A 133536-nucleotide genomic window follows, 5' to 3' on the forward strand; every position below is an offset into this window, starting at 1 on the left:
AAAAAATAGTTTAAAAAATGTGACAAAAATGTGGCGACGTGACGAAAAGTTTCCATCACTTTTGAGGGTCTTTGCTTTCAAATAAGGCGTTTACATTGTTGATCTCCAGTCGAGAAGCTTTTAGATTTGGGTAAAGCACAGTATAAAAAAAAACATGCATCTAAAAGGAATTCCGTGGAGCATGGTGTACCACAAGGTTCAATTTTGGGACCGTTATTATTTATTATTTATATGAATGATTTTGCTTCTGTTTCTACGACCGCCTTTCCCGTTCTTTTTGCTGATGATACCGATCAAAAAAATAATAATAAAAAGCCCCACATGAAATATAATGATACGTTTCAATTTGCTATATTTTTTTTAATCTTATGTTTTAAGTTGAAAAAGGAACGCACATTTAAGCAACACCTCATACACTGGAAATAAAAATGCCGTCTAATCTTGGATAAATGGTTTGAAATGTGCTTGAATTTGGACAGAAATAGGTTTGGACTGTCTTGAAATCAAATCGCCGATGGAAAAAGCATTCATTCGCTACAAAAAGTCAATGGAGAAAAAAATCATTCTTGTCCCATTGGCAATAAGACAGCCCAAACCCACTCATAATGCACAAATTCAGATGATTCAAGGACTTTTGAGTCATTTTTGTCCAATGTAAGAGTCTTTTCACCCAATAAAAAGAATAAAATCCAAGCATTTCATCTTATTGCAGATGTTTTTATTGTTGAAAAAATACCAGACCTGTAAAAAAATCCTCTACTGTCATTCAAAATGTTGTTACTTCGGGTCCTAATTGCCGTCATGCACGAGCTTAATATAGAAGCTGCAGTTACACATATGACCTGAGGTGGCAGTAGTGAGTATAAAATGGCAAACTTGCATCTAGCGCCTTTAAACAGCCTGGTTCTCAGATTGAAGACTTTAACAGGACGTTTCTCAGTCGTCCTTCGACCAATTTTGACCATTTAAAAACTCAAAGAAATGTTGAAATCTCAACTGTTTTTCGATCTTTCCACGGGAAGCAGCTCCAGACAGCGAAAAAGAAGTGTCGGGTTTACAGCTGTTCGGCGGCCCCGTTTGAGAACCCCGTGTGTGTGTTCTGTGCTCAGGTGTACGTGATGAAGCGGCCGTACGTGGACGAGTTCCTGCGGCGGATGGGGGAGCTCTTCGAGTGTGTGCTGTTTACGGCGAGTCTGGCCAAGGTACTTCACGGCTCGACACGTTCCAGAAAAGTCTCGTTTGGATCCGACGGCACTGAGATGTTTTATCCCCTCCCTCTTTGCTCTAGCGGCGCATTTCCCCCTCGCTGTAGAAGTAGCTCAAGTTTTAAAGCTCTCATTTTGCACTCACCTTAAATCTTGATTTGATATAAAATAACTTCATCCCTCCACTTCTTTTTTTTACTTGATATGTTCATTGAAATTGTGAAATTTAGTGTGTTTTACAAAAAGTGAAAATGAAAATGCACATGTGCAGATGAACTAAACTTTACAACAGTGGTTCTCAAATGGTTTTGGTGTCGAGACCCACCATCACCCCAGGACAACAAGCCCCGACCCAAAATAGAATGGAAAAAGCAGATGTTTTTCCGCTAATGAAGAGCTTATTCATAAACTAAACAAGGTGTAAAATCCCCTCTGAGACAATCTTTAGCGATATTTCAGGATTTTTGACATAGGGCCATTTTCTAGTTATCCAGAGTGTTGTTGATTTGATTTAATTCATGCAGTCCTCATATTTGAAGAGTTTAGCGGTGCTAGGCTAGTACTAGGCTAGTGCATGTCTATGGTAACTAGTAGCCTGAATTAAAAACAGTGTGGCCTAAGCACCGAGCACCTGAGGCAAATCACTTATATCACCAGACTAACCGTATAAATGTCTGTGTTGAAATATAGCCATTTTGCATTTTAAAAGAACTTATATTTGAGCAGCTTCCTGGTTGTAGCTACGCAGCGGCGGAGTGATCTGCTCGGTTACCGGATCTACAGTAGTTTGTTTACCTGCGGCCGCATTACTACACGTGGAATTCACAAAGGAGCTTTCTACAAATCAGATATGGCAACATTTGGAGGACGACCCCACGATTTAGAAGCGTTTTTTTAATGCAGGCTACTAGTTACCATAGACATGCACTAGCCTAGCACTAGCCTAGCATCACTAAACTCTGTCAATATGAAATGGGAGCTTTAACACGGTCCGGTGTATTCAGGCCAAACGTAGTTCGCTTCAACAGTCCTGCCCTAACCCCGTCCCTCCCCCCCCTCACTCTCCCCCCCCCCCCCCCCCCCCCCCCCCCTCTCTCCTCCCCCCCCTCAGTACGCAGACCCGGTGACCGATCGGCTGGACCAAACGGGGGTGTTCAGGGCGCGGCTGTTCCGGGAGTCCTGCGTCTTCCACCAGGGCTGCTACGTCAAGGACTTGAGCCGCCTGGGCCGAGACCTCAGCAAGACCCTGATCCTGGACAACTCGCCCGCCTCCTACATATTCCACCCCAAAAACGCCGTGAGTGTCGCCCCGGGGGATCCAGTCTTGTACTTTACGCTACATGTATTTTTATTTATTTTTTAGAAGTATATCCGTTTCCTAGTTCCTCGCCTGCCTTTTTGTCGCTTTGAACCTACAAATTCCAGGCACATTTTTATTTGTACAAAATTTATTCAAAGATCAAGGAGGGAATCCTAATCCTTCACCGAACAAAATCTTGTTAACTTGTCAACTTTTTCCTTTGTTCCTAGCTTCCTTCCTTCCTTTCTTCCTCCCTCCTTCTCTTTCTTCCTTCCTTCCTTCCTTCCTCCTCTTTCTTTTTCTTTCTTTCTCCCTTCTTTTTTTCTATCTTTCTTTCTTTCTTTCTCCCTCCATTTTGTTTTCTTCCTCCCTCCCTCCTTCTCTTTCTTTCTTTCCTTCTCTTTCTTTCCTTCCTTCTTTCTTTCTTTCCTTCCTTCTCTTTCTTTCTTTCCTTCTCTTTCTTTCTTTCTTTCTTTCCTTCCTTTTCTTTCTTTCTTTCCTTCCTTCCTTCTCTTTCTTTCTTTCTTTCCTTCCTTCCTTCTCTTTCTTTCTGTCCTTCCTTCTCTTTCTTTCTTTCTTTCTTTCTTTCTTTACTTCCTTCTCTCTTTCCTTCCTTCCTTCTCTTTCTTTCCTTCCTTCCTTCTCTTTCTTTCCTTCCTTCCTTCTCTTTCTTTCCTTCCTTCCTTCTCTTTCTTTCCTTCCTTCCTTCTCTTTCTTTCCTTCCTTCTTTCTTTCCTTCCTTCCTTCTCTTTCTTTCTTTCTTTCTTTCTTTCTTTCCTTCCTTCTCTCTTTCTTTCCTTCCTTCTCTTTCCTTCCTTCCTTCTCTTTCTTTCTTTCTTTCTTTCTTTCTTTCCTTCCTTCTCTCTTTCTTTCCTTCCTTCTCTTTCTTTCCTTCCTTCCTTCTCTTTCTTTCTTTCTTCCTTCCTTCTCTTTATTTCTTTCCTTCCTTCTCTTTCCTTCCTTCCTTCTCTTTTCTTCCTTCCTTCTCTTTCTTTCTTTTTTCCTTTCTTTTTTCCTTCCTTCTCTTCCTTTCTCCCTCCCTCCCTCCCTCCTCTTCCTTCCTTCTGTCCTTCAGTCCTAGAAAACAATTATTTGTCTTGAAGTATTGTTAATACCCGCTTTAGCGCTGGTTGGGTTAAACAAGAGTCATGCCTCTGCCATTCGCACTTTTCAAAACGTTCTACTCAACATCAGACAGATTTACACACATTTATTTTCCTGTGCATTAGAACATAATATATCGCATCTGTATCGTCCCAGCCTTAGCACTTATATTTACTATTAATGATTATTTTCCGTCCCTTTCACCTGCAGCGCGAGTCAGAAGTAAAGTGACTGTGTTTCTGCAGGTGCCGGTGCTGTCGTGGTTCGATGATCTGGAAGACGCCGAGCTGCTGAACCTCCTGCCCGTGTTCGAGGAGCTGAGCCGGGCCGAGGACGTGTACGCCTGCCTGGACCAGCTGCGCGGACTTTAGCCCCCGACGACTGTCCACTGGCGCCGACGCTCGGGGTCGAACGCCGTTTCCACGAGTTTCCAAATTACAGACGTGGGTTGCGTTCATGTCCCAGAAGTCTGAGGCGGAGGGCGGGGTCAGAAATATCAAACTTCCCCTTTACGGTGTTTATTTTATGCCGTTTTGTCGCTAGCGAGATGGAGATTTCCTGCAAATAACTACAAGCTACAACTACACTACCTTTTCCGACACGTATTTATTCATAAATATTGAGATATTCAGTACCCGAAATGACTGTTTTCCAAATATGGTCATTTCCTCTCTGGGAGACGGGGGAGGAGTGACTGTATACATGACGCTACTAAACTTAAAGGGACTATAAGAAGTTTAAAAATGTTAAAATTATGTATTTTCCTCCCCCTACATCAGGGGTAGGCAATGTCAGGCCCTCCAGCATGAAACCTTTGGCCCCCAAGAGAATTTTGAAGGAACATTTATTCATAAATCAGAGACCAAATACATGAAAAGGACTCTAAAATGCGGAAAACATTGTCAATATTTTCAAATTTCTCAGCTAAACACCCCTCATCAATCATGAGCAAAACTTATATTTGTCTGAATGCACGAGCTTAATATAGAAGATGCACTTACACGTATGACCTGAGGTGGCAGTAGTGAGTATAAAAATGACTATCTTGCATCTAGTCCCATTTTCTCCAAATAAGGTTTTCTTTACACTCTTGTAACGACATCTCCTCTTTAGTCGCTCCTACAGACTCCAAACTTTACAGGCTTGGACTTGAAATTTTTTTGAAGGTGCTTTAAAGCAGTACTAAGTAACGTGTTTACCTTTATAAATCCTTTCCGTAGTCCCTGTGGGGGTAATACAAGTGTTTATGGGATGATTGGAGGGTCTTTCATCTCCCCCTGGTGTCTCTGGACAGAAAACCATGTTTGCAACTTGACTGCCACCGGGTCGGCGTCACCAATACACACTAATGGAATCACGGAGAAGAAGCTAACATGCTAACGGGCAAAGCTAACTGCGGGCTAGCGTCACTTTAAACAGTATTTACAGCCAAGTTTGAGTGAAAAAAAAAAAATTCCGTTGTATAATTGGATGCACAGTAACCCTCTCCCCCTTCGCCTTTCCTGTCAGCGTCGTATTTACTCTCCAAGACAATTAATAAGTTAAAAAATCGTAACTTGCTACGACACCTGCAGTTGCGCTTATGGCCTCTAGGGTGAAGAGTTACTTAGTACTGCTTTAAGAGGGATTTTTAAATATCTTATTCCTTTGAACTAGGGCTGAAAGATATACCGTTATCGCATCGATATCGAGATATGAACATTCAAAGCATTAAAATCCAAAAAAGCAAGATTATAACGATGTATATTTTCATCAATAAAACTGCACTCTTTATTATCATGTTTTTATATTATATTATATTGTATCGTATCGAGATATCTGGCATGAATATCGACATATGAAATCGTTCAGCCCTACTTTGAACGCCAAAGAACAAGGCGGAATTTGAATTTGACAGATTTGACTTGTAAAGAGCTTATTCAAAAACAACATCCAAAATTCTCTCTGAAAAAAAAACATCTTTCTAACTAATATAGCATCAAAATGAAACCACACATTTAGATTTCGTTGCTGAAAGTACAGGCATTTTTATATGAAAACCTAAAATGACAGAAAGTCTCCCATACATTTTCCTCATATTTATATAAAACTACAGCAAAGGTTTCACATTGACATCTCCACATTTAGTGAACTCTGGTGAACAGTCATTACCGAGGCATAACCAGCTCCAAAACAGCCGCGTTTTGCCTCCACGTGTTCCGCCCTCCGCCTCCACTTCTATAAACGATTTGCCTATTACGACTTCACATGAACGCAGCCCATTATCTCCTCGCGGCTTATGGAAATGTCAGTTCCCGGTGAGCGGCGGCGCCTCTGGCCGGACATCGACGACCACTACGTGAAAAAAAAAAAAGCACAAAGCTGCCATCGCTCTCCGAAATCGCTCTCTCCGAAATCGCTCTCCACAGCGGTTCGTTTCAGCAGGAATATCCGGTGGTTCTTTGCCAAAGCAGAAGCCTTTCTTCCTGTCCTGACTTGACTCTCCCACCCCCTCCCTCCCCCTTGCCCCACATCGCGTTTTTATTATTCTCATCATTGTGCCTTCCAGGAACAATACCATCAGCCTTTTTTAAGACAAGCATCAAATTTTATACATTTTCTTAAGTCGGTTCTTTTTATAGGTTCTTTTGTAACGACGAGATCTATTTTTAAACGGTGAATGTGGCTCCTTCTATGCAAACCCAGCGCTAACAGTTTTTATGAACCCTACAAACCAGTCAGTGCACGAACTTGTGACCAACTAAAGTGTATTTTAGGCACAAGGAAAGAAAAAAAAAGAAAGAGAAATCACCACGCAGCGCTACGGAAATCATACAGAAAAAGAAAAGTGCTTGGTTATGTCAAAGTGTGTGGATTTTTTTTCTTCTATGGAAGAGCTGTTGGAAGCAGAAGACACTGGAAGATCTGAAATGCTGGCACATACGAAGTCCATGAACGCCACGGTTTTTAGCCAAGGTTTTTTTAAACATGTTTTTTTATTTCCAGACAGACACTCAGGCACTGTGTTCACTGCAAAAAAGGGAGTATTTTACGTGAGAGTTGGAATTAGCAGGTTGTTAAAAAAGGCATTTGGCCAATATGAAGACCTTCAATCTGATTTTTCTGGAACGCTATGACATTTTTTATGGTGTAAATTTGTCATTGATATAAAAAACATATGGTCAGCTATTCCCCTCAATCCTCTGCTTAAACTTAAATGTGTGTTTGTGACATAGAAATATAGGATTTGGGCATTAAAAAAGCATTATATTCACCTTGCTGCTACCTGTAGAAACACTGAATTCAGGAACGTTAGCGGAATATCAGTCTGGAGAGTAGACTGTAAAATTAAGAGTGGACCGAGGACGTAAAGCATAGAAATCTATCTAAATGTATCTATCTGAGCCAGTTCCTACATATTTGTTAGCCGACGGCTCCCGGACCCCATTTATTCGACAAAAAGCAGAAACTTCGCTGAATTTCAGTTAGCATTGAGTTAGCTCATTTGTATCTGAAGTAAAATCTGTACATTCATTCATGATTTCTAGCGAGGCGTTGACCTAAATGTGGTCGATGGTTGACAAAACATCCGATCGTTCATAATTTGCGATGTTTTGTGGCTAATGCTAACGGCTATAGGACAAATACACTGTGCAAGCTAATGCTAACCGACTCTGAAAAGTCTCCCGGACTCGCCGACTTGCCGACTGTCATTGCCATTATCGAACGCCACTTCTTTTTATTTCGTTAGCTGAAGCTCATTCATGCTAGCAATTGGACTGTGTTTATGGAGCCAGAACACAGGCAAATCGTAAAAGGATAAGTAAGGACGATGTTGCACGGGTTGAGACGAACGCTTGGAGGTCAGAAGAAGAACCCTGCGTTCGGTAATGACTTAAAGAGGCAAAAAAAGTGTCGGTGAAAAGTCCAGAGGAGCCAGGAACTTCCGGAGCCACTTCCTTACGGCGTCAGGAAGAAGGGAGCCACAATAAATCCATTCTTAATTTTACTGTCTGTGCTCTTGAGTAAGACTTTTAAGGCCAGGATTTGAGTAACATGTTGACTGTTTTTGTACTTTTCTGATTCCAAGCTTTGGAGTATCCTGTTGATTAATGTCCCGGTAGTATAATGGCAAATCTATTGAGCTCGGCTACTGCAGAAACCCGTCATTTTATGGGGATCTAGCAAACATTGTCTGCTAAAAACAGTATATAAAGTAGAGAGAAGAGCAGCCGAACAACTCGTTTGCTGCCGGGCCACGACTGGTAAATACAAGGCTAAGAATCCCATTAACAGTGAGTTGATTTGTGTTTCTTTTCTTTACTTATATAGTTTTTGCTAATTCAGCTTCACAGACAATGCAACAAGATTGTAACAGATATTCAGACTCTTCATATTGACAGATGATTTAGCTTGAAGCAAGAAAACGAGGGAATCCAAGCTCGTCAAAGCAGCTCATTTTAATTTCATAGAGCGATCACAATAAACCTTTTGCAGTGTGGACAGTGCTAAAATGAATCGGTGCCTTGTTATTGGACAGAGAACGCGTTGGGCCTGTAAACCACAGGCCTAAACCTGAACTACGAGTCATGCTGTGCGTGAGAAACACTGGGCTGTGGTACTGCAGTGCAACACTTGAAAATGTCAAATTGATTTTCTTTGAGATATAGAACTGTTTTAATATTTATTGGATCGGTTTGTCCAATACTTTTGATGCATACTTTTTGTATTGTGATCACTTGGCCTTCTTTTTGGCTCGCCTTGTGTAAGTACATGTTCATTTGTGCCTAAAAAAAATGTTCATTTTCTGTTCCACATTTGTGTCGAATTGAAACCATTCAAGACCAGTCCACGAACATGCAGCACTGACATGCATGAGAACTCCACTACAGCCAATATTTGTATGTTTGGCACAGTTTTGCCTGCTTGTTTTTATTGTTGAAAGAAAGCAAATGACAAATGTATGTTGTAATGACCAAATACTCTGCAGCCACAAAGTCGGTTGATCTGAATTCAACCACGTTTTTATCTGATCTGACCAAATCAACAACAAAAAAAAGAAAAAAGGAAAAAAAAGAAAACATGTTTTTTCAAAAAAAAAAAAAAATAAAGTTAAAAATAATGTTATAATTATAAATATGACTCTGGGCTTTTATTTGTTTGATTTTCTTACTGTAAAAGTCAGGTTATGAATTTGTTATTATAGTTAATGTCAACATAAAATTAAAAACGAGTAAAAGTTTCTGTAACACATCCATGCACATTATTCGTGCAGTTTCTAGTCTGGCCGAGGGGCGGCCATTTTATGTAAGCGGGACATCTGACGCACCGTGTAGTTTTAGATATAAAAGACCAGAAAAACAAAACATAATGGGATACTGGGATTTATTTTCAAATTATTAACATGAAAAATAAAAGGGTTGATATTCAAATAAAAATATTTAAAAAAAAAACATGAATTTCTTGCCCTAGGCGTTTCCATAGTGACATAACTCAGCTGTAGCATAGCATCATAGAGTGGACGTATCGCACCTCATGATTACATATACATTTAAACGACTTTAAAGCTTTGTTTCACCTAAAAAAAACACTAGTGGGGGGCCATCGTAACGCACGGTACACCATTACTCTTACTACAACCTTATTATTTTATATTCTAGCGTAAATCTAAATGGTGGTCGGCAATGTGCAGTGTAAAATCTTCATAAAATTATCCTTTTTCCCGTCTATCTGTTGATTTGACAGCATATTGTAAGTCAGACGCACTTACTATTATTTGAACCCATGTTCCTCGTGTTTTTTGTTAGCTTTCCCCGTAGCATGATCCTTATCCAGGCGTCACAAGATGGCCGCCGCGGTCTAGAACCGTAGCTGTCGCGCTGTCCACTCTAGAGTTACATGCTACCTTCTGACTGACACGTACGATTTTTACCAAAACAGAGAAGCAGGAAGAACAAAGCTACGCCAACAAATCTCTCACCTCTTAGCGGGGAGCAGGCGGATAGTAAGTGTTTCAACTAAAAGCAGTAACATGTTATATTTATTGTGTTTCGTACAATGTTGGGTCAAAAATAGTGACGTTTTCTACCGTTTAATCCCCGTCGTCGCGTCGATGCTAATGGCCGCACAGCCGTTAGCGTTAGCATGCAGCGCCTGTTGTCGCTAACTCCGCTGGTGGCGTCACTGTTTTTAGTAGTATTTTCAGCTAGACCTTTTTCTCCATAAAGCATTAGCTTGTTGGTAATTTGAAAATCAACTTTTTATTTTTTAAACTGACTCGTAGCACGGTTAAATAGAAGGAGCCGTTGGTTACATTTGGGTGGGTTGTTCTTTCAACTGCAAGCGATAAGAAAAGAGTCGGCTAACATTTTATTTAATATGGTGGCTGTCTGATTTTATTATTCACTCGTGTGTATTTATAGGTACGTTATTTGTAAAGTCATATCAATTTGTCGAAAGATGTTAGCATGGCATGATTTAGCATAAGTTTTTATTAAACGTACTAATGCCAGAGAGAAGCATATCAAAACGTATTCACTTAATTCAGGTACGTTTGTCTAGGAAAGATTGGTTATAGTCAGCTATATCACTCATTATTATTATTTTTAATAGCATATCGTTTTTAGCTTGTTAGCTCGTTGACCACAGCACGCAGAGGAAAAGTAATCAGCCTGTTGTGCAACTGCGCTGTCAACTATTTACTTGAATGACTTGACATTTGATCAGGGGCCGGGCTTGGTATTAACTTTTTACTTCCCCCTAGATACAGATCTGCTTTTCCATTAAACCTTTTAGAGCCAGTAATCCTAAACATGTTAAGGTAATTTCACATTAACCTCTTAACTCCCGCCTGAACTGACAGCATTTTCTCCAGTTCAGCTTTACCCAAATCCTGTAGGCCAGTGTAACGCCTCATTTGAAAGACCTACAAAACTAAATGGATCTTTTTCCTCACACCATCAGATTTTTTTTTCCTCACTTTTTTTTGTTGGGCAGTCGTCTCATTTTTGTCAAATTTTTGTGACTTTTTTGTCACTTTTTCGTCAAATTATTCATATTTTTTTGTCAAAATCTCATCACTTTTTTGTCCATTTTTTCCTCAATTTTTCGTCAAATTTTTCTCACTTTTTTGTCCATTTTTTGTCATTTTTTTTTTTTTTTTACATTTTTCGTCCATTTTTTGTCCATTTTTCGTGACTTTTTTGTCACTTTTTTGTCAAATTATTCGCATTTTTTTGTCAAATTCTCATTACTTTTTCGTCCATTTTTTCTCAATTTTTCGTCAAATTTTTCTCACTTTTTTGTCAATTTTTTGTCAAAATTTTTTTTTTGTACATTTTTCGTCCATTTTTTCTCAATTTTTCTCACTTTTTTTGTCAAATTTTCGTGACTTTTTTGTCACTTTTTCGTCAATTTATTTGCATTTTTTTGTCAAATTCTCATCACTTTTTCATCCATTTTTTCTCAATTTTTCGTCCAATTTTTCTCACTTTTTTGTCAAATTTTTGTCCAGTTTTGTCACTTTTTTCGTCCATTTTTTCTCAATTTTTCTCACTTTTTTGTCAAATTTTTGTCCATTTTTGTAATTTTTTTGTATTTTTTTTGTCCAGTTTTTGTCACTTTTTCATCCATTTTTTTCCTCACTTTTTTCACATTTTCACCCTTGTTTTCGCCTCAGTTTTGTCGCTATTTTCACACCTTTTTTCCAGAAGCTTTTGGATTGGGGTAAAGCTGGAGAAAATGTGCTCGGTTCAGGTGGGAGTTAAGGGGTTATGAATAAATAAAATCTGATTACATTTAGTAAACAAGTAACAAGTAGTGGCCCAAATATTTACTCAAGTAAGAGTAAGTAAAATACTCGGCCAGTGAAATAGTTTGGTCGTTTAAGTACATCCTCGTGCTGTGCATATTTTACATATTTGTTTAGAGTGCCTGTTTTTTTTTTGCAAATTGGTTCTTTTTCCCAGGAGCACCATTCCGCCAAATCGGTGCCTTTTAAACCGCCCCAAAAAAGTTATTTCTTTTAATGATTTCTTTGTGACTTTTTTAATTGGCACATGTTTAGGTGTACAAAAATGTATGGCGGCATCTCAGTCTCTATTTCAAATTGTTTAAATGGATTTTTCCTTTCTCTCTCCCTCAGAATAGTAACAGGAATGACAAAATTTGACCAATTTGCCGATTGCAGGCTAATGCTAAGTAACACAGAAGCACAGGCTTTTCCCACTGAAACTATATTGATTAAATAAGTTAGAGCAGAAACATGCCTCCCCCTCTCCAAATATCCACAAACAGTTCATAGAGTAAAATATCCAAGAGAGAGAGAGAGACACTGATTGGTTTAGACGGTGGGAAAGTCTTGTCTGAATGTAACAACTTGTTGATTGTGATGTGATTGGACTGAACCTGTGGTGAGTTTTCGTAGTTCAGTAACAGGAATGATAAAAAACTTAGGGACGCACATAAAACTGCAAATAACAACAGTAAAATGAGATCTCTTAGTGGACAATGAATTAAGTGATTCTGTTGTAGTTCTAGCAACAATTTACACATGTTATACCTTATTAACGATGAAAAATCACAGGCGGGGACAGCCATTCTCTTTTTTTATCATATTGTTGACATTGTTTCAAAACTATAAAATATTACAAAAAAACCTTAATAATGTTCTGTAATAGTTGTCTTTCAACTACTGGTTGTGATGCCATGTTGTGGCTGTTTGTTTTTTTTTGGCCCTGGGAATGACACATATATTTTGGAATACTTTGGGACACCCAGAGCAATCAGCCATGTTATTGTTTCTCGTAGTACAGATACTTCATTTTATTGTACAAGAAGTCAAAAGTACAGTCAAAAAGTTACTTGAGTAAATATATCTGAGTACTGCCAGCCTCTGCTCATTAGTTTGTTCATTACATTTGATACTGGAGAAATCTCACTTTCTAGAGAGTATCCTGAAGGTAATGTGTAAGAATCCAAATCTGCTAGATAGTAATAATAATACTATAAACTAGGCAGGTCCAAAGTGTGGCCTGAGATGGTACTTTTTACTGGAATCCTAATAATTCCACACAATTAAAAGCTCAAAATGTTAAATGTATTGTGAGACAGAGCTGGCATTATGGGTCCAGCCTAAATAAAAGTGTGGGGCACAGTTTACACCACTCTTAAATACACCTGAATGTTTGAATGCGCTGAGTGAACACGGATCTGTGGCCCTCCATGCTGTATACCAGTCAATATGTGAAAAAGGTTTGGACACTCCTGCTATGAACAAGACAAACGTCACTCAGCCAAATAACTAACTCGTCTCAGGCACATCTTTACTGAGAGTAGACAATGTTTAACCTGACCTTTTTCTGTTGTTTTTTTGTTCAGAGGAAACATTTCTGCGAGTTCCAGCCTTGACTCTTGATTCAAGATGAACGTGTTTGAACGAAACATCAACTTCGACGCCCTCCTCAAGTTCTCCCAGATGTGAGTTCTATTTTCTCTCCAATCCAAATGCCACAGCGATGGAAGCAGATGCTGAAGACGAATCATATCTGTGACTCTCGTGTCCTTTCAGCTCTCACTCGACACAGCTCCACCTGAAGAATGTTTACTCCAGCCTGGCCGTGTGTATGTTTGTGGCCGCCGCCGGTTCTTACGTCCATGTGGTCACCAGACTCTTTCAGGTACTTCAGTTTGTAAACCGTTCACGCTCTTTCTTCTGCTAGGAGTTTTTTGAGGCACCCAGACGATAGTTAAAAGTCTGTATGTTTATCAGTGCTGGAGACACTTCGGTGGTTTCTTTACTTCTATCTTTAAGGCGAGACACGGCAGGTGAAAGCATTGATTTTTCGTGGAGATTTGTATCTATTTTCCTCCCTTTACATCTTAGTTTTCATGTCAGATATAAACTCACCTGCATGATGTTTATTTTATGATGTTTTGTCTGCGAGGTGGAGGTAACCAGGAAGTAGAAACGCCGTCTTTCCCGCAGGTTTTCATTCATAAATATTGACAGATTTGACATCCACGTGTCCTGCTATGGGGCCCCGTGATGACGCTTTCACCCAAATATGGTGTTTTTCCTCCTACGAGACGCTGGAGCGGAAAAGTCGGAGAACGGGCCGAGCATGCGCACTCGCTACAAAACTTCAGGGCTGGTTTTCTCTGAATGAGAGAAGCCGCACTCGGGCAGAGCCTGAGCCCTTATAGAAGCTCCCACAGACTCCAAACTTTACAGTCTGAGACCTGATGATATTTTGAAGGTTTTTTCAGAAGGATTTTTTAATATTTAATTCCTAGCCTGATTTATTCAGCTTTGAAACCAAAAAAAACAGAGGAAATTTGAGTTTTTACTGATTTTTTCACTGATGATTAGTTTATTGAAAAACTAAACAAAATATCCAAAATCCCCTCTGAAAAAATCTTAGTTACTAATATATCAATAAAATAAAACCATGAATTTTAATCTGGCTCAATTCATTATTTTGATTTCGTCCAAAATATAGGCAATTTTGGCCATTTTAATGCTCAAAATGCCTTATTTTTATGTGAAAACATAAAATGACAGAAAAAATGTTCAGTAAAAGTTTCAAATTGAAATCTCTACATTTTTTTTTTTCTTCCCGTATTCACCTGCAGTGTCTCGCCTTAAGTTTTAGTTTTGTTTTCTGACTGTAAAGAGCCGTCGGATGTTTTCGTGATGAAGTCAGTTGTTTTTAACTTTTACTTTCTGTTTTCGGAGGGTTTCCTGGCTAGGGCTGAGCACCGTAAACGATACCAGTGTGGTGTGAGAAAAAAAATCTTTAGATACTACCGGTATCGGAAAGATGAAAGTATAGAAAGCAGGTGCCGGAAAAACAATATATTTTAAATTATCTTTAGATCCAAGTTTTGATGCTGTTGGTCCAGGGGCAACATCGAAGGAAGTGACTTGTTTTTTTCTCTCTCAATTTTCCAGTATTTATGCATTTTTTCTTTCTTTTTTGCCCAATTTCTTTTATTTTTGCCCCATTTTTTCCTTGTTTTCCCAATTTTTTCCCCTTGTGTTTTACTCATTTTTAAATCACTAATAATCTCCCTATTTCCCCCCTATGTTTTGCCCCATTATTTCAACACAATTTGTCCTTATTTTTAGAATTTCTACCAATTTTCCCCAAATTATTCCCCATTTCTTCACACATCTCTTGACCTAGAACCCGATAATGTAAATTTGCTGATCTTCCACACATTGTTGTTCTGTTTTCTGGTTCTAGACGACAAATATTGTAGGTATAGGTATCGGAAAAAGTATTGCTCTGGTATCTGTATTGTTAAAGTACCAGTATCGGGGCATTAGACGGAGTGAAAGGCCCTCTCTGTCGGTGACGTCTGTTCTCTAAAGCCTCCCCGCTCTCTCTGCCTTCAGGGCGGAGTGCTGTCGGTCCTGGGCTCCCTCGCCATGATGTTCTGGCTCGCCATGACGCCCCACAACCCGGAGACGGAGAAGAAGAGACTGGCCATCCTCGCCGGGTTCGCCTTCCTCACAGGTCAGACACGCCCGGTCCATTTCCACTTTTCAGATGTCATGACCTTTATTAACCCCTCGCAGCAGCAGATGATTATGATTGATTATGATCGATTAACTAAAGGCCTCTGTTCGTCTGTAGGAGTCGGCCTCGGTCCCACCCTGGACTTCATCATCGCTGTCAATCCCAGGTTTGTATTTTCACCTCTCGTCCTGTTTTTATCATTCATTAACATCCAATAGACCTGTGATGTTGAGTAAAGGAGAGACTGCTGGATATTTATATATGCAATACAGCAGGGTCAGGTTCAACATCTGTCAAAGTTAAGTTTTTGCCATCATTTTACTTGTTTAGTTCCATTTTTATCCTTGTTTGGGTCTTAATTATGGCAAACAAAGCATCCACATCCTTCCACAAAAAAAGTTAAAATGGCACATATTGTTTAAATATATAGGACGTACAGTGTCTAAATGTTTCAGCTTTAGCATTGTCACATTTTTTCTGATACCAGTGCTTTAGCGATACTTGGTTTTTGATACTGATACTAAAATATTTGTATAGCAACTTGTACAGACAGGCTTTACAATATATTAAAGGGATTTTCAGGGGGATTTTTTTTAAATATCTGTCTTCCGAGCCTGATTTATTTAGCTTTGAACCCAAAAAACAAGGCACATTTTTTTCACTTGTGAATAGCTTATTCAAAAACTAAACCAGAGCCAAAATGCCCCCTCTCAGAACAATAATGTGTGGAAGGAAAAATTGCAAATTTACAATATCGGGGTCATCGCCAATGTCAGGAAATGTGTGGGAAAATTTGGAGAAATTGAAGCAAAATTAAGGAAAAAATCTGTAAAATAAATAAATAAATGGGGCAAAAATAGAGAGTAAATGGGGGGTGGGGGTTTGAAAAATATTTGTGATTTTAAAAAAAATTGCACAATGAGGAACCAATTGGGAAAACAAACAAAAAATGGGTCAAAAATAAGAGAAAATGTTGTAAAAAAAAAAAAAAAAAAAGTGGTTAAATTGGGCAAACACTGGTTTCTTTTTGAAAAAATAGTGAAATAAATAAATATATGGGCAAAATATTTTCTTTTTTCTTTTTTTTGAGCTGAAGCAACCAAGTCACTTTCTTTAAGGCTGTCACTGGACCAACAGCATCATTATTTTGGCACTGACTTTTGATACTTTTTCCGATACCGGTAGAATCTAAATGTTGCCCTGCCCTCGTCACAATATACGAGACAGTTATCAAGTATCGCAACTTTTCATGATATATTTTAGATTTTGCTGCAGTGAAATAGCCTCTTGTAGCGGCCGCTCCGGTGTAATTTCATGTTTTTTCTAATGTTTGCATCTTTGTGTGGATTGTGCTCGACTCCTAAACTTGCTAACTGTGATTTCCCTGGCGCAGCATCATCGTGACCGCGTTCCTGGGCACCTCCATGATCTTCATCTGCTTCACCCTGAGCGCGCTCTACGCCAAGCGCCGCAGTTACCTGTTCCTGGGAGGTAACGCTTCGCCGCCTCCGCCACACAGGCTCTGGTTTGTTCTGCGTGTGTTCTCTCTAACCGTGTTCCCCGTGTTCCCTCCTCAGGCGCCCTCATGTCCGGACTCTCCCTCCTCTTCCTCATGTCTCTCTTCAACCTGTTCTTCGGCTCCGTCATGGTCTTCAAGGTAAGACTTTGGCTCTTGTTTGCACGAGTTAAACGCCCTTAAGAGGCGGTTTCATCTTTCAGAGCTCCGGGAAACCGTCGCACAGCCCAGGTCTGAACTGTGTGTGGCCATACTCAGGGTTTTAGATTACTTTTAGTCAGACAATAATGGGTAAAACCTGTTAAAAAGAATTAAAAACAAGAACTTAGTAGTGAAGCTGTTCCAACGTGACATTAAAACAAACAAATGCCACTTAAAGAACTCAAGGGTAGAATACTGGCTGGAGGTCCTGCTGCTGAGAGAACCAAAGTGGATCTTTCTTTCAGAGTGAGACCAAACCACACAGTAGAACTGGTTAGAACAGTTTTGTTTTAGTCTAAACATTGACTTTTCCCGCGGTTGTCCCTATTGTGAGGAGTTTTAGTCCCTGTAGTGCACGACATCACGGTCACGTCAATGTGTAGTGGTGTCCGAAAAACCAGAGAGAGAAGGTGTGGAATTTCCCATAATGCGTGAATAGTATAGAATAGGACAGCGATGTCACTTAGCAGGTCAATGTGGACCACAATGCATTGCCAGGGTTTCTGTGGGGCGTTAAAAAGCTTTAAAAGTCATTACATGAACTGTGGAAGAATTAAAGGGGGGGGGTATTATGCAAAATTGACTTTCTTCAAGCTTTACATCATGTTATTATGTCATTCCCTCATTAAAAACATGCCTGAAGTGTTGCCTTGGCACATCCACGTATTTCTGAGTAATCTGTAAAAACTCTGATGGCGGCCATTTTAGGGATAGGTTTGCCTGAGTCCTCCTAGGAACGCCCCCACCTCCTGGAGACGCCTCCGAGCTTTCGTCACCAGCCGAGTAACCAACCACTGCTCCTCAGCAGAACCCCCTCCCCACTGATGCCACAGACAGCGTGTGGAGGGGGCGTGTCTAAAGGCTCAGAGGTTCTTAAAGAGACAGAGGCCGATTTCAAGACATTCACTACAGCCATTTTGAGAGAGACATTTTATACAAGGCAGTTATTCTAATTTACTGCATTTACAGACCAGCAGAAGGTTTGTCATCATTGTAGTGTGATATAGACTGGTGCTATGTGATTGAAAAAAGCATAACACCCCCTCTTTAAGGCCTTAAAGGAGCTTTACCTGATTGTACAAAGAAACAGGGTCACTCAAATTTCAAATTGCTATTTTCTGGTCCAAACTCATCTCAAACTTTCCTAATGCATTTACAACATCAACATTCGTCACAGGGACTGAGTTTAAAGCAGGTTTCACAACTTTCAGGAGTAAAACTGTCACTTCACTGTAAAAAATGCCTACGAGCCTGACATTTTATGACTGTTTAAAAGGCTTTAAAAGGACAAAACTAATTTTATTCCAATAACAGAAAATTAAAAAAATCAAGAATAGCTCTTTTAAACCTTGTGTGGTCATTTTGACCCGAAGACTGCGGGCGCCAGTGGCTTTTCAAAATGACCCAAAAGCTACTGAACATTTTTGTAAAAAGAAGCAGAAGAAAATATGAATGTATGGTTACTTTAAGGCTCTTTTGTGGAGTGTACATTATTTGACATCAGGGCGCAAAGCTGGTGTAGCTGACCTTTTGTTGCCACCACAGAGTATGTTGTTAAATCTACCTCATTGCAATGTCTTCACCTAGTTTTTTTTATTGCGTGATAGAAGATGGATGTACAATCTAAGTAAGGGAAATTTATTTGGGGGGTGGTTTCTCCATTTTAGCACCGCTCAAAGCTGTACACGGGCCTGAAGGGTGCAATCCAGACATGCAGGAGGGACTGTGAGGGCCAGGAACGAGTTTAAATATATATATATATATGTCAGTTTGTGCAGGATAAGTCAGGTACCTCAGCTGTCATTAAACGGGGCCCAAACTGGCAATAAATATAAACCTCTAACACCAAAATGATGCTTTAAAACATATTCAGTTTCAGTTTTGGCTGAAAATTCGCCGGTTTTGTCCATTTCTCTTTCCTCTGTTTGATGAAATCTTTGCAAATGTTAAGGAATAAAATACGCGCAGATTTTTTTCTTGTAATTTGGCCATTGAAAAGCGTTAGATTTGACTTTCTTCTGTTTCCGAGACTTCACCTAAACCTCTGTGTCTCCGTCAGGCGCACATGTACCTGGGGCTGATCATCATGTGCGGCTTCGTGCTGTTCGACACTCAGCTCATCATCGAGAAGGCGGAGAACGGGGACAAGGACTACGTCTGGTGAGCGAAAGCATCAACTCGACACGACCACGACAAACACCAGGGACTTTGCATGTTCTGAACTTTACAAACAAACGCAGCCAAACCCATGCAAATCCCCCCACGCCCCGGTCTGACCTGTTTGTGTCGCAGGCACTGTGTGGACCTGTTCCTGGACTTCATCACCATCTTCAGGAAACTCATGGTCATCCTCGCAATGAACGACAAGGTATTTTTCCTCTGAACGTTGTGTTTGTGCGGAACCAGAACGAGGCTGAGGATCGAAGAGGCGTAACCCATGATGTGGTGTCTTTGCAGGAGTGGAAGCAACACTTTACAGCTTAAATAAATGTGTCTTAAAGCTTGTGCACGGCAGAGGCTGATTTATAGGAACGTGTTAGAGACAGATCATCCAAATCTACTTTTAAAGGATCTGTATCTGCTATTTTAGCCGTTCCAAAGTAAAGTATAGGCATTTATATGATATATTGTACCTCTACCACTAGGAGTACTAATTTTTGTGATAAATATAAGTATGGTGGAGGTGTTTTTATAGCCTGGAAGACAAAATGCTTGGATTCGGTTAACTCCGCCCCCTGTCTCCGCTCATACAACCTTTGCAGTAGTAGAAATATAAATACCACAGCAAAAAGTGAAGTGACAGTCACAGACAAACTCTATTCTCACTGATCGTCTTTGAATCCCGGACAGAAATTCCAACTTCTGGCGACTTTTTTCCGATTCATTGTGATTAGTTAATTACATGAGGTTTTGTGTGATTAAAAGTATGAATTGAAATGAATCACACTTAACTTTCGACACCTGCAGACGTCGCTTAGGCACAAACAACACGTGAAGCCAAAAACAATTTGACTGTCAAAGTTGTTTTTTTCACACAGTTAAGCACCGACATAAACATAAAAGATAATTCTACAAAAAGAAATGTTCATACAGCCTCACATCTCCACAGAAATACAAAGAAGCATCTAAAATATACCTCTAAAACATAAATACAACCCCTAAATAAATTATGCTTGAATGCGATTCATTGTGAATTAATAACAATAATGCAAAAAAAATAGGCGTTTTCCCACTTTTTTCCAATATTTTTATCTTTACTTCATTGTTTATCTGTAGCAATATGTTTACTTTGCCTCTGTTACTTGAATAACTATACATGTAACAATAATACATTTGTTATTGAACTCATGTATCTCGTTATTAAATAATTTAGGTGCAAACATTTTTTATTTTCGGTTAAAATGCGATTAATTAATAACTGGAATTAATAAAAAACATAATTACCTCTCTGTTCCTTCATAAATTAATGCCCTCAGTGAGAATCTACAATGTAAAGGCTTTTGCCCGGTGCTGTATCATGTGGTACTGTTGTGTTGTGCAGTGGTTTCCAACCTTTTTTGCCTCGCGTGCCCCTTGAGTCGTGGATTTATACTCTTGAGTACCCCCTACCTTGAGGATTTTGCCAATATTATTACAAATTGACCAACTAAATTAACATCATACAGTATTTAACAGTGTGTTGTGTTCAAAATTACGCAAAAATACTCTCAAAATCAAACCATTTACTGAAAAACATAATTAAAACGAACTTTCCTTTTGACGTAAATTGGTCTCGTCACAGGCTTTTACTTGAAATGCACCGGCGCCCTTTTGATTCTCAGTCCTACAAATACTTATGCATACTTTATATATAATACTTACTGCAATAAATGTGTGTTTGTGCTTCTGTTTTGCAGGACAAGAGGAAGGAGAAGAAGTAGGAGCCTTTTCCATAACCCTTCACTAAAGGCACAACTCGAGCATCACTTCTCTCGTCTTTCGTTTCTCTCTGAATGAACCCAACACGGTCTTAAATTATTCTTTTATTGGTTCAAAAAAAAAAAAACAGGCGGCCAATGATCGAACGCAAAGTTTACAGTAAACTCTCGACGCTTAACAGGAAAGTAGACGTTAGCGCTGCGGCGATCGCGCTCGGCCTCTAGAGGGCGGTGCAGGTCACATAGAAAAGTGACGTTTTTGTTTGTTTTCTTTTTTAATTTTTAGTGCCATATGATTCCTGTTTATTATTTAGCTACGGATTCAGGAGGCGACGCTGTTAAAAGTGAAATCTAGAGGCTTAAAATGACTTTAATTCACAGTTTTGAGTCGAGTATTTTGATGAGGTGAGTTTAAAGCAAGTTAGTTTTGATGTCAATGTATAAAAAAAGACAAAACTTAACCTTTTATGATGCTTATTTAAGCACATTTTGTCACGAACGAGTCGCAGGTTACCAGGAAGTAACGACAACGCCGCAAAAAGTAAATATTAATCCACTTATTTAGACTTTTTTTCCCCGATCCGACCAAGATTACGCCTCTTGTTTGACATTTCAGCCGAGTTCTGAGGTAAGTCTCGCCACAATTTGCGAAGAAAATGACCCGGAACGAAGAGGAAATGTATTAAAACGAGTCGGAAACACTCAGAACAAGTGATATAATCTTGGTTAACTACATCTTAAAGGAACAGGACACCGTTTTTTTCATACTGAGATAAGTTCTTACCTGAGTTTAACATATCTCAGTGTGGAAAAACGGTGGACTGTGCCTTTAAATAGTCCAAGCAACTCTCATTTGGATTTTTATGTTCTAATATAGCAAGCTACTTTTTACAGTGAACATACCTGGCACGTATTCATTCACAAATCCTGACATGTTTGGCATCTACGTGTAGCAGGAAAGGCGACCGAGATGACGCTGCAATCCAAATATGGTCGTTCAACTTCCAGGACTCTTCCAGGACTTTATAAACTCACGCCGAGCTTTTTAAGGTTTCACAGCCCGGTTTATTGAGCTTTGAACCTCAAAACAGTCAATTTTTCCACTTAAAAGGCTCGTTCAAAAAGGAGCCTTTAAAGCCACGCAATCCAGACTTCCTCCTCGTGCGATTCGGGGCTGCACGGTTTCGGGTAAAGCGAATTAAAAAGCACTCGTTCAGTTCCTGGATTCCGGTCATTTTAGCGAGCGTAGGTGTTTCCCTGTTGCCGTCGACGGTTCGTTTAGACGTTTGCGTGACGTGTTTTTTTCTTCTCGATTTTCTCGCATATTCTAGTTTTTCCTCTGTTCCGCTTTTGATTCGAACAGATCCGTCGGTGTTTTCGATTAAAGCTGAATGTTTTTTTCCCCCGAGGGCGAATCCCACTTTCTACACTGTTGAAAAACGATCAGTTACGACGACAGGATCTGGGTTTGAGTAGCTTTGACTGGTTTGTGGATTCGTAATCAATCGAAATCGGCGTTTTCCAAAGCTTTTGAAACGTTGAAATCGGAATCAGCTCCGTCCCAGGTCAGATTTGGATTGACTTGGGCTCAAACTGGGAATAAAACGGGTTTAAATTTGGACTTAAGTGAGATTAAAGTGGAAGAAAAGTCTGAAAATGAAACTGACAGAGGAGTTTTACAGCACGGGTTGGTTTTCTTATTCTAGTAATTGATTTTGAAGTCGTTATCTGGACTTGGTTGTGGGACGAGGTGGTTAAATTTACTCAAATGCAGGTTCTGTCATTTTTGCAGCGACTTAAATCGATTTAAAAAATAAAAAAAACAGAGCAGTTCTGTCTCTTTAAGGCCCTTTTGTAAATTCAATGATCCCACGTGTCTGTGGGGTTTTGAGTTTTGCCAAACGACATGAAGTTACTCGATTTATTTTTTTCTTTTTTTTCTTGGAAGTGTAAGCTGTGAAGAATTTATTTTATCGATGTAAAATTGAAACTAATAATTTGATACATTTGCTCAAATAAATGTGTTTAACTTAATGGGCTTGTTTTCATTTGGGTGAAGCGTTCGCCGGTTCTTTGGTGAATGAAAAGCACACGGTTTTGATAAAATAAATCTTAAAACATTTACATTAGTAGAATAAATTAACCTCTTAATCCCCACCTGAACTGAGCAAATTTTCTCCAGTTTGGCTTTATCCGAATCTAAAAGCTTCTGGAAAAAAGTGTCAAAAGCGCAGCAAAATAGTGACAAAGACAAGGATGAAAACACAACAAAAACGTGGCAAAAACATGACTAAAATGATGATGAGAAAGGTGCAGAAGAGCAATTAAAAAAGTGACAAAAGGTATAGGAAAACCTGCAATACCACGATAAAAAAGCAACAGAAAAAGTGATGAAAACAGGGAAAAAAGAGACAAAAGCATGACACTTTTCTGTGGCTTTTTTGTTGCTTTTCATCAAAGGAGCAACAAAAACGTGCCAGAAAAACGACACTAACACACAGGCAAAAACAAAAAAGTTATGAAGCTTTTAAGATTCAGGTAAAGCCGGACTGGAGACGATGCGCTCGACTAAGGCGGGAGGTAGAATTTTAATCTGGTTTGGCCCATGGACGACAGACAGTACATCAGATAATCGATTGCTCCAGACTGGGACAATTCATCAGTGAAAATGTGCAGAAAATTAAACCAGGGTTTCCACGAAGAATTAAAAGTCAGTAAATGAATAAATTGTGCTAAAATCGATGCCTTAAATCGTTTCTTCCCCCCATTTTTTTGGCAGTAAAATATAGTATAGGGTCAAAAGCATTAAAGTGACTTGCTTCTTCCTGTATAAACCTGTGCAAACACATTTCCTGTATCAGAGCCGCAGCTGCATTCTGTTGCTCTGACACTAGATGGAGCCAGAGTTAATCAAATTGCTCGACAGGGATAAAACTACTGCTACTTTTGCCTCTAGGGGTCACCATTTTTCAGAGGCTGCTTCCGAGTTCCTCCTATAATAGCTCCTATGTCCCGATCCTATCTGCTCTCCAATTGTCACGTGATGAGGTCAAGCGTTAGATCCCTCTGCAGAGACTTTCAAAAATAGGATTTGTCAAAACATTCAACATTTTTTTTACAGATGTATAATCAAAAATGTCCTGACAGGAAGTTTGTTGGTGTGATTTGGTGACAGTACATCACATCAATGTTTCCCAACCAGGGGTACGGGGAACATAATCTTTAAAGGAAAAGCTATATTCTATAATCTGCTTCTCAGATTTATTGGATCCTCTGCCTCAGAAACCGGACTCGTAGTAATACCAGGAGTAGTTCGACGTCCGCACAGTAAAGTGAAGATATTACTGCGCGGACGCCGAAGTACTCCTGGTATTATTACGCCTTACAATATAGTCCCCCCTTTTTATCCGCTTAGAAAATCCACATTGTTTAATTTTGTGTAATTATACTTTGTAGTGGAACACTTCACGTAACCATATCTAAATAGGGGAAACGTGGAAGAGCTTGGTAGCTTCTATCTTCACCTCGTTTGGAGCCATAGAGGAGGAGAGGCTAAATGCTAACGTCTGTGCTGTGTTTACGTGACTGAGGACACGCGTGAAGACCAGACAGGTACACATGAACTCGTCTAAGCTCAGGTAAGAACATCTCAGTGGAAAAACTGTTTAAAATTATTCATTTAACAAAGCCTACTCCAGCGCTAGTGGCTCCAAACTCTGCTCCAGGTCCATTTTTGATGAAAGAACAACATTGTAACATGATAAAGAGTCTCTTTTAAATATCTCCTCTTCCTCCCAAACTTTCACTGCAGTACATGTATAAAAAGTACAAACACAGACCGTTTAAATCAAAATGTTTTAATTAGAAAGTTGAAAAAGGGCAGTAGGTACATAGGACCTCTAGTGACTAAGGGGACAGACGGCAACAGATGACAGATATGAACGTAATCTCTAAAGCAATGCGGTTTCCACAAAAGTACAAAAACAATAAATAAATAATAGAAATTAATAGAAATACATTTGAAATAATGTCGCATTTTCTCTTATGTTATTATTGCTGGTATATATTACCTTTTAACACAACAGACATTTGTCCAACCTTCATCGGTCGCAAAAAAAACAAAAAACAAAGAGATCTTTAAGTCGTCTTTACATGGTGGGTTCGGTCGTAACACGCGGACGGACATTCGTTACGACGGGACTTTGTCGGTGAAGCGACGGGGACGTGGTGGCGATACAGACGGCTGCGTGTCGTGGACAAAAACTGCGCCGCAAAAGAGACGTTTCTACACGTGGAGATCGGACTGAGGGGGCGGAGTCTTTACCGCTCGATCTACGTTCCTCACCTACGAGATCTGGGTAAGAGCAGGCGGACTTTTCTTCATTTTCAACTGTATTTCCATTGTGTGATTCTCATTGAAGACATGTTTTATAGCCTATTGTAAATTCTTCAAAATGGCCGCCCTTTAAAGGGATATTTCAGGATTTTTGACATAGGGCCTCACTTCCTAGTTATCCAGAGTGTTGCTGATTTCTGGAGATATTTTTTTTTCTAAGTCATGCAGTTCTTATATTTGAAGAGTTCTGTTCTTTACGTGTTGTCAGTGTTGTCTTTACTCACTGCAAATGTATTTCCTCATGGAGTCAATATATTTTCTACAACTACAGGCAGAGCCGTGGGAAGATGTTTTAGTTAGGGGGCGCTGAGGGACAAAATTTACCCCCAAAATACTTTTTCTGTGCATAAATCCTGTTTATTAACCTCTTAACTCCCGCCTGAACCGAGAGCATTTTCTCCAGTTCAGCTTTACCCAAATCCTGTAGGCCAGTGTAACGCCTCATTTGAAAGACCTACAAAACTAAATTGATCTTTTTCCTCATGTCAGATTTTTTTTCATCACTTTTTTTGTTGGGCAGTCGACTAATTTTTGAGAAATTTTCGTGACTTTTTTGTCACTTTTTCGTCAAATTATTCGCATTTTTTTGGTCAAATTCTTATCACTTTTTCGTCCTTTTTTCCCTCAATTTTTCGTCAAATTTTCCTCAATTTTTTGTCAATTTTTTGTCAATTTTTGTCATTTTTTGCAAGTTTTTTGTCACATTTTTGTCAAATATTTCTCACTTTTTTGTCACTTTTTCGTCCATTTTTTGTCAATTTTTTGTCAATTTTTGTAAGTTTTTTGTCACTTTTTCGTCATTTTTTTCCTAAATTTTTCGTCAAATTTTTGTCCATTTGTTTTTTCTCACTTTTTTCACATTTTCATCTTGTTTTCGTCTCAGTTTTGCTCCTATTTTCACCTTTTTTCCAGAAGCTTTTTGACCGGGGTAAAGCGGGAGAAAATGTGCTCGGTTCAGGTGGGAGTTAAGGGGTTAATATTGCCTGCCGTTCACAAACTATCCACCAGGGGGTGCTGCAGCGCCCTCAGCACCCTGGGTTCCCACGGCCTTGACTACAGGCGTGGCCTCAGGTCCCCCTGAACAGCTGGAGTTGTTTGGGAACCTCCGCTCAGACGCTGGATGGATTGTTTGTGGTCCATTCAAGAACTTGGGACCAGTTGTTATATCGTAAGTTATACTTTAAATAAATAAATTACATGAATATAATTTAATTACTTTGAAAAATAATAGGTTTCACGAGACACTGCAAAAACGTAATAAGATTTCTGCCAATAGAACAAGCCTTTTTGCACTTACAATAAGAAAAAATGCACTTTAAATGTGATAATAAATCTCATTTGACCTCAGATAAGATGCATTTTTCTCATTTTAAGTGCAAACATACTTGCTCTTCTTATTTCCAGTCATTTGAATCGTTGTCCCGACCTCCACAGACTCTTTTGTTTCTTGCGATGAATAAAAACGTAGCTTATACTTAGGAAAAAAACACATCTGTTCCTGAAACGCGTCAAATAATCCAGACCTCGCGAGTCCGAAAAACCCGTCTGCAATCGATCGCACGTCGTGTAGAAACCCCTCTTTTGCGGCGAAGGTAAAACTTTGCGGAGCCGCCGCCCGGAGTGACGTTTTGTGCTCGACTTCTGAATGTTCACAGAGAAAACTCCAGTTCGCGCGTCTTCTTCGAGTGGCTTTGGGCTTGTTCTAATCCTGAGGAGGTTCGGAGCGATCTTTCCAGTTGCAAAAAGGGGGCGGCATAGTTCGATTTCGTGTCTTTTTGTTTGTTTGTTTGTTTCCTCTTCGAAGACGGAGCAGCAGCATCACAGTAAAGCCGGCCCTGAGCCAGCTTTACGCTATGTGTCTTTAGTCAGATGGGTTTGTGTTGTGGAAATGTAGAGCAGAGCGTTCCCCCGGGGAGGGCAGGAGCCGAAATCGCTAAACAATCAGAAAATGCACAAATGTTCAGCCTGTTTTTGTCAGTGATCGATCCACAAACTCACTTTTATCTTACGGTTTCTTTAAGTTCTGTGAAAAGTTTCCGGTTTCCCAGATCTTTGTGTCTGTGGCAATAACTTTGTACAGCAATATTGTATTTGGGAGTTAAAATAGCATTAAAAAACGGCTGCTTCCTGTTTAAAAGCTCGATGCAGAATCACTGAGGGCTTCCATCTGGCTCTTACATCGAGCAAAAGTTTGTTTTTAGTCACGATTCCCCCCAAATTTGATCAATTTTAGCCTTCGATTCTGGTTATTATAAAAAATGTGCCAATGTGGATGTAAATTTATTCAGGTGCATGTCCTTTTTGTAGTAATTGTACTTCCTGGAGTAGTTTTACCATATGGTGCTTTTTACTTCTACTTGAGTAATGTAATCAAACATCTGAAATCTTAATTGAGTAAAAATAATAGTTAGTCGTTCCACTAGATGCAGGAAAGGATTTTTACATCATTTCCTGTTTTGTTTGTCATATATGTTTTATAGTTTTATAGTATAAAATTAGACTAAATTTTTGCTAAAACACAGTTAGCACGATTATGTTTAAGATTTTGCTTAAGACTGTACCCAGCTTTCTCTAGTTTGTCTATTTTTGTGATAGTTTCACTTTCTTTTTGGACACTGACAGGAAGTGACATAGATGAAGGCAAACAATTTTAACCTGTTGCCGTGCCGACCGTGTTAAATCAATGATATGAGTCGGGGGCGTGGTCTCGCCGAGGGGGAAAACAGAATCTTTTGGGAAGCACAATTCTTCACTGTTTTTAGCCATTTTCTGGCGAACTATAAACATATTTATCACATACAAATAAAGTAGTCTTTATCGGGTCCATATGGATGTTTTTTCACAGCAGATTGTTCAGTAGAAGCGGAAAAAAAGCCAGTCGTAGCTAGCGTTAGCATTAGCCCGATGCTAACATGAAGCATGAAGTTAGCATTCTCCGTTATTCATGTATTCATGGGCTGTTGAACCACTTTGCTCCTCCCCATGTCTTTGTATCTTTATTTAGTGGAAAACTATATTGATAATTCAGCATTTGTTAAAGTATTTTTTGAATAATTAGAGAAAGTTTCAATTGTTTTCCCCCTTAAGTGTTGTCAAACATGACCATATATGGGCGATTCCAGAGATGCTATCTATAGATACAGACGGCATATATGGTCTTTTATAAAAACAGTTAAGGGGGAAAACAATGTATATTTTCTCTAATTATTCAAAAACTACTGTAACAAACGCTGAAATATGAACATAGTTTCTACTAAATAAAGATACAAAGACATGGAGAGGAGCAAAGTGGTTCAACAAGCCATAAATACATAAAAAACGGAGAATGCTAACTTGATGCTACATGTTAGCGTCGGGCTAATGCTAACGGTTAGCTCGCGCTAGCTACAACTGCCGTTTTTTCACTTCTACTGAACAATCTGCTGTGAGAAAATATCCATATGGACCCGATTTACACTTGACTTTATTTATGTGATAAATAAGTTGATATTCCACCAGAAAATGGCAAAAAAGAGGGAAAATTTTGTTTCTCTAAAGATTCTATTTTCCCCCTCGGCGAAGCCACGCCCCCTTCTATGACGAGATGCCGTCTGTATCTATGTCACTTCCTGTCAGCAGCTTCAAAACTCCAATAGAAATAACTTTTCTGCCCAACATTTCTTCACTAAAATTGCTGCTACACTGAAATAAAATGATAATTATGTGTTTCAAAAGCATTAAAACCTGTCAAATGCACTTTATTGAACCTGCAAAGTCCCACTGAGATGAAGATTTCTCTTTTTCAGGGGAGTCCTGGTCTTGAACATGCAAACTCCACAGACCCTGGACTCTACGTTTTGTAACTTTTGTTCAATTTCAGCCAAAGCCGCTTCTGTTTATTGCTATTTTCCTCCCGTGCGGCGTTTAAACATTCCCATGCTGCGCGTTTGTGAACATTTGTGGATTTCCTGTTCGGAGCCTCTGCCCTCCGCGCCCGGACTCCGCCCCCCGCTCAGCCCTGGCTGCCGCAGGACGAGAGGCTGTCGTACAGGGAGTCGCTCAGGGACTCGGGCGTCTCCAGGGCCTGGGGGCGGCTCGGGGACAGGGGGTCCAGCGCTGGGTCGCCCCGGCTCATCTCGGGGACGCTGGGCACGCGGCTCTTCCCCCGGCGGCTCACTCCGGACTGGGCGGGCACCGGCAGGCTGCCCGGGTCCACGGCGCGGCTGGAGGACGGGGCGCCCGCCTTCACGCTCTGGGAACGGATACACGTGTGAGTACAGGGCAGATACAGCAGGGGAAATACAACAGGGCAAATACAACAGGGCTTAAACAACAGGGCAAATACAACAGGGCAAATACTGAGCATCCGGAAAGCTTTCATTTCTAGGAGTGTGACGTATCGATTTTCTGATATACGATGCGATACTTTTGATTCCGATATTGACACAAAAGCTGTTTTTTTTTTGTATTAACACATCGAGGCCGCGCTGTTTGAGGGATTTAGCTTTAGAGTGCCGACAATTGCTGGGTTGCAGGTCACATTATTTTGTCTTTGAGGAAATTTTTGGTCTTGTACAGAGAGATCATGCACCCAGTGACTTATATTAATGATCATTTTTCTAATCCATACATTTTCTTTTTAGCTATGACTTGTGGAAGTGTAATGCTGTAAGAAAAACTGGCTCCTCCCCCCGCTGGGTCCAGTGACATCATATTTTAGAACCTGCAACCCAGCAATTCAGTCCATTTTTCATGATATTTGTAGCACCACAGTGTATTCTATGTTATAGCTATGGACACAGGCTATGGCTCCTTTTGAAGAGACTCTAACCTCTTCGTAGGTGAAAGCAGTTTAATTGTACGTGCCTCGGTTCCTGAGAAATCTAAGCTAAACAGAGGCTAGTTTTGATCAAAATCACAGATTTTTTTCTAGAAATGGAGATAATGCGTCTTTTATGAAACACTCTCTTTTCTGATCAACTCCTCTCTCCTCTCCGGACAGACATTAACGTTATGGGAAGAGGCAAATACCTAAATATGTCCATTTCAAGTCAATTTTCAAGGACAAAATCGCGTGTGCATTTAAACAGCCTGGTTCTCAGATTGAAGACTTTAACAGGATGTTTCTCAGTCGTCCTTTAGTCCAATTTTAACTATTTAAAAACTCAGAGAAATGTTAAAATCTCAACTGTTTCGATCTCTCCTAGGGCTGCTCGATTATTGAAAAAATAATAATCACGATTATTTTTGTCATAATTGAAATCACGATTATTCAAACGATTATTTGTTGCCTTTAAAAAAAAAGTCTAGCTTTATTTTATTTATTTATTAATCAAAACACTATGATGATATTTTATGTTTTCTGGACAGTCATAAAAGTAGAAATGATTTAAAGTTTGCCTTGATTAAGGAGAGGTCTCTGTTTCACGCCTGCCCCCTACTGGCCGGCCCTCACACCTGCGCAAGCAAACTGAGCAGCGCGGCCTGATGACATCATCACACAGCGCCGTTTGTTTTTATGTCAGACAAAAGCATGAGCCGCGGCACGAGAAATGCGAAGGGAAAATAATCCCAGCGCCGTGAAATAACGCAAGTCTGCTTTGCAAAAAATTAAAAAAAATTGAAAAAAATAGAAAAAAATAGAAAATAAATAAATCAAAAAAACATTGAAAAAAAAAAAATTGAAAATAATAATAATTATAATAGATTTTTTGCGATTATGCTAATTTTGTAATCGTTTACTGTTGTAATCGAAATCGTAATCGAATTTCGATTAATTGCACAGCCCTAATCTCTCCATGGGAAGCCACTCTTCGCTACACAACACCACGCCCCCTCAGACTAAAAAAGAAAGAAAGGAAACGCAATAATATAAACGAAATGTCCAGATCGTGACTTTTCACAGGTTTTTGATCGTGATTTATTTCAGTTCTGTTCATCACAGAGCTGCCAAAACCACACATAAGGTGTATCAGAGGGTCTATTATTTATTTATTTATTTATTTGATAGGGACAATGCATATTGATGAACAGTTGCACATGAGCACTGTAAATATGACAGATTATAGCAGGGATGCTTGTTTCCATCTGTAGTCCCGAGGCAGGAAACACATACACAATTAACAATTTACATAACGTGACAACAATAAATGCAGTAACAACTAAAAGTGTTCACAGGCCTGGTTTTCCTTTAGCCACAGTTTAAAACGTGCTTTAAAAGTGGCCAGAGTTGGAGTCTCTCTGACTGATGAAGGGAGACTATTCCAGTACTTGGTGCCTTTTACAGAGAGCACAGTCTGTCCAGAGGAGGTTCTCCTGTGTGGAACCTCAGTCTCCTCCAGCTGATGCCTAGATGATGTCTAGTTTTAATGCAATTGCAATTTTAAAAAATAAACAGAGTTTTTCCGTTTTGGGCACTCAATGTGTTAACATGGGGGGAAAGTCGTGATCAAATTTCCATTGTGTCCCTGTCTTTAATGTGGAAAATCTGGTCACACGAGTCATGTAGCCGAAGTTATTTAGTGAAGAAAAGTCCATTTAATGTTTTTCCATTTAGGTTTATTAATAGAAAACCTCTTGATCTGTAACATCTGGTTTGCAAAGAGGATTCACTTCACTCACAGCCACTCGGTCTCAATCAGTATCAGAAGTAAAAAAAGCTGGATCGGTCTCTTTGTAAAACTATGGAGCGAAACTAAAGCAGAATCAATCGAAACCACTTTGACGTCTCTCCTTTGCGGGATCTTATGTAACGCCTTCAGGTTCAGCGTCGGGAGACTCGTCCGACCGTGAATCTGGCGCTCGCCGATAAATAATTTGTGAAGGGAGAATGCGGCGTCTTTGTGTTATGTAAGACGTGGTTTAAAAATGCATCGCGCTCTAAGTGGCTCCGAGCCGCTCTTTTTACTGTCGCCCTAAAGAAACGCACCGCCAATGAGTTTGTCTTGTAAAATGAAACCAGAAATGGTGTCGCGGGAGTAAAATGAGCAAATAATCACCAAAAAGAGAAATGAGAAGAAAACAGACGAGCTGCGTTTAATAATGTAGATCAGTTCAGATTCAGTTGAAAGTCAGTCGTTTGGAAACTCGTGACTAAAACTCAACTTTTGGACATTTTTAAGGCGAGACACTGCAGGTGAATAGAGGAAAATAAATAAATGTAGAAATATCAATTTGAAACCTTTGCTGAACATCACAGATATAAATATGAGAAAAAAATGTATTGCATTTGTTCTGTCATTTTATGTTTTCACATAAAAATAAGGCATTTTGAGGATTAAAATGGCCAAAATTGCCTATATTTTGGGCAACGAAATCAAAATAATGAATTGAGACAGATTAAATTTTATGGTTTTATTTTATTGACATATTAGTAACTAGGATTTTTTCAGAGGGGATTTTGGATATTTTGTTTAGTTTTTCAATAAACTAATCATCAGTGAAAAAATCTGTTAATAAATTTCGCCTGTTTTTTTGGGTTTCAAAGCTGAATAAATCAGGCTAGGAATTAGATATTTAAAAAATCCCTCTGAAAAACCTTCAAAATATTGTTAGTACAACAGTTTTGTACTAACAAATCTTGACCTGTTTTGGAGCTATAGAGGAGAGAGGGAGAGGCTAAATGTGATTTAAGGAACGGGGGAAGATCAGACAGGTCCTAAAGAACTCGTCAAAGCTAAGGTAAGAACATATCTCAGTATGTAAAAACGGTGGCCTATTCCTTTAAAGGGACTTTACAGAGTTAAAAATGTTAAAACTAAGTATTTTCATCCCCCTACATGTTCCAGCCATGTCCTAATGTGTAGAATGAGCTCAGACCTGTTCACCACAACTGCCTCTAAAATCCTGCACTGTCACTCAGAAAGTTCTTCGGGTCTGAAGTGCCGTCATGCACGAGCTTAATATAGAAGCTGCAGTTACACGTATGACCTGAGGTGGCAGTAGTGAGTATAAAATGACCAACTTGCATCTAGGGACCAGCGGTGAGTGTGTAACAGTTCTTAACCGTATGTGGGTTTGTGCACTGGACGTACCCCTCTGTAGGGGGAGCTGTAGGGCAGAGGCTCCTCCTCCTCCTCCACGGCCAGGTAAACCTCCGCGGGACCGGCCGGGGCCTTCAGGTTCGGGAAGGTCCAGGTTTTGGTGCGCGGAGAAAACATGCTCGCTCCCTCTTTGTCTGTGACAGAGGAACACAAGAGCAGGAATTACAAGCGAGTCACAGGAGGACGAGAGGAGTCGGGTCAGTCACGGAGCTGCTTAGTTAGAGACGTAACAACATAATCAAATATATTAACGATACATCCATGATTCCCATTAAAATAATTGTTATTTTAGCATCCCTTGTTGTTACACCCCAATAAATGCAATAGTTCCATCAAACAGAGAGATATTGTTCACAATTTCAGCCAAAACTGCAGCTGAATGTGTTTTGGAACATCATTTTTGTGTTTTTCATGAAGTAAAAATAGTTAGCGATTTCTTTGACGCCATTATTATAAATTAAGAAATGCAGACTTTATTCCAGTATGAATCCAGTTAACCTCTTAACCCACACCTGAATCGAGCACATTTTCTCCAATTTACCCAAATCTAAAAGCTTCTTGGAAAAAAGTGTAAAAATGGCGACAAAAATGAAATGAAAACGAGGATTAAATACAAAAAAGCCACAAAAATACAACAAAAAAGTGAGAAAAAAATATGAAATATGGTGAAAAGCTGGTGAAAAAGTGACAAAAATCCATCAAAAAAGTGACAAAAATCCATCAAAAAAGTGACAAAAATCCATCAAAAAAGTGACAAAAATCCATCAAAAATTCAGCAAAAAAGTGACAAAAATCCAGCAAAAAAATGACAAAAATCCAGCAAAAAAATGACAAAAATCCAGCAAAAAAATGACAAAAATCCAGCAAAAAAATGACAAAAATCCAGCAGAAAAAAGACAAAAATCCAGCAAAAAAAAGACAAAAATCCAGCAAAAAAAGACAAAAATCCATAAAAAAAGACAAAAATTCAGCAGAAAAAAGACAAAAATCCATCAAAAAAAGACAAAAATCCATCAAAAAAAGTGACAAAAATCCATCAAAAAAGTGACAAAAATCCCAAAAAAATTTAAAAATAAATAAATAAATAAAATAAATTTGAAAAAAAAAATTATAATCGATTTTTTGCGATTATGCAAATTTTGTAATCGTTTACTGTTGTAATCGAAATCGTAATCGAATTTTGATTAATTGCACAGCCCTATATATACGGGAAAAAAAACAAAGTAACTATAATTATTTGCAGTTATATGTGTTTCACGCTTGACATCGCCCCCGACTCACTGGCACTTCTTCATTTTGGCCCTCGGAGACAAAAGTTTGGGCCCCCCTGCTTTAAACTAAAGCTAAAAGCTGAATTTCGTACTGAGCGTTACCTTCGCGTATGAGCCCCGTGGTCCTGGCCTCCATCACGTTCCCGTACTGCAGCGTGGGGATGAGCTGCCTGTGCGGGTTGTAACAGTCCTCGCCCGCCGGCATCTCTCGCTCCAGGGTGCGCGAGCGCCGACCCGCGCGACCCGGGGAGCCGGACGAGCCGCGGTGGTTCTCCGCGGCCCGGCTCTTGGACAGACCCCTGCCCACGGGGCCGCCGCTGCACTCGGGCAACGGGAACGTCCCGATGCCGCTGTCCAGGGTGTACGTGGAGGCCCCCGAGCCGGCTGAGGAGGAGAGGGGGGAGAGAGATTCAGCAAATAGCTTTGAGATGCTCCAGTCTGTTTTATCATCTACACTTTCTTGAGGTTTGAACCATGTTTTAATCCCTGGACAAAATTGTTAAATGCAGCTGTTTCTTCTTCTACAGCATCAGCTCCTCGTTCTGTACGTCCTAATTACACCCTATATTGTTCAAACCCAAAAACTTTTTAAAGCCGATTCTGTGCTCGAAGTGTTTATCACATGCTGTATCAAACCTGGAAGTTATTTTTTTAAGAAAGTTATTCCTATATCTGCCAGCAGGAGGAGCCCCAGTCAAGATCTTCACCAGCTCTTTCTCCTGCATGTCATTCATACTATTTCATTCTTTCAGAGACATATTTTCAAATTATAAAATGTAGAATTTCAAAGCGGAGGCACCAAAATACTGTTTTAAAGTCTATCTTTAGGCTCCATATGCAGGACATGTCGGCTTTAATGCTGTCTCTGGACCAACAGCATCAAAACCTGGTCTCTAAACATAATTAAAGATATTTTTTTCCCGGTGCCTGCTTTTTTTTCCCAGCACCGAGTTATACAAATAAAATAAATGCATCCATCTTTTCACACATTCGGCCCCAGCTGCCTGTTTTCTGTCCACTTTTTTTTTTACAGACACATAGATACTTCAGTCTACTAGCACAGTGTTTTTTCAACCTTTGTTGAGCCAAGGCACATTTTTTTCATTGAAATAATCACGAGGCACCACCACCAGCAGAAAATGTTCTCATCAAAGTGTCTTGGCTAGGAACACCGTATAGTCAATGTCAATGTCAATGTTATTTATAAAGCACATTTAAAAACAACCATTGTCGACCAAAGTGCTATACAAGAACAGAAACAATATGTACAATAAACACAATAAAAGTTAAACACAGGTAATATATAAAGGCACAAACTGTATCTGGTCTACATGGAACCGAAGGCCAAAGCAAAAAGATGAGTTTTTAATTTGGTTTTAAACTCCTCTACAGACTGAGCCGAGCACACATGTAGAGGAGGCGGGTCCAAAGTTTAGGGGCCACGGAGAAGGCCCGGTCACCTCTGGACAGACGCTTGGATTTAGGAACAAACAAAAGGAGCTGGTCAGCAGACCTCAGAGCTCTGGAAGGACAGTAGAGCTGCAGCAGTTCTGACAGATACTTAGTCTCACTAGCCACACACTAGTGTCCCGCGGCACAATATGCGAGAAAAAAAACTAAAAAACAACCATCAATATTTGTGAAACTCAACAGAGAGTGACTGAACCTACTTATTTCTCAGACTCATTAGCCCAAAATGCTGCACCTACTGCTAAAAAAGAAACATTTACTAAAGTCGGTGCTTCCGGGGTTTGAGTTGCTGCTGCGCCGTTAGCATTCATCTCCGCTGACCCGGATGTACCGATTATTATATAAATATTACTTTTATAGCAGTAGGTTCAGTATTTTATGATAAATAGGTATGTTCAGTAACACTCTGTGGAGTTTCAGGAATATTGATTGTGATATTAAAGAGTTTTTTGTATTGGACACTGACAGGAAGTGACATAGATGAGGGCAAACTATTTAAAACTGTTGCCGTGCCGACCATGTTACGTCAATGGGAAATGAGTCGAACTGCTGTGGGACTTTATCTCCATCTATCACTTCCTGTCACTTCCTGTCAGCAGCTTAAAAAAATTCATTTTCTGCCCAACATTTCATCATCAATTTGCGGCTTCACCAAGGCCGTGGGAACCCAGGGTGCTGAGGGCGCTGCAGCACCCCCTGGTGGATAGTTTGTGAACTGCAGGCAATATCAACCCCTTAACTCCCACCTAAACCGAGCACATTTTCTCCAGTTTGGCTTTGCCCCAGTCCAAAAGCTTCTGGAAAAAAGGTGAAACATTTACAAAAAAGTGAGAAAAATTTGACGAAAGATTAAGAAAAAATGGACGAAAAATTTATACGAATTTGACCAAAAAAATGCAAATAATTTGACGAAAAAAGTGACAAAAAATTTACCAAAAATTTAAAAAATGGACAAAAAATTGACCAAAAAGTGAGAAAAATTTGACGAAAAATGGAAGAAAAAATGGACGAAAAAGTGACGAAAAATTTACAAAAAATGACAAAAAATTTAGAAAAATTTGACAAATTTAGAAAAAATGGACGAAAAAGTGATCCGAATTTGACAAAAAAAATGCGAACAATTTGACAAAAAAGTGACGAAAATTTGACCAAAATGAGTCGACTGCCCAACAAAAAAAGTGATGAAAAAAAATCTGATGTGAGTAAAAAGATCAATTTAGTTTTCTAGGTCTTTCAAATGAGGCGTTACACTGGCCCACAGGATTTGGGTAAAGCTGAACTGGAGAAAATGCTCTCGGTTCAGGCGTGAGTTAAGAGGTTAATAAATATGATTTATGCACAGAAAAAGTATTTTGGGGGTACATTTTGTCCCTCAGCGCCCCCTAACTAAAACATCTTCCCACGGCTCTGGGCTTCACTGAAATACAAATGATTATTACTACTACTATTACTACATAAGTCCTATTTTTTTAAAAGTATCAACCTGTCATATGCACTTTAAACCTAAAATGGCATCCCTGATTAGAGAGTGAAAGAAAAGCCACAGGGAACGACTGGTCCAGACAGAATCATCGGCTCCTGCTCCGTCTGAGAGTTGAACGTCAACCCACGATTTCCAGATCACCCTCAATGCAGCATTTTATGAAAGACATGTCATTCATTCTAATTAAATCATGAAATCGACTGATCCAGACCTCTCCCTCCCTCAGATCCAGAGCTCGTGTTGATGTTTTGGCTGAAATCTGCCTCAGACGCTCCTCAGGGGCGTGGCCTCGTTTCTCTGTTTCATATGTAAATGTAGCCGATATGCAAATGTGCTGCTGTCGAACCTTATGGGGACGCTCCAGATGTTTGTGATTGGCCGATGTGTTTTTGTGCTCGGATAACTAATGCAGAGTGTGTTGATTATACGCAGATTAAATTCTTACCCGCAAAGTGCTGAACTGCATCGGCGAGGTTTTCATCCGACGTCACATTTGCGATTCTCTCCGTCGCCTTGAAAAGAAAAGGAAAGTTAGAGACATTAGCTCCTGACGCAGAAGGATGAAAACGTGAATCTAAAACGCACCTTCTCCATGTCGTCGCGGCTCGTCGTGTGGCTCAGGATGTCGCTGTGAAAGACGGGCTTGGAGGTTTTGCAGTCGAAGGAGAGGCGTCGCTGGGGCAGACAGATCACCTCCTTCCCGTCCACTCTGCGAACACAAACACATCTCAGTCCCGTCTCTTCAGCAACCCCACTATAATCATCTTCATATTTCTGACTTTCCTAGATTCAAACATTTGACGACTCGCCTATGAAGAACAGAAATAGCAAGAATCAGATTGTCAAATGGGCGAGCAAATTGATTGGAGCCTCTGCTTTGTACAATAAGCAGCTTCTGAGAGCGGCGTCCTCCGTATCTAAAGATGTCCTCCATCCCCTGAACGGTGAGTTTCAGTTTCTCCCTTTTGGAAATACCGTAAATGCTATAAAATAGGCCGGGGCCTTTATTTACTCAAGGGCATCTGGGACCAGGCCTTTATTGGAACCAGGCCACAATTAGAGACAGGCCTTTATTTCTATTTGAGCAAAACGGACGACCAGGAAAATGAAGAAAAACGAGATTTGTGTCCATTTGCACCTAAAATATTAGGTTCATTTATTAATGAACATTTCAAACCCTCTCCCAGCGGCTGGAACATTGACGCCTTTTATTTTGTCGGGACAACAGGAAGTGTTTCGTTGCTGTTAGCGGAGCTTTGACATCAATGTCACTGCAGGTTTCTGTTTCGTTTTTACCGTGGACCGGATTATTTGTTGTTATCTTGTGTAAAAGGCGAGTTTAGACGGAGCGTTTGTGTTTGTGATCGATCATGAGACTGACCCGAGAGAAGACGAGACGCTCGCGCTGATGGGAGGAGTTATTTTGAGGCGTGGGACTGACCTGCACACGGAGCAGCTGGACGTGCTTTGAAGACGCGATGGTGACTTTATTAAAACCCTGGAGGATCACAAACATTTGTTGCCCTGTTTCTACAAATAGTCACAGGAGGTTTGAAAAGTGGCTAAATCTGTGTTAAAGTTACGCTCGGATCAGCTCCTCCGCAGCGGCCCGGGTTCCCGTTTGTTTACTTCCTGCACATGAGTTTTCATTTACACCAGTATGAGACAAAATCCTAACATGGGGAATATTTCTACAGCTATAGTTTCTAATAAAAGCCCCGGCCTGTTTTAGAGACCGGCTTTAATTTGCCTCCGCCAGCCACGAACCCGGCCTCTGTTAGAGACCCGGCCTCTAATGGAATACAGGCCAGTATTAGAGAATTTACGGTAGGTTCAAAGTCCCAGTCGGCAAAACTAACTGTTAGGTTAGGCCAGTGGTAGCCAGTTTTACCTGGACCTTCACAACTGAGCTCCGTTATCAGGTGGGAGGGGTGAACTCCTTTGAAACGATTGGATCGGATTTTCGCTAGTGTTTGGTCGTGACGTATGTACTGTGCCCGAGTGAGTGAAGCAACTATCACAACTCTATCATAATCAATCAATCAAACTTTATTTGTATAGCGCTTTACAACAGCACCTGCTGAACCAAAAAAAAAATTTTTTTTTAGCACAAAATATTTAAAGAGGGGGTATTATGCTTTTTTCAATCACATAGCACCAGTCTATATCACACTACAATGATGACGAAACCTTCTGTTGGTCTGTAAATGCAGTAAATTAGAATAACTGCCTTGTATAAAAGTGCTCTCTCAAAATGGCTGTAGTGAATGTCTTGAAATAGGCCTCTGTCTCTTTAAGAAGTTTCAGTTTCAGAATCACCAACCCTCACCCCTCACCTGTTGAGCAGCTGCTGCATGAAGTTGTCCGACCTGCCCCCCCGGTACATGACGGCGAGCTGCCCCTGGCTCTGGTCCATCACCACCTCGCAGGAGTGCCCCCTGCCCTGCCGCTCCACGAACTGCCTCTCCTCCTCCAGCGCCCGCCTCAGCCCCTCCGCCTTCTCCATCAGCGTGGAGATGTTCAGCCCCTCCACGCCCTCCTTGCACCTGCCCGCCGCCTTCGCCGAGGAGTCCCTCCCCACGGACGGGATGTTGATCTTCCACTCCCTCGCCTTCTCGTCCTTGCCCTTGGCCGCCGGGTCCGTCTTGCGGTTGAGCGCCGGCAGCTTGCTCTTCTTCAGCCCGAACCAGCTGGCGATGCCGTTGGACGCTTTCTGCTTCACCTCCACCACCTGCCCGACCTTGTCCTGCTCCTTCAGCATGTTCTCCTCGATGCCCTTCATCACCTTCTGCTCGATGGCGGACTGCGGGCTGGTCGCCGGCTGCGCTGGCTTGCTCTCCGCTTGGACGTCCGGGATCACGGGCGGTTTCGGCGGCGGCGGGGGGAGGCTGTCTCCGAACATGGGCGCCTTCTTGACTTTCCCGCCCATCTTCGCCCTCTCCTCCGACTTCGACGAGTACCTGGGCGCCTCGGGCGGCTTGCTCACCCTCTGGGGCGGGCACGGCTTGGAAGGCGACTTGGGGGGGATTTTGTTGGGACTATTGGTAGGTTTGACGTTGTACGCGATATTCAGAGACGCGGGGCATTTGATGTTGTTACGTAGTACCTGCGGGGCGTCCGTGATCGGCGAGGGGAGACCGATTTTGCTCTTTGGAACGTCCAATTTCGCAGCGTCTTGCTTCGCCGCCGCCATTTGCTGAGCTTTCCCCCCTTGCTCGAACATCTGCGTCGAATACTTTCTCTCGCCCACCTTCGGTTTGCCCTCCGTAGACTCCGCGTATTTCGAAAACCTCAAGTCCTCCTTTTGCGCTTCCACGGGTTGCCGATCCACCGTCCTGTTGCTTTTTTCCGCGCTCAAATCGCCACTCAATTCCGCTTGCCTCAGACCGACCTGCAAGTCGTCCGAGCTCCTCAGCTTCCCGAGCGCCGCGAGCCGCTCTTTGAAAGCGTGGTGGCTCGGGTCGCCCTGGGACCTCGCCGCGACCACGCCGGGCCTCTTCGGGATGGACGACGATTCGGTCCTTCGAGCCGGCGGGGGAGGCTGAGCGGGACCCGCGACGGGAATCGAACCCACGGCCGCTTCTTTAGCAAAATGGCCGCCCTGTGCTTTGAGGACGGGCGGGCAGGCGGGCAGGCCGTGGTGGTTCACCCACACGGGGCTGTCGGAGTCTTCCTCGTCGTCCGAAGTGGACTCCGTCGCGGAAGAAGACGACTGTTTTCTTTCGCTCAACGCGGCTTCCGGCAACGACTTGACCAGCTTCCTTTCCCCGCCGTTAGATTTGGCCTGGAGCCGCTTCTCGAAATCGTCGTTTTCTCGCGCCGCTTTGATGTCGGACACGTTTTCGTAGTGCGGGACGGGTTGAGCGGTAGCAGCGTTGGAGGAGGAGGCGGAGGAGGAGGAGGGAGCGGCCATCTTGACTGGTCCCGCTTTGGAGACGCTGTAGTCTTTTTCGGGCAGCGCGTCGTCGGATTGCGGCGGGGACGTCGGCGCCGAATGCGCAGCTGGATACGACTCGGACCTGGAAGGGGGCGGGGGCGGCTGCCGGCACCTCTCCGTGGTCGTCGCCCTCCGCGTCGGGACGGGAGAATGATAGACCTCGTAGTTATTGGTCCGACACGGGATCCTGGAGTTGCGGGTCAGCTGCGGGCTGAGGCGCACGGCGGCGGAAGTGTTCGGATTGGCCTGAGTTTTTTCCGTGATGCTCGGGATCTTGAGGAATTTGAGCAGCTTGGAGGGGGAGCTGATGGCGGCGGATTTGACGTCGCTGAGGCAGGACGGGCTGGGGCTCACCGAGGCGCCCGCTCGGACCAAGGCGGGCTCCTGGTCGCCGCTGTCGTCTCGCTCCGGGATGTTGACGTCGTCGCTCGTTTCGGGGTCGAAGTTGGAGGTGGGGCCGCTCTCGTTGGTGAGGTGTGGGGACGGAGAGAAGCCGGTCAGCTCGTCGGGACGGCCCGCGCCTCTGTCAGGATCCTGCGGGAACATGAGCGGGACAGGGTTAGATCTTACATAGAACAAGCCTTTTACAATCTTTGGCTTTTGTCGGCTGCTTATGTTGCACACATGTGGAAAAAGCCCATGCATTTGAGCAAACGTTTAACCTCTTAACTCCCATCTGAACCAAACGCATTCTCTCCAGTTCAGCTTTACCCAAATCTGAAAGCTTCTTGACTGGCACTCACAGCCTATAGGCCATAGTGATGGCCCACGTTGTTACCGTGTCGTCACCTTTTTGTCACTTTTTTGTCGCATTTTTGTCACTTTTTGTCACTTTTTTGTCACTTTTTGGTCACTTTTTTGTCGCATTTTTGTCACATTTTTATCACTTTTTGTCACTTTTTTGTCACTTTTTTGTCACTTTTCGTTGCATTTACGTCTCGTTTTCATCACTTTTTTGTTGCTTTTTTGTCACATTTTTATCACATTTTTGTCAATTTTTCGTCACTTTTTTGTCACTTTTTGTGTCACTTTTTTGTCGCATTTTTGTCAAATTTTTGTCACTTTTTTGTCGCATTTTTATCACTTTTTTATCACTTTTTTGTCGCATTTTTGTCACATTTTTGTCGCATTTTTGTCACTTTTTTGTCACATTTTTATCACATTTTTATCACTTTTTTGTCGCTTTTTTGTCACATTTTTATCACTTTTTTGTCGCATTTTTGTCACTTTTTTGTCACATTTTTATCACTTTTTGTGTCACTTTTTTGGCGCATTTTTATCACTTTTTTGTTGCATTTTTGTCACATTTTTATAACTTTTTTGTCACTTTTTTGTTGCATTTACGTCTCGTTTTCATCACTATTTTGGCACTTATTTTCACTTTTAATAGAAATCAAACTTGTGAAAATGCACTCACTTCAGGCGGGAGTTAAGAGGTTAACCCCCTTGACGCCTGAATTTATTTCCAGTTAAATAAAAAATATATAATCGGTGTTTTAAGGTTTATTAAACACTAGTGTGTTAAGTGTTTGGTTTCGCTTTAGAGGCTACGAAAACACGCACAGAGCAGCACATTTGATTTGTCATGCTCGTACTTTTATGGAAAGCTTTTGAGGCCGGATTGTTACCAAGATTGGCTCTTACTTCATTGCTACAGCCCTAATAATCTCTATCATATTTCAGTCCGATCGTCCCACCTGTGCCGCCTCCTGCCTCTCGTCGCTCGCTCCTGTCGTGGCCGCCTGTGCTGATGCTCCCGCTTTGGGCTGCTGGTGTTCGCCCTTCGTACTCTGGTGCTCGCCCTTCGTACTCTGGTGCTCGCCCTTCGTACTCTGGTGCTCGCCCTTCGCGCTCGGGTGTTTGGAGTTGGCCCCGGCGTCTCCTCTTTCTGCCCGGCCTTTAGCGGCGCCGTCACAGGCCGCGGCCCCTCCCTGGCTCTGGGCGGCGGACCTGGAGGACGAGTTGCACACGTGGCTGCAGGACTTCGGGGGGCTCTCCGGACTCCGCGTGCAGTGGGAGCAGCACTGGTTGCCCGGGTCCCCGTTGGCGTGCGGCGGGGCGGCGGCGGCCGTCTCGGGGCGGGCGCAGCGGCAGTGGGCGTGGAGCGGCTTGTGCTGGAGCGAGAGGGGGTCGGCGGACGCCAGCACCGCCTCCGTGGACATGAGCACCTGGCTGTAGTCGCAGAAGGGCAGGCTGGAGGCCGACGGGTGGAACTTCAGAGGGTCCGTCTCCTCCATCTTGCGCAGGACCTCCAGGATGTGTGCTTTCTTCTTGAAGAACGGGGACAGCGCCTCCATGGAGGTCGGGGGGCCGCGGGCCGGGGAGGCGTGCTGGGACCGGAAACCGTTTCCCTGCGAAGAGAGGGACAAGACTTAGAGCTCTTCTTTTATTACATTCATTATGTCTTCTTGAGTAATAAATTTGAAAAAATAATAATCACGATTATTTTTGTCATAATTGAAATCACGATTATTCAAACGATTATTTGTTGCCTTTAAAAAAATCCATCAAAAAAGTGACAATAATCCAGCAAAAAAGTGACAAAAATTCATTAAAAAAGACAAAAATCCAGCAAAAAAAAGACAAAAATCCAGCAAAAAAGTGACAAAAATCCAGCAAAAAAGTGACAAAAATCCATAAAAAAAAGACAAAAATCCATTAAAAAAAAAAATAAATCCATAAAAAAAAGGCAAAAATCCAGCAAAAAAATGACAAAAATCCATAAAAAAAAAGACAAAAAATCCATAAAAAAAAGACAAAAATCCAGCAAAAAAAGACAAAAATCCAGCAAAAAAAGACAAAAATCCATCAAAAAAGTGACAAAAATCCAGCAAAAAAATGACAAAAATCCATTAAAAAAAAAGACAAAAAATCCATAAAAAAAAGACAAAAATCCAGCAAAAAAGTGACAAAAATCCATAAAAAAAGACAAAAATCCATAAAAAAAAAAAAAAAATCCATAAAAAAAAGACAAAAATCCAGCAAAAAAAAGACAAAAATCCAGCAAAAAAATGACAAAAATCCATAAAAAAAAGACAAAAAATCCATTAAAAAAAGACAAAAATCCATCAAAAAAATGACAAAAATCCATAAAAAAAAAGACAAAAAATCCATTAAAAAAAGACAAAAATCCAGCAAAAAAGTGACAAAAATCCATAAAAAAAGACAAAAATCCATAAAAAAAAAAAAAAAATCCATAAAAAAAGACAAAAATCCAGCAAAAAAAAGACAAAAATCCAGCAAAAAAATGACAAAAATCCATAAAAAAAAGACAAAAAATCCATAAAAAAAAGACAAAAATCCAGCAAAAAAAGACAAAAATCCAGCAGAAAAATGACAAAAATCCAGCAAAAAAAGACAAAAATCCATCAAAAAAGTGACAAAAATCCAGCAAAAAAGTGACAAAAAAAAATCCAGCAAAAAAAGACAAAAATCCAGCAAAAAAGACAAAAATCCAGCAAAAAAGTGACAAAAATCCAGCAAAAAAGTGACAAAAATCCAAAAATTAAAAATTAGAAAAAAAAATTGAAAAAAATTGAAAAAAAACATTGAAATAAATAAATAAATAAAAATTATAATAGATTTTTTGCGATTATGCTAATTTTGTAATCGTTTACTGTTGTAATCGAAATCGGAATCGAATTTCGATTAATTGCACAGCCCTAGTAATAAACTTTAGTTTTTTTGGATTCTTTTTGAAAGACACAAGGTGGAAACAAACAAAGCTGTTTCGACGGACAAGGAACTACTTCCGTCTTCGTCAGAGGCGTCCGATAGTGAAATATATGATTACATGATGAGAAGCTTGGCCTCTGACGAAGACGGAAGTAGTTCCTTGTCCGTCGAAACGCGTAAGGTATTTGAACAGCTTTGTTTGTTTCTACCTAGTAAGAAACCAAAAAAACTAAAGGACTTAGAGCATATATACATAACAATAACTCATATTTATATCGGGATACAAGTATAATATATGGGGAGTGAATCGCCGGGGTCCATAAACAAAAGCTCCAAAATAAAAAAAAAGTTTTGATTGGGAAAATACATCGAGAACTTTTTTTCAATATATGAATAATAATGAGCCCGGCAGTCCATTTCCCACTTGCAAGTCACACAATGTGTTCTTTATATCCTGATTTCTCATTATGTCAGTGCCCTCTGCTGGACACCTGTGGAATTCTTTCCTTTTATTCTTATTTAATCTGCCCCCTAGTGGCTGAAGTGAGCATTCTGGTAATTAAAAAACAATCATAACTCCGCACAGGAATGGGCTAGAGACTTACTTTTTTTTTTTGGACATACTTATGAATTTATGCTCGACAAGTTGTGGTCTGACTTAGAGGCAGAGTAGGTGATAACATTTTTATTTGATATAGTGGGGCAAGCAAGGACATGGGAACCCAGGGCGCTGAGAGTGCTGCAGCCCCCCCTGCTGGATAGTTTGTGCATTACATACAATATTAATAAACAGGAAATAAGCACAGAATATATTGCGATAAACAATATAACTAAAGGCAGTAATATCGGACTTGAATCTAATTGAGATGCTGTGGTGTGACCTTAAAAGGGCAGCTCATGCTCAAAAGAGTTGAACTACGTCTGAAAAGAAGAGCAGTTATCACAAACACTTGACTTCAGTTATTGCTGCGAAGGGCGGCACAACCAGTGATTAAAGGGGCTAGATGTAAGTTCACCATTTTATACTCACTGCTGCCACCTCTGGTCATACATGTAACTGCAGCTTCTGCATTAAGCTCGTGCATGACGGCGATTCAGACCCGAAATAACACCTTTCTGAGTGACAGTGCAGGATTTTAGAGGCAGTTACACATCTACATATATTAGGACATTGTTGGAACATGTAGGGGGAGGAAAATACTTACTTTAAACATTTTTAAACTCTGTATAGTCCCTTTAAGTTCAGGGGGCATTTACTTTTTTAAATTCTCTTATTTTAAGCGATTTTAATGCTTGTTCCATTGGCTCTCATTTCAAGACAGTCCAAACCATCTCAAAATTAGCCTTATTTGTTCTAATTCAAGCACATTTCAAGCAATTTATTCAAGATAAGAGCGTTTTTTCATTGAAGTTGTAGCTCAAATGTGCTGAAGTTGATGAAAGGTGGCAGATTCCTAACTTTAGACTTCAATTAGACTCATTAGGACATAAATAGAACATAATTCATTACATTAACTAATTACGTTTAGAGGCTGACAAATTGTAATGCTGATTTATTCACTATTACAATTTTACATGTGTTTGTTTTGGTTCTAGAAACGATTTCCCGCTCAGAAGGCGACACAAGCCCAACACGAAGACTGAAATCTGGTTTCTGTGCTCGAGGTCTGGTATAGTAGCTTTAAAAACTTTGTCTTGGTTAAAGAAACCCACAACACACACGGAATGCAGAACTCGCCATCAAACGTCTGTGTTATAAGGTCTTAAGGCCGACTGACTCCAACTCCATTTGTTTTAAATCTGTGAAACAATACGCCGTGACCTTTGGGTTTGTGTAAACAGGAAGGGGGCGAGTCTCGGCTCAGGACGGCTTTTCTAAAAGAGCGCGAGAGGAAACCCGGGCCTGTGAGGTCGCCGTGACGACAGCCTGACTCACCTTGGCTTGTGCTTCGGTCTGAGCCGGCTCTTGTTTGGACTCGCTGTGTGGCTGAGGAGAGAACTCCGGGAGGGGTCCGGTCTGAACCTGAGGCAGAACAATCTTATTATTATTACACTGTGGTTCAATGTCACGCAACGTAATACAGAACAGAAGTAAGAACAAAAATAAAGTCATCAAAATAGTACATTTGACTGTGATTTGAGTAACTAATTTCAAGAAATCTGTCCATGAAGCAACTTTTTTACACTTAGTGAAAACTTATTAATGGACATATTTCTTGTCCGGCCCAAAAATGAGGCCACCTGGATTTAACCAACAAATAGGTTGTTCCACCAATTGATTTTTCTTCCTGATTGCTTGTTGTATTAGTGAGTGTTACCTGGTAATGTGTGGTTATAGTGAGTGTTACCTAGGGAGGCACCGATACCACTTTTTCTAAAACCGATACGAGTACTTGGATTTAAGTACTCGCCGATACCGAATACCGATACGAGTACAAGGCATTTTCTTCAACATTCTTACTTTTTTCACAGCAGATTGGTTTGTAGTTAGTTAATTTACTCATGTACATTTCCTTAAGTAAAGTAGGCGACACATTTAAGAGCAGTTAGAATTGTGCTGATGCCATTTATTTACTTATATTTTCAGTCAATATAATTTTTAATTGTTATTGCTCTGTCCATCACAGACAGAAAAGCCCATGTCCAAAAGCTCCCAATGCCTGAGTTTTATTCATGTATGTGTTTTTATTTAACAATAGTATTGAGATGTTACTTAAATGGTCTCTTTTCGTCTTTACTTCAGCTCCTGTAGATTTTCTCGTGTGTTTGTAGTAACTTAGCGAGTAGCTTCAGCGTTTTCATTGTTCTGCTGCAGCTCATTTTGGCTCAATATAAACATGCTGTATGTCTTTACTTTGGATTTTCTGAGGACTTTTTAGTCGCTGGGTTAGTTTTTCAGATGAATAAACCCCTGGGCCTAAAACGGCGTCAGAATGGTCAAGACTGTTAGCCGCGAGTTAGCAACGTTAGCCTGTATGTTGTAAACTCTGCAGACGCTGCAGCACGAACAACATTAAGCTCTGGTTAAATCCAGCTCAGACTCTGGTTTAGAGAGCGCCGTCTGTAATAAAGTCAGCTCTATGTGGATTATTGTATTTACACTAAAGAAATCTCCAGTTTGTTGCTTCTTCTCTCCTCAGCTGAGAGCTGCGCCTCGTAGGTGCGCTGGTATCGGGACCCCATGAATGAGTACAAACATGTGGTATCGGCCCGATACCCGACACTGGTATCGGTATCGGTGCATCCCTAGTTATATTAGTGAGTGTTACCTGGTAGTGTGTGGTTATATTAATGCTACCTGGTAATGTGTGGTTATATTAATGCTACCTGGTAATGTGTGGTTGTATTAGTGCTACCTGGTAATGTGTGGTTATATTAATGTTACCTGGTAATGTGTGGTTGTATTAGTGCTACCTGGTAATGTGTGGTTGTATTAGTACTACCTGGTAATGTGTGGTTATATTAGTGCTACCTGGTAATGTGTGGTTGTATTAGTACTACCTGGTAATGTGTGGTTATATTAGTACTACCTGGTAATGTGTGGTTATAGTGAGTGTTACCTGGTAATGTGTGGTTATATTAGTGTTACCTGGTAATGTGTGGTTATATTAGAGTTACCTGGTAGGGTGTGGTTATATTAGTGCTACCTGGTAGGGTGTGGTTATATTAGTACTACCTGGTAATGTGTGGTTGTATTAGTGCTACCTGGTAATGTGTGGTTGTATTAGTGCTACCTGGTAATGTGTGGTTATATTAGTGTTACCTGGTAGGGTGTGGTTATATTAGTACTACCTGGTAATGTGTGGTTATATTAGTACTACCTGGTAATGTGTGGTTGTATTAGTGCTACCTGGTAATGTGTGGTTATATTAGTGTTACCTGGTAGGGTGTGGTTATATTAGTGCTACCTGGTAGGGTGTGGTTATAGTGAGTGTTACCTGGTAATGTGTGGTTATATTAGTGTTACCTGGTAATGTGTGGTTATATTAGTGTTACCTGGTAGTGTGTGGTTATATTAGTGTTACCTGGTAGTGTGTGGTTATATTAGTGTTACCTGGTAGTGTGTGGTTATATTAGTGTTACCTGGTAGTGTGTGGTTATATTAGTGTTACCTGGTAGTGTGTGGTTATATTAGTGTTACCTGGTAGTGTGTGGTTATATTAGTGCTACCTGGTAGTGTGTGGTTATATTAGTGTTACCTGGTAGTGTGTGGTTATATTAGTGTTACCTGGTAGTGTGTGGTTATATTAGTGAGTGTTACCTGGTAGTGTGTGGTTATATTAGTGTTACCTGGTAGTGTGTGGTTATAGTGAGTGTTACCTGGTAGTGTGTGGTTATACTAGTGAGTGTTACCTGGTAATGTGTGGTTATATTAGTGCTACCTGGTAATGTGTGGTTATATTAGTGCTACCTGGTAATGTGTGGTTATATTAGTGCTACCTGGTAATGTGTGGTTATATTAGTGCTACCTGGTAGTGTGTGGTTATATTAGTGTTACCTGGTAGGGTGTGGTTATATTAGTGTTACCTGGTAGTGTGTGGTTATATTAGTGCTACCTGGTAGTGTGTGGTTATATTAGTGCTACCTGGTAATGTGTGGTTATATTAGTGCTACCTGGTAATGTGTGGTTATATTAGTGCTACCTGGTAATGTGTGGTTATATTAGTGCTACCTGGTAATGTGTGGTTATATTAGTGTTACCTGGTAATGTGTGGTCATATTGGTGCTACCTGGTAATGTGTGGTTATATTAGTGTTACCTGGTAATGTGTGGTTATATTAGTGCTACCTGGTAATGTGTGGTTGTATTAGTACTACCTGGTAATGTGTGGTTGTATTAGTACTACCTGGTAATGTGTGGTTATATTAGTTAGTGTTACCTGGTAATGTGTGGTTGTATTAGTGCTACCTGGTAATGTGTGGTTGTATTAGTGTTACCTGGTAATGTGTGGTTGTATTAGTGCTACCTGGTAATGTGTGGTTGTATTAGTGCTACCTGGTAATGTGTGGTTATATTAGTGTTACCTGGTAATGTGTGGTTGTATTAGTGCTACCTGGTAATGTGTGGTTGTATTAGTGCTACCTGGTAATGTGTGGTTGTATTAGTACTACCTGGTAATGTGTGGTTATATTAGTTAGTGTTACCTGGTAATGTGTGGTTGTATTAGTGCTACCTGGTAATGTGTGGTTGTATTAGTGCTACCTGGTAATGTGTGGTTGTATTAGTTAGTGTTACCTGGTAATGTGTGGTTGTATTAGTGTTACCTGGTAGTGTGTGGTCGGGTGGTTGGGCAGCTTCTGTTGGAACAGTTCACAGAGCGCGCGGTTCTGTCTCTCCAGGTCGTACACCAGCATCTTCAGCTTAATGCACTCCTCCCTCAGGTCCTGGACCAGATCATCATCATCAATATTAAAATCATCAATGCAAGAACCATCAGGCACAGCAGCAGAATAATGCACTGCTTGGACACTCTTTGCATTGCATTATTCATTCACTCCATGCTCGGTGGTGGTAAGTGTTGTAGTCACAGCTGCCCTAGGGTGATGGAAGCGAGGCAACCAGTCTGTGCCATCGGCCCCTCCGACCACCACCAACCACTCACTCACACTATACATTCACTAGGCTTCCTGGTGTTTCCCAAACAGTCTCCCATCCAGGACCTTCCTGCTTAGCTTCCGAGGTCTGACAGGGCAGAGCAAAGGCGGTGTGGCAACAACAGAGAACAACAGCCATACACACGTCTTTGTCTTTATATTAGCTTAGAATAAACAGAATACTATGGCTTGTTATTTCAGTTTTTGCACTTAGGGGTTTAGATTTGTGTTCAAAAGAATTTCTCCAAATCATCTTGGGGGATAAAGCTTCTGTTTCCAGGCAGAATGTAAAGTGCAAAACCTAAATACATCAGTGTCAGAAAAACAAATAAAAATCACTTAAAAAGGGCTGCACGGTGGCTCAACTAAATGTCCCTGTGTCTCTGTATAAAACCTATAGAGCAGTGGTTCCCAAAGTGGGGTCCGGGGCCTCAGAGGCACTACAGGGGGCTCCCAAAGCATGTCTATAACACAAGTCCAATGAAAAAAGTTAATTTTGAAAGGAAAAATACATTTATTTGGACAAATGCACCAGTTTAAACCAGTATTTAGCCGACTGTCGTTGCTAGATGTTAGTTTTCATGTCATTTTAACTGTGAAATAATACAAATCCCTTTGAATGGCATGAATTGTTATGATTCGGGGGCCCCAAAAGATTTTCTGATCAATAAGCACTGCAAAAAGTAATTAACTAGATCAGTATAAACATCTCAATTTGAGCATAATAATCCAAATGTTAGTTGTTTTGACTGGTTAAGAAGTTCTTGGGCATTTGTCCTGGATTATTTCACTTGTTCTGAGATGTTTCTGACTCGTTTCGATACATTTCGTCCTTATTTCAGGTCATTTTCTTTGCCAATGGGGAAAGAAAATTGGTCTTATCTCATTGGCAGTTATACTTTCTTATTTCAAGCGAGATTTACCCTAGAACTGGTCTGAAATGTCCTCAAACAAGCAAAGCAAACTTGGTCCGATCAGGAAAAGTGTCTAAATGAGTGAAAACCGCTCAAAACAAGAAACATTTCCTCAATTCAAGTCATTTAAGCCAATGCTTGATATTCACTTTTTGCAGTGAGGGGGCCGCGATGTCCCGGACTTTGGAAACGGCTGCTTTAGAGAAACCCTGTAGTTTAGACCTCTACAAACATGTCCTCAAATACAAGTGATGCTTTTACTAGTTTTAGCAGTTCATATGTGTAAACCAGTGTTAAATACCAACCTTCTGATTGAGCAGAGCCTGGACCACGTGGTTCGCCACCTGTGATCACAAACGCAGCACTTCAGACTCCTCCTCAAAGACCAACATCAACATAAAGTCAGTAATGCACTTCGGAAAAGGAACTTACCTCGTCCAAACATCGCTCGTACGCCTCTCTCTGACTTTCGTTGGCCAACATCAGCGCGGAGTTTTCAGCCTGTGAAGAAAAACAGGACGATGGTTGCTTGGAGGAAAGATGTCTGACTTGTCCCTGATTTCACCTGAGGAGCTCCACCACAAACTATCATTGTGAGAAAGTCTTATCGGATCAGAGAAGGTAGGGCTGCTCGATTATTGAAAAAATAATAATCACGATTATTTTTGTCATAATTGAAATCACGATTATTAAAACGATTATTTAAAAAAAATCCAGCAAAAAAGTGACAAAAATCCAGCAAAAAAGTGACAAAAATCCAGCAAAAAAGTGACAAAAATCCAGCAAATAAGTGACAAAAATCCATCAAAAAAGTGACAAAAATCCATCAAAAAAGTGACAAAAATCCATCAAAAAAATGACAAAAATCCATCAAAAAAGTGACAAAAATCTATCAAAAAAGTGACAAAAATCCTTCAAAAAAGTGACAAAAATCCTTCAAAAAAGTGACAAAAATCCATCAAAAAAATGACAAAAATTCATCAAAAAAAATGACAAAAATCCATCAAAAAAAATGACAAAAATCCTTCAAAAAAAGGACAAAAATTCATCAAAAAGGACAAAAATCCATCAAAAAATTGACAAAAATCCATCAAAAAAGTGACAAAAATCCATCAAAAAAAAGACAAAAATTCATCAAAAAAATGACAAAAATCCATCAAAAAAAGGACAAAAATCCATCAAAAAAAGGACAAAAATCCATCAAAAAAAGGACAAAAATCCATCAAAAAAAGGACAAAAATTCATCAAAAAGGACAAAAATCCATCAAAAAATTGACAAAAATCCATCAAAAAAGTGACAAAAATCCATCAAAAAAGTGACAAAAATCCATCAAAAAAATGACAAAAATCCATCAAAAAAAAGACAAAAATCCATCAAAAAAATGACAAAAATTCATCAAAAAAAATGACAAAAATCCATCAAAAAAAGGACAAAAATTCATCAAAAAGGACAAAAATCCATCAAAAAAGTGACAAAAATCCAAAAATTAAAAATTAGAAAAAAAATTAGAAAAAAAAAATATATATATAATTGATTTTTTGCGATTATGCTAATTTTGTAATCGTTTACTGTTGTAATCGAAATCGTAATCGAATTTCGATTAATTGCACAGCCCTAAGAGAAGGTGTATAAATTATCAAATGATCATAACTCTTGGGTGTGATTTGTTCCCAGGCCTGTTGAACAATATCTGGACTTGTCGAGCTCAGTATCGGGCTCCTCCAGTGTGTCCTGCAGAGTGCACTGTTATGTGTGAAAGCTCCTTCAGGGCACGCGAGGTACCTCCAGCTCCCGGAGTCGGTCCATGAGCTCAGAGCTGTTGTCCTCCAGGTAAGACTCCACGTCGGCCTCCTCTCCCTCCTCAGACCCAAAGTCCTCCTCGCACACTCTCTGCTCCGCCGCGTCCGACATGCCTCGCATCTGAAACCACAAAACCAGGTCTTTATTCCAAAATGTTGCTCCGTCTCACTGTTCTCATGGGCAGCAGAGGAGGAGCAGAGTTTAGCATTATCTCTGCAGCGATCGCAGTTTGTTATGAAACGAGAGCAGGGACAACAGACGCTCTGCGGGTCACAGCCCCGGCCCACTTTAAAACAAAAGCCCAAGATAAAATATCACGAGTCTTCTACCTGTGAAATAGATGTGTTTATTCAGTTAAGGCGAGACGCTGCAGGTGAATAGGGAAAAAATGTATATTTACAGATATCAATTTGAAACTTTTGCTGTCGATCACTGGTATAAATGTGAGAAAAACATACATGGCAAGTTTTCTGTCATTTTATCTTTTCATATAAGAACAAGGTGTTTTGTGCCTAAAAATGCCCCAAAATTTCCCATCTTTTCGGCGACGAAATCTGAATAATGGATAGAGCTACATTCAAATTTATGGTTTCATTTTATTGATGAATGAGTTGCCAAGACTTTCTCAGAGGGGATTTTGGATTTCTTGTTCAGTTTTAAAATAAGCTGTTTTATAGTGGAAAAATGTGTAAAAAATTAATTTTCGCCTTATTTTTTGACATTCAAAACTCAATAAATGGGGCTTAGGGATAAGATAATAAAAAATCCCTCTAAAAAAATCTTCCAAATATTGTTCAGTCCAAGGCTGGAAAATGTGAAGTCTTTAGGTCCGACTGACGTGGACATAGTGTCGCCACAATGACAGAAAAATGTGTTTTGAGAAAAAGGCCCTTGAAATTGTGTTCTCCCATATAAGTCTATGGGGGAACATTGAATCAGCGCAATATTTAAACATGTTATTGTGAAGATTAGGCATGTTTTCTGTTTCCGGGTGAAAGCTTAGATGTTCAGAGACCAATTTGGCCCAAAACCTGAAAACTGAAAAAATTGAGTTTTGCCTGTAGTGTCTCCCCTTAAGTGGCAAAAGGTGGAGGAAAAGATCACAAATATGTTATTTGGAGGCAAAACCAGTGAAAAAACAGTGAACACATACTTTTGTTTGGGTCGCATTAAAGTGCAGACTGGCCCCACAGCAGGACCAGCTGCACATCTTTCTCTCAGGACAACAGACAGAGTTTAACTAACTAAGTTAACTAAGTTTGTAGTTTGACCTATGAGAGCATATAACGCTTAAGGAAGAACACCAGGCAGTGCGATATAAACGAGGAAATGAATGAGGCTGCCGTCAGAGCACCGCTCTCAGTGCTGCTCGTAATAAACCTCAGTCGACTTGTTTTTATAAGCGACGCCCTCTCGCCGGTGGTGCAGACACACAGTAATACAGCTGCGCACTTGGAGCAGCGCTGTGCTTATTATACTGAATTTGCTGTTATGCTTATTACGCTCACATTGCTGTAATCCTGCCCCCTGGTGGTCACGAACGACTCCAAAAGACACTTGGTAAACTGGATTCCTATGGTGACTTTGCACCTCCCTCGCACTTAAAAGAGTCTTTTCTTTTCTAAAAAATTGCTATGACCCATGTGACAACGCTCGGCTATATTTTTAACCACGCTGTTTTTGTACATCAGCAAAAAAAAGTGCAAGCTAAATCTAAGAATGACAGGCTCTGGAGCTCTGTGGAGACTCGTTGCTTGGGCTTACTGCCTTTTTGCCCTTTTAAAGGAACAGGCCACCGTTTTTCCATACAGAGATATGTTCTTACCTGAGCTTAGACGAGTTGATGCGTACCTGTCTGGTCTTTGTGCGTGCGCTCAGTCACCCAGCATATTCCTGTAGCTCCAAAAGGGGGTGAAGTTGGAAGCGACCACGCTCTTCCACGGGCACAAAGACCAGACAGGTACGCATCAACTCGTCTAAGCTCAGGTAAGAACATATCTCAGTATGTACATTTCACAGACCACTTGGAATCATTATGATGAATGGGGCTGAATGGAGCACCAGTTATCTTTAATATCTTATATCTGTGTTTTGAACCAACCTGAGATCAGATAAAGATGCTAATGCCAACAGAACAAGCGGAAATGACACCTGAAATCAGCCACATTCACTTTTACATTTAAAAATACTTATTTTTCGGTTAAAACGATAAAAAATAATCTGAATTATGGGGGGGAAAAGTGCTTGTTCCATTGGTTGAAGAGGTTTTATCTGATCTAAGACAAGAACAAATTAACCCAAACTTTAGATTTAATCTCTTAAAGCAGTACTAAGTAACTCTTCCCCCTAGAGGCCATAAGCGCAACTGCAGGTGTTGTAGCAAGTTACGATTTTTTAACTTATTAATTGTCTTGGAGAGTAAATACTACGCTGACAGGAAAGGCGAAGGCAGAGAGGGTTACTGTGCATCCAATTATACAATGGAAATATTTTTTTTCACTCAAACTTTGCTGTAAATACTGTTTAAAGTGACGTTAGCCCGCAGTTAGCTTTGCCCGTTAGCCTGTTAGCTTCTTCTTCGTGATTACATTAGTGTGTATTGGTGACTCCGGTCCGGTGGCAGTCAAGTTGCAAACATGGTTTTCTGGCCAGAGACACCAGGGGGAGATGAAAGACCTTCCAATCATCCCATAAACACTTGTATCACCCCCACAGGGACTACGGAGAGGATTTATTAAGGTAAACACGTTACTTAGTACTGCTTTAATTCGAGTAGATTTATGTCATTACTTCCTAAAATGATCATCCTTTTTCCAGTGAAGCTTTTATAAACTGAATCAGCAAACTGAGAAGATGGTGTTTCTCAAGTATTATCGAACACCTTTATATTGATTTGTTTAAGTCCACTTGTTCTGCAGTAGTTTATGTGCATCAACATCACCATCATACTTGAGTAGATTTACTTTGTTACCGACCACCTCAGCGTAATATCAGCAAATTCTATGTTCACGTGTGAGACGCCGGCCTCCCCTCAGCCTCTGCTCCGTCCCGCCTCCGTCTGCCCGAGACGCCGACATCACAACGCCGCCCCCTCCGTGTTTATGCGTCAAATTCAACATCCAGTTTCGACACGAACCTGACACAAAACACGCAGAGCCCTGACCTCCGGGAGCCGGCGTCACGGGGGCTGTTTTCAGACCCGCGTCCCGCTCCCGGACAGACGTGGAGTTTCCTTTTGGACGTTTCTTATGCAGACGCCGAAATACGACACCGTCAGCACATTCTGCGGCGTGAAAAAACAATCTCCAGCGGATTATACAGGCCGAGCGCGGTGATTGTTTCGCCCCGTGTCAGTGGAGGCGCTTCAGAGGATAAGCCTTTGTTTTCATATCTCGATGCCCCCGATTCTGAAAAGCCACCAATCAAACACTTACAGTACAGCTACAGGAGAAATCTCGCTCGACTGCAGGGGGAGGCAAGCTTTCTTTCTTAATGTAAGTAGACCGAGGGCCGAAGCCGCTGATTATTAGCTCAAAGTAAAGCACAACACTGGAAAAATGAGCATCTTACATGAGATAAATGACTTAAAATAGCTTGGATTAAAGTTCTTCTATGTTGAATTTGAGTCGGTTTGAACTAATCCGAGATATAAATGCTATAGCGCCAATGGAAGAAGAATAAAACCCACTTGAAATCAGACAAATGATTGTTTTTCACTTGTAATGACACAAAATGATCTGAATTAAGAGAATAACCACTAGACCAGACCTAATCTACTCAAACCTTAGATTTAATCTGTTAGTTCAAGTAGATTTATGTCATTTCTTCCTTACAAGGATTATTGTTTTTCCAGTGCACTTCTTTCAAAATGCCAGAAAAAATGACCTAACCTTATTTTCCTCCAATTTAACTCTAATAATGTTAAAAATACTCTCTGATTTGTGTGATAATGTTTCTCAAAATCATCTTGAGGGCCAGAGGAGCACTGCAGGAGGGCTGGATTTGGAGCCCAGGCCTGACGTTGCCTACCCCTGACTCCAATGTGACGGGAAATGCACTGGATGTTTTCAATTCATAGTTTTCTGTGACATCTCTCTGACCTAAAGGACATGTCCAGCTTTATCAATATCTTCTGATTTATAATAGAAAGTGATGTTTGTGTGAGGATAATGCAGGGCTTGTCAGGAGTTTGCCTGGTGACTAAGGACTTAATAAAAGGTTAGGGGAAAGAGTTAAAGCTGAGCGCAGACTACATGATTTTTTCAGTCTTATAAGATTTTGTGGAGAATGGGGTCCACACGACTGGATTTAGCCCGATTATAGAACGACTATAACGACTGAGAATCAGCTCACTGCACCGGTCTGTTACAGCTGATGTTTTATAATACAGCGTCATCTCCCCTGCTTCATTTCTCTCTCTGGAGGGAAAAACTGACCCCAGAAAGAAAAGACACAAAGACAGAAGAAGTAAAGACACTCTTGTTTGTGAGCATGAGAAACACGTGTGCCCTGATTGGTCAACTTTTTATTAGACCTTTATTGAACCTCTTCACTCCCACCTGAACATGTTTTCTCCTGTTCTCCAAATTCTCCAAATCTAAAAGCTTCTTCAAAATAGCGACAAAAAACGAGAAGAAAACGAGGATGTAAATTGACAAAAATGGCAAAAATCCAGCAAAAAAAAAAAAAAAGCCAGAAAAAAAGTGACAAAAATCCAGCAAAAAAGTGACAAAAATCCAGCAAAAAAGTGACAAAATCCTGCAAAAAAAGTGACAAAAAAACAGCCAAAAAAAGACAAAAATCCAGCAAAAAAATGACAAAATCCTGCAAAAAAAGTGACAAAAATCCAGCCAAAAAAAGACAAAAAGCCAGCAAAGAAAAGACAAAAATCCTGCAAAAAAAGTGACAAAAATCCAGCCAAAAAAAGTGACAAAAAGCCAGCAAAGAAAAGACAAAAATCCTGCAAAAAAAAAGACAAAAATCCTGCAAAAAAAATGACAGAAATCCAGCAAAAAAAAGACAAAAATCCAGCAAAGAAAAGACAAAAATCCAGCAAAAAAGTGACAAAAATCCAGCCAAAAAATGACAAAATCCTGCAAAAAAAGTGACAAAAAACCAGACAAAAAAAGACAAAAATCCAGCAAAAAAAAGACAAAAATCCAGCAAAAAAGTGACAAAAATCCTGCAAAAAAGTGACAAAAATCCAGCCAAAAAAAGACAAAAAGCCTGCAAAAAAATGACAAAATCCTGCAAAAAAAGTGACAAAAATCCAGCCAAAAAAAGACAAAAATCCAGCAAAAAAATGACAAAAATCCAGCAAAAAAGTGACAAAAATCCAGCTATATTTAGCTGATATTTAGCTTCTATTATACTTTATAAAACACTTTAACTGAGAGATTATTACTTAAGCACAAAACAAACGACTCATTACAGACGTGAATCATGTTGTCGACGTTCAGAAAGAAGAAAGCACAAATAAATAAAAGGCTTGTGTTACTTTGTTCCAGATTGTGCAGCCACATACAGGTCTGTTACTGTAACCCGAAATGGCAGAAGGATGCTTCCGTGCGGGGGGCATTTACTCGTCCACCTTCACCTTAATGATCCCAGGTCTGCGACTTCAGGAGGGAAGTCTTAAAGAGGATCAGAGGCCGACTCAGTGGATCGCTGCCAAATGAAATCTAGGACAGTTGTAGACCTCGCCTGAACCAGCCACAGACCGGAGGGGAGTTAAAATGACAGGAAACAAGAACGTTCACTTTAAAGTTAAATGTGACTTATTGTTGATCACTTTTTCCTGCATTCAAGATGTTTATTTAGACCTAATGTTTGTGAATATCAAGTAGCAGAGTCTCCATTCAAGAAGGCAAACTCATGTTCAAATGCTTCAGTTGCATCACAATGTTAATTTCTCTGATTTTAACACATTGAGGCCGCTCTATTTTGGGGATTTAGCTGTAGAGCCAACAATCCAGACCATTTTTCATGATGTTTGTAGCACCACAGCGTATTCTGTGTTAGATCTATGGACACATGCTGTGGCTCATATGAAAGGGAAGACTCCAAGCTCTCCGTAAGTGAAAACAGTTTAATTCTACGTCCCTCGGTTCCAGAGAAAACTAGGCTAAACAGAGGCTAGTTTTGATCAAAATCACTGTTTTTTTCCTAGTAACGGAGGAAATTTGGGTTTTATGAAACTCTCTCCTTTCTGATTAACTCCTCCTCTCTCCTCTGGACAGACACTAACGTTATGTGAAGAGGCAAATGCCGAAATATCTCAGTTTCAAGTCAATTTTTTGAAACACCGCGTGGGATCGATGGCTCATTATGGCATGTGCATTTAAACAGCCTGGTTCTGGGATTGAAGACTTTAACAGGATGTTTCTCAGTCGTCTTTGGATCGATTTTAACCAATTAAAAATGTTAGAATCTCAACTGTTTCGATCTTTCTTTGGGAAGCCGCTCTGCTTTGTCAAACGCTCCAGAGAGCGAGAGAGAAGTGCCGGGTTTACAGCTGTTTGCTGCGCAACACCACGCCCCCTCAGACTAAAAAAAAAGAAACGCAATAATATATGAAATGTCCAGATCGTGACTTTCTTTTTACAAGTCTTTGATCATCATCTATATCAGTTCTGTTCATCACAGAGCTTCCAAAATCACACATAAGGTGGATTAGAGTGTCTAGCTTCGTAATTAAAAAAAACAACAAAAAATGACTTTCCTTTTCAGCACTCAATGTGTTAAAGCAGCTAGATGCAAGTCCGCCATTTTATACTCACTACTGCCACCTCAGGTCATATGTGTAACTGCACCTTCTATATTAAACTCGTGCATGACGGCACTTCTGACCTGAATTAACACCTTTTTTAGTGACAGTGCAGGATTTTAGAGGCAGTTCTGAGCTCATTCTACACATTAGGACATGGCTGGAACATCTAGGGGGAGGAAAATACATTATTTTAACATTTTTAAACTCTGTATAGTCCCTTTAAGTAAATAAATACTTGTCCCATTGACTTTTATTTCAAGACAGTTCAAACCAACTCAAAAACAGCATTAAATGTCTTAATCCGAGCATGTTTCAAGCCATTTATTTAAGATAAGATGGCATTTTTTTCCCAGCGTATTCAAAAGAAGAGAGATCTGCCATTTCAGCCAAATTTAAAGCCATAAAAAGTGTATTTTTGACAAACTTATGCAGCAAAAATGTGTATCCAGTTTGTATCCATTCATGACTTTTACATTTTACGTCACATCTAAGGCCTGATCAAGCTCACACATCTGTCTAATCACAACTGGCATCACACAAATTCACAACCTGCTATTTCAGCCCCGGACGCCGCCCTGAAGCTTCCCCCGCGGCCTCGCTCGGGGCGGATCGGATCGGCATCGACGCGTTCAGGAACACCGTACGCTGTGGTGCATTACGACTCTCGGAAACACAACCCTCCGCGGGGGGAGGGGGGGAGGGAGGGGGGGGTCAATAGCTCTCAGCAGCGTTTCGGGAGAATACAGCGCGACGTGTAACGGGATACGCTTACGGGAAGATTATCGAACCACTCTGGATGTGAAAGAGGCGGAGGAGGCGCAATCGAGCCGGGGCCGACTGGACACGTCCAAATCTATCTGAAGTGTATAATGGAGTCTGATCGCTGTGGTGCATTTAAAGACGGGCGCACTTTAGGACAAACCCACTGACCTTGGACAGAGCGGGATTAGATATTGACGCGAGCAAAGAATAACTACGTTTCTTTTGAAAGATTAGGCCAAAATAAGTCTGGCTGAAGTCGGAAACAAAACACACTTCACTTAAGGCGATATAAAAAAGATTATTTGGATGCAATTCCTGCTTCAGTCCATACTTTAAGTCCTTTGTTTAGAACATACCATTGTGGGAGTGACCAACAGGTGGCGCTGTGGGGTTTTGCACAAGCTGAAACTACTTCCTGCTTATCGGCGAGTCTTTGGCCTCTTCCGAAACGAGCAGATTGGTGAGAGGCCGCCGTGATAAGAAGCGTCCGAATTGGGCTGTCAGTTAGGAAGGAGTTAGGGAAAGAAGCCTCAATGCTAACTATCATAGCCGCTTTAGCATAGGGAGCTCTGGTGCTAACTACCCGGTGATTAGGAGCTATGTGCCATCCCATAAGCCACTGCGCCGCTAATTATTATTCTTTTTTCTCCTTAAATGTCTTTATTTGGACACTATGTTGTTGTTTGACACTGTATCTGTAAATCTAAAAGCATAAAAAGGAAAGCATCCAAAAACAAAAATGTGCTGGAAAAAGCAACAAAAACACGACGAAATGTGACGAAAAAAATGACGACAAAGCAATGAAGAAACAACAAAAACATGACAAAAAAACAACGAAAAACAAGAGACGAAAACACAACAAAAAAGTGACGAAAAAGTGACGAAAACACACCAAAAAGCCACAAAAAAGTAATGAAAAAGCAGCAAAAAGCAAATAAAACATGACACAAATGCAGCGACAATGTGACAAAAAGTTACCGTCACTTTTCTAGATTTTAGCTTTCAAATGAGGCGTTACAGTGTTGCTCTCCAGTCAAGAAGCCTTTAGATTTGGGTAAAGCCGAACTGGAGAAAATGCACTGGGTGATGGCGGGTGGTAAGAGGTCAAATGTTTTCAGGGTTGTCACTGCTGATGGAACCACCAAAAATCTTCCATCTTGAAAACCTACGAGAAACCCTAAAAAGCAATCGATCCTTGTGTGTTCAAGAAACCACTAGGGCTGTGCAATTAATCGGAATTCGATTACAATATCGATTATTACACTAAACGATTACAAAATTAGCATAATCTTTCTTAATTTTTTTTCCAATATTTTTTTTTTGCATTATTTCGTGGCGCTGGGATTATTTTCCCTTCGCATTTCTCGTGCCGTGGCTCCTGCTTTTGCCCGACATAAAAACAAAGATCTCAATTTGAGCATAATAATCCAATTTTTGGTTATTTTGACTAGTTAAGAAGTTGTTGGGCATTTGTCCTAGATTATTTCACTTGTTCTGAGATGTTTCTGACTCGTTTCGATACATTTCGTCCTTATTTCAGGTCATTTTCTTTGCCAATGGGGAAAGAAAATTGTTCTTATCTCATGGACAATGTTACTTTCTTATTTCAAGCGAGATTTACCCTAGAACTGGTCTGAAATGTCCTCAAACAAGCAAAGCAAACTAGGTCCGATCAGGAAAAGTGTCTAAATGAGTGAAAACCGCTCAAAACAAGATACATTTCCTCAATTCCAGTCATTTAAGCCAATGCTTGATATTTACTTTTTGTAGTGTGCTCAGTTTGCTTGCGCAGGTGTGAGGGCTGGCCAGCAGGGGGCGGGTGTGAAACAGAGACCTCTCCTTAATCGAGGCAAACTTAAAATCATTTGTACTTTTATGACTGTCCAGAAAACAGAAAATATTCAGCATAGTTTGTATATAAATAAAATAGATTTTTTAAAGGCAACAAATCGAAAAATCGTGATTTCAAAACCACCGTGATGGAAAATAAAAGGTTTACTCGCCACCCATACAACCACTGGGTCACTGCAAGGTCAAATACACACGTAAAAAGCTACATAACGCACCTTTAACTTGCCATTCTCATTGAACACAGTTGTGGATCCCCAAAACCGGTCAGCACGTGGTTAAACATGACGAATGTTAGGGCTGCTCGATTATTGAAAAAATAATTATCACGATTATTTTTGTCATAATTGAAATCACGATTATTCAAACGATTATTTGTTGCCTTTAAAAAAATCCAGTAAAAAAGTGACAAAAATCCAGCAAAAAAAGACAAAAATCCAGCAAAAAAAGTGACAAAAATCCAGCAAAAAAGTGACAAAAATCCAGCAAAAAAGTGACAAAAATCCAGCAAAAAAGTGACAAAAATCCAGCAAAAAAGTGACAAAAATCCAGCAAAAAAAGTGACAAAAATCCAGCAAAAAAGTGACAAAAATCCATCAAAAAAGTGACAAAAATCCAGCAGAAAAAGACAAAAATCCCAAAATTAGAAAAAAAAAAAAATAGAAAAAAATAGAAAAAAAAAAATATTAGAAAAAAATTGAAAAAAAAAAAAAATTGAAAAAAAAAAAAAAATGATTTTTTGCGATTATGCTAATTTTGTAATCGTTTACTGTTGTAATCGAAGTCGTAATCGAATTTCGATTAATTGAACAGCCCTAACGAATGTAGTTTATTTCTTCTTCCAGGCTTGTTGTCTTTGCTCAACCATCATCGGTCAGACAGACTCACCACGTCAGGGCCCTTTGTGGTCCCGGACCGGAGCGGCTCGGAAAGGTTTATTCCCGTTTAAGTAAAGGCTTCGGTCTCTGGTTTAGTCCACGAGTCGCTACGGGAGGTCAGAAAGTGCAACAAAGGCAGCGTCACACGAGCTCTTCTTTCCCTTAATGCACATCTGAGCTCCGGGCCGGGGGGGAAGATTCCCATAGAACATTCACCGGAAAATTATAGCATTGAGCGAAAGACAACAAACGTGAGGCTAAATATAACTTTCAAACTGCCCGGTTTTTCCTTTGAAGCACAGGCCGCAGTGAAAAGACGCGTCCCAAAGCACTTACGAGGGATCGGGGGCTGAGAGACGAGGCGCAAAACAATAGAAATCAGGATTTTTAAAGACCACAAAGGCTGAAATTATGTAGGTGATGTAAAGAAGTAAGTGTCTCATTTCCCTGGGGTTTGTTGTGTGTAGAACTTGTCGTAGTTAAAGGGATGTTTCAGGATTTTTGACGTAGAGCCTCATTTCCTCGTTATCCAGAGTGTTGCTGATTTCTGGAGATATTTTTTTTTGTAATTCATGCAGTTCTTATGTTTGAAGAGTTTCGTGGTGCTAGGCTAATGCTAGGCTAGTGCATTTCTATGGTATCAGCTAGCCTGCTCCACAGAGCACCTGAGGCAAATCACTTATAACACCAGACTAACCATATAAATGTCTGGGTCCATAGAGTAATTTGAACCATTTTGCATTTAAAATAACTTATATTCGAGCAGCATCAGCTTCGTGGTTGTATAAGCTACACAGCGGTGGAGTGATCTGCTAGAAAATAGTCCCTCAAAATGCGATCATTCATGTTACTTTTTTATTTTAAATCCAAATCTACTCACAATAGGCAAGGCAAGTTTACTTGTATGGCACATTTCATGTAAAACTCACAGCAACACCAGACACAATAAAACCACAATAAAAAGCAATAAATAATCTATACAATTACATTAAAAAGTATGTTTATGTATGTATTACAATTAGTTAAAATACAATCAGTTCAAGTTTACATGACCATGGACAAAACACATGTTTCCAATATGTTCATAGATCACATATACGTATGTACTTCAAGGATGTTTACATGTCTTTTTTCTTTCCCTTTCCCTGTCAATCTTAAGTGAATGACGATGGACAGATAGTTTCTATTTCTACATGGTTATACGGAGCTTGTACATTTGGGTATAGTTGGTATAGCAGGGCTGAGCGATATTATATATTTTTGTGTGGTCAGAACGAAAGAGAGATGTGCCTTAGTATAACTCTTATGTACCATATGGTGTATTTATTTATTTACGACTGTAAATGATAAATGCTATATTTTTGTTTTTTGGTAACTGTAAATGATAAATCCTTTGACATTTTGTACGATCATAAACGATTTATATCAACATGTAAGCACAGACTCATGCATCGGTTTCCTGCATGAGTATAGCGGAAAATGTATGTGATGATTACTTGAATGAGAGATAAGGGGCAGGTTTACTATAACTTCTTTGAACTTCTTCCTACTCCTTTTGAGCACAAAGTCTTGTTTTGTATTTTTTCTTTCTGTAAAATGTTGACATACTTTTTCTGCTCAAATTAATAAATAAATGAAATGAAATCGATTGCCATAGGCGGCAGTAATTAAGTGTGTTTTCAGCCTGTACTTAAACATAGGGTCGAGGCCTGTTTCAGGGGCCGGTCCAGACTTTTGCTTCGTGAAACTGAAACGCAGCCTCACCCTGTTTAGTCCTGACTCAGGGAACCACCAGGAGACACCCCACCCTGAGGATATCAGGGCCCGAGGTGGTTCATACGGCTCTAACACGTCAGCTGTACTTTGGTGCCCGACCATGAAGAGACTTAAACACAAGCAGAGCTAATTTGAACTCTATTCTCTGGAGACAAACACATTCATTAATCTGTCCAAGTCAATGTTTTCTTAGATGGTCATAGGTCGCTGATGTTATTGACTTAAAGACTGTTAAAATTCAGGTCTGAGTCCATGATTACCCCGAGATTACCCCTTTAAATTTTTAGGTTCTAGTGAGAGAGCTTCAATGACAGGCTCTCTGTGTTTTTGCGCCAAAGACAATGATCTCAGTTGTATTTATATTTAGCTGGAGGAAGTAGTTTTGCATCCACACACTGATCTGATACAATGACACAGTGTATCTACAGGCCCAGGTTCACCAGCTCTGATCTGTGTAATTGTGATAGGACACAAATACCAATACGTCCTCACAGAAATATCCAGAATCGTTGCTCTGACTCGGGCGTCCGGTGGAGCCGCGGCAGTGAAGTGATTTCTGGAAGCCCCACTGACGCTCGATCAACGAAACGATCAAGTAACGAAGGGACGTCGATGCTTTCAGCCATTATTAATGAGAGAGAGGGGGAAGGGGAGGGACTGGGAAACGGCCGGCGGTGAGAAGTAACAGGATACGTGTGTGTTTTACTATAAACGGTTTCATTTATTTGAAAAACATCACCAATTTCAGAAAGAAAAGATCAAAAGTCGCAATAATCTCCACCTGCCTTTCCTCGCAGTGCAAATAAAGTTTTAAATCGAGCGGTTTATGTGACCCGCTGTGATCTCCAATGGGAACTTTAGCTCAGACGTTATGGGACTTTTCAATAGTGAACTATTAGTTGCCCATTAAGAACCAAAGAAGACGTGCGAGGACCATATCGTAGCGTAACACAGCTTTCCGAAACCTAAACTCTGCTTTTCTAATAAGCGGTGAAAGATTTGTGTCACTGACCAATAGACACAGACGGCATCTCGTCATAGAAGGGGGCGTGGCTTCGCCGAGGGGGAAAATAGAATCTTTAAACACGATTGTTCACTCTTTTTAGCCATTTTCTGGCAAAATAGAAACTTATCTATCACATGCAAATAAAGTCAAGTCTAAATCGGGTCCATATGGATGTTTATTGACAGCAGATTGTTCAGTAGAAGCGAAAAAAAAAACAGCAGTCGTCGCTAGCGCTACCTATTGTTAGCATTAGCACGATGCTAACATGAAGCATAATATTAGCATTCTCCATTATTAATGTATTTATGGGCTGTTGACCCACTTTGCTCCTCCCCATGTCTTTGTATCTTTATTTAGTAGAAAACTATATTCATAATTCAGCATTTGCTAAAGTAGTTTTTGAATAATTAGAGAAAATTTAGATTTTTGTCCAAATTGTTTTCCCCCTCAACTGTTGAAAAAATGACCATATATGGACGACTCCAGAGATGCCGTCTGTATCTATACTGTAGAGGAGTGGGCGGGACCAGTGTCTGACACAGAACAGACCTAAATTATAAATCTGGGTCGGCAAGTTTGTTTGGTGAAGGGACGACTTTCTTCATTGTCTACAAATGCCAGTGAGTGTTCATCACATATAAACGTGTGTTCTGCTAAATATTTTTAAAATTTCTTTAACAGGCATTTGATCCATCTATTTTCTTCCGCTTTATCCGGGGTCGGGTCACAGCAGTCTCAGCAGAGATGCCCAGACTCCCCGATCCACGCACACCTCCTCCAGACCCTGAGGCGACACCAGGCCAGCTCAGAGACATAGTCCCACCAGCGTGTCCTGGGTCTTCCACGAGGCCTCCTCCCAATAGGACATGCCTGGAACTGCTACCTTAACGTGGTGGGGTGGTTTGAGTGCCCGAATGATCCTCGGAGCTCCCCTACCACGGCAAACAGGTCTTAGGTGACGGGTCAGACGAAGAGCAGCTCAGAAGACGTCTATGGACAGTATTCAATCAAGGACCGTGACGTCGGCCGGCATGGCGCAAGCGGGGCCCCACTCTGGAGCCAGGCCTTGGGTTGGGGCTCGAATATGAGCGTCTGGTGGTCGGGCCTCTGCCCACGAGGTTCTTTGATGGGCCCTGACGTTTCCTGCTATAGAACAATCTCAACAGACTGACACCCGGAACAGACACATAAAACTATACTATGTAATACTGCACACACTTGATGCATATACAGGTGAATATTAAAGGGGGGGTATTGTGCAAAATTGACTTTTTCAAGCTTTACATCATGTTATTCTGTCATTCCCTCATTAAAAACATGGCTGAAGTGTTGCCTTGGCACATTCACGTATTTCTGAGTAATCTGTAAAAACTCTGATGGCGGCCATTTTAGGGATAGGTTTGCCTGAGTCCTCCTAGGAACGCCCCCACCTCCTGGAGACGCCTCCGAGCTTTCGTCACCAGCCGAGTGACCAACCACTGCTCCTCAGCAGAACCCCCTCCCCACTGATGCCACAGACAGCGTGTGGAGGGGGCGTGTCTAAAGGCTCAGAGGTGTCTTTTTTTGGTCACTTTTTTATGTAATTTTTTGTCATTTTTTGCCTTTTTTTTTTTTTTGTCTTTTTTTTTGGTAATTTTTTTTAGTACATTTTTTGTAGATTTTTGTCTTTTTTTGTCACATTTTTGTCACATTTTTGTCACTTTTTCGTCACTTTTTCGTCATTTTTTTGTCATTTTTTTGTCATTTTTTGTCAATTTTTTTGTCATTTTTGTTGTCATTTTTAGTCATTTTTTGTCATTTTTTGTCATTTTTTGTCTTTTTTTCTCATTTTTTTGTACATTTTTTGTCACATTTTTTGTCATTTTTTCGTCACTTTTTCGTCACTTTTTTTGTCACTTTTTGTCATTTTTTGTCATTTTTTTTGTCACATTTTTTGTCATTTTTTGTCATGTGGAGGGGGCGTGTCGGAAAGGCTCAGAGGTTCTTAAAGAGACAGAGGCCTATTTCAAGACATTCACTAAAGCCATTTTGAGAGAGACATTTTATACAAGGCAGTTATTCTAATTTACTGCATTTACAGACCAGCAGAAGGTTTGGTCATCATTGTAGTGTGATATAGACTGGTGCTATGGGACTGAAAAAAGCATAATACCCCCTCTTTAACATGGAATGAGTCCATTTCCAAAGGCTCTTCTTTGTTTCCTCTCTCTGTGATAGACATGTCAGTGTCTAATAGCGATCAAATCTGATTCTTTTACCGCATGTGTCTGTCAAACAACCTTCCGTTTGGTTAATTCCCTGTTTATTCTCTGCTTGTACAAAGTAACTGACGCAACAAAATAAACTTTTTCTGGAAACAAACACACTTTCAAAGTACTGTACGCTCCGCCAACACTGTAAATGCTGAGTGTGGATCTTTTTTTGTGATATTTCTCATGAGATTACAATAAGAATCGATACAAAACGGCTCCCGCTTTGTCTGAGAAGGACGTCAGCGCAAACTGTCTGGAAACTAACCGATCACACGTGGATAACGATGCGCTAATGCGATAATGAGGCGCTTCAGGAATCAGAATGTAAAGACGGTAATGAGAAAAGCACGAGCACGTCCGTGACAGATCCGTTACAGGCCGAAGCGTGCGGCTGCTTCTAAGATGGCCACAGATAAGCGTCGCACAGGAAGCCTCCTCTGCCGCTGTATTTTTGACACGAGCCCCGGAGCAAACGTGTTCTCTCCTTTTGAATAAATCACATGAGCTAAAAGCGGCGCCGCGGTGGAAAGACTCCACTGTGATCTCCGAGCTGTGGAGTCGAAAGAAAGTATTGTATCAAAGCCGAGCAACTAAGATTTGATTGTGTCGAGATTCCCAATGTAAACTCGTCCTGGAGGAAACTATGTGAGCCCAAACGTGACTTAAACCAATCGAAATCCTCTTGTGACGGTGGAATCAGAATCTAAAAACCCTGTAGGGCCAAACCATCTGTGTAGTGCTGCCTTCACCTTGGTTTTGTTATGAATAAATAGGCCAATGCTAACACGGCTAAGTGCTAACGTCCACAGCTGCTTAAACATACACACATCCCGGGATAGGGCTGTGCAATTAAACGAAATTCGATTACGATTTCGATTACAACAGTAGACGATTACAAAAATAGCATAATCGCAAAAAATCGATTATAATTTTTTTTTTCAATTTTTTTAAAATTTTTTCTTCAAATGTTTTTATTTATTTATTTATTTTCACTTTTTTTTTCTAATTTTTAATTTTTGGATTTTTGTCACTTTTCTGCTGGATTTTTGTATTTTTTTTGTATGGATTTTTGTCACTTTTTGCTGGATTTTTGTCTTTTTTTTTATGGATTTTTGTCACTTTTTTGCTGGATTTTTGTCTTTTTTCTGTTGGTTTTTGTCACTATTTTTGCTGGATTTCCGTCACTTTTTTGCTGGATTTTTGTCTTTTTTTCTGCTGGATTTTTGTCTTTTTTTTGATGGATTTTTGTCACTTTTTTGCTGGATTTTTGTCACTTTTTTGATGGATTTTTTAAAAGGCAACAAATAATCGTTTGAATAATCGTGATTTCAATTATGACAAAAATAATCGTGATTTTTATTTTTTCAATAATCGAGCAGCCCTATCCCGGGAGAAAGGACCCTGTCGATCATCAGAACAGAACCTCCTCTACTACATCATAAAGACACTGAGCAGCTGTGCTTTGAAATGCCTTTCCCGAGCCCAGGCATTCAGATCAGAGGAATTATAAGCTTCAATAAACTTGTTGATTACAAACATGTTTTAAAGGGGGTTTTATGATGACATGAGGCTGGACAGACAGGTACAGCACACTCGGCCCTCGCTATAACGTGGTTCACCTGTTTCCGCAGACAGAGTCACAGCAGCACAGGCCGGGCATGAGCGGGTCCGACTCCCTGTTTACTTTCTCAGAATTTTTCCGTGAAAGTAAACACCGTTAGCATGTGGCGTTCGCCTCAGCTAAACACTCAGCTTCTGACGCCTGAAACTGTGTCGATAAAAGTTTGGTAAATATGATTTTAGTTTGAACAACCGCACAGCTGAGACGAGAGCAGCTCACGATGTTTCCATCCCTACGTCTGTGATGTGAATGAATGAATGTGTGGTGATGGGGTTTCACAGCCTTAAACATATATCATAATTGTAAAAATAAAGCTGACGACTTCGCAGATTTCATTTATTGCGGGTTATTTTTAGAACGTAACCCCCGCGATAAACTGTATTTTCTATGATGGTGATTACAGCTTTAAAAATGTAATATGTTAGTATTACATCCTGCACTAGGACTGTAACTTTACACCCCGATATTTTACTTATATGACCTGTTCTAGTTTTTATCCTTTTTTATTGTTGTTGTTCACCTATTGTTGTATTTCTGCTGCTTGTTGTACATGGGATGCCTCGTTCTTATTCTATTTTACTGGTTGCACATTTTCCTGTCTGTTTATGCACAACACTGAGTGATCTTCTTGAACGCCGACTGTAACAAGTGAATTTCTCCATTGTGAGATCAATAAAGTATTATCTTATCTCTTATCTTATCTTATATTACTGTTTCAAAAATGTAGTCGAGTTACTTTTGAGTTACTTCTGGCAAAATATAAACTGAACATAAAGCCACAGAGCAAAAGTGCAGTCAGATTTCCTTTCCTTCGCTTTCCCCCGTTCTCCCGTGTTTTGTTTTGACGACATTAACAACACCAGTGTTTAACTTGATCTGGTGCTGCATTTTATTTGGGGGAGTTTGGCATTTTTTCATTCATACATTTAAATTCTCGAGTTACTGAAATTGCAATAGCTAATAAATTCCCGTGTTTTGTGTAAGCAATATGTTATATTCTTTACTGAGAAAAGTAATTTGTTACCCCCAACACTGTCAACCACACATACTGAAATAATATCCGCGAGAGGCAGGAGGGAGGAAAGAGTCAAGTGTCAGAGAAAGGTGTAAAACTATTCCACTGTCACCAAAGCACAAGCAAAGAATCAGGAAACCATTTTCACATCTTAGTGCTCAGAAACAAAGATCCACTACACAGTGCAGAAGACGACTCAAGAGCCATCGAACATCTCAGACAACTGAGCAAGAAGCCTGAGGGCCAACAAAAAGTGCCATATTTAGTCCCCGGGCCTCGCTTTGGACACCCCTGCTCCATCTGGGCCGATGATCCGGGCCGTGAACAAGGAAGCAAAGCAGGAGGGAAGACAAAAGTCCACAGAACTAATGTAAAAATCACAACTACTCACTCACACAACTAAAACTGGATCGGATGGTTTGAAGCCCGGAGGCGCTGAGAGCACGTGGGGCTTTGTTCAGACTGAACCGACCAAAACAGATACACAGATACACAAATACACAAATACACCTCCCTGAACAAAAACTGAGGCTCCGGGACAGAGCGGAGCATTCACAAGAAACAAGCAAGACGGGAACCGGACACCAGGAGAACTCACGTGTCAAACTACGGGGCAAACAAATCACACACCAGAGAAAAGACCAGGGAAAAGACCAGGGAAAAGACCAGGGAAAAGACCAGGGAAAAGACCAGAAACAAGACCAGAGACCAAAGAAAAGACCAGAGACCAGAGACAAGACCAGAGACAAGACCAGAGACCAGAGAAAAGACCGGAGAAAAGACCAGAGACAAGACCAGAGACAAGACCAGAGACCAGAGAAAAGACCGGAGAAAAGACCAGAGACAAGACCAGAGACAAGACCAGAGACCAGAGACAAGACCAGAGAAAAGACCAGAGACAAGACCAGAGACAAGACCAGAGACCAGAGAAAAGACCGGAGAAAAGACCAGAGAATAGACCAGAGGAAAGACCAGAGAAAAGACCAGGGACAAGACCTGAGGAAAGACCAGGAAAAAGACCAGAGGAAAGACCAGAGGAAAGACCAGAGGAAAGACCAGAGAAAAGACTGGAGAAAAGACCAGAGAAAAGACCAGAGAAAAGACCAGAGACCAGAGACAAGACCAGAGAAAAGACCAGAGACAAGACCAGAGACAAGACCAGAGACCAGAGAAAAGACCGGAGAAAAGACCAGAGAATAGACCAGAGGAAAGACCAGAGAAAAGACCAGGGACAAGACCTGAGGAAAGACCAGGAAAAAGACCAGAGGAAAGACCAGAGGAAAGACCAGAGGAAAGACCAGAGAAAAGACCGGAGAAAAGACCAGAGGAAAGACCAGAGGAAAGACTGGAGAAAAGACCAGAGGAAAGACTGGAGAAAAGACCAGAGGAAAGACCAGAGAAAAGACCAGGGACAAGACCTTAGGAAAGACCAGAAGAAAGACTGGAGAAAAGACCAGAGGAAAGACCAGAGAAAAGACCAGGGACAAGACCTTAGGAAAGACCAGAGGAAAGACTGGAGAAAAGACTGGAGAAAAGACCAGAGGAAAGACTGGAGAAAAGACCAGAGGAAAGACCAGAGAAAAGACCAGGGACAAGACCTGAGGAAAGACCAGGAGAAAGACCAGAGGAAAGACCGGAGACAAGACCAGAGGAAAGACCAGAGACAAGACCAGAGGAAAGACCAGAGACAAGACCAGAGACAAGACCAGAGACAAGACCAGAGACAAGACCAGAGACAAGACCAGAGACAAGACCAGAGACAAGAGCAGGGAAAAGACCAGAGACAAGACCAGAGGAAAGACCAGAGGAAAGACCAGAGACAAGACCAGGGAAAAGACCAGAAACAAGACCAGAGACCAGAGAAAAGACCAGAGACAAGACCAGAGACAAGACCAGGGAAAAGACCAGAAACAAGACCAGAGACCAGAGAAAAGACCAGAGACAAGACCAGAGGAAAGACCAGAGACAAGACCAGAGACCAGAGAAAAGACCAGAGACCAAAGAAAAGACCAGGGAAAAGACCAGAGACAAGACCAGAACGAGACACGACAGGCGAGTTTTGATACAGTGATCAATGTTGAGATTTTTAGCTAGTTTTCTCTCATAACCTCTTCAACCCCACCTTTTCTCCAGTTCGGCTTTTAAACTAATCTAAACTGATATTTTTCCTTGCATTGTTGCTGCGTTGTCATCACTTTTTCATTCAGTTATTTCATCACATTTTTGCCAGACCTGTTCACCACAACTGCCTCTAAAATCCTGCACTGGAGGACTATCCTATTGCACATGTTTTTACCACTAACCTACACAGACACGGGGAAAACATGCAAACTCCACACAGAAAGGCCCCCGTCCAGGTGGGAATCGAACCCGGCACAATGCTGCAGCGCCTGTCAGGTCAATCCCAGGGAAACACTCGGCCCAGACAAACAGGAAGCACAGGATGATACATGCGGCACAAAGAGGAGAGGACGGTGATTTTTTGTGTAAAGAGCAAAACAGAAACACGTGAGGAGGATCAGGACACACAGAGGAGAGGAAAACTATTATACTTATTATATTATACAACTATTTCACTCCGTTCACTTTTGAGGCTCCGCCCACAAACACGAGCTCGTTCACATTCTTCACACAGGCAGGGGACGGTAATGGTGCCTCTGATTCGAGTCATCATGAACTTACGAGAGTCCTGATACGATATAAAAAGTCTGATCGAATTAAGATACAGGACACAAAGTATTAGCATTGGATTGTTAAAGGAACAGAAAAACATTGCCCTAAATTCATTTAAAAGGGATGCACAAGTCAAGCTTCTAAAAAAATAAACTGAACAGACCCCAGAGTGAGTTAATGATGTGAAGTAAAAGCATCTGACGGCGAGAAACCAGAGGAAGTGACACACGGAACAGCAGGCTAATAATAAACCCGAGCTTCAGTGCCGGTAGATCAGTTTAAATATGCGATATCTACATGTGAGTGAGAAGTGTCCACAGCCGGAATCACCCCCAGTTTGACTACATTTCAATAAGACGCCAATGTCAACCTGATTTATCCAAATGAATCGCTCACCTGTGAGTTCCTCTCAGTGTGTGGTCCTTAAAGCGGCTCCGGTCGGGCTCCTCTGACTCCCAGGGACAAAACCAAGGAGCTGTGGAGAGAAAAAGACATGTTAACTTAACTCCTGTGATCCTACATAACAGTGATGGGCTAAGTTTGTTTATATAGAACTTTACAACAACACAAGGAAGACCAAAGTGCTTCACAGTAGGGCGATTATTGAAAAAATAATAATCACGATTATTTTTGTCATAATTGAAATCATGATTATTCGATTATTATATAACGATTATTTGTTGCCTTTAAAAAAATCCAGCAAAAAAGTGACAAAAATCCATCAAAAAAAAGACAAAAATCCATTAAAAAAAGACAAAAATCCATTAAAAAAAAGACAAAAATCCATCAAAAAAAAGACTAAAATCCAGCAGAAAAAAGACAAAAATCCATCAGAAAAGTGACAAAAATCCCAAAATAAGAAAAAATAATAATAAAAAAAAAAAAAAATTGAAAAAAAATTGAAAAAAATAAAGTATAATCGATTTTTTGCGATTATGCTAATTTTGTAATCGTTTACTGTTGTAATCGAAATCATAATCGAATTTCGATTAATTGCACAGCCCTACTTCACAGAAAGATAAATCTATTTAAAGTGAGGATGTTTTTTATGGTAACAAGCCTGTGTTCAATAATGATGTGGGACAAGTTTTAACGGAAAGTCTCAGCCTTCACTTCCTGTCAGGCTTCAGGCGGTAAAAGCGAAGCTACTTCCATGTTTTTCACAGTCTGTGGTTCCTACACAACATTAAACGGTCACTTTTCTAACACTGTCCTGCAGGAGGTTGACCTGCTCTTCAATAAGACATAAGATGAAAATGCATCAATGTTTCTCTGAACCAAAGTCACAGGACTTTGCATAATTCATTCACTCTGCACCGAGAGGTGAGAAGCTGCTGTGGCCACAGGCCTTTCTGTGGAGTTTACATGTTCTCCTCACGTCTGCGTAGGTTTCCTCCGGGTTCTCCAGCATCCTCTACCACTAAAAACATGGATGAATGAGTCCTGTGTGTTTTCATTAAGGAATCAATGTAAACTGTAAATATGAAAATATGTGTGAATGTGAATCACTGTAGGAATGAGCTTCCCCAAACAATGACGGGACTTGGGCTCTTGATACAGACAAATGTTACAGAAAAACAATCCAGTTCATGGCACTTTTTCTAAAACCAATACGAGTATGAGTATTTTGATTCAAGTACTTGCCGATACCAGATACCAAACACCGATACAAGTACACGGCATTTTCTTCAACAGACTTTCTGAAGTGAATAGACGGTTTAAAGACTGACGTTTTCACAGATTGGTTAGTAATTTGTTAATTTACTCATTTACATTTCCTTGAGTCAAGTAGTTTACACTTTTAAGAGAAGTTATAGCAGAATTGAAGAGATGCAATTTTATTATTTTGAATTTTCATTCAATATAATTTAATTTTTTTCTTGCTCTGTCCATCATAGACAGAACAGCCCATGTCCAAAAGCTCCTCAATGCCTGTGCTTTATTCATTTATATGTTCTTATTTAACAATAGTATCGAGATGTTACTTTTTACTGCAGCTAAATGGTCTCTTTTCTCCTTTACTTCAGCTCCGTGTGGATTTTCTCGTGTGTTTATAGCATCTTATCCAGTAGCTTCAGCATTTTCATTGTTCTGCTGCAGCTCATTTTCCCTCAATACAAACATGCTGCATCTCTTTATTTGGGATTTTCTGAGGACTTTTAAGTCGCTGGGTGTGTTTTTCAGATGAATAAACACCTGGGCATAAAACGGCGTAAGAATCGCCAGAACTGTTAGCCATGAGTTAGCGGCTAGTTAGCAACATTAGCATCACTAGCCTGTATCTTGTAAACACTGCAGACTCTGTAGCACTAACAACATTTAGCTCTGGTTAAATCCAGCACAGACTCTGATTTAGGGAGTGCCGTCTGTAATAAAGTCAGCTCTATGTGGAATATTGCATTTCCACTAAAGAATTCTCCAGTTAATAATTGAAATAGAGAGGAATGAGGAATAGCGGTTTATTAATAATCTGTCTATAGGAAGCATGGATTGGAGCAGAGATCAAACCATCAACCTGCACCAATAAGAGACTCACAGATATAATTCAATCTGGAACAGCAGCAGCACAAACGAGGAGAGAGATCAGACCAATGTCACCTCTAAACCTGGGCTTTTCCTGAACACGAGACTCCACTGTCCCCAGGAGACGCCAGCAGAGCAGAGACCCCACGCCAAGACCACAAGCCCCCACGGCTGCTCGCACTGCGCCTTTCCTCCACCCCCTCTTCCTCTGCATCCTCCATCCCTCATCTCCCCTTTCATCGCCTGTCATTGTGAAGTGTAATCAAAGTCAGGAAGGATGAATATTTCAGCGGTAAAGACCTCCTCCTCGTCCAGAGCCACGTGTCTCGCTCCGGCTCCTCCATCAGAGACTTTCCTGTTCATTACTTAACAAAAGGGACGACTTGAACGTAATCCAATCTGCAAACGTGCTGTTTTGTCTTGCTCCCGTGACACGAGAGCTCAGCACGGCAAACAGAAGCGATGGGCCAGACCTTTCTCTGTTAAACACTTATTCGATGGTGATCCCTGTGAGGCGACTCCTGCTGTGATGCTGGACCAGTTGTGCTCAAAAGTTTGCATATCCTGGCAGAATTTTTTTCAATGAAGGACAACTTTTTCACTCATAGTAAGTTTACTCATTTTAAATCATAGTGAAAAAATAAAGTAAAGAGGAGAAGAAGAAGAAGGAGAAGTAGAAGAAGAAGAAGAAGAAGGAGAAGAAGGAGAAGGAGGAGGAGAAGGACAAGAAGAAGAAGAAGGAGAAGAGGAAGGAGAAGAAGGAGAAGAAGAAAGAGAAGGAGAAGGAAGGAAGGGAGTAGGAGGAGAAGGAGAAGAAGGAGAAGAAGAAGGAGGAGAAGGAGAAGAAGAAGGAGAAGAAGAAGGAGAAAGAGAAGGAGAAAGAGAAGGAGAAAGAGAAGGAGAAGAAGAAGGAAAGAAGGAGGAGAAGGAGAAAGAGAAGGAGGAGAAGAAGGAGGAGGAGGAGAAGGAGAAGAAGAAGAAGGAGAAGAAGGAAAGAAGGAGAAGGAGGAGAAGAAGAAGAAGAAGAAGAAGAAGAAGGAAAGAAGGAGAAGGAGAAAGAGAAGGAGAAGAAGAAAGAGAAAGAGAAGGAGAAGGAGAAAGAGAAGGAGAAGAAGAAGGAGAAAGAGAAGGAGAAGAAGGAAAGAAGGAGGAGAAGAAGGAGAAGGAGAAGGAGAAGGAGAAGAAGAAGAAGAAGAAGAAGAAGAAGAAGAAGAAGAAGAAGAAGAAGAAGAAGAAGAAGAAGAAGAAGAAGAAGAAGAAGAAGAAGAAGAAGAAGAAGAAGAAGAAGAAGAAGAAGAAATAATAATTGTACACCCCAGCAAAATAGTGCAGGAGGCAAGTTTTGGCGCTGGGAAAAGCTCAAAAAAGCTCATGTCATTTAAATATAATTGTGTCAAGCACAATATATTGTGGAGAAAAAGGAGTCATAACATGACCATAACATGACCCCTTTATCAGCAGGTTATGCGTCATGTCATGGGCTGCTTATTATTTGTTGACAAAGCTGAAGTGGGCCACGTGTCTTCGTCCCCCCCCCGTGTTAATTACCTCACAGTCTAGAGGAGCCGGGGCTAATTGGGACAGTGGGTCTGTGTCTTCACGGGCCGTATCTGACTGTACAGGGGCTGATCCCGTTAGTCTCTGATGTGAAATGGGATTAGGAGCCGAGCAGCTGCTTCTCAATCTGCACCGTCTGAACCCGAGCGTTGTCCTTAGGAGATACCTGTCCCGCTACCGAGAGGCACGGCGCTCGCTCAGCCACACATGAGCCTGGGACATGACGGGATATAAGAGATGGAATTAGAGAAAAATAGGAGAAAAAAAAGGGAAAGAAATGGGAAAATTGGGTGGAAATGATCAAAAATTGGGTAAAAGTGGGGGGAAAAATGCAGGAAATCTGGGAAAAATAAGAAAAAAAAATTGCCATAAGTGGGGAGGAAAAAATCAAGTGAAGTGTGTTATTTTGGGGACTGTATTGGCCAAAAACTTGGACAACTGGGACAGATTCTGTGTAAAACCGGGACAAATCAATGGTTTTGTTGAAATCTATTGGGACGTGGGACAAATCACCACGAAACTGGGACAGCCCTGGGTAAACATCTGATCACTCGACCAACACTTACAAAATGTAGCTAAATTATTACCAAATGGCAACAGTCGAGGTGGAACAAAGAGTAAAAAGAACCACACACTTATCACTAACAAATGCTGAATTATGGATGTATCTTGTACCAAATCAAGATAATCCAGAGACATAGAAGGGGGAAAATGGTCCAACAATCCATAAATACATACAAAACGGAGAAGGCTAACTATGATGCTAGCGTTAGCTTCATGCTACAAGCTAACGTCCAATTTCAAATGCTGTTTATTTACCTCAAGTGATCAATTTGCTCTGTTAAAGCCTTCATTAGGAACCAATTTTGACTTGACTTTATTTGTTTGTGCTACATATGCTTATAGTCCGCCAGAAAACGTCTACAAACAGTGAAAACAATTATAATATTCACAGCATTTTGTTAGCTGTTGAATCCCAGACCCATTATAAATTGAGCGTTCTATTCCCATACAAATGAATGGTGATGTTATTATTTCAGTGGTTTCTTCTAACATGTTATACGTTTAGTGGCCATTAGATTTGTTTCTGACCCACAAAAAGCAGAATCTTGACTGAATTTGAGTTAGCATTTAGCTCAGAGGCCACTTTTATAAACTGACTTCTATATAAAATCAACAAAAATCGGTACATTAACGAATTAATTCTAACCAGGCTTTGACCTAAATGTAGTCGATGGTTGACAACAGCTGAAAACATCTTTGGTGGCTAATGCTAATGCTAACGGCTATCGTAAAAATACTATGAGCAGGCTAACGGACTAGCTAGGAAGTCGCCAGGACTAACCAACTTGGTAACTGTCCACGTACATTCGGATCAAACACCGTTTCTCCTTTTTGTTTCTTTACACGTGTAAACAATGCACAGTATAATTTGTTCCACATATTATAGATACAGACGGCGTCTCGTCATAGAAGGGGGCGTGGCCTCGCCGAGGGGGAAAAGAGAATCTTTTGGGAAACACAATTTTTCACTCTTTTTAGCCATTTTCTGGCAAAATACTGTATAAACAAATCTATCACATACAAATAAAGTCAAGTCTAAATCAGGTCCATATGGATGTTTATTGACAGCAGATTGTTCAGTAGAAACGAAAAAACTGCAGTCGTAGCTAGCGTTAGCATTAGCAAGATGCTAACATGAAGCAAGTTAGCATTCTCCGATATTTAGCCTATGTATTTATGGAATGTTGAACCACTTTGCTCCTCCCCATGTCTTTGTATCTTTATTTAGTAGAAAACTATATATATTATTCAGCATTTGTTAAAGTAGTTTTTTAATAATTAGAAGAAAGTTTAAATTTGTCCCCAAATTGTTTCCCCCCTTAACTGTTTCCAAACATGACCATATATGGGCGATTCCAGAGATGCCGCCTGTATCTATATCAATGTATTTCCTATTATTTTGCAAAAACATACAATATAATAATTTTAATACTTGTAATTTCAGTTACGCCCAAATTAATCACAATTATTTTCACTCCACACTCGGTGGTGGTAAACTCCTGCTGTAGCCACTGCTGCCCTGGGGTAGTCTGACAGAGTAAAGCATTTTGTCATCACTTTAATCAAAGTAATATTTCTGCATAAACTGAAAGTAGTTTTTGAGAACAAAGCTCTGACTGAAATCTCTAGATATTTCTGACATGTAAATTTCAGTGGCACATTTTAAATCAGCCTCATGTCATTTAAATTCACTGCCAAAGGAACTGGTCGCTCTGTGCTCTGTCCATGTGGGAGAAGAAACATGAAGCAACGTGAAAAAGGAATTATTTGACTAGATCTTAACAAAGTAAATGACGTTTTCCTCTGAGATGTCTATGCCAAAAACGAAATGAACAAATGTGGGTATATTCACACTAAACAGAAGCGATGTTTGACAAACGTAAACCTTTCAGATCTGAAGACGAACGCTCTAACCACTGAGCCGCCGCCGCCGCTGCCTCACCGTGACCAATCAGAGACACTGACACACTCGCAGTCGCGGTGGGGGAGGGACAGACACGAGACGCCAAGCAAAATGGGTTAGTGGGTGAAAACCTCTGATATCGCTTCAGGAAAAACATTAGAATTCAAAACAGAGACATTTTTATCACCTAGATCTTGAATTGATGATGGGAGAGTGTGACCATTACGCAAAGCCCTCTCCAGCACATCCCCAAGACTCTCAGTGGGGTTAAAATCTGGACTTTGTGGTGGCCAATAGAGACAGACGGCATCTCGTGATTCGCCCGTATATGGTCATGTTTGAAAACAGTTAAAGGGGAAAACATTTGAGAACTTTCTCTAATTATTCAAAAACTACTTTAACAAATGCTGAATTATGAATATAGTTTTCTACGAAATAAAGATACAAAGACATGGAGAGGAGCAAAGTGGTTCAACAGCCCGTAAATACATAAATAATGGAGAATGCTAACATTATGCTTCATGTTAGCATCGTGCTAATGCTAACAATATGTAGCGCTAGCAACGACTGCTGTTTTTTCGCTTCTACTGAACAATCTGCTGTGAATAAATATCCATATGGACCCGATTTAGACTTGACTTTATTTGTATGTGATAAGTAAGTTAATATTTCACCAGAAAATGGTTGAAAACTGTTCACAGAAGATTATTTTTTCCCCCTAATGTGTAGAATGAGCCCAGACCTGTTCACCACAACTGCCTCTAAAATCCTGCACTGTCACTCAGAAAGTTGTTAATTCGGGTCTGAAGTGCCGTCATGCACGAGCTTAATATAGAAGGTGCAGTTACACGTATGACCTGAGGTGGCAGTAGTGAGTATAAAATGTCCAACCTGCATCTTTAATCACATCCAGGTGGCAGTGCAGCATCCACCAAACAACAAGTATCACAGGCAAATGAAACGATCCTGCAGAACCGAACAGTGGAATGAAATAAAACACGCTATGGTCGTTTTGTTCTGAATAACTATCGAGCTGTTCAAGCACAATCCTTTGTTTGGCCTTTTCGAGTTGAAGATTCCTTCTCGAAAGTCTTTGGGTTTGATCCTTGAACAAACGACCGACGCCGCGCTCTTCTGCGTGAGATCAAACAGCATTTCAGTATTTCATTCGGGGGTTGGCAGCCGGTGCAGGGGGGGGGGCGTGGAGGGAAGGTGGGGGGGGGAGAAGATGAGATTCATAGAACGAGGCCAAGGCTGATGTGCTTTTTTTTTTTCCTTTCTGGGGGAGAATCAGAGAGAAGCGCCGCACAAAGCTTCTTAAATCACGGCGGCGACACCCGGGGGGTTCTGCGTCGAGGGGCTGTTTGAGGATACGACAAAACCGAGCGAAGATGACGGACGGCCTTTATTAAACGTCAGAAGGTAATTTACCGAGGTCAGGTGCGACTTCATATCGTTGTTCTCGGAAGATGGAAGCGGCGGGGGCGGGACCAAGCGTTTACGCAGCCTAAACCGAACACTCCCCCAAAGCTCCTCCAGCCTGGGGCCACCTCTGCTGTTTGATGAAGGGGGAGCTGAGCTATGCATTGTTTACATCAGTGCTTCCCAAAGTGGGGGTTGCGGGACCCTGAAGAGACAATATTTTTTACATTTCTGACATAAAATTTGATGTATTTTTGATTGAAAACCCCATATTTTTAATGAAATTATGGGTCAAATATCAAAATACAGTCTCCAAATGCGCATAATTAAACCAGATTTTAAATGTTTGGCACTTTAAATTATGATAAATGCTACGTTTTGCAAAGGGGGAACAAACAGTCGAGTAAATACAACAAGGCCAAAAGCAGCAATAACGATAAATCCCCTACCACTAAAAACATGGGCCAGAATGAACGAGGATCTGCCTGTATAAGTGAGTGGTTGGTGGTGACTGGAGGGGTCAAAGATTGGCAGCCTCGGCTCCGTCAGTCTGCCCCAGGGGTGGCTGTGGCAACAACAGCAGCTCACTGGAATGAATGGATAATGACTACAGTGAAAGCAGAAAACAAGTGTAAGCCATTATTATTATTTCCCGAGTGCTGGCCTGTTTTTGGCATCACCGGTTTAGATCAGTTTGTTCTTAAAGTAGTACTAAGTAACTCATGCCCCTAGAGGCAATAAGCGCCACTGCAGGTGTCGTAGCATGTCACTTTTTTATACTCATTAATTGTCCGTGAGAGTAAATACTACGCTGAGAGAAAAGACAAAGGGACAGAGGGATATTGTTCATCCAATTGCACAATGGAGATCATTTTTTTCACTCAAACTTGGCTGTAAATACTGTTTAAGTAGCGCTAGCCCGCAGTTAGCTTTGCCCGTTAGCCTGTTAGCTTCTTCTTCGTGAAAGCTGCAATTGTGGTTTTCTGGGCAGAGACACCAGGGGGAGATGAAAGACCCTCCAATCATCCCATTAACACTCGTATCACCCCCAGAGGGACTATGGAAAGGATCTATTAAGGTAAACAAGTTACTTAGTTCTGCTTTAAAAAACAACATTGTGGGAAAGAGCTGGTTTTAAAGACCCAATAGCTGATCTTTTCATTTCAAACAATGAAAGAGGAAACCATAAACTTCTTTAACCAGAAAGCACTTCTTAGTTTGCAAAATGAGGATTGCCGGAACAGAACTTTCAAAAGTAAACGATCAAGCTCCTCCCCCTCCCTCCTGATTGGACCTGACAGGAAAAGCTCGTCTCATTGGTCGACACGGGAGGACGCTAGACTCTGGATTAGTCACTGAGATCTGGGCAGGAGGGACTTTCTATATATTATTACTTACTTTACATCAAAATGCAAGGCCAGGCTAGCCTTCCAGATGATCGCTTTAAAGGCACGCTGTGTAACATTTTGGATTATACTGTTGCCGGCAAAACAAAACAACTACTTTCTGAACTTACTGAACTGAACTGACATTCTCAAGGATCAAACCTGTATAACATGCTCCTAAAATATCCAGCTAAACACAGAAAATGCTATTTCTTAACCTATTTATTATCATATCTGGCTGCCTTTAGTCGACATCTCCATGGAGACGAGCTGGTCCCGCCCCCTGTTAGGTCAAGTCAGGTCTGAGGAGAAGGTTTGTTTGGTCAGTTTTAGGAATTTTTCAATGATAAAAAAAAACATCTGCAATAAAACGTGCCTGTGCAATAGTTTTAGCCATGATTTCCCTCCTAACTAATCACAATCTCTTCTCGTGCAGCTCTCGGTGACACTATAAACAAAAGGCAAATAACGCAGAGACATAGAGAGGAGAGAGGGACGGGGGAGGACGGGGGGGGGGGAGGCAGTAAACAAAGCAGCAGAGAAACAGACGGCTTTGATGAGCGACGAGGAAAGAGGAAGTCGTGAAAAACTAGGCCAAAGTCTGAATATTCCGTCTGATGTTTGTGCACAGTTTAAAAAAAAAAGAGGAAATATCTGCGAGTTTGATTGTGTGATTGGGGTAATTGAGACGGGCGCGGGTTAAAAACTTAAAAGAAAAGCATTGAAATAGCGCCGAAAATGAGGATGAAAACAAGTGAGTGACCCCAAAAAAACGTGAGGAAAACACAACAAAACGTGACAAAAGAGATGAAAACTCAACAACAAAGCAATCTAAAAAAAAGCAACAAAAAAGCCAAAGTGCCATTTTTTAGTCACATTTTATCAAATTTTTTGTCATTTTTTGTCAAATTTTTGTCATTTTTTTTGCCACATTTTGTCACATTTTTGTCTTTTTTTGTCATTTTTTTGTCAAATGTTTGTGATTTTTTTTTGTCACATTTTGTCACATTTTTGTCTTTTTTTGTCATTTTTTGTCAATTTTTTGTCTTTTTTTTGTCACATTTTTGTCATTTTTTTGGTCATTTTTTGTCAATTTTTTGTCACATTTTTTGTCATTTTTTGTCAATTTTTGGCATTTTTTGTCAAATTTTTATCATTTTTTCGTAATTTTTTTGTCACATTTTTGCCACTTTTTCATCAATTTTTCGTCACTTTTTTGTCAATTTTTTCGTCACTTTTTTGTCACATTTCAGTCATCTCATTTTTGTCACTTTTTCGTCAAATTCTTATTACTTTTTTGTCAATTTTTTGTCTCTTTTTCATCAGTTTTTTCTCACTTTTTTCACATTTCCATCATTGTTTTCGTCTCAGTTTTGTTGCTATTTTCACATCTTTTTTCCAGAAGCTTTTGGACTGGGGTAAAGCCAAACTGGAGAAAATGTGCTTGGTTCAGATGGGAGTTAAGGGGTTAAGGCGGGGGGTAAGAGGTTAAAATATGTCTTTGTGGAAAGTGTTGCATTTACGCTAATTTGGGTCAGGCTGGTCAGAGTCCAGGGCCATTTTTCAGTCCCAGTCGGCCCCTGCTTTTGAGTGGGTCAAAATCACTTTCTGTGGAGCATTTCGGGGCATCGGCCTCACGATTCGTCCAGGAATCAAGAAAACGATCTGTCGGCTTGTCGTGGCACGTTGAAGATGAGTCCCAAAGGTCTCACCGGGCGAGAATCACGCCACTTCAGGAAGACGGGAGGATTTCAGTTTCAGGCACCTCAAAAATAAACTGGACTGGTCCCACAACACAAACAAGAAGGGCCAAAGTCGCCTCCTCTGTGGTGGCCTCTGCTCTCCACTACGCTGCCGTGTGCTGGGCCCCGGGCCACACAGAGCGGGACAAGAACAGACTGAAGCTGGTCAGGAGGGCCAGCTCCGTACTGGGCTGCCCCCTGGACTCTGTGGAGGAGGTGAGTGACAGGAGGGTGTTAGCCAAGCTCACGTCCATCCCACTACACGGGACTGTAGAGGAGCTGAGCAGCTCTTTCAGTGGCAGACTGAGACACCCCCAGTGCAGGACAGAGCAGGTCCTTCATCCCCACTGCTGTCAGACTGAACAACAAGACTCTAAAGCAACATGTGCAAGTAGGACTGTGAACCTTGCACTGCCGATGCCGACCTTGATATTCTACTCTTTATAGTCTGTTCTAATTTGATCATATTTTTATTTTATTCTTCATTTCCTTATTGTTTATATTTCTGCCCCTTCTGATTTTTGCCTTTACTCATTGTACATAAGATACATCTTTTTTTTTACTACTTAAAGTGGCTAGATGCAAGTTAGCCATTTTATACTCGCTACTGCCACCTCAGGTCTTATGCGTAACTGCAGCTTCTATATTAGAATGAACACCTTTCTGAGTGACAGTGCAGGATTTTAGAGGCAGTTAGGGGAGGAAAATACTTAGTTTTAACATTTTTAACTCCGTATAGTCCCTTTAGCTGTCTGCACATTTCCTGTCTACTTTGCACACCCTGAGTGGTGCTATTGAATGCAGAATGTAAGTAAATGTTCACTCTTTTCAGCCATTTTCTGGTGAAATATAAACACATCTATCACATACAAATAAACTCAAGTCTAAATGAGGTCCATATGGATGTTTATCGACAGCAGATTGATCAGTAGAAGCGAAAAAAGAGCAGTCGTAGCTAGCGCTATTTGAAAGCTAACACCTACAAAACTAATCTAAACTTTTTCCTTGCGTTGTTGCCGTGTGGTCCTCACTTTTTTCATGTTCTTCTTCATCTCTTTTGTCCCATATTTTGGTGAGTTTTTTGGGCAACATTTTGATACTTTCATCTTTGTTTCCTTCTTGTTTTTGTCGCTATTTCGACACTTTTTCCAAGAAGAAAGAAAAATGTGAAAGCTAAGACCTACAAAACTAACCTGAACTGACAGTTTTCCTTGCGTCGCTGCCGTGTGGTCCTCACTTTTTTCACATTCTTTTTCCATCTCATTTTTGCCCCTTTTTTGTGGCTTTTTTCAAACGTACTTACTCTTGTTTTTGTCGCTATTTTGACACTTTTTCCAAGAAGATTTTAGATTTGGGCAAAGCCGAACTGGAGAAAATGTGTCCGGTTAAGGCGAGGATTAAGAGGTTAAAAGCTGAGGGGAAAATAGAGGAAAACTGGGGGAAGAAATAGTGAAAACATGAAGGAATAATAGGGGGGAAAAGTAAAAAAATTGGGGAAAATATATATATTAAAAAAATGGGTAAAAATTGGGAAAACAATAACAAAAACATGGAGGAAAAATAAGGTAAATATGAATCGGGAAAATGTGGAAAGTGATTTTTCTGCCCTTTTCTGTTCAGGATTTGCACAAATGTCGCTTCATGAAAGTCTCACTAATATTAAGATGTTTGTCAATATGGCGCAGCCCTCACCTTAACTACACACATCTCCTTTGCGGATATTTGGGATGCGGAGAGGGAGCGAGGAGACTATGGGGGTTGGGTTTTTTTGGAGGAGGGGACCCGTCTCTTCCCAAACGCCAATGATCATTTCCCCGAGAATCTCATCCGCATGAAAATCAGGCTTCAAATCTAAAAACCAAAGAAGATGAGCGAGCGAAGGAGCCGCAGATCAGTTCAAATCCGCCAAAACCTTCGCCTTTCCCTGAAATTTACGGCACATCGTCGGCTACAACCAAAACAATCGCTTCTTGCATTGAGATTCGGCTCATGCAAATCGCAATCCGGCTTAAAACCACACGCAGGACGAGGCTCGGAAAACCGCCGAGCTTTCTTCTATTTCTGACACGCAAAATGAAACTGAAGATTAAATATGGAAATGATGGACGCAGAGAAGCACGTGTGGAAAGAAAGGTTGAACAATGCGCAATAATTTAGGGGAAAAAAAGCCCCGGTGTTCAAGAAATAGAGACCTCTTTGCCTAAATGGGGACCTCGTCATAATATTCTTGCATGAGTTTAGCAGTTTGTGAATCAGTCTTCTCTCATATGTTGACGCTCTTGGACGTAAACATTGATTTAGGTGAGTATTTACAGTCAAAAAAACATTACAATTTGATATTTTTCCCACAACAAGTCAGATTTAACGCCATTTTAACACCGAAATGCAAAAAACGGTGGCATGTTACATTTCTTAAGACTTTGCTAACGTGCCGTGAAGAGCAACGAGGGGAGATTTTGCTACTCACACACAGATTTGACACAATGAGCAACTTTTACGCACAATTTCCGCCCAAACTGCAGCTGAATGTGATTTGTATCATCATCTTTTGGGTTGTACGCTAAAAAAACAGCCCAGAAATGTCGTTATTGTGAAGGAAGCTCAGTTTTAGTGTCAGGTCTAGGTCTAGGTCTAGGTCTAGGTCTGATTTGATGATTTTTCTTGGCATTTAAGGCCTTAGTTTTTGGCACGATTCGCTCCACGTTCTTTTTAAAACCCAGCGCGGAAGTAGCGGCTCACCTCGCGAGTGTCTCCCCCTGTCATCCGAGCATCAAGAGTCGCCGCAGATCAGCCGCCAAAAGCCGGAAAAAGGGGGAAGCTTCGGAGGCACCGGAGATTAACATTCCTTATATTCCGCGAGCAGCAGCAGCACCGGCAGCAGGATAGTCCCCCCTTTCCCCCCCCAAACGACAAAATCAGCTCGAGCGGCTACTAGCGCCGGTCCGTCCGTCCGTCCTCGGGGCATGCGTGCATCAGCGGCGCTCGCGGGGGCCGCCGTGTTCGCCCATTGTTCGAGAGCAGAGGGAGAGAGAGAGAGAGGAGGTGGTTGGCGTTCGCGTCCCCTCGGCCCGAGTGAGAGGCGCAGACTACAACAGCTGTGGACCTGCCCCCCACCACCGACAACAGCGAACCAGCCGCCGGGCCCCTCCCTCCCTCGCGCTCCCCCCTCCTCCCACCGCCCGCCCGCACTGTACAAAACAGAGACGCTGGATCTGTGTTACTGGAGTAAAAGTGCAGACATGACGAGAGATGGATCCAGATTTTTTGATAAACAAGGTCTTTTTTTTACAGTGAATATCCCTGGGTATGACAGGGTTTTAGGGTACAGTGACCTCTGACCCCCCCACTTTAACCAAGCACATTTTCTACAGTTCAGTTTTACACAGATCTAAGAGCTTCTGGTCAGAGTAAAACCTCATTTGAAAGCTAAGACCTGCAAAACTAGTGTATCTTTTTTATCACATTTTTGAGGTGTTTTCCTCTCTTTTTTATCGCTTTCTTCATCGTGTTTTTGTTGCTGTTTCATGGCTTTTTTTGTTTTGTTTTTTGTCACATTTTCTCTTTTTTCCTACATTTTGATACTTTCATCTTTGTTTCCTTCTTGTTTTTGTCGCTATTTTGACACTTTTTCCAAGAAGAAAGAAAATGTGTCCGGTTGAGGTGAAAAGTTGAGGGAAAAATAGAGGAAAACAGGGTAAATAAATAGTGAAAACATGAAGGAATAAAAGGGAAAAAGAGTTTTAAAAAAAATGTTGAAAAAGGCAAAAAATTTGGGAAAATATGCAGAAAGAAAATTGGGTAAAAATAAAAACATGGAGGAAAAATAAGGAATGTTTAAATCGGGAAAACGTGGAAAGTGATTATTCTGCCCTTTTCTGTTATGGATTTGCACAAATGTCCCTTCATGATCGTTATCGAGAAAGTCTCCACTAATATTAAGATTTTTGTCAATATCGCGCAGCCCTTACCTTAACTTTCATGTTTTTTTTCTTTTGTTTTTTGTCACATTTTTAGTCGCTCTTTGTGGCTTTCGTGTTGCTTTTTCTTTAGCCGTGTTTCTGTCGCTTGTTTATTGTGTTGCCATTACTTTTTCCGGTACGTTTTTGTCGCTCTTTTGTTGTATTTTCGTCTCCATTTTTTAGGATTTTTTCCAAAAGCTTTTAGATTTGGGCAAAGCTGAACTGGAGGAAATGTGCTCGGTTCAGGTGGAGGTTAAGAGTTCAATATAAACAACTCGCAACATAAAGTGACCTGAGAATTACAGCTTGTGCGTTACAAATGTATCAGTTATTCTTATGAACGCTTAAAGCAGTACTAAGTAACTCATGCCCCTAGAGGCTATACGCGCAACTGCAGGTGTCGTAGCAGGGATATTGTACATCCAATTATACAATGGAAATATTTTTTTTCACTCAAACTTGGCTGTAAATACTGTTTAAGTGGTGCTAGCTCACAGTTAGCTTTGCCCGTTAGCCTGTTAGCTTCTTCTTCGTGTTCCATTAGTGTGTATTGGTGACTCCGACTCGGTGGCAGTCAAGTTGCAAACATGGTTTTCTGGCCAGAGACACCAGGGGGAGATGAAAGACCCTCCAATCATCCCATTAACACTTGTATTACCCCCAGAGGGACTACGGAAAGGATTTATTAAGGTAAACAAGTTACTGAGCACTGCTTTAAAATACAAACACCACTCCCGTAGTGGTCAATATCATTCTATTACTTTACGTCAGTGGTGCCCCAGAGATCAATTTTGGGTGGCCCTCCAGGTTCTTGTTGAATTTCCACATATCACCTGAGATGGTCTCCAGACTGAGCTGCATTAAGCTTCCAAGTCTAAGTAAAGGTGGGAGACAGTTTAAAACCCTAACTTAAATGCATCCAGCTGAATGTCTGACCGTGTTAAGCAGAAAGTTCAGCAAAGACGCCGTTTCTTTATGTTCATTTTCAAAGTGATTCTAAGCCATAGATACAGACGATACTGTACACTCTGACAAATAAACATGCAGAGACATAGTAGTTAAACACTTGTGTGAAGTTAGCCCCCCCCATAGTGTCCGATTTGCTTCAAAATGGTGTCATTCGTTTGTGCTTCGTTTGTGCAAATAAAATTAGAGTTTGTGCGCACTTCGTTTTTGACATATTGATCATTTATTGGTAATTGGCTCGGGTCTTGGTCATGGTCTGATCTTTGTTCAGGTCTTGGTCTGGTCTTGGTTTGGTTCTTAGTCTTGTTCTTTGTTCAGGTCTTGGTTTGGGTCTTGGTCTAGTCTTGGTCTGGTCTGGTACAAACGAATGACACCATTTTGAAGCAAATCGGACACTACTTGTATACTTGTATAGTTTAGCTAAAAACAATTGCTTGATAAAAATAAAAGTATTCATAATAAGTGTCTTTTACCCATAAATCTTACATAAACGCTGGGATTATAGCGACATGACTATGAGTGTTCTGAGTGGGATGTTCTTTTGTAGCATAGACTAGTGGGATCGTATTTTTTTGGGCCCACTGTTCGGGTCTTGGTTCGGATCTTGGTCTAGTCTTTGTCTAGTCTTGGTTCAAGTTTAATTTAGCGCACAAACGCTAATTTTATGTGAACAAACGTGCACAAACGAAGCACAAACGAATGACACCATTTTGAAGCAAATCGGACTATGGGGGGGCTGACTTCACACAAGTTAGTTAAACAGCCCAAATTTGTAGATATAGCAGTGAAGGCTAACCATAATGCTAAGCTTCATGCTACATGCTAACCGCTATTTCGAGTGCCAGTTTTTGCTTCTAGTCGACAAACTGTAGACATTAAACATTCACGAGGACATGATTTTGACTTGACTTTTGACTTGCTCATAGTCAAGCATGAAAAAAGTTTCCACGACACACTTCCTTCCTCCTCACATGACGCATCGCCTTCTGTATCTGTGACATCTGCTGAACGGAGCACATTCTCTCCAGTTTGGCTTTACTCAAATCTAAAAGAATCAAAATAGCGACAGGAACGAGACGAAGACGAGGCTGAAAATGCAACAAAACAAGGACAAAAAAAAGCGATGATGTGGTTGCCAAAAAAGGGGCAACTGCAAAGTGACAAAGACCCAACAAAAAAGTGATGGAGAAAAAAGCTGCAGTTACGCGCAAGACCTGAGTTGGCGGTAGTGAGCAAAAAATGACTAACTTGCATCTAGCCCCTTTAACAAATGCTGAATTATTGATATAGTTTTCTACTAAATAAAGATACAAAGACATGGAGAGGAGCAAAGTGGTTCAACTGCCCCGAAGTACATAAATAACGTAGAATGCTAACACGATGCTACATGTTAGCAGCGTGCAAATGCTAACATTAGCTAGCGTTAGCTATGACTGCCGTTTTTTTTCCCGCTTCTACTGAACAATCATCTGTGAATAAAAATCTATATAGATGCAGACGGTGTTGTGTCATAGAAGGGGGCGTGGCCTGGCCAAGGGGGAAAACAGGATCTTTTGGGAAACACAATTCCTCACTGTTTGAGCTATTTTCTGGCGAACTATAAACATATTTATCACATACAAATAAAGTAAAGTCTTAATCGGGTCCATATGGATGTTTATTCACAGCAGATTGTTCAGTGGAAGCGAAAAAACGTCAGTCATAGCCAGCGCTAGCTAGAGTTAGCATTAGCACGATGATAACATGAAGCATCGTGTTAGCATTCTCCGTTATTCATGTATTTATGGGCTGTTGAACCACTTTGCTCCTCCCCATGTCTTTGTATCTTTATTTAGTCGAAAACTATATTCATAATTCAGCGTTTGTTAAAGGGTTTTTTGAATAATTAGAGAAAGTTTAGATTTTTCTCCACATTGTTTTCCCCCTTAACTGCTTTCAAACATGACCATATATGGATGATTACAGAGATGCCGCCTGTATCTATGGACCCGATTTAGACTTGACTTTATTTCTATGTGATAAATAAGTTTATATTTTGATGGCTAAAAAGAGTGGAAACTTGTGTTGACAGGAAGTGGCATAGGTAAAGGTAAAGTTCAGAGCAGTTTGACTCATTTCCCATTGACTTAACGTGGTCGGCACGGCAACAGCTTTAAAATTGTTAACCTTCTTCCATCTCACTTCCTGTCAGTGTCCAATAAGGAAGTGAAACTACAAACATCACAAAAATGGCCAAACTAAAGGAAGCCGCATACAACCTTTAGCTAAATCTTTAATCGTGTTAACTATGTTTAGCAAAAATTGTGTCTTAATTGTGTTTGTGAATAAACATTACATCAAGATTGTACACTAAACATTACTTCATGTTTAGTTTATGCATTGAGGCACAAATGTTCATGAAATACTCGCACAAATCTTCTCCTGCCTCTAAATGTAAATGCAGATCGTTTTTTTTTTTTGCAGTGCGCCACTTCCTTCCTGTTTCCTCGGCCTGCAGTGCTGCTTCTGCCGCGAGAGAGGAGGGAGAGGAGGGAGAGGGAGAGGAGGGAGAGGACAGGGGAGAGGGGGATGAGGCAGGGGGAGGAGAGTGGTGGAGGAGGGGGCTGTGGTTCAAAGCTCGGAGCACGCAGCAGGACAAAGGAACGTGTGAGAGGAAATCCGACAGGCGCCTTCAGATGACAGACCTCACAGCAACAAACTATAAGACCACAACTGACCCGGGGACTGACGCGGGGGCTGACCCGGGACTGAACAGGGACTGACCCGGGACTGAACAGGGACCGACCCGGGACTGAACAGGGACCGACCCGGGACTGAACAGGGACCGACCCGGGACTGAACCACCACGACTGAACCAGGACTTAAACTGCACAACCTAACGACAACAAAGCGGCGACAAACTGGACTGAGGCAGGGAAATGAACTGGGAAATGTGTTTTTCAATAAAAGTCAGTTTCTTCTTCCAGTGAAAGCTGAAGTGTTTGTTTATAGGGACTATATGTAGTTTAAAAATGTTAAAATTATGTGTTTTCCTCCCCCTACATGTTCCAGCCATGTCCTAAGTGGTAGAACGAGCTCAGACTCTTAAGCTTAACATAGAAGCTGCAGTTACACATATGACCTGAGGTGGCAGTAGTGAGTATAAAATGTCCAACTTGCATCTAGCCCCTTTAAAGTGACACATTAGATACATATTTTGCTAAAACATAGTTAACACAACTATATATAAGAACTTTCTTTAGTTTGACATGTTTTGTGATGTTTATAGTTTCACTTCCTTATTAGACAGATACAGACGGCATCTCGTCATAGAAGGGGGCGTGGCTTCGCCGAGGGGGAAAATAGAATCTTTAGAGAAACACAATTTTTCACTCTTTTTAGCCATTTTCTGGTGGAATATCAACTTATTTATCACATACAAATAAAGTCAAGTGTAAATCGGGTCCATATGGATATTTTCTCACAGTTGATTGATTGAGTAGAAGTGAAAAAACGGCAGTTGTAGCTAGCGCTAGCTAACCGTTAGCATTAGCCCGATGCTAACATGTAGCACCAAGTTAGCATTCTCCGTTATTTATGTATTTATGGGCTGTTGAACCACTTTGCTCCTCCCCATGTCTTTGTATCTTTATTTAGTAGAAAACTATATTCATAATTCAGCATTTGTTACAGTAGTTTTTGAATAATTACAGAAGATTTACATTTTTTCAAAATTGTTTTCCCCCTTAACTGTTTTCAAAAATGACCATATATGGGCGATTCCAGAGATGCCGTCTGTATCTATACAGACAGGAAGTGACATAGATAGAGGCAAAAACAATTTTAAACTGTTGCCGTGCCGACCACTGTTATGTCAAAGGGAAGTGAGTCAAACTGCTCTGAACTTTACCCTTTATACACGTCACTTCCTGTCAGCGGCTTAAAAATTGACCAAAGTGACTAACTAAGCAAAGATTTTTAGGTATTTAAAGGGGCTAGATGCAAGTTTGTCGTTTTATACTCACTACTGCCACCTCAGGTCTTACGTGTAACTGCAGCTTCTATATTAAGCTCGTACATGACGGCACTAAAATACTCTCAAAATCAAACCGTTTACAGAAAAACATCATTAAATCTAACCTTCCCTTGAGATTAATATTGGAATTCTGCTCAATTTCACTTTCTTTTTTAATCTGAAATCATTTCAAGCGTCCCCTGCTAAGTGTTTAAGCATCCCAGATTGAGAAACACTGATCTAAAATGCTAAAAAATAGAGCAAAATATACACTTATTTTACTCTGGCTTTGTCCATTTAAATTTGAAATCTTTAGACGTAATAAATGCCTTGATTTCTGACATTATATAGGGGTCTTTAAATGGCATCAAATCTGACTTTCGACCTGTAGCAACTGGCACCAACATGTGATGCCAAGCCCGGACTAAACCAGGACTAAGCGAGTGCGTGCCCTAGAAACGTAACAAGCGGCGAGTTGCTAAGAGGATTGTGTCTTGTTCAATCACAGCGACATCTGCAGCGTCTGAGCAGGTCACAACATCCTCTCTCACTGAGACGGGACAGGTAAAAATATAACTGTAGTGCGGGGGCAGACGACGCCGGGCCCAGGGGCAAAAGCACAGGAACCTCAGGCCCCTAAACTCCGGAGGTTCTTAGCTTTAAAATGAGGACAGAGAAACTCCCACTTGTCTCCTCATATACCCTGTACATCTAAAAGGGACTTAAAATTCTGTATTTTCCTCCCCCTACAAGTTCCAGCCACTGAAATCCTGCACTGTCACTCAGAGTAGTTTCTTCGGGTCCGAATTGACTCGCTTGACAACGCCGCCCAAGAGGTGACTTCCTGTTTCGATCCTGCACACCAAAATAAAAGCACACAGTTTGCCTCATGGATTAGTTCAGCAGGTACTTGCAGCATTACAAGAATATAATTAAATACACACATTTTAAGTGTTTTGTCTGTTAATAGTGAGGCAGAAAGAAAGTTCTGAACTAATGAATAAGGTGGTGCTTTTATTTTGGTGTGCTGGATTGAAACAGGAAGTCACTTCTTGGGCACGAGCTTAAAGGGATATTTCAGGATTTTTGACATAGGGCCTCATTTCCAAGTTATCCAGAGTGTTGGTGATTTCAGGAGATATTTTTTTTTGTAATTCATGCAGTTCTTATATTTGAAGAGTTTCGTGGCGCTAGGCTAGTGCTAGGCTAGTGCATGTCTATGGTATCAGCTAGCCTGCATTTAAAACAGTCTAAATGTCTGTGTCCATAGAATCATTTTTGGAATACAACTGACCTTGCGTCACATGAATGATCGCATTTTGAGGGACTATTTTCTAGCAGATCACTCCGCCGCCGCGTAGCTTATACAACCACGAAGCTGATGCTGCTCAAATATAAGTTATTTTAAATGCAAAATGGTTAAAATTACTCTACGGACACAGACATTTATATGGTTAGTCTGGTGTTATAAGTGATTTGCCTCAGGTGCTCTGTGGAGCGGGTCAGACTGTTTTTAATGCAGGCTAGCTGATACCATAGAAATGCACTAGCCTAGCACCACGAAACTCTTCAAATAAAAGAACAAAAAAAAAAACATCTCCAGAAATCAGCAACACTCTGGATAACTAGGAAAGGAGGCCCTATGTCGAAAATCCTGAAATATCCCTTTAATATAGAAACTGCAGTTACACATATGACCTGAGGTGGCAGCAGTGAGTATAAAATGGCCAACTTGTATCGAGCTCCTTTAAAGGAACAGGCCATTTGTGCCATATTTTAACCACTCACAGCATCACCTGGACAAAAACAAGATCCCGTATTCTATATTTTCCTGCTTTTTCTCACAAGAATCTGAAATAATGGATTCTGACTCGTGCTGCCTCTGAGTGAGAAACGTCAGCACATTGTACCGTCTGAAAACGACCAGTAAAAAGCCCCGAGACGTGAGTTTTGCAGCGTGAGCCTCTGGAAGTGCCACACTGGTCAGACTCAGCACATGTGACAAGTCTCGAACGCTCAAACTCTGCCCCAAACTGTTCCGGAGTCGGGCAGAGCAGCTAATAATAGACGTGAATCTCTACGGTGCTTTACTGTCCCCCGGGGTGAGTCTGTTTGTTAGATTTCACCAAACCGGGGATACAGGGAACACTGTGGGAACGTGAGCTCGGGCTAAAACAACTCATTGAACACTGAAAAAGTTATTGTTTTACAGAGCTATGGGAAGATGTTTTAGTTAGGGGGCGCTGAGGGACGAAATTTACCCCCAAAATACTTTTTCTGTGCATTAATCCTATTTCAGCTTTACCCAAATCCTGTAGGCCAGTGTAACACCTCATTTGAAATTTAAATTCATTTTTTTCCATCTTTTTTTTTGGGGGGGGGGGGATTCAACTTTTTCTTTTTTTTTGTTGTCATTTTTGTCATTTGTTTGTCATTTTATTGTCATTTTTTGTCATTTTTTTTTATCTTTTTTTGTCTTTTTTTGTGACTTTTTTGTTCTTTTTTTGTCATTTTTTCGACTTTTTTGTCATTTTTTTTGTCATTTTTTTGTCTTTTTTGTCATTTTTTTGTCATTTTTTTGGTCATTTTTAGTTCTTTTTTTGTCTTTTTTGTTGTTTTTTGTCTTTTTTGTCATTTTTTGGTCTTTTTTTGTCTTTTTTGTCATTTTTTGTCATTTTTTTGTCATTTTTTTGTCTTTTTTGTCATTTTTTTGTCATTTTTAGTTCTTTTTTTGTGACTTTTTTTGTTCTTTTTTTGTTCTTTTTTTGTCATTTTTTTTTGTCATTTTTAGTTCTTTTTTTGTGACTTTTTTGTCATTTTTTTGTCATTTTTTTGTCTTTTTTGTCATTTTTTTGTCATTTTTTTGTCATTTTGAGTTCTTTTTTTTGTCTTTTTTGTTGTTTTTTGTCTTTTTTGTCTTTTTTGTCATTTTTTTGTCATTTTTTTGTCATTTTTTTGTCATTTTGAGTTCTTTTTTTTGTCTTTTTTGTCATTTTTTGTCTTTTTTTGTCTTTTTTGTCATTTTTTTGTGTCATTTTTAGTTCTTTTTTTGTCTTTTTTTGTTGTTTTTTTTTCTTTTTTTGGTAATTGTTTTGGTAATTTTTTTGGCTTTTTTTTGGTCACTTTTTTGTCACATTTTCATCCTTGTTTTCGTTTCAGTCTTGTCGCTATTTTCACACCTCTTTTCCAGAAGTTTTTGGACTGGGGTAAAGCTGGAGAAAATGTGCTCGGTTCAGGTGGGAGTTAAGGGGTTAATATTGCCTGCTGTTCACAAACTATCCACCAGGGGGTGCTGCAGCGCCCTCAGCACCCTGGGTTCCCACGGCCTTGCTGTTTTAGTAATTGATTGATCATGTTCTGGTTTCAACATGATTTAGACTCACTACATGCAAAGTGACATATGTTAAGCCTTTGACTGTTATAATTTTGATGATCAAACTTACAATAAAGGCCACACATATCTCACTATTTGCATGCAGTGAGTTTATATCATATATCAGTTTCTCAGTTCAAGCCGAACTACAGAAACCAATGCATTTTTGAATGATATTCTATTTTCAGAAACTTTCTTTGTGAGCCTGAAGCAGCTCAGTAAACGTCTGCGTCCACATGGGTCGACTCAGGTCTGTGAAAACAAGTGTAATTCACCCTCCAGGCCTGTGTGAGGCGCTGTGACGCTAACACAGGTAATAGAGAAAGATGTAGAGGTGCATGTGCAGTAAACCTTTGAATGTAAACAGAGAAAATAAAACTGATTCAAGGATTCACAATCTACAGAAGAGACGAGGAGGAGAGTTTGTTCTTCAGACGTAACGGGACTAAAGCAGAAAAACCTGTCAGTGACTTTTACTGTCAGACTCGTGTTTTTCTACTCGTCACCTGTGGCTTGTGGATAAAATATCTTTGCGTTTAGCCCTCAGCTTGACTTCGTATGGACAGGGACTAAGTTTCCGAGTTTCACCTGTGAATCATCAGCCAGCATAAGGAATGAATGGAAGCTCGCCGCTCTCTATAACCTAACCTAATCAAAAAACAGTTTGAGAATAAACTTCCTCAATCCCAGCTCCCAGTCAGAGTCAGTGCGGCCTCCAGTCATTAAATAGACTCAACTTACTCAACTTCAGCTTTAGATATTTTTTTAAGCCTCCAACAAACATTCACTTTGAGTTTACTCCATCGACACGTCCTCAAGCGGCGCCACTTTAGCTTTAAAGGGACTATACGGAATTTAAAAATGTTAAAACTATGTATTTTCCTAACATGTAGAATGAGCTCAGACCTGTTCACCACAACTGCCTCTAAAATCCTGCACTGTCACTCAATAAGTTATTAATTTCGTCATGCACGAGCATAATATAGAAGGTGCAGTTGCGCATAAGACCTGAGGTGGCAGTAGTGAGTATAAACCCCAATATAAAAAATGCATCCTATTTTTAATCCAGTTTTTGTGATATCTTTTGAAAACATTCACACTGATTAGCTTCCTTTATGTGCGGGCATTGTCTATTTATCGTGAATATAAACACGGCTTGTTCTGTGAAGCTAAAGACAAACGAAATGCTTGTCAGTCCAATGAGTCTGGCCTCAGTGTCTCTCCTCATGTGACTCGGTCTGACGCTGTGGGACATCAGAGCTCCACCATCAGAGGAAGATATGCTTTTGGAGAAACTCTGCGGCTGCTTTTGAAATGTGAGGCTTTTAAGTCTGTCCAGGTCCAGCAGGAACAAGCTTCTTCTTCTTCTTTCTCTTCTTCTTCTTCTTCTTCTGCTTCTCCTTCTTCCTGTTTTTCCTCTTCTCCTTCTCCTTCTCCTTCTCCTTCTCCTTCCTGTTTTTCCTCTTCTTCTTCTTCTCCTTCTTCTCCTTCTTCTCCTTCTTTAGACATCACATTATGCTGCAAAATCACTGGTGTCCATCTGACTGAGACTTGCACTTTTAAGGGCCTATCTCACCGGCCTGGAGACTAGTTGGAGACTGGAGTCGCTGCTGGTCACAGAGACGTCCCCTGGAGATAAGGCGAGTCTGCAGGGAGTCTCAGTGAAAATGAACACGTTCTCTTGGTCTCAAGCAGTTGTGTCACAAACACTATCTGTTGTCCTCAACCTAGGGGACCTCAAAGAGACTCCATACGACTCTTTGAGATCTCCTTGGTATCCGACAGGTCTCAGAGACTTTGCAGGGACGTCACAGAAACGTCTCACAGGTTGAGGACAACACAATAGTGTTCACATTGCCACAGCTGCTTCAGACCAGGAAAACCTCTTGGAGACTCTGCCAAAATCAGATGTATCCGAGACATCTCCGTGACCAACAGCGTCTCTAGTCTCAAACTAGTCTCCAGACCAGTAAAAGAAGCCCTTAAGTCATGATTTTCCTGATTGAGTTCCATTTTAGACACATTTTAGTCCAAATATAAACATTTTTGAGTCGTTTTTAGAGCCAATTTATTGAAAAAATGATAATTGTTCAATGTAGAAAGCACAGTGCTGAAGTAAATGACCACAATAATGACTAGTTATTGGATATTGCCATATTTACCCTGCCCTTGAATTTAAAGAACTCATCCACAGTGCACCAATTTAAAAAAAACAGTTCAAATCAACAAATATCAACTCTTACACACTACTGTAAATATTAGATTTGAACTTTAAAAACAGTAGTACCTGTGTTGTTTATTCTAGCTTATGGCTTAAAGTATAATACCTGCGAATCAGACCATTTATGTTTTTTTTTTTTTTTGTCTACCTTTTGTATTTGAAGAAAGGGGCACTTAACATGACTGAAATAAATAAATAAATAAATATTTGTCTCGTATTGTGCCGTAAAGTTCTGCCAGCCCCTAAAACCAAATAAGAAGCTTTTACTCAGTTTGTTGACTTTCTTTCTTCTGAAAACATGTTCCACCTCTGAGCAGCTGTGCGTCTCAAACGACCTCCCAGCGTCAGCGCCGCCCTCTGACATTTGAAAGTTTGACCGAATTGTGTTCAATTTGACCCTAATTGAGGCGGCGTGAGCCCTGACCTGCACGAGAGCGACTTCCTGCGGTGTCGAGCCGCCCCGGGGCTGATCACATGATGATGTCACTGCGTCACAGAGCCGTTCGTGACCCGCGCTGCCGGCCTGCGGGTCGCGCTGGAGGCCTGGCCCACATTCACCAGCGATCTGGGTGAAATGAGACGTCACACTGAAGCCGAGGGAGGAGAGTCAGGAGCCATTGTGTAATAACGCAATAATGTAACAGAATAACGTGCTCGAAATGTTATTAAACTGTTACTTCATTGTCTTTCAGCAACACTTTATAACAATGAGCCACATTTTTGGAATAAATGAAGTCACTGCACATCGACCTTGATCAGTGACTGCGTTTACATGATCAGAAAAATCTGACTCTGAATAAAAAGGGGCGGAATATTCACGATACATTTCCGAAAACTTTCAATGGGAACTCTAGTATGGAAATTGTGGGAATTAAAAAATATATATAAATAAAGAAACATGATGTCTTTTGAGCATTTGTTAAATTAAAATAATAATATAATAATAAACTATAGGGCTGGGTGACAAAAAATGACCAAAAAAATTATAAAAATTTGATAAAAAATGGACGAAAAAATGACAAAAATTTGATAAAAAATTTACCAAAAAATGACAGAAATGTGTCAAAAAATGACAAAAAAGGGGGCAAAATGTGACAAAAAAAATAACAAAAATGTGACAAAAAATGACCAATTTTTTTTTAAAAATGACAAAAAATTTATAAAAAATTGACCAAAAATGACATAAAAAAATGACAAAAAATTTATAAAAAATTGACAAAAAATGACCAAAATTTGATAAAAAAAAAATGGACGAAAAAATGACAAAAATGTGACAAAAAATGACCCAAAAAATGTCAAAAATTTGATAAAAATGTGACAAAAAAATAAATAAAAGAGATTAAACAAGACGTGTGCTTTTTGTAATATAATTGAAGTGTAAGTTGACACTGTTGTAGTGTTTGCATATATGTTTACAGAGTGCATCTCACGGTGTCGTCAAGCATATGAAGGAGCATGTACCTCATTGTAATTTCTACTATTGGTCTCAATAAAAATATCTGAAAAAGAAAAAACAAATGTCACAAGAAATTGACAAAAAAATGGATGAAAAAATGACTAAAATTTGACAAAAAATGAAAAAAATGTGACAAAAAAAATAACAAAAATATGATAAAAATATGACCAAAAAATGACGAAAATGTGACCAAAAAGTGACCAAAAAATGTAAAAAATGTGACCAAAAAATGACAAAAAAATGACCAAAAAATGACCAAAATGTGACCAAAAAATGACCAAAATGTGACCAAAAAGTGACCAAAAAATGACCAAAAAATGACCAAAAAATGTGATCAAAAAATGTGATCAAAAAATGTGACCAAAAAATGACCAAAAAATGACAAAAATGTGACCAAAATATGACCAAAAAATAACGAAAATGTGACCAAAAAGTGACCAAAAATGTGACCAAAAAATGACAAAAAAATTACGAAAATGTGACCAAAATTGGATAAAAAATTGACAAAAAAATGACAGAAATGTGACAAAAAATGTCAAAAATGTGATACAAATTTGACAAAAAAACAACAAAAAATTGACAAAAATCCAATAAAAAAAAAAGTTACAAAAATGAGTTGAACACCCAACGAAAAAATGATGGAAAAAAAATTCAGGCGGGAGTTAAGCGGTTAAAGCCGTTAAACTGCTGTGATTCTGTTGAGATAATGGGACAGAACGCTCCAGACAAACTGAACTGTCGAGGGCTTTCGACTCTTAACGAGGTCCCGCTGAAGTGGAGGGGATTTGGCCGCATTAACACTGTACCCCCCCTGGTTTGTGCAGCTGTGCCCCCCCCCCCCTTCTCCCCGGATCAGCCGCTCCGCTCGCCGACCCTGCGCGCCGCGGCTCGTTAAACTGTCGCCGGCTCAATGGAGGTTTGTGCCCGACGCCGAGATTTACGGCGTCCATTGGTTACGTTCACGTGATGTCACTAAATGAAAGGGGCCACTGTGGTTCCAAACGGCGGCGCAGGAGAAGAAGAAACGCCGTCTTCAGGGTCAAGATGCAGATGTTTATGGTGAACATCTCTGTAGACTCGGCCACATGAAACAGCATGATCTATTTTTATCCGTCATTAAAGGGATGTTTCAGGATTTTTGACATTTATATGGTTAGTCTGGTGTTATAAGTGATTTGCCTCAGGTGCTCTGTGGAGCGGGTCACACAGTTTTTAATGCAGGCTAGCTGATACCATAGAAATGCACTAGCCTAGCACTAGCCTAGCGCCACGTAGCTCTTCAAATATAAGAACTGCATGAATTATTGTTATTATGATCAGGTTATTCCATCAATGGGTTTATTTCATATTGCAAGGTAGTTCATGGAGCATGAGATGGATTGACCACCAGTCCAGACTTTTCCCACTTTGAGAATCTTTGGGATGTGCTGGAGAAAGCTTTGTGCAGTGATCACACTTTCCCATCATCGATACGAGAGCTTGGTGAAAAATGTAACACTGGATCTTTTGACATGGCAGAAGCTCATATTGACACGTCATGAATGATGCTATCGGCTCCACAACCAAATATTAGAGCGTGCGGCCACAGTGTGTTTCACTGGTACAAATGCAAACATTTGCATTTGCAAACTTCATGATTCAGAAACACTGAGGACAAACAGGGCATTATTCAGCTCTTTGTGTCGTACTTCTGCTTTAACAGGATGTGCTCCGTCACCTCTCTCTCTCTCTACTGTCACAGTAATGAAGCAACAAAAATCTGCTGGATCACCGTCGTTAATGCACTTTTATAGAAGGGCTGGGCAATTAAAAAAAATGGACGTCACAATCTCTACTTTGGTCAATCTCTGTTATCGTCACGGGACTTTATATTCCACAGGTGTTGGACAATGGAACTTTTTCTTGTGCATTTGTTTTTGTTTGAGCTGAGGTTTTTACTTAAAGATGTGTCACTCCATTCGGTGGTGGTAAGCTACTGTTGTAGCCACAGCTGCCCTGGAGTAGACTGATGGAAGCGAGGCAACCAGTCTGTGCCATCGGCCCCTCTGACCACCACCTCTCACTCACTCATTACATTCGCCAGGCTCCCATCCAAGCACCGACCAGGCCCCTCCCTGCGGAGCAGAGGCGGTGTGGCCCTGGTCTAAGTGTGGCCCTGGTCTAAGTGTGGCCCTGGTCTAAGTGTGGCCCTGGTCTAAGTGTGGCCCTGGTCTAAGTGTGGCCCTGGTCTAAGTGTGGTCCTGGTCTAAGTGTGGTCCTGGTCTAAGTGTGGCCCTGGTCTAAGTGTGGTCCTGGTCTAAGTGTGGCCCTGGTCTAAGTGTGGCCCTGGTCTAAGTGTGGCCCTGGTCTAAGTGTGGCCCTGGTCTAAGTGTGACCCTGGTCTAAGTGTGGCCCTGGTCTAAGTGTGGCCCTGGTCTAAGTGTGGCCCTGGTCTAAGTGTGGCCCTGGTCTAAGTGTGGCCCTGGTCTAAGTGTGGTCCTGGTCTAAATGTGTAATTTATTCCACTATGATAAAAAAAAGGATAAAGGGCTTTTAACGTAAAATTCTAGTCGTTGAATACATGATTTTCAGTGAGGGTCAGTTCAGTAGCAAACCAAACACAAGCTAACGGCTAACGGCTAACTGCTAACTGCCGTCTGCAGCCTCCTCAGATCCCGCTCAGATAAACACACACAGAGCTGCACTTCACAGTCGAGGCTTCCCGTTGTCGTGTGTTTGCGGCGGATCTCGAGGCGGTTTGTGAAGCGACCGTTGGACAATGAGGCGTCAGAGTCACTGAGGTCGCTCCATGTTTGCTCAGACCCTTTAGCGTCTCTTTAGCAGCGCGACGCGAGCCCTTTGTGTGACCACCGTGCCGTGTTTGTCCCGGTCGAGTCCTGGTTTAGACCCAGAGGAGGGTGAAGCACAGGAGTAAAAGCACAGACACAGGTCAAAAATTACTCCAACAAAAGTAAAAGTGTATTATTAACATTGGTAAAAAGCTCTATAGCAGGGAGGGAGGCCCAAACTTTTAGTCTCCGAGGCCAAAATGAAAAAGTGCCTGTGAGTCGCGGCCAAACACGGCGATGTCAAGCACGAAATACACATATAACTGCAAATTATAAAGCTACTTTATTTTATTTACTTTTTTCGATAGCCCACATTTGCATTTGATTCTATCTATGCAAATAACATGCTATATCAAAACAAATGGTAACTGTGGAAAAAGCCTAATTTTGGTAAAACAAAATCAACAAATGTAGCAATTTAGTGCAAAAAAAAAAAACACCTGTATCTACATCACCTACAGTAACTTTACCTCATTCGTACCTAAATTTTTAACATATACTGTTGTCGACGTCAACAACCTTTGCAATAAAAGTTGGAAAACTGTGAAAGTTGATGCTACAACGCTCTGTAATTGTTTCCTTAACTTTGCGAAAAGGAGTGAAACAGCGCCCCCAATTTGACGCTGGTGGTCAAACAGTGTACTGCATCCACATTTACCATTGAGAATAGGGCTGCAACTAACGATTATTTTGTAATCGATTGATCTATCGCTAATTTTCGACGATTAGTTGAGTAATCGCTTGGCTGTGAATGGAAAAAGTGTAGGAAAATTGTATTTTTTCTATGTTTTTTTTAATCACATATAGCTTAAAGCAGTACTAAGTAACGTGTTTACCTTAATAAATCCTTTTCGTAGTCCCTGTGGGGGTAATACAAGTGTTTATGGGATGATTGGAGGGTCTTTCATCTCCCCCTGGTGTCTCTGGACAGAAAACCATGTTTGCAACTTGACTGCCACCGGTCCGGAGAAAGCAATACACACTAATGGAATCACGAAGAAGAAGCTAACAGGCTAACGGGCAAAGCTAACTGCGGGCTAACGTCACTTTAAACAGTATTTACAGCCAGGTTTGAGTGAAAAAAAATATTTCTATTGTATAATTGGATGCACAGTAACCCTCTCTCCCTTCGCCTTTCCTGTCGGCGTAGTATTTACTCTCCAAGACATTTAATAAGTTAAAAAATCGTAACTTGCTACGACACCTGCAGTTGCGCTTATGGCCTCTAGGGGGAAGAGTTACTTAGTACCGCTTTAAGTGTCGTTGCTTGAAGATGTGTTGATGGAGTAAACTAAAGGGAAATGTTTGTTGGAGGCTCCATTCATGAAATTTACAATGAACAAAATGTACACAGACCCAAACTATATCAACAAAGTAGGATTTCATCAAAAATACAAAATTTTTTATGTCATTTTTGCTCCATTTTAGTCTGTGTGAACCAGAAAACAATTAATCGATGACTAGTTGCCGACTATTTCAATAATCGATTAGTCGTTTCAGCCCTTATTGAGAATGAATGGAAGAGAGTTAGTAGTAGTTACTTTGGGCGCTCCTGCTCTATAGTCTTCAAAACGTTCGCCTCTTGTGTCCAGTTGTTTTCTTTAAATAAAAAGCTGGAGATTTTCCGTTGAATCACCAGACGATGAGAGATTCACACTCCACTGTCGAGCGCAGCGTCATCCGAATCGCACACATGTTTCAGTGTGAGTAACAACCGGCCAAAACAAACCAAACCGGCTGCACGTGCGCGGCTCCGAGGTCCGTCTCATGTCGGTCCAAAGAGAGGAGGAATAAAAACTTGATTTCTGCATTCATAAAAGTCTGGGTAATAAAAAAGCGTTTGCCTTGGCCGGGACGCTGACAGGTTTCAGACGGACTGCAGCCGAACAGGAGGAGGCGAGGCCAGAGGAACCTTTCCACCGGAGTCAGCAGACAGCGCACTGCAGCTGCGAGAGCCAGCGCCGCTCATTAACCTACAAACCCCCGCCTTAAAGAACAACTAAACACCAAATCAACTTTTTTTTGCTGATAAACTATCTATATGGGTCATTAACACAGTTATCTACATGTTCTTAAAATTATTTTGACATTTTAGTGCAAACTTGTTCAAAATCCAATTTTTGTGTACAAAACTGCCTGTCCAGCGCCACTCACGTTAGAACAGCACTTACTACATTTGAATTTAGGGGTTGGCTGATGACGTACCATCCTTCGTCACCGTACCATCGTTCGTCATCAAGTCTGCCGCTGTGGTATAAAAGCTGACCCCTCCCCTAAAGGCTCTGTAGCGAGTTGGAGTTGGAACAGAGCGAGCGAGTTTTTTCACAGCGATTATCAGGTTTGCGTTATTAGTATAATACTTAGTCAGTTAGCTTATCTAAATTTAATATAGTTTATCCCTAGTAGTAGGCCTAGTTGTTTTATAGTATTAGTTAGTCTTTAGCTTTATTGTCAGTGTTAGAATAGCTTCCGTTTAGCATAGCCATTAGCATTTAGCTTTAGTTGTATTGTTTAGTGAGCATTAGTGTAGTGTAGTGTTTTGTATAGTTAAATTGTAAGTATGGGGAGGAGGTGTATTGTAGTGGGGTGCTGTAGTTCTACAGGTTTACATGGTGTCCCTGTAGACTTAGAGATTAGGCGCCAGTGGTTGCGCGCAATTGGCTTGGGCGAAGGTGAACTCCCTTTCCGTGCCGGAGTTTGTGATATACATTTTTCGCGGGATTCCTACTCCAACGCAATGGCGTTTGAAATGGGCTTCTCCAAGCAGCTGTTCTTGAAGAGTGAGGCAGTCCCCACCCTGGCTCTCCCCACCCTGGCTCTCCAAACACTGCAGCCACGCCATGCCGGACACTCCTCGGGCCATTTGGAGGTAAAAGTCCAAAAAAAGGATCGATATGTTGTCTGTATATATGTATTTACAGCTTTGATTTGATTTTGGGGTTGAACTTGATAGTTAAAGTTTCTATGTATGTGTTGTTATAATATAGTTACTGCATAGAGCAGTGTAGTAGCCTACATCCGCTAATTTTATCACTGTACCGAGTCCCAGTACACTGACGTGTGCTGTGTACTGGGACTCGGTAGCCTGTTGCTGCGCAAAAGGCTTGTTGTTGGAGCAGCGTGCTGAGCTAATCCTCTTTGGTTATTGTGGTTTGTTGCATACGGTGCAGTGTGTAATGGGGCGTTTTACATCACCACTGATGATCCGCATGTTACACCGCTGTAACGACATGATAACTTTTCTGCCGCTCAGATTCATAATTTAGCTAGTGGCAGCGCGCTAATGCATCAGTCTGCACAACAACAACAACATTACGCTGACATAGTGCGCAACTGTGCATGAGACCGGGTACAAGTTTTACGATGACTATAGCTTTCATATTTCACAATATCAAGCTAACCTAAAAGCTAATGTATAAAGCTAGCGTATGACTAGAAATAACTATGAGGCCAGACTGACCGTGCTCTGCGCGCTCTGCGCTCGTTTTACGCGCCATCGTGGTCAGTGAGGAGAGGGCTGACCACTCCGGGTGGACCGTGCGGCTTTTGGGCGCTCACAGATATCAGCGGTTCAGTCGTGGTGTCTGTTGATCATGCTAATGTCGCCAAGTTTACTGAAACTTATCTGAAGTTCAAAGTCCTATTTGGACTTGCAGCTATTCAAATCTAAGAACCTATTTGGAAGCTTTTAGTCGTCCACTGTGGCCAGACTGAACATGATATCAATTTTGGGTTTGTATGCTATTGGGTAGCTCCAAGAACTATCACCTTATTCAGCATGTATGTGTTTGCGTGTCTTTCATAAGAGTTACACAATATGCATGATCAAATGTTACTGTGTTTTTAGCCAAAACCCACCCGAGAAATTGGCTGTCAGACTGATGCACCCCTTAGCATGCATGAATCTGTCCAGGCCAATTTGAAACCTGCTAGGAGAAGCAAAGGTGATTATTGTCGGGAGCTTTTGCTGATTATTTTGTGTTGTAACTCTTGCGTAGTGCATTATTAACCTTTTTGTTTTGTTTTTTACACAGCCATCCAGGTACAACCTCATTGCAGGAGCATGTCTTCCAATACGGAGACCTTGCTGGAGGTTCAGTTTCCTGAAGCTCCCATGGCAACCTCTACACCGGTCAAAAGACCAAGGTGCGAGGTGTCAGCCTCTGACCCCACCTACCATCTGGATGGAAGTGCGAGCTCCCTGAACTGTACTGGGTAAAATATAAATGAACTTATGGATGTAGCCTATCTTTAAAATATGTCACCTAAGGTTTTCAAGTTTTCTGTCTAAGTTATAATATACATTTTTCAGATATGAAGGTCTACATTTATTTTTGTTGTTGTTATTTTGCCATACAGAACCCCCATACAAGTCCCTCCACATAAACAAAAAAAGTACATCGTTTATGAGGACCAACTGTTGGGGCTATTCCGGAGCTGTCCTGTTTGCACCCGACATTGTGTTATCGACACAGTGACAGTTGGCACACTGCTCCGGGTGAAGCAGCAATGTCCTCATTGCGAGTACTTTAACCAGTGGTCCAGCCAGCCACTGGTGAACAACATTCCTGCTGGAAACCTTCAGCTTTGTGCAGCAGTATTGTTTACTGGCTCATCTATTCGTCAGGTTTCAAAGGTAGAGCAATAATATTTTTTATTTTTTTATCATAGTTCCATATCTTTTCAGTTGATGACATGTGTTCACGTTTTATAGTTCCTCAGGGCCTTCAATGTTCAGGGACTGTCTGAGCAGTGCTTTTATAAGCATCAAGCCAAGCTCCTCATCCCAACAGTCAATTGGCAGTGGAAGCTTGAGCAGGATGAACGTGTCATGGAGGCTGTTGCTGGTGGGGCTATGACACTGGGTGGCGATATGCGAGCCGATTCACCTGGTAATTCTTTATCTAAAAGCTTTTGACAGATTTGAATGAAAGTTGGGTTAAGTGTATATTTTGTTATTGTAGGACACTCTGCAAAATACGGGAGCTATACAATGATGAATCTTAAAGCTAACCGGGTAATTGACATTCAGCTTGTTCAGGTAAGTCGCATAACATGTTTCGTTCACAGGACATCACAACATTATTAACAATATTGTGGCTAAAAGTTGTGGCACTATTCAAAATGATGTGCTTTATGGCAGGTTTATTAATACTAATTTACAAATCAATCTGTCAATATATTTGTTGATTTTCAGTTTGGAGATTCCTTTAATTAAAAAAAATGACATCACAACATACTTTGTGACTTGTTACCTATAAAAACTATTATTTGCCCAACAATTACACTGAAGACTGTTTACAATGTAGTGACGTCATTTGAACACAACTAGTTACCTGCTAACATGTAGATTGGAATAAATCTTTTTGCTTTGGCAGAGTAATGAAGTGGGGAACAGTGTCCGTATGGAGAAGGAGGGATTTGTCCGTAGTCTGACAATGCTTGAAGAGAGGGGTGTTGAGGTGCAAGCGATTGTTACGGACCGACACTCAGGCGTCCAGAAGTTTTTACGGGAACAAAGACCGGATATCAATCACTACTTTGATCCTTGGCACATGGGGAAGGGTATGTATTTCAGTAATTGTAAATTGTAATGTGTAGTTTTGTGTGTGTTTCTATTTGTGTACCTCGTTTAAAAAATACATTTAATTTTCTTTGGTGGGGCGTCCCAGGAATTGGAAAAAACAAGAACCACAAGTTTTTTAGGTAAGAATAAAATGACCTCACTCACTACTTTTACCCTTGGCACATTGGAGGGGGTATGCATTTTTTTTGTAAATGCTGCCATAGTATGGTTATTGTACAGTTGTCTTATATTACTTAATGTATTGCTCATGTTCCAGTTGGTAAAAGAAGAGACTCTGCTATTATGTTGGCTCCGTGGTTCTGAAGGATGTTGAGAAAAAGCCATAACATTCAAAATATCCCCCAAAACTGGGCTCCTCGTCGGAAAGAATGTTGGCCAGGTAGTGAGTAAAAGATTTTGTGTAATTTGTAAATTTTACTTTAATATTTAAAAATGATGTTACAACATTTTGTGTTTGTCATTTTTAGGTCAAAATTGTGATACTGCAACAGAAATCCATGGTCACACACTGCACATGCTTGGGAGCTGAGGTACTCCATCGATTTCCCAAAGTTCAAACATGGCCAGTGCACACTGTGAACCGGGAAGACCAAGTCTATCATACTGTAAATGGCACATTTTGGGGGGGGGGGGGTATGTTGCTTGAGTGACAAAACAATCTTGCTTTGCTTACAGTCAAGCTGATGGCACTGCACAAACGAGGATGTGAGCAACGTAGGTCATGATTCTTCAAGAGCTCATAAGGTGGGAAATGTTAGAAGTTTGACAAAAAATGTACTGTACAGCAAGACCTTCCAGAATGAAATTATGTGTTGTCTTACATATGTTGCATGACAATATTACTTACTACATAATTTAGATGACTGTATTATTAAAATTAATACATTTGGGATTTTTTTTCTTTTATTTTCTCTCTCTCCCAGATTTATCTGGCATAGTCTATGGCAATGAGGACCAACAGTGTTTCAGAAGCAAAAGATGTCAGCCAAGTGCTGCCGCTAACCATGAACTAAAATCTCATGTGTGGTCACAGGTATATCCAGTGTAGATTTGCTGCATCCCACATAGCAATAGGTGGCGTTCACAATTCAGAATTCTATTTCAGTTGGAGGGCAGGTGCTAATACAACTCTATGGGAGAGAAACAGTTTTTGAAAGAAATTCCCAAAATTGTAGTATCCAAATGTTTTCCCCGATAATTTTTTAATAGCCATTGGATTCACAAACCTGCCACATTATTTTCATGGCTGCAAGTCCTTTCTACTGACCAACATCACACTCATGTTTTTGAATTTTGTCACCACTTTTGGATGCCTTTATGAGGAAATAATTAGACCATAGTTCATATGTGCTGGAAGAGACGACTTAGAACTTTGTGGCAGTTTTTGTTTCATGTGACTTTGTGTGGGAATTACTGAAAAATTAGCAATAAAATAGTTGCCCTTCCGTCTCAATTTTAAACTATGGGCTCTTTAGAATGTTGTGATGTCACGTGAACGCAGCCTATTGTAACAAAACTGGTAGTCTAGGAGTATAATTTTAATTCATTGTCTCCCACTCTCAAACACTCCATTCATCCTGGCCTATTGTACATGTTTTTAGTGGTGAAGTATAAGTGCTAACCAATGCGCCGCTCAGTGCAATCTATTAGCCTGTCTTGTAGTTCCGAGTTTACACCACCAGATGGGGAAATATTTTTCAGTATTGATTGGCAAACTAACTATATATAATATGTGTAATATTTATTTCTAGACAATGCTTCAAACTCACAACAACTGTCTTGAAAAATTGTGCAGACACAAACATCGCATTGCATCTTTTAGATATGTAATTTTATTTTATTTGTTGTCCATGTAGAGTCCGGGTGGAACTCACCTCTGGCTACATTTTTATTTGGCTCTGCCTTTCACCTTTCTTGAAATGGACTCATAGACCGGTAACCAACCACATATATAACAATGTAGTGTGGTCATTCAATCCATCATGAACATGTAATTCAGATGTATCAAGTTTTGATTCATAGTGTGCAGGCCTTTGCTGAGGATGACTGATTACTCTGATTGCCTCCGCTGTTTATGCTGTGGACTGTTGGAATAGGAGACCAGGGCAACACAAAGCTCCTTCATGGATCCATCAGAGGATCTTCATCGACACTGCTGTCAGACTTACAGGAACTACGTGCAGTACATTCTGTATTTACACATACATGTCATCAGTGTCACTGTATCAGCTACAGTCACCTTCACTATGACTGTCATTTGTAAGTTGTTTTATTTTTTCATTTTTTTTGTGTCTATTCAAGTTATATAAACTATTTTTTTGCTTTGTTTGTTAATGTTTTATTCATTGTACATAAAGGACTTTTATTCTAAGTACCTGTTTTAAAATTTACTTTCACTGACTGCTCAAAAAAGTGTGAATATTTGTAGAGGTGCAGCCTGTCTTACAAAAGCTGTCTGCATAGATATTGAGAGTAAAAGTGAATCATAAAAGCATGATTTCAAATTTAAATTGGAATTTAATAAAACAAAAATATAATGTTGAACAAATGAACAAAACATAAAATAAACTAAAACTCCAGTGGAGGGAGAAACCCAATGTACTCCCCATCTTCAGGGAACTCCTGGCGGATCCTGCTCACGGCGCAGGAGGGGATGACCACGCGTATGTGCTCACCCAAATACCCCCAGCACCACCGGACTAAATTTCTGTAGGCCAGGTGCCTATAAGAGCTGAAAGAAAGGTGGTGCATGCGTTTTAAACAAAGTCACAAATTACTGAATAGATACTATAATCTACCTATAAACTAACCTGTTCACCATTGACTCCGGCATGTCTCCAAACAGTTGTACGTATGTGGCGTACACTGCCTGGAGAACATACGGGTTCAGAGCCACTGGCTCAAATCCGGGGTGCTGGGTAATGCAGGTGTCCACACCCACCTGCTGACATCTGCGCATTACCTATGACAGCCATCATGTCAGTCATAATTTGAATAATGAAGTAGTGCAGTCAAAAGGTTTGAGTGTGTTAATTGCGTGTTTTGTGCACATTACTTAACATATTTGTATAATTATGTTGGGGTATAATTTCTATCAAAAATACCTTCGGGGTCTCCCTACAGCACACATTTTCTCGTGGAGACAAGAAGGTGCAGTGGCCGCAGGTGCACCTATTGAGGCAGAGTCAACAATATTATAACTATATTATAACACAATATATAGTCTTAGGTCTGACTGGGGTCATTAATTACATTTACAGTGGTTAAATTTGACAAAAAGGCCAAGCAAAGGGCCGCAACATAAGGAGTTTGTTTATGATTATATGAGAATGTGTTATATTATTGCTCCCCCTGTGTCAAAGATTCGATTCAGCAGGTTAGCATTTGGAATACGGATCCCTACAGGATTGCTCTTCAAGACCTGTGACCTACATGCAGAATGTACTTTTTATGCAACTATACCATTGGGAAACCGGCCCCATTCGGTGGCACTCTGCTGCCACTGCCGCCTCCGCTAGCTCCGCAGCCTCGGCTCCCCCGGTGGCGCCGGCTAGCTCGCGAGCTAGCGGCTCAAACTGATAGGGCTGAGGGCCTGTGTCGGCCTCCGCCGCTCCCTCGTCTCTCTCAGCCTCCGGAGAGGAAGGTGGAGAAAAGTCCTCCACCTCCCAAGACCGATCGGTCGCAAACGAGCTAGCGTCGCTGTGGTCACTCATTTTTATTTATTTTTCCAGTGAATGCCAAGGCCACTGTCAATCACAGCCTAGACCCGCCCAACATTCACCCCCCCGCCTGTCCCCTTTAGTCCTCCAGGCTACGCCCCTTTTGGAGGGAGATTTGAACAGAGAATGTGAGTGACGTAAGCCTCAAGTAGCGGGGGTGAGAATCTCTTTAACAACGCACACTTTCTCAGGTTTGGCTTTACCTTAATCTGAAAGCTTCCTGGAAATAAAGTGCAAGGAATGACGACGAAAGCGAGGATGACGACGCAACAAAAATGCGATGAAAACGTGGTAAGAACATGACAAAAAAGCAATGTGAAAAGGCGATGATGAAGCAACAAAAAGTGACGAAAACTCAACGAAAACTCAGCAAAAAAAGTGACAAAAACACAGGAAGAGCACGACAAAAAAGCAACAAAGAAAACAATGATAAAGCAACAAAAAGTGACGAAAACTCGACAAAAACTCAGCAAAAAAAGTGACAAAAACACAGGAGGAACAGGACAAAAAAGCAACAAAGAAAAACAATGATAAAGCAACGAGAAGCGACAAAAACACACTTCGAAAATGTGACAAAAACATGGTGGCAGTGAAGAAAAAGCTAGGATGACTTTGCAGCTTTCAAATGAGGCGTTCCATAATAAATAATAGTAATAAAAAATCCCTCTGAAAAAATCTTCCAAATATTGTTCAGTCCAAGGCTGGAAAATGTGAAGTCTTTAGGTCCGACTGACGTGGACATAGTGTCGCCACAATGACAGAAAAATGTGTTTTGAGAAAAAGGCCCTTGAAATTGTGTTCTCCCATATAAGTCTATGGGGGAACATTGAATCAGCGCAATATTTAAACATGTTATTGTGAAGATTAGGCATATTTTTGGTTTCCGGGTGAAAGCTTGTATGTTCAGAGACCAATTTGGCCCAAAACCTGAAAACTGAAAAAAATTAGTTTTGCCTTTAGTGTCTCCCCTTTAACACTGGGGGAGTATGGAAGACCTTGGATGTTGGATTGCTACAGATCCGAAAGACTTTGCAGTTAGCACCAACACCTCACTCCCCTCCTCTCCGCTCTGCACTGGCTCCCGGGCAGTTTTCAGATTGATTTTTGAAATTTGAATGTTTGTTTTTAAAGCTCTCACTGAGATGTTGACCGTACCTCGCCCCGGCAGAACGCTCCGGTCTCCGATCAAAAGGTTCTGGACGAGCCCAGGTCCCGGTACAAACCGCGGGGCGTTCGTTCCTTTACTGTGGACCTGTTTGACCTGAGTCTACTTGTTCTCACAGATCTAATCCTTTTTTTTTTTTATCTTTCTGTGAAGCACTCTGGTCTTCCTGGTGTTGCTGTAAAGTGCTGTATAAATACACTTTGATTGATCGATTGATTTCTGTGGAGTGACGGCTCTAGAACAAACTGCATTTGACTTTCAAAGGGTTGCAAATAGACACGACTAAAACTGAGGAGACCAACGTTTTAAAATGATGTTGCAATTCAACGTTTTGCACGAAAGATAGATCTGGGCCTGTTTCTGTTTCTGCGTAAGTTTCCTACAGAAACAACAAGAAACATCTACAAAAAGTGAATATCAAGCATTGGCTTAAATGACTTGAATTGAGGAAATATATCTTGTTTTGAGGAGTTTTCGCTCATTTAGATCTTTTTCCTGATCTGATCAAGACTATTTTGCTAGTTTGATGATATTTCAGATGGTTCTATGTAGCGCTGAACAATATGGACAAAATTTCATATTTCAATATTCATGCCAGATGTCCCGATAAAGATATGACACGACCCCTCCTGGAACCGCCACCTTAACGTGGTGGAGGGGTTTGAGCGCCCGAGTGATCCTGGGAGCTCTGTTGTCGGGGGCTTCGTGCCCCTGGTAGGGTCTCCCATGGCAAACAGGTCCTATAGGTGACGGGTCAGACAAAGAGCGGTTCAGAAGCTCCTTATGAGAGACCAACAGGCCCGGTTTGAACCATGAGGCCGTCCTCCTGTGGACCCACCACCTGCAGGAGGAGCCATAGGGTCTGGTGCAATGTGATTTCATGACCCGGCAACGGACAAGTGGAAGAAAATGGATGGATATGATACGATATGTCTATGGGTTAGGTGAAAACTAAGCATTTTTCAGAAAAATATAATCACAATACAAAAGAGTGCAGTTTTATTGATGAAAATCCTTATAGCTTATATCAGTGTTTCTCAACCTGGGGGTCGCGAGACAAATTTGGGGGGTTGCCAGATCATGTAGATAAAATATACCTACTTTTTTAGCATATAATATCATATTTTATTGTCGCTTGTGTGTGCTATTTTACCAGAGTGCCATTATATGTTCGTAATTTGATTAATTTTATTTTAGCCATTTGTTTTTTTCTTTGTTTTTTAAAAATTATGTAGGCTAATGATCCGATTCCTCACAGTGTGACCCGGGCGGGGGGGTCACGAGCCCCTTGAACTGTTATAATGGGGGTCGCGGCTCCAAAAGGTTGAGAACCACTGGTTTATATATTGCCTTTTCGATTTTTATATTTTGAATGTTCATATCTCGATATCAGTAGGACAACAATATACTTTTCAGCCCTGGTTCTATGATAAATCCTGCTTGAAATAAGAAAGTAAAACTGCCAATGGGACAAGACCATTTTTCTTACCCCACTGGGAGAGAAACTTACTTGAAATAACGGCAAAATGCATTGAAACGAGTCAGAAACACCTCAGAGCAAGTGAAATAATCTAGGACAAATGCCAAACTACATCTTAACTAATGATAACAACTACAATTTGGATTATTATGTTCAAATTGAGACATTTAAGGCGAGACACTGCAGGCGAATAGGGAAAAAATTTATATTTACAGATATCAATTTGAAGCTTTTGCTGTCGATCACTGGCATAAATGTGAGAAAAAAATACATTGCAAGTTTTTGTCATTTTATCTTTTCATATAAGAACAAGGTGTTTTATGCCTAAAAATGCCCCAAATTTCCCATCTTTTCGGCGGAAAATTATATAATAACGGATAGAGCTACATTCAAATTTATGGTTTCATTTTATTGATAAATGAGTTACCAAGACTTTTTCAGAGGGGATTTAGGATTTCTTGTTTAGTTTTAAAATAAGCTGTTTTTTAGTGGAAAAATTTGTAAAAATGTAATTTTCGCCTTATTTTTTGACATTCAAAACTCAATAAATGGGGCTTTAGGGATTAGATAATAAAAAATCCCTCTGAAAAAATCTTCCAAATATTGTTCAGTCCAAGGCTGGAAAATGTGAAGTCTTTAGGTCCGACTGACGTGGACATAGTGTCGCCACAATGACAGAAAAATGTGTTTTGAGAAAAAGGCCCTTGAAATTGCATTCTCCCATATAAGTCTATGGGGGAACATTGAATCAGCGCAATATTTAAACATGTTATTGTGAAGATTAGGCATATTTTCTGTTTCCGGGTGAAAGCTTATATGTTCAGAGACCAATTTGGCCCAAAACCTGAAAACTGAAAAAATTGAGTTTTGCCTGTAGTGTCTCCCCTTAAACTAATCTAGAAAATTACTTTTTGCAGTGTGCAGAGCCTCACTTCCGTCAGTCTCGGGCTAAGGTATCTTACTAAAGTATCTAACCACCTCGAGTGTCATGTTAAAGCACTTCATGACATGTCTGTGAAGGCGCCGTACAAACAAAGTTCTTTCCTCTTTTTCTTTCCAACATGAACGAAGCAAAGGTCAAACAAAACGAAGCGTATAATCTGCCGGCCGGGAGCTCGATTCCGTTTCCTATAACTGTCAGACAGAAATAAGACCGGTTTACTATTTTTCCCACAAAAGCATTTGAAGCAGAATCTTTCGAGTTATCAGACGCGTGAACGAAATGCTGTCCTGTTTTACTGCACGGCTCTAAAAAACGCAAATGTCCGATCCTGTCTGTGGTGGAAAAAAGCCCATTTTTTGAGCTAATTTGGTTGTTTATGAGGCCAGTCAATAAAACCCCCTGACCCTCCCCCCCCCCCCAGACCGAGCCGAAATCGTTCATTTACATTCATGATCTGTGGAGCCAGACGCCCCACAGCGCTGCAGCTCTCGGCCAGAGGGGAGGACGCTCGTGTTTTCTGAAGAATCGGGAGAGCCTCAGCTGAGAATTTGGGGATTTTGACTTCGAGCACCTTTTGGATGAGGGAGAGGGAGGGAAACGTACTCTAAGACAAAAGAAAATAAACTGTGCACAAAAGAGGCCACTGTGATCGTTCACGACGTCCATCTGCAGCAAAAAAACAAAAGCCGGATTGATATTCCAGTGAAAATAACGAGCAGAATCATCGATCTGAATTTTAAACTTTGCAGCTGATCGGCTAAAACGCTATTGTTGTTTTTCTCTGACATTAAAACTCAGATGTTGTGGGACAAAACGATCCATGTTTCCACCTGCCGTGTCTCGAAACATCCACAAATCATTTTACATCACTGTATTTATTTATCCAACTATCCAACCTATCCAACAACTAGGTATTTCAGACTCAAAATGGAGCTGATGAAAGACCTATTTGTCAAGAGAAGTGATTTGTTCTGGGATTTTTATACATATTTCATAAATAAGGTTTTTAATTTACTTTTTTGTCCTGGAGGGAAATTCGCTCTCTGCATTTGACCCATCCTCAAAGCCGCTGGAAATGAGCCGATTGGTAAGAGCTCTTATGCCAAGCCGGATGTGCGTCAGCGTCCGCCATGATAAGAAGTGTCCGAATTGGGCTGTCAGTTAGGAAGGAGTTAGGAAAAGAAGCCTCGATGCTAACTATCATAGCCACTTTAGCATAGGGACCTCTGATGCTGACTATCATAGCCACTTTAGCATAGGGACCTCTGATGCTAACTATCATAGCCACTTTAGCATAGGGACCTCTGATGCTAACTATCATAGCCACTTTAGCATAGGGACCTCTGATGCTAACTATCATAGCCACTTTAGCATAGGGACCTCTGATGCTGACTATCATAGCCACTTTAGCATAGGGACCTCTGATGCTAACTATCATAGCCACTTTAGCATAGGGACCTCTGATGCTAACTATCATAGCCACTTTAGCATAGGGACCTCTGATGCTAACTATCATAGCCACTTTAGCATAGGGACCTCTGATGCTAACTATCATAGCCACTTTAGCATAGGGACCTCTGATGCTGACTATCATAGCCACTTTAGCATAGGGACCTCTGATGCTGACTATCATAGCCACTTTAGCATAGGGACCTCTGATGCTGACTATCATAGCCACTTTAGCATAGGGACCTCTGATGCTGACTATCATGGCCACTTTAGCATAGGGACCTCTGATGCTAACTATCATAGCCACTTTAGCATAGGGGGCTCTGATGCTAACTATCATGGCCACTTTAGCATAGGGACCTCTGATGCTGACTATCATAGCCACTTTAGCATAGGGACCTCTGATGCTGACTATCATAGCCACTTTAGCATAGGGACCTCTGATGCTAACTATCATAGCCACTTTAGCATAGGGACCTCTGATGCTAACTATCATAGCCACTTTAGCATAGGGACCTCTGATGCTAACTATCATAGCCACTTTAGCATAGGGACCTCTGATGCTAACTATCATAGCCACTTTAGCATAGGGACCTCTGGTGCTAACTATCATAGCCACTTTAGCATAGGGACCTCTGATGCTAACTATCATAGCCACTTTAGCATAGGGACCTCTGATGCTAACTATCATAGCCACTTTAGCATAGGGACCTCTGATGCTAACTATCATAGCCACTTTAGCATAGGGACCTCTGATGCTAACTATCATAGCCACTTTAGCATAGGGACCTCTGATGCTAACTATCATAGCCACTTTAGCATAGGGACCTCTGATGCTAACAATCATAGCCGCTTTAGCATAGGGACCTCTGATGCTGACTATCATAGCCGCTTTAGCATAGGGACCTCTGATGCTAACTATCATAGCCACTTTAGCATAGGGACCTCTGATGCTAACTATCATAGCCACTTTAGCATAGGGACCTCTGATGCTAACTATCATAGCCACTTTAGCATAGGGACCTCTGATGCTAACTATCATAGCCACTTTAGCATAGGGACCTCTGATGCTAACTATCATAGCCACTTTAGCATAGGGACCTTTGGTGCTAACTAACCAGCGATTAGGAGCTATGTGCCATCCCATAAACCAGTGTTTCCCAACCAGGGGTACGCGGACCCCTGGGGGTACTCGAGGACCTAGCAGGGGGTACTTGAAACTATTTCAGATTGAAAAAAAAGGGGAAATTGAGCATATTTTTTTTAAAGGAAAAGCTATATTTTTCAGTAAAATGTGTTGGGAGAATTTTAGATTTATTTTGACAACATTGTCCTCTTTTCTTACAAACACCATTTTTAAGCAATTACTTTCTAAATAAACTGCAACACCCCTGAGGTAGGGGGTACATGGACGACCATTGAAAGGGGTACACAAGACAATAAAGGTTGGGAACCACTGCCATAAGCCACTTGTTTGGCCTGCACTCCACCAATAACTTTAAAGAAGAAGAAAAACAGCTGTTGGTGATGTCACTTCCCCTTCCCCTGGGTAAGGACGGTCGAATTGGGCAAATAGCTCTGAAGCTCTAGTTCACTAACTGCATAGAGATCTCATGAAACGTTAAGGATTAGTTTCTAGTGTTAGTACTTTGAGGCTATAATTTGATGGTTTCTGATTAGCCCCAGGCTCCCCGAGGCTAATCAGAAACACCTGGTTGGAGGATTCATCTATTGTACATGTTTTTCCACACAGAAAGGCCCACAGGTGGGAATCAAACCCGGGAGGAGCGCTACTGTGCGTAGCATTACCTCTCTGTGTCTCTATGATGATGAATCATAGGCCAGACCGCCTTTGCTATGCCCAATCCCGTCAGATCTTGGAAGCTAAGCAGGGAAGGGCCTGGTCGGTACTTGGATGGGAGACCGTTTGGTAACACCAGGAAGCCTGGGGTGAATGTGGTGTGTGAGTGAGTGGTTGGTGGTGGTCGGAGGGGCCGATGGCGCAGACTGGTTGCCTCGCTTCCGTCAGTTTACCCCAGGGCAGCTGTGGCTACAACAGTAGCTTATCACCACCGAGTATGGAGTGAATGAATAATGACGACAATGTAGCGCTTTGAGAAACTTGGTAATACAGGCTTGTAAAGCGCATTACAAGTGTAAGGCATCATCATCATCAATCTCAAGGCAATTGTCCGATCGAAAAGCAGATCCATCACATCTGCTTCTTCACTTCAGAACAATCTCATGAACTCAGTCTTTGTCCAGTGTTTTCTCATCGCGGTTCACAAAGCTTTCATCACTGTTTTGTTGTTCCATTGACTTCAGCTGTTCATCTGCTTCTAATGGAAATAGTGGATGAGTAAAACCAGGCAGGGTTAAAGTGCTGCGTGGAATAAAGACGATTGAGCCTCACACTTTGGGTTTCCAGATCAATTCTAGTTCAGAGGTGGCCAGTGTTTGGGTTTTTATAAAACATCGGCTGAAATAAAGCTGATAAAAGGCCGATATCTCCCAACGTGATAGAGACTTACATTTTTTTGCCTCGGAAAGAGCTCAGTCGGAGCCTCGGGGCTGAAAAACATCTCAGTGGCTCATTCGAGGCTCGAATCGTATTTTGCTTTTGCAGTATTATGAATTTAATAATGATGGCATTTTCCCAAAATCTGCAAAGCGAAAGCTCACTGGAAGGACAACAACAATGTTCCTGATATAGACGGTTTATCTTCGTTTCTGACGGTATAAATAGCACATGTAACACCCTCGAAACATCAACAACACATCGTTATAGTTCCTTTACTTTGATGTGAAAAGGCTTTGTCTCTATTTTTTATGTAACAAGCACTGTTAAACTTTTTTTTAAACTATTTTAGTTTGTGCAGGACGATCAATGCTTTCTGAACACATTTAAAAAAAATACCGCGATAAAACCGAAAACCGTGATAATTTTGGTCACAATAACCGTGAGGTAAAATTTTCATACCGTGACAGCCCTATAGTATAGTAGCCTCTATCTAACTAGCCTAGGCCTATATTTATTTATTGTATTACACTTTTACTCTGTTTGGATCCAATTTATAATTAACCCAATTTATATTAGCACAAAGACTTAATATATGGGAGTACATTAAAGTAAAGTGAACCTATTTCTGTGGGGATGTCGAACTACTCCTGGTATTATTACGCCTTACAATATAGTTCCCCCTTTATCCGCTTAGAAAATCCACATTGTTTAATTTTGTGTAATTATACTTCATAGTGGAACACTTCACGTAACCATATTTAAATAGGGAAAACGTGGAAGAGCTTGGTAGCTTCTATCTTGACCTGTTTTGGAGCTATAGAGGAGGAGAGGCTAAATGCTAACGCCGTCTGTGCTTTGTTTATGTGACTGAGGGCACGCGTGAAGACCAGACAGGTACACGTGAACTCGTCTAAGCTCAGGGAAGAACATATCTCAGTATGTTCCTTTAAGACTGGAGCTTGTTGGTCCATTTGGTCCAGCACACGTGGCCCCGGGGCCGCTATGATGCCAGGGTTCGGTGCCCATCCCTACCAATAAGTGTCACTTTAGCTTTAAGTGTTATAAACCGTGTATAAAATGTAATTTCCATACTGCTGTCGTCATTTTCTTGTTGTCATTGCCTTATTTATAAGCTCTTCTAACCCTGTTGTGTCTCGTCTTGAACTGTGTCCAAATTTTCCAGCTTTCAAACCCAAACAAACGTAGCTTCTAAGCCTGAAACAATTAATCGATTACTAAAATAGTTGTCAACTATTTCAGTAATCGATTAATCGTTTTCTAGTGAACACAGACTAAAATAGAGCAAAAATGACATGACAATTATGTATTTTGGATGAAAACCTACTTTATTTTTTAAAGTGAGGGTCTGCAGAGTTTTGTACATTGTAAATTTCACGAATATCTGCATTTGCCTCGTCCAATCAGAAAGCAGAACTAGCACAAAGAGCCTCCTACAAACGTTTACTTTAAGTTTACTCCATCAACATGTCCTCAAGCGGCGCCACTTTAGCTTTATGTGGTCAAAAAATTGAAAAAATACAATTTCCATGCACCTTTCACAGCCAAGCGATTAATCGATTAATCGTGAAAATAATCGGTAGATAAATCGATTATCAAAATAATCGTTAGCTGCAGCCCTAGTAGCTTCTCAAGTTCAAATTGCTCAAAAGTGGTTCATAACTTTCCAAACTCTTTCAAACATCCTGATAGTTTGTCAAGATGATTTTTAATGTTTTACAACCTTTAGCTTTTGCTTTTTTAGCATCAGCGCTACATCTGGGTCCATGACTGATAAAAACGGTTCATAATAGGCTCCAGCCGCTGCACACGAGTCACTTCTTACCAACGACATTAATCCAGCGATGGTTTTAAAGCTGCTGGACATGTGTGGACGGTGAACAGAGCCTCTCATGCTCTTTGCGCACTGAATAAAAATCCCGTTTTCTCCTCGGGCCGCTGGTTTGAGGCGAGCTGCATATGGCCACTGAAAAATGCATGATCGAAACGGCCCCCGGCTCTAAATACCGAGCTCTGTTTCCCCCCCCCCTTGAAACGCGGGCGACTGTCGAAAAAGTCCACCCCGCTCAGGAATCTCCTACAAACATTGAAGTTGGCAAAACACGACTTTAGCCGCTCGGGTTCGTAACAAACATCCAATTCATCCGAGCGGCCAGAGAAAACAAGACTTGGCGTGTGAGCTCCGATCAGTCCAAGAGATGGAGTAAAGAGCTACTTCCTTGGATGTTGTGGAGACTCTAAAGTAAGAGTAAATCATCACAAAGTATTTATATATGAGAAGCTTCGAGACACGATATAATGAGGTCGTGAGTTTGGCCGATCCGTCTTCAGATCAGTTCGTCCTCGTCCTCTCCTGTTCACATGAGGCAGAGCGGCTTAAACGGACTCCTGCTGAGACGTGAAACAATCGCAGTGTCGGGCTGAGACGTGAAACAATCTCAGTGTCGGGCGATTAGGGCTGGGTACTGTTTGTTTGGGATATCACTACTATTACGATACCTGCTTTTGGATACCGGTGCCTTAACTGTGCTTTTTCAATTCAACTGAAGTAACATGTGATAAAAAAGTATCTATCTATCTATTGTATGTATCTATGTATCTATCTATCTATCTATCTATCTATTGTATCTATCTATCTATCTGTCTATCTATCTACTGTATCTATCTATCTATTTATCTATCTATCTCTACAGTATCTATCTATCTACTGTATTTATTTATCTATCTATCTATCTATCTATCTACTGTATCTATCTATCTATTTATCTATCTATCTCTACAGTATCTATCTATCTATCTATCTATCTATCTATCTATCTATCTATTGTATTTATTTATCTATCTATCTATCTCTACAGTATCTATCTATCTATCTATCTATTGTATTTATTTATTTATCTATCTATCTACTGTATCTATCTATCTATCTACTGTATCTATCTATCTATCTATCTATCTATCTATCTATCTACTGTATCTATTGCATTTATCTATCTACCTACCTACCTACCTACCTACCTACCTACCTACCTACCTACCTACCTACCTACCTATCTATCTATCTATCTATCTATCTATCTATCTATCTATCTATCTATCTATCTATCTATCTATCTATCTATCTATCTATCTATCTATTTTAAAATATGTTTATGCTTTATCTATATGCAAAAACAGCAGCCCGAGCTCCTGCTGCAGTTAAAGCCTTTGGGTCTGGAATAGCACAACTGTGAGAGTCCATGATTTCATCCCTTTCCTGATAACCCATCACTGCTGTCCTGATTTACTGAATTCTGAATAGGGCTGGGCACCCTTAAACGATGCCAGTAAATCAAAGCATCGAAAGCAAAAAAAAATCTTATATCTTTAGATCTAAGTTGCGATGCTGTTGGTGCAGAGACAGCATTAAAGGAAGTGACGGTTGTTTCAGCTCAAATGAATGATCCCCCTCCCGCCATTTTGATTAATTCTTCCCCCGTATTTTCTCACATTTTTTTTCTTGATTTTTTGCCTAATATTTGGGCCAATTTACCAAAATTTTTACACATTCTTGCCCCAATTTTTTCTCTTTTTCCCAATTTTTCCCTTCATTTTTTGTTACTAATATTTTCTCTATTTCCCCCATTTGTTCAAATTTATCCCCCCTTTTTGCCCCACGTTTTATTTTATTTTTATTTTTTTACCAACATCCCCTCTGAGCAAATCTTTGTAATGAATATATGAGCAAAATAAAACCTGGCGTGATTCCTTATATAGATTTCGTTGCTGAAATTAAAGGCAGTTTTGTCCATTTTCATGCATAAAGTGCCTTATTTTACATGAAAACATAAAATGACAGAAAACTCGTAATACATTTCTCTCTCGTGTTTATGCCAGTGACCTTCAGCAAAAGTTTCAAATCGATATCTCTGTATTGAATGTATTTCCCTATTCACCTGCAGCGTCTCGCCTTCATCCACTCGCTCCCGTGTCCCGGAATCTGAAACCCTCCAATAGCGACGCTCGGTTCATCCCTTTGTTGCCGGACCCCCGCCGCGAGCACTGAGCTGTGACACGCAGGCTCCGCGGGGGGGGGAACCCATGAATATGTTTGCGTTTGGTGAGAGAATCAGAGGGCCGTCATGCGTCAGACGTGGAGGTGATAAGGAGGCGATGGTTGATACGGGACGGAGGGCGAGGGGGGGGAGGAAAAACACGGGTTGGGAGCTTCAAAGACGGGGGTGGAAACTCAGAGGCTGCGACCCGACTGCTAAACATCATCCCCACTGATTTACGGCCTCACACGCTTCTACTCGAGGGCGGGGCAACAACAATACTTGGTTTTTGATACAGATACCTGAATGATAATTTTTAAATACTTACATACTAAATAATTTGTCATAATAGAACCATAAAACAGGTTAATAATGATAATTTATTCATTTTTTTCCTCACATTTTTAACCAATGTTTAAAAGTTTTTTCCCCCAATTTTTTTTTTGTATTTTTCCCCAAATGTTCATTTTTCCCCAATTTTTTTCACAATTTTCCTACAAATTTTCCTATTGGAATACCACCACCACCACCCCACACACACACACATTTTTCTGCAATTTTTGCAAAATTTTGCCCCAAATTTTCCTATTTATTCCATATTTTTCCCCCAGTTTTTTTTTTTTTTTTTTTTCATTTTTCTCCAATTTTTTTTCTCCCAATTTTGCCCCAAATGTTCCTATTTTATCCCACATTTCCCCCCAATTTTCCCCCCCATTTGTTCCCAATTTTACCCCATTTTTTCCTATTTTATTCCACATCCCCCCCCCCATTTTTGTTTCTTTTTTCCAAATTTTGCACATAATTTCCCTATTGTATTCCACATTTCCCCCCCAATTTTTTTCATTTTCCCCCAATTTTTTCACAATTTTCCTACACATTTTCCTATTGGAATACCCCAAACCCCCACAACCACATTTTTCCGCATTTTTTTTCTTCAAAATTTTGCCCCAAATTTTCCTATTTATTCCATATTTTTTCCCCAGTTTTATTTATTTTTTCACTTTTGTCCAATTTTTTCCCCAAATTTTGCACCAAATGTTCCTGTTTCATCCCACGTTTCCCCCCAATTTTTTTCTTTCCCCCATTTTTTCCCAATTTTGCACGAAATTTTTATTCCACATCCCCCCCCCACTTTTTTCATTTTTTCCCAAATTTTGTGCACAATTTTCCTATTGTATTCCACATTTCCAGCCCAATATTTTAACAGTCTAACCCCATTTTTTCCAATTTTTTTCTATTTTATTCCAAGTCTTTTCACATTTTTTTCCACTTTTCCCCCCATTTTGAATTTTTTTCAACTTGTGTTTCACTTTTTCATTTTGATAACCAACAGCATCAAAACTTGAAAATAAAGATTTTACATTTCTTTTCGGCACCTGCTTTCCATACTTTTATTTTCTCTATACCAGTAGAACCTAAACCTTTTTTCCCAATACCATCCATGTATCGTTTAAGTTCAAATATTTGACTATTTAGGCTGATAAGTTTGAGAACCACTTTACTTCATTTCTACAAACTGTCAAGGCAACCACAAGACGAACGATCTAAATGTGTCACTTCCATTTCCTCCTTCTTAGTTAAAGCGAAAAGAGATTCTCCTCGTAAACTGAAAGTAACAACGGCTCCATCAGCCAAATTACAGCCCGACCGAGGCCGCGTTACTGCCGTGTAATAAACGTGTGGAAGCGGCGTCTGCGGGACATCTGCGAACCATTACGAACTCCGCTTTACATGAGGCTCATGACGTAATGCGGCCCGGGACAACGGAGTCTCGCTCGGGCCGGGCCAGGAACGAGACTGAGCCGCCGCTAAAAACCAGGACTAAAGCGTCTCCACGATTTAAACTGTTTGCAGGCACGGACATGTTGGACGTGAGGCTGGACGCATGACTAAACCATGACTAAACCAGGTGCGAGACAGGATCTTAAAGGCTCCAGAGTGATGGGATTTTCAGCTCTTTTTGCATGGCTCTCACATCGTTCTTTAAAGGGACTATACGGAGTTTAAAAATGTCAAAATTCTGTATTTTTCTCCCCCTACATGTTCCAGCCGTGTCCTAATGTGTAGAATGAGCTCAGACCTGTTCACAACTGCCTCCAAAATCCTGCACAGTCACTCAAAAAGTTGTTGATTCGGGTTTAATATAGAAGCTGCAGTTACATTTATGACCTGAGGTGGCAGTAGTGAGTATAAAAAGGCCAACTTGCATCTAGCCCCTTTAATAAAAACACTGTGTGAAAAAGGATCCGTATCCGAAGCTAAAACGCTGGATCGGTGCATCTCAAGTACAAATACTACTCATTATATTATTACTCAAGTAGAAGTACAATAGTATTGCTTAATAAAAGTACTTGCCTGCTTGTTATCGAGCAAAAAAGAAAGGCTTTAAAATGACGTGTCTTTTCACAAATGTCTACTTTAAAATGCAACGAAGGACGACAAAACTGATTCCACTCCAAACCATTACTCAATGTGAGTATTACAAGGACTAAACCAGAAGTAAACAAAGCATATCCAGCTCGGAGTAGAGTCGCTGCTCCTTCATGTCGAAAGGAGCAGCTGAGGTGGCTCGGGCATCTGTTCCGGATACCTCCTGGTCGCCTCCCGCGGGAGGTGTTCCAGGCATGTCCTAGTGGGACAAGACCTCGTGGAAGACCCAGGACACGCTGGTGGGACTATGTCTCCGAGCTGGCCTGGTGTCGCCTCGGGGTCAGAACAGCTGGAGGAGGTGTGTGTGGATCGGGAGGTTTGGGCATCTCTGCTGAGACTGCTGCCCCCGCGACCCGGCCCCGGATAAAGCGGAAGAAAATGGATGGATGGATATTCTGATGATTATTATTTTACAGCTTAAAGCAGTACTAAGTAACGTGTTTACCTTAATAAATCCTTTTCGTAGTCCCTGTGGGGGTAATACAAGTGTTTATGGGATGATTGGAGGGTCTTTCATCTCCCCCTGGTGTCTCTGGACAGAAAACCATGTTTGCAACTTGACTGACACCGGTGCGGAGAAAGCAATACACACTAATGGCATCACAAAGAAGAAGCTAACATGCTAACAGGCAAAGCTAACTGCGGGCTAACGTCACTTTAAACAGTATTTACAGCCAAGTTTGAGTGAAAAAAAATATTTCCATTGTATAATTGAATGCACAGTAACCCTCTGTCCCTTCACCTTTCCTGTCTACTCTCCAAGACAATTAATAAGTTAAAAAATCGTAACTTGCTTCTACACCTGCAGTTGCACTTATGGCCTCTAGGGTGAAGAGTTACTTAGTACTGCTTTAAATTACATAAAAAAGCTACATTTAGCCATTACTGTAGTCCAAATACTGGATTAAAGTTGTATAATGTAGCAAAGAAATGTACACAAAATGTTTTAAATGTGCTTGTTTTGTAGCACGTGCAGTGCCACTGAGGATCCTAGGGGGGTCCCGGACCCCACTTTGGGAACTACAACAGAACATTAATATCTCTTTGTCACAAAAATAAGATCAGATCAGTTTAGACAAAGCAGTATTGTAGACAAGAATCTTTCAGATGGAGATAGACCGTGATATAACGTTTAGGGCAGTATCGCCTTCTCTAGATTGAGAACCCGTGCTTTAAGGTCAAAGCGGCATTAAGTAAGTATTAGGTGCGCTGACAGAAAAGGCAAAGGGACAGAGGGATATTGTAAATCCAATTATACAATGGAAATAATTGTTGTCACTCAAACTTGGCTGTAAAAACTGTTTAAAGACGTTAGCTTTGTCTGTTAGCATGTTAGCTTGTTCTTCGTGATTCTATTAGTGTGTATTGGTGGCTCCGGTCCGGTTGCAAACATGGTTTTCTGTCCAGAGACACCAGGGGGAGATGAAAGACCCTCCAATCATCCCATAAACACTTGTATTACCCCCACAGGGACTACGGGGAGGATTTTAAAAGGTAAACAAGTGACATAGTACTGCTTTAAGGTGAACTTTATTGTCCCCGTAGGGAAATTTGTCGTCTACGTCCACATCACCACAGACTTTATCAAGTGAAAAATATGAATGAGTTCAGTCCCGTTCTATAAAACCCCGACCTGTCTGTGCTCAAGCTTGTTATAATCAAATACTCCATCGTGCATTCTTCCAAAATGTGGTCTTTAAACATTAGGCAATAAAAAAACAAGAGGCAAAGCTCATGAGCTGTTTTTCCAATTACAAAAGGCGGCCCATTGTAACGGCTGGAATATTTGGGATACTTGAAACCTGCTCTAATCCTCCATTTGAGCCAGAGTGACCTGTTACAATCACTGGCACATGTTTTACAGCCAATAAACTCCCAAACAATGTGAAAACAAACAAGGAACAATTGGCTCCTCATGACCAGAAGAACCACTGCGAAAATGTGCGGTTCATAAACGGGAGAGAAGCGGAGCATTGTTCAAGCAAATCCAAGTAAATCTGCACTGACGCTCTGGAAATGGTTTAATGAGCACATGGTCACGTGTCGGACAAAAACAAGAAGAAGAGGAGGAAGAAGAAGAAGAAGAAGAAGAAGAGGAAAAACAAGAAGAAGAAGAAGGAGAAGAAGGAGAAGAGGAAGAAGAAGGAGAAGAAGAAGAAGAAAAACAAGAAGAAGAAGAAGAAGAAGAAGCGGACGAGGAAAAACAAGAAGAGCAAGAGGAAGAAGAAGAAGAAGAAAAAGAAGAAAAAGAAGAAGAAAAAGAAACAGAAGAAAAAGAAAAAGAAGAAAAAGAAGAAGAAGAAGAAAAACAAGAAGAAGAAGAAGAAGAAGAAGGAGAAGAAGAGAAGAAGGAGAAGAGGAAGAAGAAGGAGAAGAAGAAGAAAAACAAGAAGAAGAAGAAAAACAAGAAGAAGAAGAAGAAGAAGCGGACGAGGAAAAACAAGAAGAGCAAGAGGAAGAAGAAGAAGAAGAAAAAGAAGAAAAAGAAGAAGAAAAAGAAACAGAAGAAGAAGAAAAAGAAAAGAAGAAAAAGAAAAAGAAGAAAAAGAAGAAGAAGAAGAAGAGATAAAGGATAGAGAAAAACATGTCCTATGTAAACTAATAGGAGTGAAGGCGCCCACATGAGTTTTTTCATTCATACATCAATCCAGACCATTTAAAGGAACAGGCCACTGTTTTTCCACACTGAGATATGTTCTTACCTAAGCTTGAGTTGATGCGTACCTGTCTGGCCTTTGTGTGTGCCCTCAGTCACGCAAAACGACCAGAGATGTTGTTAGCATTTGGCCTCTCCCAGTATATTCCTATGGCTCCATACGGGGTGAAGTTAGAAGCGACCAAGCTCTTCCACAGGGACGCACAAAGACCAGACAGGTACGCATCAACTCGTCTAAGCTCAGGTAAGAACATATCACAGTATGGAAGAACGGTGGCCTGTTCCTTTAAATGCACTTGTAACTTGAGATACACTGCGTAACATTTTGGACTACACTGTTGCCGGCAAAACAAAACATGCTCCTAATGACCAGATCAACACAGAAATGTTATTGCTGCAGTGGGTAATCAAAGACTGGATTTGGATGAGAAGGAAACCTATTCAAATCTCAAATTATGCTGCTTTTATTCGATATCTCAATGGAGACGAGCTGGAGACGTCCCCTCTCCCGAGTCATGTCTTAGGAGAGCTGAGCTGCTCACAGCAAAAGCGCATGTTTGTTTATGTACAGTTTTATATAAATCAAATAAATGCTGTATTTCAACTTGATTTATTTGGGAAAATTCTACACAGTGTGGCTTTAAACTGTAATGACCTATATTACCGTATTGTGTTTAAGTAATATGTTATATTCCTTAGTTACGGGAAAAGCAAGGCCGGATTTTTGCAGGGGCTCAGCCCAGGGGCCCAGCAGGTTGAGGGGCCCCTGGGCTGAGCTCAGTGCGGCTGGAAACGAGCAAACTGTGACTGTCCCCTTTGCAGACTCCCTCACATTTATCTGACGCGGATTTATTCTGAGAATAAACCACATCTAAACCAGGACTAAACCAGGACTAAGCCAGGACTGAACCAAGACTAAACCAAGACTAAACCAGGACTAAACCAGGACTAAGCCAGGACTAAACCAGGACTGAACCAAGACTAAACCAAGACTAAACCAGGACTAAGCCAGGACTGAACCAAGACTAAACCAAGACTAAACCAGGACTAAACCAGGACTAAGCCAGGACTAAACCAGGACTGAACCAAGACTAAACCAAGACTAAACCAGGACTAAACCAGGACTAAACCAGGACTAAACCAGGACTGAACCAAGACTAAACCAAGACTAAACCAAGACTAAACCAAGACTAAACCAGGACTAAACCAGGACTAAACCAAGACTAAACCAAGACTAAACCAAGACTAAACCAAGACTAAACCAGGACTAAACCAGGACTAAACCAAGACTAAACCAGGACTAAACCAGGACTAAACCAAGACTAAACCAAGACTAAACCAGGACTAAACCAGGACTAAGCCAGGACTAAACCAGGACTAAACCAGGACTAAACCAAGACTGAACCAAGACTAAACCAAGACTGAACCAAGACTAAACCAAGACTGAACCAAGACTAAACCAAGACTGAACCAAGACTAAACCAGGACTAAGCCAAGACTGAACCAGGACTGAACCAAGACTAAATTAGGACTAAGCCAGGACTAAACCAGGACTGAACCAAGACTAAACCAAGACTAAACCAAGACTAAGCCAGGACTAAACCAGGACTAAACCAGGACTGAACCAAGACTAAACCAAGACTAAACCAAGACTAAGCCAGGACTAAACCAGGACTGAACCAAGACTAAACCAAGACTAAACCAAGACTAAGCCAGGACTAAACCAGGACTGAACCAGGACTGAACCAAGACTAAACCAGGACTAAGCCAAGACTGAACCAAGACTAAACCAGGACTAAGCCAAGACTGAACCAGGACTGAACCAAGACTAAACCAGGACTAAACCAGGACTGAACCAGGACTGAACCAAGACTAAACCAAGACTAAACCAGGACTAAGCCAAGACTGAACCAAGACTAAACCAAGACTAAACCAGGACTAAGCCAGGACTGAACCAAGACTAAACCAAGACTAAACCAGGACTAAGCCAGGACTAAACCAAGACTAAACCAGGACTAAGCCAGGACTAAACCAAGACTAAACCAGGACTAAGCCAGGACTGAACCAAGACTAAACCAAGACTAAACCAGGACTGAACCAGGACTGAACCAAGACTAAACCAGGACTAAACCAGGACTAAACCAAGACTAAATCAAGACTAAACCAGGACTAAGCCAGGACTAAACCAAGACTAAACCAGGACTAAACCAAGACTAAACCAAGACTAAACCAGGACTAAACCAGGACTAAACCAGGACTAAACCAAGACTAAACCAGGACTAAGCCAGGACTAAACCAAGACTAAACCAGGACTAAGCCAGGACTAAACAGTTGACACTGGGAAAAAAATCCGTACCTATTGGTCTGATAAAATGCACCAAAATGCACCATTAAAATAAAAAAAGATCTCTGTGGGAGGACCCCCCTTTCAAATGAGCCCCCCCACCAGTCTGGCAGTAGCAAAGGTTCTTCCACGAAGGCCATGGAGCTCAAATTGGGGTCAATATGTAAAACTGTTTTTTTTTCTTTCCCAAATTTGTCATGGGGGGCCCTGAAAAAACGTTAGCCCCGGGGCCCATTCTACTTAAATCCGGCCCTGGAAAAAAGTCATATGTTTCTGTAAAGTGACTTTTGTGACACGTTACCCCCAACACTGAACTTGAGTAAATATAAAACTACAAGCTGGGGCCAGAAATAGACTCAAACCAGGACTACACAAAGGTCTAAATCAAGGTTAAAACTGGGACTTTGATCAGAAGGACACCCAAAAACATCCTCGCGCACCGCCCAGTCCCGTTCATTCAGTCATTACGAGTTCATTACGGACCCCATGGCGAAGAAAACCCTCACACATTCACCATGATGCTGCTGTGCTGTGGCGGACACGTTCCCCCGGCTGGAGCTGCATGTTTCAGCAGCAGCAGCAGCAGCACAAAGCGGCGGGGCTGTACCACGGCAGAAGGGGCACCCAAAAAAAAAAAGCCAGAGGGAAAAGGCCAACACCGCTACCATCCCCAAAAAAAACAAAAAAAAAACTCTAATGTGATTCCTCCGACATGCCCAGCTCTCCGCCTGATACGCCCTTTACGCACGGCGCCGCTTCGAGCTCCATTTCCCCCCACGCATTTACTCTCAGTTTCCAGGTGATCGCCTCGCTAGCGGTGCCCAACAATGAGAGGTATGTCCGGGGTTGGGGTTGGAGCAGGAGCAGGAGCAGCCCCCCCACCCCCCCAGAACAACAACAACACACAAAAACCACAGCCACATAGCCACAATGTTTCCGCGCGGGGCTCACCTCATTTGGGGGATCCGTGACGCGTCGGTGCCATGGCGGGGTCCGTGCAGCAGGGATCCTCCGGGTGCGCGTCCAGCGGCGGTGGGTGAGCGTTTTCGGCTCGTTCTGCTGCAGCCCCTCCGCGTCTCCTCCTCAACCGCGCTCTGTTTGGGTTCAGGAAAAGTGATGTCATTGCATGAAATCACGCTACCCGCCCCGATTTTTTTTTTTTTTTTTTTTTTTTTTTGGAGGCCCGTCGCTGCTGTGCCTGATCTGCCGCGAGACCTCACCGATTTCAACCAAAAGTTAAAAAAAATAATTATAGGAAGGAAGGTTTGTAAGACTTAATTACAAACAATGAGGAAGTTGCTGACTTAAAGGAATAGTTCACCGTTTTTCCATGCTGAGATATGTTCTTACCTGAGATTAGACGAGTTGATACGTACCTGTCTGGTCTTTGT

The 133536-nt window shown here is 40.9% G+C and overlaps 3 protein-coding genes across 3 annotated transcripts in view; 2 read left to right on the forward strand and 1 right to left on the reverse strand.

Moving 5' to 3' along the window:
- Window positions 1-4073, forward strand: part of ctdsp2 (CTD (carboxy-terminal domain, RNA polymerase II, polypeptide A) small phosphatase 2) — a 24873-nt gene extending 20800 nt beyond the window's left edge. Inside the window, exons 5-7 of the mRNA XM_079580878.1 lie at window positions 1110-1202; window positions 2317-2502; window positions 3855-4073. Of these exons, the coding sequence (XP_079437004.1) occupies window positions 1110-1202; window positions 2317-2502; window positions 3855-3980 (405 nt within the window). The 3' untranslated portion in view covers window positions 3981-4073. The remainder of the gene's footprint in view (window positions 1-1109; window positions 1203-2316; window positions 2503-3854) is intronic.
- An 8893-nt stretch (window positions 4074-12966) lies between these two features.
- tegt (testis enhanced gene transcript (BAX inhibitor 1)) lies at window positions 12967-21133 on the forward strand. The gene is made up of 9 exons (XM_079580887.1): window positions 12967-13065; window positions 13157-13265; window positions 14987-15107; window positions 15228-15276; window positions 16504-16601; window positions 16688-16767; window positions 18887-18987; window positions 19120-19195; window positions 20724-21133. Exons 1-9 carry the CDS (start codon window positions 13010-13012, stop codon window positions 20745-20747), a joined length of 714 nt encoding a protein of 237 aa, XP_079437013.1. The 5' UTR covers window positions 12967-13009; the 3' UTR covers window positions 20748-21133.
- Window positions 21134-29102: 7969 nt separating this feature from the next.
- nckap5l (NCK-associated protein 5-like) lies at window positions 29103-87873 on the reverse strand. Its single transcript, XM_079581120.1, has 14 exons — window positions 87742-87873; window positions 74303-74381; window positions 53289-53426; window positions 51938-52006; window positions 51811-51849; window positions 50262-50381; window positions 46934-47020; window positions 43020-43673; window positions 39722-41856; window positions 37971-38094; window positions 37831-37897; window positions 34535-34816; window positions 33153-33295; window positions 29103-29371 (listed from the first exon to the last, which is right to left on the reverse strand). The coding sequence occupies exons 3-14, from the start codon at window positions 53424-53426 to the stop codon at window positions 29132-29134; spliced, it is 4098 nt and encodes a 1365-aa protein (XP_079437246.1). The 5' UTR covers window positions 74303-74381; window positions 87742-87873; the 3' UTR covers window positions 29103-29131.
- Between the last annotated feature and the right edge of the window lie 45663 nt (window positions 87874-133536).

Source organism: Gobius niger, assembly GCF_951799975.1.
Source record: "Gobius niger genome assembly, chromosome: 22".
NCBI lineage: Eukaryota > Metazoa > Chordata > Actinopteri > Gobiiformes > Gobiidae > Gobius > Gobius niger.

Bases quoted from the DNA above. Each gene is read 5' to 3' on its own strand.
- tegt (XM_079580887.1), top strand. From the start codon at position 13,010: ATGAACGTGTTTGAACGAAACATCAACTTCGACGCCCTCCTCAAGTTC. The intron at 13,066-13,156 runs GTGAGTTCTATT...GTGTCCTTTCAG, and splicing joins CTCCTCAAGTTCTCCCAGAT to CTCTCACTCGACACAGCTCC. The intron at 16,602-16,687 runs GTAACGCTTCGC...TTCCCTCCTCAG, and splicing joins CAGTTACCTGTTCCTGGGAG to GCGCCCTCATGTCCGGACTC.
- nckap5l (XM_079581120.1), bottom strand. From the start codon at position 53,426: ATGCGAGGCATGTCGGACGCGGCGGAGCAGAGAGTGTGCGAGGAGGAC. The intron at 52,007-53,288 runs GTACCTCGCGTG...TTTTCTTCACAG, and splicing joins ACCGACTCCGGGAGCTGGAG to GCTGAAAACTCCGCGCTGAT. The intron at 33,296-34,534 runs GTAACGCTCAGT...CCTCTGTCACAG, and splicing joins CACGGGGCTCATACGCGAAG to ACAAAGAGGGAGCGAGCATG.